Genomic DNA, 144179 nt, shown 5'->3' on the forward strand with positions numbered 1-144179 from the left:
CTGGAGGATGGGGGAGGTTGGATGCGCAGAGCCTTTGAAATGCTGGCTAATCTTTCTGGATTTGCCTGCGATTTATCCACACAAAGCTGCGTGTTTGCTAAATGGGACTGGGGACACGTTGCGCCTCCTGAAAGGGGGGAGGGGAATTCACTCCCTAGGAAAAAAGGGGGGGGGGGAATAAATGCAACCTCGCCACCCACCCAAAGCTTCTCACCTGGCCTCAGGAGCAAGTCCCTCAATAGGAAGATGGCATTCACAGCGCCAATTCCGAAACTCAAAACGCCAGTGTAACCCTTCCCTCTCCCAGCCACAGCACACCACCTGGAGAGAGCAACTTGGCCCCCTTGTCTTGGTTGCTGGTTGTGTGGCTTTGACCAATGACAGCTGGGCCTGTCTGAGTGCAGCTAGGCACTGAAGTCACGGCTAGATTAGGAAATAAAGGGGGTGGATTTCTTTTTAACGTGCGCACCCACACGTGCATCACCCCTTCCCCCATAGCCGTGCAGTAAAATCCCTGCCCAGTCAAGGTAACGGACAGTTTTACCTCAATGTAGCCAGCAGAGGTAAAAACCTTGGGGGGTGGGAGGGGGCAGCTACAGTGAGCGAAGGCAGCATTTGCCGTACCTGTACAGGGCTTTTATTATATATCAACCATTTAGTTTAACATAGCTTCCCCCCATGGCCTGAGCCAGTGATTGCAGCAGCAGAGGGTTGGGGAAGCCCAGGCTTGATCTGAGTGTGGAGTCCCAAGTCGAGGGCTTTCCCGTGCATGCTTGCCTCACCCCCCCGCCCTAGCCCAAACGTCGCTGCTGGTTTTGCCTGCTCCTGCCCTGATTTTAGAGCATGAGCAGCGGGGGGCTGGGATTCAAGTCTAGCTCTGCTGATGGGGCTGCTTGTGCATTATTTTTGTAACCCTCCCTCCAGGATGACACCTCCCATTCCCCTATTTTGCACATGCTTTTTGGGTCTCAGGGACCCTTCCCCACACATTTATGGGACTGAAACCAAATGAAAACACCCAGAAAAATGACTGAAGGAAGAGAGCCAGAGAAGTCTCCCCCAGTTCCCTGCCTCCAACTGTCTCCCTGTTCTTCCTGTCTCAGATCGTTGGCAGGCTGCCCATATGGACATTTCCTATCTCAATTCCTATTTCTATTTTAAAACGTTCACATCACAAAGCAATCAGAGCATCTAAGCGAACATGGCCCTGAGTATTCAGACAGGAGAAGGAGTTTGTACACATGTGTACACACAGTGCTTTTAAATGGTGCTTTAAATGAGCAGTCCTGTGTCTCACTGTAATGAGAATGGAAGCCACTTTATATTCCCAATCTCATTTTCCTTTTAGGGTTTGGGAACACACGAAGCTTTTACAGGGGGGGGTGAATGTTCTGCCTAGCAACTTTTACAGGTTTTAACTACTCAGGCTGAAATCTGGCACAAGAATTGTGGTTGGTCTCTCCTTTCTATCAGTTGTCACCTATAATTATCCTCAAAACTGCAGTCTTCTCATGGAAGGACATTTATGTAGCAATGAAAAGCAGAGACGTGAAAGTCAGAGTACACAAAATTTATTTACAAAAAATTCAAATTACAATATAATACAGGGACTTTTTACACACAGAATTAGAAGAGTTTTCTACCGGAGGGTAAAGAAAAATATTTTTTTTTTAATAAACCACCATTTTCAGCTATTGTTATACAAAGTTGCAGAACATGCACCATTTGTCTTTACAAGGTTGTTGGTTTTTTTTAATATAATGTTTGCTAAGTGCAAATACTAAATTTCTCGCTCCACCTTTAAGGCAAGTAAAATGGGACACTGCAATTAATGATTAAAAAGTACCAGTCATAACATCAATAAGGGCCCACGAGACACACCTCCCCGTCTCCCTTTGAAGAACACTGGGGTTTTAAGGAAGGGGGCAAAGGGTAAAAAATGACCTGCAGCAGCGAGTTCCAGAGCCTGGGTCAACTGACTCAGGCTCTCGGGGTTCAAGACAGCAGTGTGCATGTTCAGGCGTGGACTGGAACCTGGGCTCAGAAACTGGGTGAGGGGGGAAGGGCTCAGATCCCGGGCTCTAGCCCATGCCTGAACATCTACACTGCTGTTTTGAGTACCGAGAGCCCAATTGGATGACCTGGGCTTTGAGACTCGCTGCTCGGGGTGTGGTTTTGCAGGGTACATGTACTCATAAAGACATCAGGTAAATGCAACACACAGAATTTTCTGTTTTTAATTGCGCAGTAAATGTAAGTGGAGAAACCTCCCCATTAACCCAACTGATGCGAGAAGACAATGGATGGCTCTAAAAATCACCAGTTAGGATTACAGGGAAGAAGAGGCCCCACATTTCTCTAGCCGCAGGACAATTCCTAGTCCAGAGCTTCCTTTGTGACAGGAGCCCTCCCAGACCCAAAGAGGACTGAAAGGTGAAAGGCAGGGACAATGCTGGGTGAAGAGCTGAGCTGATCTCTTTGAACTGCCTGTAGCTGCCCACAGGATCCCATGTTGGTTTCATACGATGGGCACTGACTTCTCTCCTAGCAGACACAAAATGGGCACTCACCATTGTGATAGTAGAAAGAATTCTCTCCTCCCCTTCAGCAGGATTCCTCTAGGACCTCCAACATACCCCCAGCAGGAGAGAGGCAACAGGCGTGCACACATGACAGGAACATCTCAGCAAGGACGACTCACCACCACACCTTCCCCAAACACTCCCTGCCTCCCTCTGGCATGACGATGGGAGTCAGGGGGCTTGCTATGCACCATCAAATCCAGAGGGTACAAAGTTTGCTCATGTAGTAGGAACCATTGCTTACCTTTAACACAAGACTAAGAACTGGCCAAGTACAGAGACTGGACCTCCCTGGGCTACTCTTAGTGCCTCTCCTCCCATGTCCAGCCTTTCCCTGCACAGGCAAAAATATATTAATAGGTATCTAAAAAAATGTATAAAAGCCAGGAGTTTATGCCAGGTCATTATTTTAGTTAATGGCCTGTATTATAGGGTTTCAATATGGCTGTGTGCAAAGGGCCATACCACTTTATTTTTTCATGGCGATAGACATTTGCTATACTACTGGTCAAGCACGGAGACGGACATTCATGTGATTGGCACAGTGCAGTAGAATCCAAATGCTCATGCTGGCCAAGCAGTTTTGCTGAACTCAGACTGACACAGAACTGGAAAAGTGGTAACTACTGGATAAAATTGAATCTTTCCACCCAAATTGGTGAGACACCATAAAATTAAACCTAACAAAAATTACAGAGGGTTGGTATCACCACCCACTTCAAAGATATGGCTCAGTTGTGAGTGATGGGTCTGATCATTTCCAGTTCTTTACTGTGGGAAGAGATGCTCACTACAGGAGTCTATTGTAGCTGTGGCAAGAGAGGCGCACATATGGCAAAAGACTCATAACCTGGGGAGAGCTTTCTGCTATGAAACCATTCCCAAATAATTTCTTCCTCTGCAACTGCACCTGCAGGAATGGGGGGGGAGGAGGGCAGAGCCTGGGGAAAGGCCTTCTATATTTAACTGGATTTGAAGGAAAAGTAATTGTGCTTGATAAGCAGAGTGGTTGGGAGTCCCTGTGCAACACATGAAGGCACAGACTCCCCAAAGGCACTGGGTGTTAGAATTTGTACCTGCTTCATTGGAGGCTTTCAAAGAGCAATTGCTTTATTTAGGAAGTACCAGTATGGAGATGAGGCAGCTGCAGACCCACTCCAATGGGCCAGGTTTGTACCACAGCCAGGGTTTGGATAGCCAGCTCAGTGATCACGATTTCCCAGACTCCCATTCCCCAAATAGCACTATTAGTGGACGCCGTACTACTGCCTGCCTAGGAAGCAAGCTAAGGTGACCACCCCTGTCCTGCGAGGGGAATTAGTACTTTCTTTAGAAGCCTTTAGGATGTCAGCGGAAGCCAGTTCCTAAACTAACCAGCTGTTTCAGCTCCAGCGCCCTCCCTCTCATGATGTGAAACTGAACCTCATCCCTTCCAAGACGACTCCAGATCAACTTTTGATCAGCACTGATTAGGTTCACGAGATGGGCATTCTGCCATGACAACAGCCCCTCGGCAGGGGATGCTCCATGCCGCGTAGAAATGTAGCTGTTAGCAGTACGTGTCTAAAGCATCATACAGGAGACACAGACTGATCTGTACCACACCCATGCTCATGCTGCTTTGTTTCAATAGTTACTACTTAAAAAAAACAAAAAACAAAAACAAACAAAAAAAACCCCTCCCAAGGGACTTTAAACTGTTTTTCTTTACACGTTGTACAACCAGACATAATGGACTATCTACTAACATGGTGTCAGGGCTTTTCTGCTCACATCCTAAGGTAAAATGAAGGGCCACTTGACAGAGGCAAAATTCACCCCACCCTGGCACTCCTGTTTGCCTGACTGAACTACTTCCTTAAGACCCTGCATCATGGCTCTAGCCTCCCAGCTGAGGATTAAAAAAAAAAAAAAAAAAAAAAAAAAAAGACTCCTTCTGAAGTACATTAGCCTTATTCCTTAATTGGCTGGACGGGTCACAGCATAGCATGGGGTGCATCACCTTGGGAGTAAGAGCCAAGGTTGATTGGCAGCCCTGGGCACCACTACGTGATTGCATTAGATGATGCAAAGCTGAGCTCCATCTCCAGTGTGGGCGCTGACCAGGCCGAGGGAAGGCAGGAGCTCCATTCTGTGCACAAGGCACATGAGGGATGGCACCTGCCAGGGTACATTCTTGAAGCAGGTTATGAAGCGGTGGGACTTGCTCTGCGTGCACAGCTGTCCCCACACTGCGGGAGCCTCGTGAAAGGGAAGGCATGCGGCTGAGTTCTTTCAACCTAACCACTGAGAAGCTGCAGAAGTTGCTACTAACTGCATATGTCAAATCTCCCCTCCACTCTCATCCCAAACACAGTGTGCTATCATGGCTGCCCATGGCTACTGAGGGGATCATTCAGTATAAGGTGCAGAATTAAACCTGAATAAAAACCAGCTGAGCAGCATTCGGTAAGCCACTACGTCCCCTAGACTATTTTTTAAATTAAAAAAATCTTAGCAGCAATGTCAACAAATAGTTAATGGTGTGGTTAACAAGTCTACATCAGCAACAGCACTTGAAAACCTGGAATAAACAGTTAACAGTGCATATTTCAGCCTATACACAACATCTGGGATTGAAGAAATTGTTTTATCAGCACCAACAAGTATGGAAACATCCATTGTGCAAACTCCTCCTGAAGATTATCCCACTACTGATAGCAATGTCCTCCTCTCTCAGCTTGCTGGGCATTGCTTGAGGCTGCCATATTCCTCCTGGGAGCATGCCCTACCCAAGACAGCACAGCCAGTCATCCTAATTTGCCCTCCCATGGCACAGGATGGCGTCTCCTGCCACTGCCAGTCACAGACTTCACAGAGTCCTGGTTCACTGCCTGCTCAATGCCCAAAGAGACACCGCTTGCAGAGAGGAGCTATGGGGAATAGCAACGGGGAAAATCTGACCGATGAGTGAGGCAAGGCAGACAAGGAGTTTTTACCTGTAAAGAAATCCTGTGTGTTAATTTACAAGGAGAGAAATCAAAGAGGGGAGATTAATTTGATCTGGTTCCTAACAGCAACAATAACTAACACCAAACACTTCGGGGGATGACTGTGGGATGAAGTGGTTGGTTGTTTTTGTTTTTTAACTAGACCACCACATTGATGGAAGGATATTCTCGTCCTCCACACTTTTTTTTTCTTAAAAGCTCTGTTCGAACCAGCCACTACAGCAAGGGTGTGTGTGTGTGTTTTGGGGGAAAGGCTTGTGCCTGCACAGCTGTAGCTCTAGCCTAACTTACCCATTTGACACAGGCAGCTTCAAGCCTTCTGCCCCCTCCTTCTATCACATCCTTCACTTTTCACACACTGTCGCCAAACAACATTATCCCCGAGTAGCATTCTGCTCCCAATTCTAGCCAGCCAGGGGCCGCTCCTCAACTCAGGTCACAGGTAAAGCAGACCCTGATTGCCTAAAGGGGTTTGCCACATTGCTTCGTAAAGGAAACTGGTTTCTTCTAAGCATCCCTGTTGCGAAGCTCAGCAGTAGTACAGGTTGAATTCTTCCCAAGCTGCATAAACTGATTTTTTTCAGAAGTTTATAAAATATGTTGAAAGGGGAATATTGCTGCTTCGAGTATGTATGTCTACACGAGAACTGTGGATGTGATTTCCAGCTTGGTCAAACATCCCTGCACCGCCTCTGATTGAGCTAATGTAGCCGTGGTGGCATGAGCAGCAGGACGGGTTAGCTGCCCTGAGAACGATCCCGTCAGACCCCACTGCCGCTCATGCCGGTGTGGCTATATTGCTATTTTTAATGCATGAGCTTGATCAAGCTAGCGCCGGTGTAGGTTTACCCCAACTGGAAAGTACGCCTCCAGGTCCACAGCAGCCGTACCTGAGCAATGACAACATCTCTGTAAATCAGTGTCCAGCCCCTTGTACAGTGATTTAAACATGCATGAAAAGCTTTGGGCCCAGGTTTTCAGAGCTGGATGTGTGCACACTGTGTATATATAGTTACCCCAGGCTTGTATGCACAACAGCACTAAATGTACACAGTTGGTTACATTTAACTGACCATGTGCACATGCAGTTACTGCAAGGGTGCACGCAAGTTGTGCACATACAGTTTAGCCCCCATGCAACTCTATGAATCTGGGCCTTCATGGTTATCTTCCAAACAATGTGTGTGTTTCTACCACCTGTTAAACCACATAACCAAGACTTTCAGAAATGATTAGCGAGTAGGTATGCCCAGCTTGAGACACTGAAAAGGACCCTGTATTTCAAGAAGTACTAGCCACTCATCCTCTGAAAAATCATGCCCCTTGAAGATGTCTCAAGTTCAGCACGCCAAATCAATCACCACTTCGGAAAGTCCTGGCCTGCAATACTAAGTCAGGTTGCAAAGTGGTTTGTAGCCTCTTTCTTTGAGCTGCTGTACTGTGGCATGAGGGGTACTTTGCAGCAAGATGGCTCCTGCATCCTAGCACTGGACTCTCACAATGACAGGTGCTTCTCAGCTAAGCATAATGGGTTGTAGATTTGCTAGTACAGACTCCTGTCCGATGTTAGGGCAAACGCAGGTGACAGTAAACGTTTGGGAATATTCTCAGCGTGATAAGCCTGAAGCTCAGATTCACTCCTCCTTCCCCAATATTATCCAGCCTAGAAAGAAGAGACAGATGAATCTTATTACCAGCACCTGAACAATTTCAAGCTTCCCCGCATCACCTTCTCTTCCTTTGCATTAAATAGATCGTGGCTGCTTTTGCAGATAGGAAGGCAAGTTTTTGGCACAATGGGTTAGTTCAATGGCTACATCTCTGCATAGCACACAGTATCACTTCCCTCTCTGTTGATTGAACAGTGTTTGTGAAACAGAAGCAGCTAAGACGCCTGTCCTAAGAAAGACCCTCAGATCTACTGGCCTGAACTGTGCAGCCCTTTACTCCTCTAAAGGCTGGGCAGCGTGGTTAGACGTTTCAATCGAAAAAATGGTTAGTTACAAGGATTTAAACACCATAGAAGCTTTAAATACTGTGTGTGGGGGGAGACGCTGTTCCCCTTGCAGCTGGTTAAAATGATGGGTTAAGTGGGAGGGCGATGGGGTGGCCTGTACGGCTCCTCGCTGCAGACTCCACTCTTAGTGCTGTTTGACTCAGGTCAGAATCGATGCCGAGGCTGCGGACCAAAGTGCATAGGCAAGTTGTGCTCCAGCTGAACATTGATCGGGGGGAAATCGTAGTTCATCCGCATGTTAGGCAATGGGGGCACATATGGGGCAGGGATAGGTCCTATGTTCAGGGGTATGTTGTTGTACATCGGGCGGACAGGAGGCAGGGGGAAGGGTGGATGCACAAAGGGATAAGGGGGCATTCGGGGTTGATGGAGGTTCTGAGGAACTGGTCTTGGGATGACTTCAACTCTCTGGATTTTCTCCACAGGCTTTTCCACGGGAGGGCCAATCCTCTTGAAACTGCTTTCTGCAAAGAAATTAAAAAGAGAACGTTAGAAGGACGCCAGATTGGAGCAGGAACTCCCCCCCTCTGCTCACCATGCCAGCTGTGGGAGCATGGGCTGTTCGTGTAAGGAGTGATAAGGAGCTCCTGCAAGAAGCAGGCACATTGTGGACAGATGCAGAGCAACCTTCTGCCAGGCAGCTCTACCACTGCATTTTGATCCTTCGCTTGCAGTATGTCCACCCTTCTAGCACTGAGTCTGATGGGCAGAGGCTTCCACATCTCCTGTGGGGAGTAACCCCTGGCTCTTGGAAGGACGGTTCCATACCTGCAGTAACTGGGATTCTTCAAGAAGATTTCTGGCAGGGGTAGCGTGCACCCTGGGCCTCTTCACCAACCCGACCTCAGTTAACATCGGCCTTGAACTGTGAGGGATTTGAGGACTCCGAACAGTGTGACACACATGGCAATTTCCTGCAATAGCTTTGGGAGATCTTACAGTAATAAGTTTATGGATCACTGTGGGCCAGGGATTGTATGCAACTCCATGGGGGAGAGTGACCACAGCTCTTCCAAGACCAGTGGGGGTGATTAGGCAAATTCACGCAGCTTGCAACAGTGCCAGAGAGATACCACCACAGGAGAGGCTCACATAGACCCGTTCAAATTGGATTTTCCAAAGACCGACAGACAAAAAGGATTTTTGGTTAAACAGCCTGAGTTTAAACTTACTCAGGGCCTTTTCTCAGGACAGGACCTTCTGTTCAAAGGGGGCCCCAAGCCTTCCAGGAAAGGGTTGGAAGGACCTTTGACCTATTGAGGCCCCATAAGACTGATGGGTAACTTCTGATAAACGTTTACACAAGTGCAGGAACTTTTATGGTTTCTAATACGTTTTATCTAAATTGCTTTCACTTTCAGAATAAACGCTCTTGCTTATAAAAAACCATGTGGTAACTCATAACTGCTGGCAACCGTTGTTCGTAAGCCTTCAGAGGGAAAGCAAAGCAAAGCACGGATGCTGGCCTGCTTAGCAGTCTTGCCTGCTGGGGATATTACAGCAAGGCAGGGAACAGTGAAAGACCCTGGTCAGAGGGAGAGAGCCAGGGGTCTTCGCCCAAGAAGCTGAGGAGCCAGGAACTAGAGTGGGTGCTCATGGTAGACCACGAGAGGGAAATGCAGGTGCAATTCCCCTGAGCTGTGACATAGGATCCATACTGACAACAGCTTGAAGAAACACTAATAACTGGAGGGCAATTAACCATGCTCTCTCCTTTGAGTACCTGTCAGTGTGGGTCCCACTGGGGTGACTGGCAAGTAGTATCTTCACGGGATGGTGAGAGTGATGTATCAGCTGGATCAGCGTGAAGTATCACTCTGCCAACGTTGGTGTCCACCCTGGCAGCCACGTTCCAGGCATAACATTTCACAGAAAACTCGGGGTTACTCCATGTCGGAGCCTTGCAGATCTCAGATGGGGCCTGTGCTCTGGTGGAGTGCACTTTGATATTCAGAGGGAGAGGTGTATCAGCTAGCTGATAGCAGGGGGAAGTGCACTATGTGATCCATGTGGAGATTCTCTGTGATAAAGTTGCTTGGCCTTTGGATAAGGCATAAAGAGCTGCAAAGAAGCAGGAAGACACCCTTAAAAACTGAGGCCACCTTGTCACTATAGAAGAATGTGTTATGTGGTCTGGTCATGAGAGCTTTAAGGTCACTGATTTTCTGAACTGAGGAAATGACCACTAGAAAGACCATTTGGAAAGTAAGGTTGGGTATGAAGCACTTTGACAGCCAGTCATCCAAGTACAGGTAGATGCAGATTCCCTGCCTCGATAAATACGCTGCCACTACTGGCAGGCATTTTGTGAATACAGCCTGTGCTGTGCAGAGTCGGAAGGGCAGAACCCTGTATGGATAAATGACTGGACCCCACTGTGAATCTGAGGTACTTCCTGAGGGCCAGATGGATCTCTCTGGGGAAGTTGGGAGCCATGAGCCTGTCTGGAGCCTGAAGAGAGAGGTGATGATGGCGACAAGCCTTACTATCCTGAAGCTGAGAGACTGTGCATGTATTTGTCGAGTCTCCTTGGGTTTAGGACAGGACAGAGACCCCCCATCTTCTCTACCCCCTTTCTTCAGAATAAGGAAATAAGCAAAAGCATCTTCCCCTGAATTCTACTGGAACCTCAATGAATCAATGAGGCTACTTCTGATTGCACTAGGCTCTTGTGAGGAGGGGAAGAGACAGGGAAGGGGCAGCCCTGGGTAATGACTCTCTAACACCCATCTGTCTGATGTAATGACAGCCCACACCTGGGTGAGGCGGCTTCCAAAGGTATCCAGTCAAATGAGCGCTCTGTGGTGGCTCCTGACCACACCAACAAATTTGCCCGCATGTCACAGGAGCAGGACGTGTTGCAGAGGAAAAAGGAAGTTGACACCCTTTGCTACGGTGCCCGTTTCTTGACATGGTACTCAGGATACCTGTGTGGTAAGATGGTGTCCACCATCTCAACTGTGGCTGAAGAAGTATGGCTTGTGGTACGATGCTGGGGTGTGAATTCCCAGAGAGCATAAGATAGCCTTTGAACGTCAGTGAGTGCAGAACTCAATCTGCTTGATGAATGGCTCTGTGCCTGCAAAAGGCAAATCTTCAACCATGGCCCGTACCTCTCTTGGGACCCCCGATGCTTGGAGCCATGATGATCTGTCATCGTTACCGTGGTGGCCGTAGACCTCTCCGCAGTGTTGGAGGCCTCCATCGCAGCTTATAGTACTGTCTTGTCTACCAGTTGACCTTCCTTCAATTATCTCTTAGCTCTATCTTGGGGGAGCTTTGCAAGGAAGCATGTCGCACTGTCCCAGATTAGGAAAACAGACTTGGACAGTAAGTTTTAGCAGTTAGCCACACAACTGTAGAAAGATGGAAGAATATGACTGTCTTCCAAACAGGTCAAGCTATTGTGGGTCCTTGTCCTTAGAAATACTCTCTCGACTAAGATTTCTCCTACATCGCCAAGAGGACTGAAGAGCTCAGAATGGGGTAAGCACAGAAGTACTCCAATTCCACTGGAGGCACTTGGTACCCCTGAGTTACCCATTATGCAGTGGATGTTCTTGGGGACAGTGTCTGCCATAGGGCCATGGCTGGTCAAGAAGTCCCTCTTTTATGGAGAGTGTGATCCTGGCTGGACCAGCAGCTGACAGAATGTCAAATAGCTTGTGGGATTTTTCTGACATCACTTGTACCTCCAGAGTTTCTGCAATCTGCATACGGAACTTGTCAGGTGCTGATACTGGTGCCATGAATATCAACTGAACAGGGGGTGAAGATGAGATGTCCTTAGGAGGAAAGGTGGGGTGCTGGTTTTGCTCTGTTCCAGTTCCTCTTGATACTTCAGCCTGGGTGGTCTGGCCAGAGATGAAGAACAGAGTAACCTCCTTCTTGAATGTGGAAGAAATTGGCTCCTGGATGTCTGAAATGGTGCACCCCAGTAACCACAACAGGGCCACAGTGGCATGGGATACGAGCATGGTTGGCTCACTAGGTACTGGCCAGGTCAGTGCTCGTCTAGACAAGGCCTGTAGTGGAATTCAGCAAACCTTTCCGTGGTATTGACCACTGCCTTGAGGGGAGAGGGTTCTTTACTCAAAGATGGGGAGAATGCATGCCCTGTTGATAGTGAAGAGGGGAGGACTCTTTTAGGAATGGTGCCAATATAAATAGCACTGAGCACATGGCATTTGTACCAGTACTAGCAGATGCTTCAGTAATGGTGGTTGTCCTGGTTCTCCTCTAGGCTAGTCCTCAAAAGGTCAGTGTCAACACTGAGAGGTGCAGTCCTGGAACTGGGGGACTTGTGAGCCATAGTTTTGTGTGCCATAGGCTGCTCCATTTCCCCAGCCCTCAATGCCATGGAGCGCCTAGTGGATTTGTCTCCAGCGGCTTTGCATTGTCTATCCTTATTGCAGGACACCAATCTCTGCCTGTATAGTCGGAGCTAACCCGCATCAGTACCGGACCTTCAGTGTCAGAAGTGATGCTGCCTGTTTTGATGCTGATGTGTTTTGGGTGCTGGAGGCAACTGTGTTGGTTCCTCATTCGGTGTCATCTTTTCTGCGCCCGTCTTGGGCATAGCCTGTCTGGTGCGTAATGCTGGCTTGTCTACCAGCAGGATCTTAGAGCTAGTCTCTCCAGGGTCTGAGGAGACCTCGCATCTCACACATCCTCAGGGAAAGTGACAGGCACAGTGAGAATCTGCTAGATATGGTGACTCTAGACAGAAGGTGTGCTTACCTTGTTCATCTTTTAAAGGGGTTAGCCCTTCACAAAATGGGCAGGACTTAAAGCTCACAACTTTGAGTTTGCCATGCTAAGGAGCTCTGTACAGCTGGGCATGTGTACACTTGGGGTTTGGCTATCAGTAAGTGGTCCAGACAAGTCAATATGATTACAGTGGTTGAAGATGATGATCATAATAAAAAGTTCTGAATAATTCACTTTACAGAAAATGTAGTCAAAGTTATGAACTAGCAGGTCAGGCACTTGCTAGGTTCTGTCACGTTGCCAAGGGCCGTAAGAAGGAAATGGGAGAGGGTTGTGTCCACCTCGCCTTGTTTGCCCTCATATGGAGCAAGAGGAGGCATGAGGAGGACACATGTGCAGCCCTGATGACATTGCTCCTCAAATTTCCTGTCTTGCACGCATGAGGTGCATGCAAGCCGCAAGTGGGATCTACAGACACATCCTCTGAGAAGAACACTGATTTATAATTACATCCTATGTTTAATTATAGCTCCTGGTGCACAAGATGTTCAGAGAGCCGCTCTGCTTTTAGGAGGTGCTGTGAAGCACTAGCTTGTCTAGTAGACTTTTGCAGAGAAAAATGTCTCTTCGGCATTACGCTATTTTTGAATCGGTAACAGTTTCTGACATCTAAGGAATTTTCCGCTCTTCCAGAGTCCCCTCCCAGCTGCTCCCACAGAATATTTAAAAGCACACTACTGTGGACTCCTCTCCCTTTCCACGCCACACCCATATGGGTAGAACCCCATATTTAGTCACCCTTGGCTCCAGTGCAGGGAATCCCTCATCCACCATAAGTGTCTAGGCCCCGCATATTTTAGGATTTGACAATGAGGAGTACAAGGGAAAGCCCTAGTTGGGAGACACTAGTTTGATGGCTTTCCCTCAATTTGGCTCCTAATTCATCTTTATTTAGGTCTTCTGATCGTCCTCTGCTGCTCCCTGCCTTTATTTTCATTTTATTTTGAAGACCAGAACCTGTCAGAATTCACATAATTTAGTTGAGAGAGACAATAGATTTTTGGACTGAGAAGTCTGATTTCTTTCTCACTCTTCCTTGGAGGGAGCTCTTGGAGCCTATTTTCTCTCCCACACTGCCCAAGAAAAGGTGGATTGCAGAGTCTCCTGCCTTGCGTGGCCCATAAGCTGCAGCAACAGGGAGAGTACTGGACTAGATAGGGCACAGGCATTTTCAACCAGTGTCACCTAGACCTGCTCTGACCATCCCCAGAGGTAACAGCTTGAGCTCTACAAGATCCCTGTGCCCTGTCTATACTAGCATTCCCACCACTGGCAGTGCAACAGTGGGAGATTACCTAAGAAAAAAAAAGGCTTGCATAGAGACAGCGTTTGGCATCATATATTGTAGCCACCACCTTTCTGGCTAAGGTCTAGAAAAAATTTCCTTTAGAACCAATTGAAAATTCCTTAATAAGCCAAAGTGGTCACTTGAGAGATTAAACACCCCCTTCTCAGGCAATCCCAATATCTATAAGACGAGAACCAGAAAACAAACTAGTTCCTCCATGGCAGATCAGAGTCACTAGCTACTATGGACCCAGCTAAAGCAGTTAAAAGTTTTTGTACAATATGAAACCAACAAACTTCTGTAGCAATGCCACAAGTGAGACTTACTTATGAGAGTGCTGTTACTAAGAGGGAATTTGCAAAGAGCCTGGCCTTTGAAGATGCCATGAGGAGCCAGAGACTCACCAGCAGCTGAGAAGCTCTTGTGCTCTCCTGGTGCCTCCACACTGCACCCTTGGATCCCCAGTTTTGGATGAGAGCAATTACATGACCTACCTCCATTTTTCTTCTTTTGCTCCTCTTCAGCCTCCTTCTGAATCTCCTGGATTATCTTCTCATCATCTTCCTAAATTACAAGAAAAAAAACCCAACAGGTTAATAAACCAGTTACAGCTGCAAGCAGATCTCTGCAATTTGACCAGTGCTAATGCAGGTTTGTGTGCATGTAGAGATTAGATGCCTGTTGTTAAAACTGAAACTGGTAGAGTGGTTCTCTTTTGCTGACAAAGTCTAGGGTGGTAGAATAGCATCAACAATACAGTATGGCAGTACAGACTCTGTACAGAATCCAAGCCTACTCCACAGAGCATAACTAAGAGGCATATATATGATTCCTTTTCAGCTGGATCAGTGTTAAAATTCAGTAGCTCAACAAACCAGAGAGCAGCAACTAAACTCTCTCTCCTGTCCATCTGAAGAGTTGTTGGAATGCTACTCATCTTTTAACATGGCAATAGGCCATTAAATATTTACATTATATCAACAACTCTAGAGTGGTAGGCCCAACAAGTGGATTTAACAACTTAAATCCTGGCTCTAGTAGCTGAACGTTGCAATAATGAGTCCATTTAGATCTTATCTTGGATTCTGACACATTCTAACTGTTTTTTTAAAGCCAGCTAGAAGTTACAGTGAGAATGTTCAATTATACTACATAAAGGGGTTTGCAGTGTTGTTGTAGCTGTGTTGGTCCCAGGATATCAGAGAGACAAGATAGTCTGAAGGAGAGTTCTGTGTAGCTCAGAAGCTTGTCTCTTTCACCAGCCCAAGTTGGTCCAATAGGAGATATTACCTCACCCATCTTGTCTCTCTAATGTAAAAGATTTGAGAGAGCAAACTCAGGACTAAAGTGTCCCTCCACATCCAGCCAGCATGTGCACACTGGGTCCTCCAATAACTTTCTCACTTCTTTTGCTCCTCTGCAGCCTCCTCCTGAATCACTTGCGTTATCCTTCTGCACCTTCTGGTTTAGCGATAGCTAGACAAATGAAGCGATTATGTCTTGTGAATCCTAAACACTCCGACAGTTACGGGTGGCTAACAGCCGGTATTTGTTTAGATTGCCCTTTTCATAAAAGGGATGGTTGGTTGTAGATCCTAAGTTTGGATTTATGGCTGTGATTCTCTTAAACATTCTTTGTAATATTACACTGAGGCTACTTTCTGCCACCCACTGGAGGCTATCCAGGTGAAACACTGATCCCCTATCATTCTTTGGGAAGAGCAGGAAATAAGCATTCTGGTCAGCAGCTCTTTTCTCAACCATAGTTTCTAAGATCTAAGGCTGAGGCTGGGAACTATTGCAGGACACAGAATATCTGCATTAGTCAGAAAGCACTTGGGGGTCCATTTGTGAAAGAAACAAAATTATGTTCTGTTCAGCTACTAACAGGTGATTGCAGTTGGATATATGGGGAATTTAAACAGTACATGCCTATCAATATGCATGGCTCTAGTTAATTCTCTCCATCTTGTTTCCATTACTGCAAAACCCATACATTTCTTCTTGCAATTTTTTAATGTGGAAAAACTCTTGTATTTTGGAAAGTGCTTGGGAAATGCCTGTGAAATATGAGTGTGTATGTACAAAAATGACTAAGTTTTGCCAACTTCCTGATTCAGAACTAGTCGTCCAGTACGTGTCTAGCAGCAAAGATGGCTAAGCTTGTTCAGGATGTGTTTGTGTGTGTGTGTGGTGGAGGGGTGGGGGGTGGGGTGGGGGGTGGGGGAGAGAACCTAATTATCCTTGGGAAACTTTATCCTAATCTGAAGAAAGCCATCAAGCCTGATTCCTTCCCTCTCTTTGATTATTCTTCTGAGTCAGTGGTTAATTTTTAGTCTTTCCTAAATACTTTTTCAAATGGGCTGCTTCCATGGATTGTTAATGATAGTCTATATACTGCCCTGAAAGTGCTGAAGCACAGCTGTTTTATGGAGTAAGTTTACCATAAATCATACACAAGCTTCTAATTACCCACTGACTCTGAACTACAGGTATTGGATTGCTGTTTTCCCTGGCTGTTAGGGTCACAGGACATAATGTATAGTTAGCAATAGGCAAACAGAGTTCAAAGGCATATCCAAAGTGTTCACTTTTTATCTTAATCTCTGGCCTAGAATTCTCAAGCTATCACTATTTTCCATTTTCAACTGGGTTAAAATACTACTGAAATAGCTGGTTCTCATGCAGTATTTCCACTTTTTGCAATAGCTGCACCTGAAAATTTGTATATAAAAGAACATGTAACTACTTCTGTTACCTTACCCTGCCCTCATCCCACACCAAAAGGTATAGCATGCAACTTATTTTATCCTAAGTAGTGCACCCACCCCAACAACATGCAATTGATAGGTTCTAGCTAGGAGCTGTATACCAGCTCTCTGACGTTAAGAGTTTGGGGATAAACCTATGGAATGCTCTCCCTAGAACAAGTTGGTCCTATTATGAACATGATGCAGTTTTACCACCACTCAGCAAGGAAAAATTCATTTTTTGGCAACTTCTACCCCCTGAGCAAAGAGAAAACTGCATGTGTCATTTAACAAAATCCCAAAGCCCTGCCGACTTGCAGAATTTCTCTGTACGTTGTGGACTCTGACTCTGCAGACGCTTGTCACAGTAGCTCAATTCTCTGAATGACATCTGAAGCGGGTACATCAACAGTGCAAGTTCCATCTGCTATGAGAGCCTACTACAGAGATTCAGTTCTGGTGTCAAAACTGGAAAAATTTCAACCACTGCAGTCCGAGTAACTAACTAGCCAACCACCATACTGCAGTTATTCACTGCCTCAAGTGCCAATTAGCCCATTAGGACTACCTGAGACAATATTCAGATGATGTAATAGTGTACTCATCCAATGCTCGGAGAGCTTGACTTTTTTAAAAATACACTAAAATAGAGCTGACAATTCCCCCAGATCAACTCAAATACACAGCAACGCGATCAATTAAAAATTAACCTCACACACAATCCCCAGGGTCCCCCCACCAGCTCTCTTTGCCACTCATTTCCTGGTGAACCAGAGAGGAAAGGCAGGCCTTGCAGCACATCCTGGGGACTAACAAATTCTGGCTGTTGCAGACCAAGTTCCAGAGTCTTGGGATCCTAAGGAACGCTCTGCCAGCCACGCCCTCTCTTATACTGAAGGGGCTTCAGTTCAGAGGTCTCAGCTAACTGCAACTGCGGCAGCATAACACAGGGAGAAATGGAATCTCTCAGGTAGGTAGGCCTCAGGCCACTTACGGCTTTATAGAGCCAAACCAACACCTGAAGATCAGTCCAGAAACCCAAAAGCAGCCAAATGCAGGTCACAGAGCACAGGTTTAATATGCTCCCAGCAAGAGACACTGCTTAACAAGTTAGTCGCTGAATTCCGAAGCAGTCGGGCAGCAACAAAGCAGTCAACTTTTCCATTGTGAAATCCAATTTTCAGGAATATTTATAATTAATTCCACATTTTGTGCACTGCAAAGCCTCAGCCTAGAACAGCTTTGCATCCATCTTCTAGAAGTGTGATGTCTACTAATTTAAGTGTACAAAAATTGCCAACAAAACACACTTTCCCACTTAAAATCAAAACCCTGCATTAAAACATTAGATTTGGCAAGTGCTTAATGCAGTTTCGGTATTCGGTACTTAAGAAAAATGCGTACCAGCTGGAATACTGAGGCACAAAAACTGATGCAATGTGTGAGCAATAAAAGAGACTGGAGGACATTTTTGTGGAGGAAAGCGAACACCAAAAGCGCTGGCTGTTTATATATGCAGTTACGGGTCAGAATTAAAATGTGAAAAACAATTCTTACTCCAGACCTTAGTGCTGAAAATGACCATCACCTACAACAGGAATGCTTTCACATTTTATTGCTATACCCCATAAGCAGAAGCTTATGATTATGATCCCTAGATAATTAAAAGAACAGACTAAAGTTGTACGTAGGCAAAGCTATTCCCCCCACTCCAACCTCCCAAAAAACAGAACACTTCTCTCTAGTGCTTCACCTGCAGCTGTTCTTTGCTCTGAAAGCACATCCAGTGTCACTTCCAGTGTGATGTTCCAACATGGTTTAGCACCTGTGGTATTGAATACATTCTGCAATGGAGATGCTTCCTTTGGGCATTTATGACCACAGACGTTGTTATTGGCACAACAGGTGTTCAATAGATTTCCCCCCCTTTTCCCCTTTTGTAGTGTATACACAGATTTATCAGTCCTTTTTAGTTCTTAAGAGAAGTGACATAAATACTAGTAAATTATGCAGCACTAAATGGGATTGGAAATTTAACCACTCTCTTTGTACTTGAACTGCAGAACTTGATGGAAACAGCAAACAAAAGGTACACTGACAGACGCTCAAGAAAAAAAAAATATTGATAGAAGGCCATGCATGAAGCAAGCAGTACCACTCTAGGTCATTGCCACCACTGCAAATACCTGTATCAAAAAAGAAGGCAATATGGAAGATGTTGAGCGCTAAACTTGCCATAGGAGGTTGCAACCCTGGATGAGCACCCCTTTTAGATGCTCACCAGGATGCTGTAACAGATCCAAACCTTGGATCCCACATGATTTTAAACTTGCAGGGTCAGAAGTATTATCTCTGGGTCTCTAAGCATGCTCTCAATGCAGAACCTCTATCTAGCACCCATTCCTGGGATATTGGACTGCACAGGCCCTGAAATTAATGCTGGTCATCCCCAATTTTCCTAGTAGCAAATGCATGATCCCCAGAGCTACACCAAAGCTGTGGACTCTTTGAATTACTGTTTCATCCTTCAGAGACTATGTGACAGGTAAAGCAACGGATGAACAGATTTTGCAAAAGAATTTCTACATCAAACACTCTACTCATAGACTAAGTAATGAGACACACAGATCTATGGAAAAATAAAATATGTGCATATAAAACTCTCCCTCTGGTGTCTTTACCGCTCAGAAAGCCCTGTATGTTTTGGTCAGTCCTTTCAGGGTTCCAGGACCTTCTTCACCCTCTCCCCAGTCTTGCCTTCTTGATCTGGTAAGTGAGAGCATCTCCCTTTTATAAAAGTTCCAATCCCCCCTTGTCAGGGGATGCCCTTCTCCTCCAAGAAGCTTCAAATCCATGGTCAGGTGATTTGTTGCTTTGTTACAGCCCACCTGAAGTCCACCCTGGGAAAACTGGTGCCCCTGGACTTCAGTCAGCTCATTGTGTTAAGGTGTTTCCATTTGAAAGTAAGACCATCCAGGTTAATGTCTCTTGATTGTTCTCCTAGTGGGCATACAGAGCCCTTGCTAACACTTCCTGCAAATCCAGTCCAACATGAAGGTTAAAAAAAGGCAAAAAGGAAGGCACAGTGCATTTTAGAATCAAAACTATGTTCATAAAACAAAATGAAGTTTACAGAATGATGAAGACGTATCCAGACATACACTGATCTGTCATGCAGAGCTTCTGTGAGGAGTAAGCACCAGTGAACCAGTTTACAGACTGGAAGAAAATAATTTTTCACACTAGAGATTTATCCTGTGAAACTCACACAACAACAATTGAGAGCAAGAGTTGGGGGAAGAAAAACAGTACTGGACATCTGCATGGATAACAAGAACATCCAGAATTCTACTTGGAAGGATTAAAAGAATGAGAGTTCTAGAAAGGATATAAAATCTTCTTGCTTCTGGTCATAAACCAACCTCTAACTGAAGGGAATTGAGAAGAAACTTCTTAAGGGCAAGTTATTCCATAACTGCCTGCAGCCTTTCTTGCAACTTCCTCTAACGCATCTGGTCCTGGCTATCGTTTGAGACAGGATGCTGAACTATATGAACTGCTAATCGCATCTGATCTGGCAATTTTTGTGAGCCTATAATTGCTGAAGTGTTAATTAGGTTCCAAAAAAAAAAAATGTACCCAATGTTTCCAGGCGCGATAAAACCTATTCACTTTCAAGGACAAAGTATCCCCCTTCCCCCAAGAAAGTAAACAAGGGGCTAAGACTCTGCACCCTTACTCGTATTTAGACTTGAAATTAGATGAAGGTTTTAACCAGAGGAGTGACGTTCTGGAACAGCCTTCCAAAGGGAGCAGTTGGGGCAAGAAACCTAGCTGGCTTCAAGACTGAGCTTGATAAGTTTACAGAGGGAATGGTATGATGGGACAGCCTAATTTGGCAATTGACTGATTTTTTACTACTAGCGGTAAATATGGTCAATGTCCTGTGAAGGGATGTTAGATAGGCTGGTTCTGAGTTATTACAGAGAATTCTTTCTGTGTGTCTGGCTGGTGAGTCTTGCCCACATGCTCAGGGTTTAGCTGATTGCCAAATTTGGGGTTGGGAAGGAATTTTCCCCCGGGGAAGATTGGCATAGGCCCTGGGGATTTTTCACCTTCCTCTGTGGCCTGGAGCAGGGGTCACTTGCTGGTGGATTCTCTGTACCTTGAAGTCTTTAAATCATTATTTGAGGACTTCAGTAACTCAGCCTTAGGTTGGGAGTCTATTACAGGAGTTGGATGGGTGCAGTTCTGTGGCCTGCGTTGTGCAGGAGATCAGACTAGATAATTATAATGGTCCCTTCTGACTTTATAGTCTATGAGTGTATATGATGTGCGTCAAAGTAAAGCAGCAAGCACAATCACTATTGTTTATTAGTGTTATACATCCCAACGGATTTAATGAGGAAATCGCTTAGCTTCCTCTACAGCACCAAGAATGGTTCACACATTAAGATCAAGGAGGCACAGGATCCATTTCGGTGGTGATGGGGGCGGTGGGGGCTTTGCCATAACTTGGCCCTTCTCTTCTCCCATATAAAATATAAATGAAATAAGGAGGTGCCAAGTGAAAAGCAATTAGGCCCTGAGGGGATTCTTTTACATGCAATGATTGCAGACACCACATGATGATGACAAAAGTTACCAGAGACCTACCAAAATATTCTGCATTTTAAATGGCAATACGAACCTGAAATCTGGCCCAGAACCCAATAGGTGGGGTATGCAAACAGTGTCTCACCAAGTTCTACCAGTCAAACGAAAGACACGTGACACAGAGGATAGAACAAAGGAGAGTGCTGAACTGTTAAGATGGCCAGTCTTTTACTTTGAGGAGAAGGTTCCAAAACAAGGGAAGGATCTAGTTACAGCCTAGAGAAAGAAGGCTTTTCCTTTGCAGCTTCCCTTTGAGTTCAGAGGAATGGAGAAAGCATTACATGAAGCACAGAGGAAAAGGATGGCTCTGATTTCGAGCTCGTGGCAGATTCGTGGAGAGATTAAATAAAGCACTGGATTCAGTTGCTAGGGAAAGCACCCTTCCTTGCAACAAATGGGAAGCAAATTCTGACGATGGTTTTGAGGAGGAAAAGAACACACAGCTACTGCCTGGGCAGCAGTGTGCATGCACACAGCAAGGCCAAACACATCAGGAAAGAGAAACTGCAGTGTCAAAGGATAAAGGAAGGATTCACGAGTCACATACAGAGGCTAACTCCCAACCGCAGCTCCCAAAATAGAACCTATCTTACCCCAGAACAAAAATGCTCTCAATGAAGCTTTTCAAAATACTGTTTTATCTACAGGGTTTTTTGTACCGTCTTTAATTAACGAATGTCACAGAAAAATGTCTGCCAGCCTCATGCAAAAGGAGAAAGGACAGTCCCACTAATTATTTCTGGGCTGAGTTTCTTTTTGCTTCAGAAAAAGGACTCAATGGGTTTATCCACCAGAGCCTCCCTTTCTGGGTTTTTTAATGCTCTCTCTTCTCCATGTATGTGTGGCCACAGCCGTTATTAATAAACTTGAAATGATTTCATGAAAGAGGCTTCCAAAGGATTAAAGGTTTGGTTTCAAATCATTCCCAGATCAGCTGTGGAGAGCCTGAGCAACGCCAGGCGCAGACTATTTCTCATGTGTTCCTTCGTGCAGCAGGAAAGGAGGATAAAGGCCGTTCTATGTCATAACTGAGACACGGTAGATGCAGTACTGCAGGAACAGGAGGGTGCTGCTATAGAACACATTGGCCTATGAACATAACAATGGCCATAGTGGGTCAGATCCAGGGCCCATCTAGCCCAGTATGCAGTCTTCCGACAGCAGCTGGTGCCAGATGCTTCCCAGGGAATGAACAGAACAGGGCATTTTATCAAGTGATCCACCTCCTGTTATCTAGTCCCAGCTTCTAGCTGTCAGATATTTAGGGATACCCAGAGCATAGGGATGTCCCTCTGATCATCTTGGCAAATAGCCATGGATGACCTATCCTCCCTGAATTTATCTAATTCTTTATTGGCCTTCACAACATCCCCTGGCAACAAGTTTCACAGGTTGACTCTGCATAGCGTGATGCCCTCAAAGAATTCTAATACATTGGTGAGGCATGATTTCCCTTTACAGAAGTAGTGTTGTTGACTCTTCCCCAACATACCATATTCATCTATGGGTCTGATAATTCTGTTCTTTACCATAGTTTCAACCATTTGCCTGACATTGAAGTTAGGTTTACCAGCCCATAATTGCCAGGATTGCCTCTAGAGCCTTTTTGGGGAAAAAACCCAACATCACATTAGCTATTCACTAGTCATCAGATACAGAGGCTGATTTAAGCAACAAGTTACATAATAGAGTTAGTAGTTCTGCAATTTCATATCTGAGGTCCTTCACACCTCTTGGGTGAATACTATCTGGTTCTTGTGACTTACTACTACTGGCTTTATCAATTTGTTCCAAAACCTCCTTTACTGACACCTTAATCTGGGACAGTTCCTCAGATTGGTCACATAAAGAGATGCAGTGTTATTAAAATAAACAGACATTCAGTTTCGAGGGGCCTGTGTGGATGATATGCAATAACCACAGTATTATGACTAAGGTATTTTAGAGTTTGTGTAGACAAAATTGGATTTTAGAGAGGTTTAGGTTTTTTCCCCCCCCCCAGATTCCCTGCCCCAAGCAGAGTTAAGGTTGTCTGAGTCCCTTAATTGCACAATTAAGGCATTTCTTACCTCAACATGTCTGGAGTTCTTTTATGTATAACCTTAACTCTGAATTTACTCTCTTTATAATACTTGATTTTGGGATAATTGCAACATCTATGGAATGATTTTTGCCTTAAGTTACTGAAGTATACTCTCAACTTTAACTCCATCTTAACGTAGTTTGTCTGGGAATTTCATGAGTGTTTTAGAACGTCAAACACTAAACAAGAAACTCAGAGCAAAGGCTACCATGCAATACGTAGATAAGAAATATTAAACATTTAAAAATTTTTAAACTCTTCAGGGTAGATTCACTGGTTCACCAAATCCCTGACTTTGCAACTGAATTATGAGTTTAGTGACAACCGAATCTCTTAAAATATTGCCTATGGACCAGATTTAAATTACTGTTTTACTATATAGAAAGATTTAAGAGTCTAAACTGTTCTGGCAAGATCATTCAGGACAAAGAATGACAAATGCTTTTAAAGGACCCAGTTAACTAATTTTTAACTCAAGTTAATTAGCCAATTTATTTGTATATTCTCAGAAGATTCATTCTAGACTCAAAGAGCGAGTGCTCCAAGTCTGGGGAAGGATACACTGTATTTTTCATATAAAACAGAGGTTGAATTCCTGCTTTATGGGGAAAACCAAAATTAGTCTTAACTATGGGATCTCTACCAGTACCTCTATAATGGATTCTTCATCAAGGCTATAAATCATCCCAAAATGCAACAGCAAGTTAAAATGTATATTCATGAAATAAAAATGTGCAAGGTGGACTCCTGCAGTTGCTCCGTTAATAAGACAACCAGAATGTGGTAACTGTTTCCTCAACCCAAATGGCAGGGTGAAGGGAGATGCCAAACTAGTCAAGGGTGTGTATTTGTACACAAAAAACAAGAGCAATGAGCAACGAGGGTGCCTGCCTCTCATAAAAGCCATGCTTGAATGCACACATCTGGGCAGCTCAAGATTGCAGCAGTCTGTAATACAGATCGCTGGGCAGGCGCTCCTTGCATGTACAGGGCTGCAGATTCACGAAGTAGCTGAGTGGCTCAAGCTTTTCTTCTCTGTCTCCTTGGTTCTAAATTTACCTACAAGAGCACATGATCCAGTCCCACAGATCCAACCATCAACAGTCCAACCCCATACCAAGCAGCATGTAGCCTGCTGTTGATTAAGGAATAAAGAAGGTTAGAAAGCAAAGTAAAAAGGACTACACAGAAAAGGGGCTAAAGGGGGACACACAAATGGCATTGGTGCAGAGACATGGAGTAAGGTACCTGAGCAGGGTACCAATTCACCAATCCACTGAAATGTCGTCTCCACCAAGACAGAGGATAGGAACCACTGATATGGTTCCTGATGTTCTTCAGCCTTTCTTGGTTTCCCCTCACAAGAGATACAACTCAGCCTACATCTGACATTTCTTGGGTTACTTTCTCTGCGTTGTTCTTTCCTCCCCACCCCACTCCCTATGCTAGAGCAGAGAATGCCTGGGCAAGGCTGAGTCAGCTGCCCTAAACCCTTTCATCTATTCTCTTTGAAACTCTTTTAAAAAGGTGTTTAGACACCAAAGAGCCATTTACAATTTCAGCTTCAAAGCCTAAACTGTCCCATATGTTTCATGGCACCCCTGTGAGCACACTGAACAGAGAACTCGCCCAGCTTCAACTCCTTAGCTAGCCAATGCTTTATCATCCAAAAAAGCTGGCAGTGCCACCTCCCAGCTGAGAGTGGGAAATTTTGCTTTACCATGTTGGTTAATTAAACACATGAAGAGGGCTGAATGACAGTATATTCTTTGTTTTAGTCTAAGTACGGTATGAGCTTTTTGAATGGCCTCGTGTTCTCCCTGGCTCTGAAGAAATGCCATTGCTGTATACAATCAGCAGCCTTGTGGGAACAAAGAAGCTCTGCTGTTCCTGACTTGCAGAATCATGTCCTGATGGGAAATGGAACAGTGGAATTAGAGTGACAGGGCACTGTATGAACAGGCATCAGAAGTACTTTGGCTGTGGCAAGGGAAAAAGGTGTAGTTAGCTCACTGTCTGGCTTCGTTCTAGGCAAAAACTACCCAGTGCTGGGATAAGTCAGGAAAAAAAGGCAATTTTTTGGAAGGGCAGGAGGGGATTTAAACCAGCTGGGTTCAGAATGCTTTGGAAACAGCAGTGCTCTAGAGCCCGCAGGTAGAGGTGTGGGAGTGGGGATGCCAGTATGGTGTTCACTTAAAGGATGGCAGCAACACACAGCACTTCACAGAGAAAGGAAGACACAGAGGTGCACGCATTCTCTGCATACAGAAACAGTGAAGCTTTGGTAACCTGCTATGGTCCTAATGCTGCTACTCCTTCAAGAGTGAAGAGTCTGAAGCAGTGAAGCTCAGGGAGGAACTGGGGAAAAACACCTTGCACCTTTGTTATTCTAAGGCTTCTTCCTGGCAAGCAGGACACAACTCCCCTCTTCTGCCCCCATTCCATTTTCTGGCTTTTTACAACTGAAATCTTCAGAAATATAACTTCCCTGGTTATTATAACTATTACAGCCTTCCACACACGTTAGAGATACATGCCAGTCCTTTTCAGCATAAGTGCTTCCAAAAGCAGCAAGAGTGGACATTACTGATACTCTGTACCAGTGATTTTGTACCTTTGACTTTCAGGCACTTTACAAACATTCATTTATCCATCCACACACAGACTCACGATACCCATATCTGATTGATGATCGGGCACAAAGAGCAAGTGATTTCCCCAAAAGTCAAACAACGCGCTGGACACAGAACTGGGAATAAATCCTTGGAATCCTAGCTCCTATCCTCTGCTCTCACCACTACATACACTCCTCACTACTTCTTGCTTCAGGCCCACCCCATTGCCCAGATGCCATGATCACTGGAGAACCATCTTTACACTTGAAGTCTTTTCCCAAAAGAACACAAATTTCCTAGTCAGCCCGATTCAGTTTTTTCTTTGTTAAAGGGAACACTGGGGTCATTGACAAAAGCAATTTAGCTGGCCCTGATGAAAGGAAAGGATTGTGGTGTCTTAAACCTGCACCTATGCAGATCTGCAAACAGAGTTCATATGGTGGAGAGCTCCTAACACAAGGTATTAATACTCAACAGTGATTGAAATTGGGGGTTGAAGTGTCTGCAATATTCCTTGATCTTACCGTGGGGTCGGTCCAGAGAGAACATTTTGCACAATCCTGGCAAGGGGCCCCAGGTGATCGGGGGTGTTGGCAGAAGTGGTCATATCCATTAATGGAGACCCGGCAGAGGTAGCACATCTGGGCACCACAACGACAGGACATGCGGTTGCAACCCTCAGATTTAATTAGGCCAGTCCCACACTTATGGCATTTTCTAATTCGAGCTGCAGTCATTTTTTCTTCTCTGCAACGTAAGAGGGGTAAAAAAAGGAAAGAAGTTGGAATTGGTATGTTTGCTTTGCCTATTCTCAGCATAAGTAATAAGAACCTATGTATCTCAATAGCACTTTCCCTTTCTTTCCTTAACCTCCCCCTCACTTCTCAGAAAGTCCTCCGTTTCTTCCTACTTCATCTCCAAAGCCCTGTGTTGTTCCAAGGAGGTCTGGGCTGAACTCCATTTGGAGTCAACACATGATGAGTAGAAAACAAATTAAGTGAAAGGAAGTTAATCACTGGTTACATTCTACAGACTTAAATCCGGTTTCCAAGTGAGCCAAAATGCAGCAGGGCTAAGCTCTAGCTTGGAAAGAATTTAAAACCAAAGTCAAAGGGCCAAAGGGCACATGGATTCTTGACTTGCCTGCACAGAAATACAGAGAAGGAGATAAAGGTGCAGGAAAAGCAAACTGTGTAATGCCATTCACAAACGACAGCTCTTGTGTCTGGCTGTTGCTTTGGTTACCAAGTTGCCATGAACATATTTTTCAATTTTTAGTCTGCTAGATCTGAGATTTTTGGACATTTCTGGTGAATAAAAAAAGTAAAGAAAAATCAAGTCTTTCCTATAGACAATGGACATTTTCTCTCTCTTAAATCTACCTCTGTTTCCACACAGATTCTCTAGATGTTACTGTTCAAAGATGTACCTGTAGACTTCACTATAGCACAGAATACAAGATGGAATCCAGGAGATTATCTGAATGTGTTTGGTTCTAATGATGGCACTGCACAGTCCCTCTGTGAGATGGTTTGCTGATGACAGGTATAATTCTGGGATTATAATCCTTGGGGTATAATTCACTGGAAGGGCTCTGTTAATTTATCACCTTGGTGTGGGAATTGGAAGGAAAAGTCTGGGCAATTAGTTCCTGTCACCACGAGGACTGAAATCTATTTCTGATTATGACAGCCATCTTACTGAGCTTTAGGCCAAGCTAAATTCTTGAATTCACCACCGAGGGAGAAAGAGTTTAGCGAAGTCCAAACCGATAGGTTGGAGACTGAAGAAATGATCACAGTAGCCCAGTGGAGGTGTTGCACTGGTGTTGAAAGAGGTGGACTCCTTTGCCACTGTTAGCTGGGCTGTATGGAACAAACCATATTTCCATTTAGAAGGGGAGTCTTCAATCTAGTTACTCTAGTGCAGTGGTTCTCAACCTTTCCAGACTCCTGAACCCTTGCAGGAGTCTGATTTGTCTTGCGTATCCCAAGTTTCAACTTCCTTAAAAACTACACGCTTACAAAAGCAGACATAAAAACACACAAGTCTCACAACATGCTATTATTTAAAAATTGGTTACATTCTCATTTTGTCTGTATGAAATTTTAGTTTGTACTGACTAGTGCTTTTATGTAGCCTGGTACAAAACTAGGCAAATTTCTAAATAAGTTGATGTACCCCCGGAAGACCTATGCGTACACCTGGTTGAAAGCCACTGCTCTAGTGGATTTGCGATGTGGACACAAGTTCAGAACACAATCAGACTGCTTGATCAAAGCAGTCTGGAAGTCATCAGCAGAAGCTATCTTGTATGGAGGTGCATTAGCAGAGTAGTGTGGAGGCAGATTTCATAGCAACAGCCCATAATATACCTTGCTCTCACCAGCATCATTAGTTCTTCACACATCAATGAACATCAACTTCAGACCTAGCGTAAGTTTTATACTTTAGTAGTGGATAATGAACTAGTATCTACACCCAGTCTGAATTCTATACAAATATTCAGATCTGTATTAGGAACACAGAAAAAAGCAGTTCATGCAACTGAATCTGCTCTGACAGCTGCTCCTCCCTCGTCTTCTTAACAGGATGCTGTTCATACATTTTTGGAAACTCTGAACAAGGCAGGAAGCTAGGCCTGAACTCCAGCTGTGCTTCCTTTTCCCTATATTCAACAGGAAACTTTATTGTCTTCATATTGTGAAATCTCTTCAGGACAACTACCGAAGGCAAAACTCTATTAAAGGTTTTAAAGCTACATCTTTCCCTTATTATTTGGGACATGACAGTCACAATACTCCCACTTCCCCTTTTCTACTGGGAAAGAAGTGGCAGCAAGATGCTGCACGATGTCTATAAAAGGTAATATCTTGCTGAAAAATTATATATCAAGGTGTTGCAAGTGCTTTGGAGGATAGGATTAAAATTCAAAATGATCTGGACAAACAAACAGTCTGAAATAAACAGGATGAAATTCAATAAAGGACAAATGCAAAGTGCTCCACTTAGGAAGGAACTATCAGTTGCATACATACGAAATGGGAAATGACTGCCTAGGAAGGAGTACTGAGGAAAGGGATCTGGGGGTCATAGTGGATCACAAGCTAAATATGAGTCAACAGTATAACACTGTTGCAAAAAAAGCAAACATTCTGGGATGTTTTAGCAGTAGTGTTGTAAGGAACACATGATAAGTAATTCTTCCGCTCTACTCTGTGATGATTAGGCCTCAACTGGGAATATCGTGTCCAGTTCTGGGTGCCACATGTAAGGAAAGATGTGGACAAATTGAAGAAAGTCCAGAGAAGAGCAACAAAAACAATTAAAGGTCTAGAAAACATGGTTTATGAGAGAAGATTGAAAACATTGGGTTTGTTTAGTCTGGAGAAGAGAAGACTGGGGAAACTTGATAACAGTTTTCAACTACATAAAAAGTTGTTAGGGGAGGAGGGAGAAAAATTGTTCTTGTTAACCTCTGAGGATAGGACAAGAGGCAGTGGGTTTAAATTGCAGCAAGGGTGGTTTAGGTTGGACATTAGGAAAAACTTCTTAACTGTCAGGGTAGTTAAGCACTGGAATAAATTGCCTAGGGAGATTGTGGAATTTCCATCATTAGAGATTTTTAAGAGCAGGTTGGACAAACACCTGTCAGGGATGGCTTAGATAATACTTAGTCTGCCTTGAATGCAGGGGACTGGACTAGACCCCTCAAAGTCCCTTCCAGTCCTACAATTCTATGAATGAAGAGGCTTCACTTACACTCCCAGTGCTAGGACTTCCACAGTCCAATTCTACGATTGAAACTCGATTTCTGCCTGTCCCAAACACACTAGATACCAGGTCAGAGATGACAAGATACAGTATTACTAGAAACTGGGATACACCCGCGAGAAGAGACACCAAATTAACAATGGCAGACTGTTCTAATTCCAATATGCCAGACTAGCAGTTTTATATTGCAATCCCCACTAACTTCCTACAATTAGAATATTTTGGCTGTTGCTACTGTATGGAAAAAGATCAGACTTCAAAAGAGATTTTATGAAACGCCTTCGATTTTAGTATCTGTATTTCGAATTATGGTCTAAAAATCTTCACAGAATAATCCCTAATTTGTAACAGCTTGTAAAATATATACGTGTGAATGTATGCACACATTTTCCATGTAGAAGACGAGTCCAGAAGGGAGAGAGCTTTTTGTAAGCGAGACTTGAGCAAATGGCACTGCATTATCAGTTTAGATGATCACTGAATATTAACCAGCGACCTGGTGACAAACTAAGGATTATTCTGTCTCTGTGCACCCCTCCTCTGAGTATGATATAGCATTGCCAGTCAGATGCAGTATTAAGGTCTCATTTCCTCTGAAGGATCAGGCACTGACTGCTGCAAAATGCCAGATTAAATGAATCAACAGTGTGTTCTGATATAGAAACTCATCATCTTGATTTACCACATGGACGACGTTGCTGAAAATCATTCATGGATATTCTATTACAGAAGCCTGAAAAATGAACAGGTATTATGTCCCCAGAACCTTCTCAGCGGAATGTAACTATACTCACACAAAAGTCAAGGGCCTTATTAATACACAAACAAGGGCTCTCTTTATGTATTCATACACACAATACTTATTACTGAATTTAGCAACACAGATGGTTTCTTGCCTAACCCACATTAGAAGCTAGAATAAGTACTCAGTTTTTCCAGACTCAGGAAGTTACTTACATAGATGTTCTATATTTTATGTCATCCTTCTCAGCCAGCTGTTCACAGGTAAGGTTCATGTGCTCCTTCCATAGCCCCTGGCACTTCCTGCAGGTTTCCTGAGGATAACAACATGTGTTAATAGGAAAAGACAATCCCAGACACATCATCCAACAGCAAAGCTACAACTTGTGAGGGTGTTTCCCACACTGCAAGACCAGGCCTACAACGTACAATAGAAGGCAGCGGCTGAGTTTGGCAAACCATCAGCATTCAGCTAGAGACCCCAGTGATAGGGTGGCAGTGCAACAGGAATTTGGGAGCTTCCTACTATTGCAATAATTGCTTACCACTGGGCTCTAGGTATGAAACTGTAGCCAATAGCTATGTAAGACCTGGCCAGGAACTCTTAGCTGAACAAGAAGCTTCGGGGTGAGTGGTTGCCTACCATTTTTAACAGGTTAAGCCTACAAGAAGTTTACAGGGACTAAAATGTACATATGATGCTAACTGTAGCTGTTTAAGGGTTTGTCTTCACTATGGCACTAAATTGGTGCCACAGCATTGATTGAGTGGGTCTGGTGAAGACACGCTCAGTCGATGGGAGAGCGCTCTCCCGTCAACTCCGGTACTCCACCAGAACAAGAAGCGTAGTGAAGACAGTGCAGCTACTTGATGTAAGGTATGCTGACTTCAGTTACGTTACATACATAACATAACTTGTGTACCTTACGTCAATCTAGCAGCATAGTGAAGACAAGCCCTTAGTCGAGGTGAAGGTTAACTCCAGAATGGTGCTAATCCTCTCCAATTTGAGAGGATGCTCACACAAGAAATGGAGAGTTTCCATAGCATGGTAATAGTGAAAAAAAGTCTACCACCAATTCCCAGGTGCACTGGAATCACTACTTCACCTTGCACACAAAGCAAAATCAACATTCTACTCAGTAAGTTGTCACAAAATTAAGTGAGCAGACAGCTTTAAATACACCAGTGGCCTGATGCTTAAAGGCAGCACATGGGCAGACAGCTGGAGAATGGGGAAGGAATCTGAGCCAATTATTATGAATCCTTAACCAGAGCAGAAGTGATAATTTAACCAGCAGTTTGGAATAAACCCAATCTTCTCTTCCCTGTAGATTCTCTCTAAAGCAGTGTTCTTCAATCTGGGGGTTGTAAATCCACGGGGAATACAAAAGCTGTCAAGACAGGGTAGGTGACGGAGTCTTGACACTAACAACAAATTAGGATATTAAGCACAGCACAGCAGGCAAAGTTAATTATGGTCTGCAGTACCCCTCCTTTTCATTTACATATCAGTATTGTATTTTCAAATGCAATACATATATACCGACAGAAACAGCAATGCACAGTCTAGTCAAGCACACTCAATTTCGATATTTTCTATGCTTCAAGAAATTCATATAAGCAGCGACAAATTTTCAATTTAGTCAAGTGAGAAAAATGAAAATGACATTTCTGAGACATCTGCCATTAAGGAGAGGAGTCAGCTTATTTTACCATGTAAGTATAGAATGCTAATCAATTTCTATTTGAGGGATGAAAAATGAGCCATTAGCATCCTTAGCTCAGCAAACACAGTAAGTAAATAAATAATATATATTTTTATTTACTTACTGTGATTGCTGATCTAAGGATGTATACATTTTATATACATGAATAAAGATGCTCATTGCCTGGCTGGATAAACCTAAGTTACCAGTTTCCATATGTGAGGTTTAGAAGTAGTAGCTTGTAAAATTAAGAGAACATAGTCAAGTCCAGCACAGCTCAAAATACAAAGACAACACTCCATTTGCTGTTGACACTCCATTTCCTCTGCCACCACACAAATGAGGAGCCTTCTTTCTCTGGTTTCAAGGGCAATGAACGGACTTGTTTTTATTCCAATGTGTCACTTGCCATATTTTTCCCAGTTTTGCTTCCGTTTAACAAGTATCATCTTATATGTGAATACAGCAGGACACACATGACTACTTCTGACAGCAAGTGGATTACTGCTGACCTTATTCAGAAAAGCTTTTCAGATCCTGAAGTGTTCAGATTGTCTGGAGAGGAACAACTCCCCCCTTTTATTCTCTGCTACCTAAAGAACTATTTTGAGACTCAATAAGTTAAAAATGCTTTGTTTCCCAAATTACAATCAGCATGGATTATCAGGATCCCACAGAATCACTTTCACACACCAGTAGCAAAGACAAAAGTGGACATTTCAATTGAAAGGGTAGCACATATCTTTCCAACCAGGATTTGATTATTACTGATTGTTTAACAACTCCAGAGATCTCATTATATTATAGATTATACCTTTCTGGAGCATCAGGTACTACTCTCACATGCCAAATCATTCCACTTGCTTCTCAACAAATTGGTGTTTGCTAACACTGCTCCCATCCTTGCCTCAAACACTGTAGATACCTAAAAAAAACAACCCTAACTTCATTTACTTCCAAATAGAAGTCTCACCTTCTGCTCCCAGGAGGACTTGTTCCTTCACAACTGAGGAGCGAGAGATGGTCCTGGCTTTCAAGTACACCCACTCCCAATAAAGGAAGCTAAAAGATGTCCAGTTTCTCCTGTTAGCCTCCGCCATGCTTAAATAAATGGTAATTATTGTCTTATACACTTCTGGGATCCTTCACAATCAAATATTTGCAGGAGTGAGCTATTAACCAATATAAAAGCTAGGTTAAGTGCAGCTGAAATTGAATTCTAATGTGCTCTCCCCCAAAGACACTTTGCATAGCTTTTGTGAGCATTCCATATGGTTTCCACCACTAGGCTGATGGGCTACCTAATAGCCTCATGGTGTTTTGCCGAGATCACAGGCCTGGACATTTTGCTTTGAATTGAATTGACTAGCCAGCTGCTGAGCATTTTACATATACTAAGTAATCATACATCTCTGATTGCTCAGTTTCAACAGTCATAAAGACTATCCATCCATCTCCTTTAAGACTTTTTTGCTTAACAAAGCAGCTCTGTTTCATACAGAGAAAGTTCATTTCTTTCCTATGTCTGTTTTCTTATATGCACCACTCCCGGCTGAATTTTACAGCCATCCTGAATTATTTATTTGTATTACAATAGCATCTACATGTCCAAACCAAGATTGGGCCCCACGGATTCAGGCAACGTACAAACACATGGAAAGACATCCCCTGCCCCAAACAGCTGACACTTTAAAAGGATGAGGACAAAAAGTGTGAGAATAAAACAAAGGCACAGAATGATGTGATTGCCCAGTGTCACACCAGGGACAGTATCCAGTCTGCTGACTCCCAGGCCAGAGGACAATGCTGCCTATTTAATATTCTGTTCACCCTGGAGCCTAGCTTGGGAAAATTAATTGTGTGTTCTATTTCCAGTACAGTGAGTTTATTTTTGTTTGGTATTTATTTTACCTGGTTTTCTGCATTCCTTTAACCCATCCATTCATCTACTATTTTAGCAGTTTAGGCTCTCTGTGTTAACAGCACAGAGCTTTCACTGTAATAGTCAGCTTGCCTAGATTAGCCGATAAACACACGGTCTTCTAAAAGGCCATTGCATTACTGCAGGGGTGTCAAACATCCAGCCCGCAGGCTGGATACGGTCCACCAACCTTTTTGGTCCGGCCCCTGGTGGCAGTGCGCGCTACTGCGACATCCCGCAGCATTGTATTCTCTCGTGGCGTTGTGCGCTGACACACGATCCGTGTACTCTGGCGGCAGCGCGTGGCGCACTCTGTCTCGTGCACACAGCGCTCCAAAAGGCAGGAGAGGAATAGTGTGGTCTTAGGGCATCGCACAGTGCTATAATTCTTAATCATTGATCGATTCTTTTAATCGTAAAATAGTAGTAGTTGTAGAAGTGAATTTACTGCAGTTTTTATATCGCCGATATCTAGCAAATAAAATATAATACTACATAAAAATGGTTGTGCCTAGTATTTTGATTTATGGTATGTACGGCCCATTTGAAGTACATTTAATTCAAATCTGGCCCGCCATAGCAAATGAGTTTGACACCCCTGCATTACTGGACAGTTCCAAAATGAGTAGGGATAAATGGGACATTAAGTACAGATTACTTGGTTGCATCCAAGTTTACCAGGTAGGGTGGGACAATCCATTAAAATGTTGAGCAGGAAGAAGAGAAAGGAGGATGTGATGGAGAAACGTTCAATCATGTAAGGTAATCTTTTCACTGTACATCTATTGAAGGTAATGGCTCCTGATTCCTGCAAGCTGACAGGAAGCTGCTGTGATTAGCACAAACATGTGGGGCTCAGGATGATCCTTTGTTTCCAGGAGCAGTGATGTAGTTACGCAGCTTTCCATATTTGAGGCCAGAGGTAAGGATAGCAAGTTAGCATTCAGCACAGAGATCAAAACAGACAGACAATCTGGTGCCAGTTATTCCAAGACCTGTATATGCAAGGTATCTGGGAATACAAAAGTCTAATTGCGGCCTACTCAATAGCTTGACACTTGTGAGAAAATGAACACTAAAGCTATAAAATTTGCTTAGAATGCATTTTAACAAAACAGCAGACTGATAAAATTAGCCTGCTTATCCTTTCTCCCAACCCATGCAAAAAGCTCTTCAAGATCCAATCTACAGATGATCAGGCAAAGATAAAAATTCAGTACTTCTACCAATCAGCCTCTAACCCACTTGGCTAGCCATGGTCTGCTATTCACACTGTCGTTATCCGATCAGCACAGACTATTATTTATAGATTCAGGCCAGATGCATACTGCATGGAGTGAAATATAAGACGACAAAGCCAGAGATCGCTGACTGACTGCCCACAGCATTCCTGCATGCTTGCTCCCTTCTCCCTTGCATAAGAATTTACACAAGGCCATTTACTGATCAAGCAAAATGCAGAAGAAATCAACTGCAGGCTCCACCACTAGTCTGTCATCACCACCCTCCCACTTTCAGTGGCAGCTGTAAGTGGGGCCCTGTAACTTGCCCTAGCTCTTCATATGCTTGTTAATTGAAGTGCTGTGTTGTGGCTATTCAATAAAGTCTTAATGCTACTGCTTTGGGAGTCTGCCACATCTCCCAAGAAATGTGTGAATGACAGCTTGGGATAGCAGCTACTTCCTTGTGGACCCTACAGCTAAGAGGTCCTTTTCTGTTTATATACAGCAAAGAATCTGAGTACAGAATTGGGGTCAAGGTACATTGGATTTTGAATGTATTGAGTATTCTGGGTGGGGCAGTGCCCCAGTGACAGAATCTCTGTTGCCTTATGCATCCTGACTGGTGATTGGATTTTGATTGTTTCATTTACAGGCAGTGATGACCAAAGCATTCCCAGAATAGCAATTTACACAGAGCTGCACTCCGTGAACTAAAGGTGGGATTTTTAAAGCAGCTGAGTGAATTGAGAGGTGCAAGCTAGACAGATAACTAGTTTTAAACCAATACAAAAAAAAAAAAAAAAAGTGTCCAAAATTGCACTGGATTAACTAAATCAGTATAAAATAATTAAATAGGTGCAACCTCTGTGTGTAGACAAGCCTATAACAATGAGCATTTGTGACTGTTTCTAGGGTCTCTCACTTCGAGCTAGAAGAGTGAGGTTAAAGAAACCAAACTAAAAGAGTTTAAGCTAGAGAAACATCTGAGCAGAGAAGTACAAGGATATGTATCTGTGCACTGCAGGGAAACGTGGCAATAGCATTCTGGGCACCAGACTTGCCAATATGGAAACAGCCTCTTCCTAAGGTGAATTATACATCCACTCTTTAGTCCAGAAGAGGATTAACACTGTTGGTTCAGACACAGGAGACACGTAACACTAGCAGCAGGTACCATCTCCAAATGCACTATAGGCATGTAGTATGACAGCATGAACATAACATCCTGTGTACACAAAGGGGACAGTGTTCAAATATAATTACAGGTTGGAAAGAATTAAAATTAAAGTCTATTTTCTTCCTTCCCCTGAAAATTTGCTTTGTATTTGCCTCCTGAAAGTTTTGTCTGTTTCTCAGTAAATGCTGCCCCCTAGACATCCAGAACTGTAATTGCAGCTGCTTCTCTTTTAAACAGAATGCTTGATTGGCAGCTTTTGTTGCCATGTGCCAAAACAGAATCATGGTGCTAAAAGGATCAAACAAGTTGTCAACAGCTGTGAAGGCCAAGAAGACAGAAGTCTCTCTTCTTTTTAGTATAGCTATTTTTTAGGAGGTTATGGTGTTGACACGAATCCTGAAACAGCTTGGGCTGGCTTCCAAAATTATGCTAAACAAGATTATTACGTACACAAGTTTGTGCTGTGCAAATGATTGAGACAACACAATAAAGTTACCTGAACCAATCTCATCATGAAATCAGAAAGGTGAAATTTAACCTTCCTCTCCCCGAAAGCAACTGATAAAGTTACTCCACAAACGTCCAGGATATACAGGAATTGGTCCATGCCCTACTACTGGAAGATTTGAGCCCAGTCAGCTAGCCACTCATAACTTGAGCTGCTGTAGAAAGAAGGCTGGTGAATTCCTGTGCCACATGACCAGGTTCTGTTTTAGTAGGGGCTACCAAGCACTGGAAGCCTGATGGATCAGTCGTATACTTGTGATCAGAAATTTCAGAAATGTGTTTCAGAAAAAACAAAACTATGTTTTTTCCAGAGATCTGATTCGGAAAAGCGAGGTTAGCGGTCATTTGATCACAGCAGTCAGAGACCTATGCACAAGAATGTCAGCAGTTCCATGCAAGAAAATAGTGACAGTCAATAATACTGAGGTACTGTTAGCCAAGTCTGGAAATTGCATTAGCTCTATCAGAGTAGCCCATCAATCTCCTGCATACTTACTGTACAAAGAAATGGAAGGTCTGTAATTAGAATATAAGACACAAAAGACACTGGTTTAATCTGGGTCCTAGCCAGCCTAAAGATTACACCATTTGAAATGTTTTGTGATTTAAAAATGTATTTCAATGCAATTTCTAGACTAAGTTTGATGAATGAAGACATGGGGAATAGGTACCTAAGGCTGCCTACTTGGAGACATGAGCTCTAAATGGGATCAGAATGATTTGCATCAGATGCAGTGATCTTCATCACATCAAACTCTTGCCCTTTCCCCCTAACTGTAAGAGCTGAGTAATAAACTTTTCAGTAAGGATCAGCTTTTCTCTCCAAAGTCACATATAACCTAGTTCCACAGTCAGCCGTATTCCTTTGAGCTGATAAGCACTGCAAAAAAATGCTACAAAAATTGCTCTACAAGCAGTTCTGCTTATCCATAGCGAGAAAGGCTTCTCTGTGCGCTTTCTGAAGGCCTCCACGCACCAACCTGCACTCCCCAGGCAGTCAGGAGAAACTGTGCCATTCGGTTAGATTTATATAGGCAGATTAAATATAGCCTGTGACCTCATGCTGAAGACAACATTTAAATTAGCACACGTGGAGTCATTTAGCCTTTTGCTGGGACAGGAAGTCGTATCAAGTTCAGTCATTTGCTATTGGAGTCACACATGTAGCTGACCACAGTTTTAGATTTGCTAAACTGATACAAGATAATGGCTAGAGTCTTGTCAGCCAAAGTAAATAATTAAATACAAGCAGGTTAGTTCAAAGCTCTCACTATCCGGCCCTCCTGCAGCTACACCAAATGCACAGGACTGATTACCTTATTCCATTTAACAAAGTGGGCCTCTCAGTGGTATCCACTTAAATCCTAAATGCAATATTTTATGCAGATAGATGCCACTTCCAATAGCTTGAATTCTAAATCATCTTCTGCTCCAGACAAACCAAGTAAGTGGACTTGATAGTACAGGAAAAATACAGTGAAATCAACAGAGTTCGCCTTTATTAGACCACACTAAAGTAGCTTCAGAGACCTTAAAACCACAATAAAGTATCTTACAAAAATACTTAGTACAATTTTATTTCACTTTTATTTGAAGGGCAACTCTCCCCAGCAAGCAACAGGTTTGCATCCATCCCTTAAGTGGTCACACCCAGATCGCACTGTGGTACAGAATATTGCAAAACAAAAATGACGCAGCTTCATTACTGAGGTTCTATTACAAGGCTCTAATATGCACTGAAAGTTACAGTAAAGGGACGACAGCTATTTAAGTTGATTCTGTGATTCCCCCCTACGGCACACACAACCAGTTTTTCCCCTATAAGCACCACCTCTACTTACTCTAAATGAAAGGGGGATTGGTAGAGTTCATTTCAGTTCCTCCCCCTCCATCCACAAGTTTGTTTACTTTGCACTTTTGACCACCCTTAGCACAGTTATTTTTCACTGTTTCTCCCCTCCAGTCAGATCTCCCGCTTGTGTGAGTCTTTCACCCAGCAACAAGGAAGAGAAGCAAACACACAAGGGAAGGACCGTAAAGTAACAATAGTCCTAGGGGCACTCAGGTTCACGTAACACACCTAGGAAACGCTTTAACTCACTTCTTGAAACAAGACTAGAGTTCATGTTGGCCTATCTGTAAAGTGACAGTTTTAATGGTAATTGATTTGGTGATTTATGGTTAACGAAGGGCTCAGATTTGAACATCAGAAGCCCTGCTTACAGTGAAAGCTTAGACCCAGGAGAGGGCTACAATACAAATTTTTGCCAGCACAGCTATGTCAGTCAGGGGTGTGATGAGGTGCAATCCCTGACACAGTTGTGCCAGCAAAAGCCCCTAGTCTTGATGCAGTTATACCAGCAAAACTGCGTTAGCCAGTGTAGCCTATTTCACGTGGGCAGGCACTGCATGGCTGTAATAAGTTATATTGGTAAAAAGAGCAGTTTTGCCATTATATATGGTAAACTTCGCTGCCAGCTACAGGGCAGTGCAACGAACCAGACTTTTCTTTGACAGTCACTTAACTACAGATAGATAACACAAGATGTGTGTTTGGTTAATTATTGATGGATCTGCAAATGAAATATTTATGGGAGACTTATAAAACTATTAGCAGCCCTGTGAACCACCAACCTCAGTGTCTCTCGCAAATTTCCCATAAGGTGAAGGTGAGTCACCTGTAACTCATTTACTAACAGGGAAGAATAATAAGAGACTTATTTGTAAATCTAAAACCAATATCCTGCAGTAGGTGCCTGGTGAGATGTTCCTGGGTGGAAACAGTGCTGCACTAGAAGGATTCAAGAAAATCAAAACCACCATGAAAGGTAGTATTATGACGGGGAGGTTATTTCCTAGGTTTCAATATAAGCACATGCAAACACCCACACATGGACTCTCTCCTCACAGAACAGAGTGCTATCCATTTTGCTAACACATAAAGAGGTTCGGAAGAGATCATCCTTTCCATCAGTGGACAGAAGACAGGCAATGAAAAGCATATGTGGGGAGTAAAGATGTAGGCATTCATTCCACTTTTAAGCCCTAACAGCACTTGACTATTCTAACATTGAAGCTTTGAGAGAAGTTGTAGGTCTTTGGATTTGATGGGAGCAGGCTTAGAGCACAGATAGCTACTTTGGTGGAAAAAACAAGGAGATGGTTAAAAACGGGGGCTTCCAGAATGATAAGGCAGATGGAGATTTCAGGATTCCAGTCAGACTATTTGGCAAAACACAAAGTAAGAGATGGGAGAGTGCACTTTGAAATTTATGTGAGCTATTACACCTGTCAGGCGTACACACACTATCATTTTGATTGAACAAGCAATGCCGAGTGAACAAATACTGGTATTTTCCAGCCGGCAAGGTAGAGGGTGGAAATCCCTATAGTCTTCAAAGCTTTGAAGCAATATAGAAATCACCCCTACCTCCCAGGCAAAATACACAAATGGCTTTACAATGTAGGAATCTCCAGCCCCACTTTAACACAAATTCCCTCAGCTCCCTAAGGAGAGTGATGCATAATTTTAGGGTCTCTCTTCATTGCAAATAACCTAGGCACTCTCTCAGGCGTTGCCCCAACTTTCCTCCCATTCACAAACCACCTCTCAGTCAAGTTTGGTGGTGCCTTCAGTCTGGACTAGCTGGCATGCTGGGGGTACAAGCTAAAGCCTGAGTGAGGCTGACACGCAGGCAGGAAATCTGCCCCCTGTTTGCACAGGCTAAGCATTTGAGTGCCAGTACTTCTCCACTGCCTTCCCACAATTCCTCCAGTGTGCACAGAAAGACAGACGAGCTCTCCCAGAATTCACCAGGAGTGAATCAGAGTGGCTTAGCTTACTGCAGATGTCCTAGTAACGCAGAAACATTGGGGGAGCATACCACCAGTGAGGACTCTGCAGTGTCACCATACACCCGAGCTAGGCTGACCGATCAGAGTGAACCCCGCAGTGAAGACGCAGCGCTGCTGTTCAACTTCTACATGTGAGCATGACAGTATCCTGCCTAATAAGGGCTTGCCTGTACACCAATTTGCACCAAAATGGTTAAACCAGTTTTAATTAACACCTACAATTGTTTCAGAGCAAATCTGTGCATGAAAACTCATTCCGGAATAAAACTGTCCTATTTTGATTTATCACAAGTCAGTTAAGAGTAAAAAGAGAGAAAGGAAAAGATCACATGTATTTCAAGCTTCATCCAATCCTATGATTGTTCCAGTGCAGTGTCAGCATCTGTACAGGGGGAGGGGCTCATCTCAACATAAGTTGACAGGAAATCTGCAATGCCTTTTACAGTATTGTGAAATCCATAAAAAAATAGTTCCCTTTTTGTTGCAACACATTCCACTGCTTAAAAAAAACTCCAACAACTTCCCCCATACCCTTTGCAAAGAGTCCCAAAGAGCTTTCATTATACTCACTGCCAGGCTGTTTACATACATTGTTACTGGCCTAAGGGCTGCTTCCTGTGTTAGTGTTCTTCCACCTTCCATTACAAAAAAACAACCACCCCAAATAAACCAGAACACCTACTCTCTGCAAAATTTGTCTGAAAAGGTAGCAGTAATAATTTCTGCTATTACCCAACCACAGAGGTGAAACAAACCAGATCATGTAAAATCACACCACTTATTTTAAGTTAGCTGAGGTCAGAGTGAAGAGCTCTGTCTGGTTCACGCAGCAGAAGGGATCTCAAGACCTTGCCTTCTCAGAGAATGGGGAAAATAGCCAGTATCTTCCAAAGATTGGCCAGAAAGGCATCATTCTTTCTGTGTCCAACATTTACCAGCCCCAAATTCCCCTTGCAACAGCAGGGGTGGACACGGACACGGACACACAGCCCCAACTTAATTTCACATTTTCTGTATACTCCTAGCACTGGGCCAAGCATCCAAGTACAAAACAGTCAATTTACATTTTACCACTTAAAAGTGTCCTTGGCTTGAAAACGGTTCCAATTTCCAGCCTGCATGGACATCCTGGCCTGTTGAAGCCTATTTTAGATAAGAGAACTTCACCTCCAGGTATAAATACCCGTTTAGAGCATAAGCTCCTTCGGGGGGCAGGGACTATTTGTACAGTAACCAGCACAACTGAGCTGCAGACACCATCGCGCCAATATTATTAAAACATCTTTTCTCAAAGAGAAATATAGTTGCTTATCTACACAAATATGTAAAATGATCGCTGTGGGAATAAAGTTGTCCTGCAGCTATTCTAGTTCACGGGCTCTTGATCAGAGACTGCCGTCATGCCAAGCTGTGAGCTCCTTATTGTGGTGTAGGAAAGCACCCACTAGAAACTTATGTAGCAGCGAAACGTTTGTTCAAATCCTCACTATACCACTCCAGTGTGATGCATTAGCCAGCCCTTCCCAGCGTTTTTCTGTGAAAAACCTTTGCATTAGTCAAATGATTGACATAAGTTGCAATTTCTTATTCAAGCCCAGGCACAGGACTTCGAGAAACACCACAATTCTTTGAAGACTTTTTTTTTTTTTTTTTTAAATGCATTTCAAGCAGCATGTGCTTTAATAGTTTTCAGCTTCCATGTAAAGGAGGAGTAAAGTTAGGACTGCCCTCAAAATACCAACTGGCAGGGTTTAGTACCTCAGTTGACATCCCTTGTGTGATCTACTCTGCAGGATTAGTCAGGCAGCAAGTCCTGATGTGGTAGTCATTTACACTCAGAAAGACGTAAGGCCTAGGATATCATAACTAGAGGGAAACAAGGCAGCAAAAATGCATGAATGCCTTTGACAGCTCAGTGGATAAAAGCAACAAGCCTATTTGGGTGCTATTTTGACAACCTGATTCCCCCTCAACACTATAGGAATGGTTTGCTTCCTACTTTAGACTGTGTCAATTCTTTGCCAATTCCAGTAAGTTTTCTAGATGTCTTTACAACAAAGGTACTACTCAATTACAAAGATTTAAGGGAAATGGCAAAACAGAGAATGTAACATGGGAGTCTGTCATTAAATCACTGCTAAAGGATGTATTATTGCGATTGTAATCTATTTTCAAAATGTTTCCCCAACAACTGGGCTAAAACATTCATACTGATCACTTATCAGAATCCATGAAGCTAGATGGTTTCTTCCATCAGATATAGACAGCTCTTGGAACATTCAACAGTCAAAAGTGAGGAAATAAAGGTGTTAAAATGCCATTGTATTATTAAGCAAGGCTGAGAAATTTTAACAAAGATCAGATCGGAACTAGCTGAAGGAAGTAAGTCCATGGTGCCTAAAACTTATTGGATTTACAATAATTTAAACACTATTTTCATATTGAATGTTGTGTCATTTGTTCATGTCACAGAAGTATGAAAAGTTCAGCTAGTTTTACTCTACTACAAGAACAAACAGCACTGCAATTGCCCATTGAGGGAGAAACATGGACAGGAGCCCATAAATGAACCATTACATTTTGACTCCCTACTCTCACCAAATGAGGGAGAAACAAGGACTTATTTTTTGTTTTGGTCAGTAGTTGAATGAGGCAGAGAGAGCTCATGAACTAACAGTGAGAGCAAGTGACACGTCAAACTGACTAATGTTTTATTTCCATCAAGGTTTATAAGGACAGAATCAGAACTATAACTCAGCAGCTGCCAACAGGTCTACGGTTTGCCAAACATACAATTGGCACTGAATTAGTGAAATATGATCTGAAGCACATAATAGGGCATACAGGTTTTTTTGGTCAGGAAAAGACAAATCACAAAAGATTCTCTTAAACATTTTATTTTTGAAGACACTTGTAGACAGAGTTATCCTCTGCTTTACATCATCATCTGTTCTTAATTACCTAGGTGGGCATTACCTGCTCAGTGGTCCGAGTGAAACCAGTGCCAGCTTAGACACACAAGCTTTCCATTACCTAGTATATAAAATGGCTCACAGGGATTGAAGACGAAAACTATTTGGATGAGATGTCAGCCTTTGTGGATGTACCGAATCCTGTGTAACAGGTACAATGAATTTTTAAAGCGGGGGCAATGTCTGTGTGTTTTTATAAATTCAGCAGTGTTGGTGCAGCTGAAAGCCATCCTTATCTAGATCCATCCCCGTTTTCTTTTCACCCTTGGAAAATATAAATGGTCAAAGCTGCTACTGGCTGTTTTAAGCAATAGGCTTTTAACAACCAGCAGCAATCAGCACCTCTAGGGAGATGTTGCAATTCTGTTTTTTTAACTGGAATTTACTATGTTGCAAATTACCTCTCCACCCCTTCCAGTCTTCTGTGTGAACAACCCCTTCCCCCCAACTGAGCTCTCAGTTCCACTTCCAACCTGCATTTTGATTGTCAGGGGAAATCAGCACCGCTGGCCATAAAAGGAAAAGAAGCCATCTGCTGCATTTCTACAGAGGGGAGGAACATAAACGAGGAACTTCAGTGACTTCCTTAAAATGCAGGAAGCATCACAGACCAGTCGGCACCCTCACCGGGACTCTGTCCAACTTCATTAAGGGATGCAGATGAGCTACAGTGAAGATGTCAGACTGCAGAATAATACAAAAGTTTCCTCAGCTCTGCAGAGGAATTTAGCCACTCAGTTTGGCCTCTAGATGTGACTGAGAATAGATACACATCAATATTTGTCCGTGTGTAGACAGACAACATCCACAGCCAACATATCTTTTCATTGCATAGAAGACTGGCAGGCTCCTTTGTGAGACTGCGGCAGAGAACCACCTGATGACGGTTACTCTAACTAGAAGAGTACTTGGTTCCTTGACCCAGATCCAAAACTCAGCTGTGGGCATCGGAGTGGGTACATCTGCCATTGTTAGCACTCCTTTCTCTTCAAGGGAAGTTGCACTTAGAAAAAGTTAACCGTCCCACTCAAAACTTGAGAGGTTCCTGACAGAACTGTCACTGTCTATTTCCAGTCCCATTACACAAAGGCTGAATCTTCGTCAATACAATAGCTGGACAAAAGCAATAATGAAGCTGAAACTTCAGATAAAAAAAAATCACTTCAGGGGTCTCAAAAGCAACACATCAATTTCATAGTTCAGAACATGCAAGTCTTTTTCTTATGTTGTTCCCACATGTATATTTGCTTGATGCATCAGAACTGTTCCAACACATCACCCTTTCACATAGCGGTAGGGGTCGCCCAATGAAATTAAAAGGAAGCAGGTTCAAAACAAACTAAAGTGCTTCTGCACAAAACACAGAGTCAGCCTGTTGAACTCATGGCCATGGGATGTTGTGAAGGCCAAGAGCATAACTGGGTTCAAAAAAGAATTGGAAAAGTTCATGGAGGATTGGTCCAGCAATAGCTATTAACCAAAATGTCAAGGATGCAGCCCCATGCTCCAGGTGCCTCAAAGCCTCCAGCTGCCAGAAGCTGGGACTAGACAACAGCGAATTGATCACTCAAAATTGCCCTCTTCTCTTTATTTCCTCTGAAGCATCTGGCCTTGGCCGCAATAAGACGACAGGATACTGGGCTAGACAGACCACTGGTCTTACCCAGTGTGGCTGCTCTCATGTATAACAGCCACTTGTCTAATTTATCTAAACATTAATTTCCTGAGGAGGAAGTAGCCAGGAGCTCTAAGTGGCCAATGCCCTTTTTGCAATGTACTGTCAACAGTAACAGAATCAAGTACTTCTCCCTCCCAGCCCAGCCCTTACAAATTTACTTTGAAGAAGCCTTAACAGGGCATCAGTGGCACAAGGTAAACAGTCTGACTCTCTAATTGGCATTCATGGCTGAACCTGTGACTCATGGAGAGGCTGGAAGCAGGTCTTTCATCAGCAGCATTTCCAGGCACGTCCCCAAAATAAGCTGAATGCTGCTTGTGCCACCTGACAGGGACAATCTGTAACCTTTACTAACACACTGCAGCACAATGCACTTTCCTTTTGCAGCTTGGGGCAGTGGTTTAAATTCTCTATGGTGGCTGCAATGAGCAGCTGTAGAGGCTATTATAGATGAGCCATTTATAATAAACACTATTTGACTTCCCAAGAGTGCAGAGAGGATGTGCTATATAAAAGCCCCACAAAAATTCATTTCCGGTTATTGTCAGCCTGTCTGGAACCTCGGATTTCAAAGGGCAACCTTCAGCGTGAACACAGCAAACAAACACTCACCCTTATTGTAGAGTCTCATTACAGAGCTGTCAAAAAAGGAAAAAATAAGCCTCAGCAGCACACAGTACAATATAAGAGTTATTAAATATAGAACAGCTGTCTGCCACATGACTTCAGATTGCAAGATCCTCTTGGATGTATTGTTCGCTGTGTGTTATTTTTACTGCTGACCTTCAATAGCCATTAGCTGTGCCTATGTTTCTGACCACCTGCATGTCCATTAGTGTGTGCTCAGCTACTGAGCCGAGTGTTATGCATCCTCCAAGAGACCAGATGTATTCACCTCTGTAATCCCGAGTTTCCAGTGGGGAAAGGAATAAGCAAGGTATTTTTGGGATTTAGGACAGTCCCTGCATTCCACCCCCTGAAAAAGAGGAAGACACAGAAACCAACATCTCATTCTATTATTTTCAGATACATATGAAGGCATATTATTATTTTGATAAGTGGGTTCTAAATAAATCACCTGTAACATTCTGTGAAGACGCACAATTAAAAGGAATCTTAAGATTGCTTCTAATGATCCTCGTTTCTTTTTCAGTATTTCTTTTAGCACTTGTAAAAAGACATGACAGGGATGTCTTTACTATACAAATATCATGCACCTCAAATTATGAGCCCATTGGTAAATTTAATCTCCCCCTACCGAGCAAATGTAGGTGTATAAAGGCACTAGGATTGCTTTGCTGCATTCTAGGAAGTCTATTTTGTAAAGGGACAAGCTTCTAATTAGGTTTATGATGGAAAGAGAAGTGCACAATTTAAAATGCTAAATTAAAGTTAGAGTCTCTGTAGATGATTCACATATCAAATTAAAAGGCTTCATCAGTTCAAATGCAATATAATGTAGGTCCTAAAAATGGGATTCTGCCAATCCACAGGGCTTAAATGTTATGTTTATAGTAAGACAAGCTCTTCATATTTCTAGCCTCCCCTGGACATTTACCACTCTCCAAATGGTGTAAAATTGGATGTAGAGAAGAGGGGCCTTAATAGCAAAGATGTTCTTATGGCAAAGGCATCATACTGGTAATCAGGAAATTGGGTGTTATTTCCCACTCCTAGTCACTGCACCTTCTTTCCCAACACCTGTAAATCTGAGTTAATACTTCACTACCCTACCGGGAAACTGTGCAGTTGTATCTATTCACTGTTGTTAGTCACTTTGTTATGACAGCAATGAGCATCATAGAGAACCCTAGAATTAAGTTAATAGCATCTACGATTTGGAATATTTGGGGGCTGTTGGCAGTGAGCATCAACTAGCAAGGTGTGGGAACTCAGCACTGCAATAGCAGGGGGACGCACAAAGTATTGCACAGGAAGCTTGCAGCGTGCTCAAGTATAGGATTCCTGACTCCTAGCCAATGTCACGACACTCTGTCCCCTCCACCCCCACCTCTCCCGTGAGAGAGAGATTTTTGGGGTTAAACTTCCTATTGTCTTCACACCATATCAGCCCCCCCTCCCCCCAATAGTGCTTGCTTGTTGCATAGCAAAGTTTTGATATGACTTCCATCGTATCAGCTACTATTTTGTACTATTCTGGTGTTTTACACAGGGATTTTGTTCTGAAGAAGCGTAATCTACTGTGAGCCATATTAATTATTTGTGTCACTGTTTAGCAACTCAGAAGCTCCAGTCAGAAGCAAGGCTCCACTGTGTTGGGGACTGCACTACACAACACACACTTGCATTTTGCATGCAGATGAATGGCTCCTCACAAACTTATCTAAGGCCTTGCCTGCTAGAGTAGTTCAGGGGTTCTCAAACTTTATCTTCTGAGACCCCCTTTGAAAATATTTCAGGCTGTGACGACCCCCCCCATACCCCCATGCCATAGTACCTTTACTTCTGCACTGCAGCTGGGGGCAGCACTGCCTTCAGAGCACCCAGCCAGCAGCCGCTGCACTCCGGCCACCCATATTTGAAGGCTCTGGCTGTCAGCCATGCACAGGACTGACAGCCACAGCATGCACGGGGGCTCACAGCTTGCGACCCCCGCCCCATAATAATCTTGTGACACCCTGAGGGGTCCCAACCCCCAGTTTGAGAACCCCTGGTGTAGTTAAAGCAGTGCCTTCCCCCTCAAGCACAGATGCAGTTATACTATTATAGATTATTCCCCTTCCTATACAGAAATAAGCTATATCAGAATAGCCAATTTTTATACTGATAAGACACCTTTATATTAGTAAAACTATACTGTCCCCCCTCCTTAGTCATACCAGTACCAGAACTGTTCAGACCAGTCCTCTATGGAAATAGCCAGGGTGAGATTTACAAAGGAAGAGGGAAGTATAGGGACCACTTGACGAAGGAGAAAGCGTTCAAGAGTGGGACTCTGAGGCCCTCTTATGGCTGTTTGCTATCTAGGCCTTACAAAGTGTAAAAACCTAAAACTCTGTCCTGTCTACATAATGGTGTCCTTCAGCAAAAAAAAAAAAAAAAAAAGAGTGCTGCTAAGATACTGTAAGGAGGGGGAAAGGCTCTTCAAAACTTTATTTGGCTGAGCTCTAGCTTCAATAGCATGAACTTAAGCTACAGCCACTTCATGTTGAGGACCTCTCTTCACACACACAAACAATGAAGGCAAAGAAGAAGTATGTAGCGGGGCTATTTCCCTTCAGAGCTTGTGTTATTCTACTGTAATGTCACTATGACACCTCTCCTAGCACTAAGGGACTTCCTGAAGTTTATTGTACATCTAATAATCAATCAAAAAGCATTTACACTGCCTAGTGGTCAGTCCTCTGCAGGGCCATCCTGGAGACCTAATCTAATTTTGTCTAAGTCCCTTTGCCTTCTGCAGGCCGGGAAAGGTTTGGTGTACAGAGCTATACACTTTGGTACTAAATGGGTCAAACCCTCCAATCAGTTCACTAGCAATGTGACTGGTCCCAAAGAAGCACTCCTCATTATGGCAGCAAGGCAAGAGGCAGGCACTCTTCATAGGTAGGGAAGGGTGGCTCCTATAGGGATTTAGAAGATTCCACATGGAAACAAAGTATTTATGAAGGCAAAAATGCTATTTGTGTCTATGTTTCCCTGTCCATAGGCAGTGATTTCCATTTCCCTGTTGCAAAGACTCATGCACTGACTTTGCTATTGCATGCAGCTGAATTATGCTGAGAATAGATATCCCAGTCTCATTTGCTCCCTCTTGTGTCTTCCCTGCAGTGGAACAGAACTGGATGGTTCAGGAAGCCAGTGAGAAAGGCTGGAGAAGAGAAGCTGCCAGAGTTCTCATTCTCATTTCCTATGCAGCAGGTCTCATTTCCTTTTCTGGCAAAAGGTAATTTAACCATTATATCCTGAAGGTACATTATATGAAGTTTGATTCTGGAGAACTGCATGGTTTAAGCACAGGACTGGAAGCTAGGATCTGCCAATTTCTAATGCCAGATTCCACTGCTCTGGCCCTGAAAATTCATTCACCTTACTGACTCAGTTTCCCCATTTTGTAAGAAGGGGACAATACTTACCTATCCACAAGGGTATGGTAAAAGCATTCGTGCACATGAAGTGCTCTGAAGTGAGAATTCTACAGCCACTAACAATTATTAAAATAAGGACTCTCAGAACTGGCTACAGCCAGGCATAATTCTCCTTTCTTTCCCCCAATCCCAACCAGGTCTTGTTAATTCACTTCACCCAGGAATGGGAACATCAACTGTTTTCTGCACTGGGGCTTCTTTCCAGCGAGACTTCCAGTTTTACCATGCTTGATTCAGTGACCAAGTGTCACTTTTGGCTCAGATCTGCTTTAATGGGTGTAAGGAGTTTATTCTGTCTGCTCCAGTCTCTTAAAACTCAGCTGGAAGAGAATGACTCCTACACACGCCAGGTGAAAGAAGCCCACTCCACCATAGCCTCCCCCCAAACAAACGCCTATTCAGCTCACATTGTCACATCTTCACTTCCTCCACCTCGCATCTCACTCAACCTTGTCTGCAACCAGTTCCACCAGACCCAAACAAAAAAGTCTGCATCCAGCATTTAAAGCTGGGGAACCACTCAAATCAATACTACCCTCCCAAGAACTAAAGGCTGGGCACTACCTCTTTGCAAGGCTTCTCTCTGGCTTCTGCCTTTGGGCATGCTTAAGGCCCTCTAGCATCCAGCTCATCTTCCTACACCCAGGCTCTATTCCAGGGGTTCTCAAACTTCTTTTGCTGGGACCCCTTTGGAAAATATTCCAGGCTGTGATGACCGGCACACCCCGGGGGGCTGACACCTTGCAACCACCCCTCCCCCATAATGACTTCACAACCCGAGGGGTCATGACCCCCAGTTTGAGAACCCCTGCTATCACAAGAGCAGCAGCTCAGAGGTTATTTTGCTCCCTCCTCCTTCCCTTGAGAAAAAGGATATCTGTTGCAGCTGCTCTGTTCCCTCAGTGCTTAGAGCACCAGGAGTGTTCTGTTCCTGCAATCCTCCTTCACTTTTGTTAAAGGAACAGCTGTACTTGAGCCAGTCCGTTCTTCTCCCCTCTGGACTGGACAGCAGCAGTTCACTGATCCCATTCAGCCTGCCAGAATGGGTGGGTGAGATTTTCAGGCCTTGTTTGAGCAGCGTATCTACCCACTTTACAATCTAAGGCATGGTCTATACCTAAAACATAGATTGACCTAGCTGTGTTGCTCGGGATGTGAAAAATTCACACTCCTGAGAGTTGTAGTTAAGCAAACTTAAGGCCCAGTGTAGATACTTCTGGGTTGATGGAAGAATTCTATCAATCTATCTACTGGCTCTCGAGGGGGCGGATTTACCACAGTGATGGAAAAACTCCTTTCATTGCTGTAGCATTACGCTACCATGCCACACCAGCATAGCTGCAAGTGCCAGAGCTGTGCCACTGTAGCACTTGCGGTGTAGACATATCCTTGGTTTAATACAAGGCTTGAAGGGAATTGGTTATAAATATTTACATATCTTTTAGGATTATTAAAACTTACATTTGCTTAGATTTTCGATTCAGTGGATTAGAATGCCTGATGGTTTCTGAAATACTATCACTTTTTCTTGATGCAACTGCTTTGGTGCATTGCACTAATCCACATGGAAAATAGCTACAAGGAAGCAAAGCATCTAACATATGAAGCAGAAGGTGGGCCACTGTGAGAAAATCCCAGCTTCCTTTGGTACCAGACTCTCTTGTGCTGAATTAATATATACATGTCCATTTGCATCAATAACTTAAGTGGAAAGAATAACCAGGAATGGACCCTCACATAGCCAATACAATAGTATAAAGGCTTCGACTAGCACAGCTCCCTAGGTCCACTTTGCATGACACATGTAAGGGTTTATTAGCAGGAATCAATAAAACAGTTCAAGTTCATGTTGTGCGCCTTTCAAAAAGATTTAAAACGTAGGGATCATTTCACCCACTACTGAGATTCAGCCACCCCTGACATGAAACACCAGCTGTTGAACGTAAATATAACATACACCAGGCGTAAGTGAAATATACCTTATAAAATTAAATTCAGAGCGGGAAATTTAGGTAAGGCCATTACCCAAATTGCAATCTGGATAGCACTGACCACATGGATCTTTAGAGACCACAACTGATGCCAGGATCTCAGAGAGACAAGGTGAGAGAGGGAATACCTGTTAGACCAATTTCTGCTGGTAAGAGACACAAGCTTTTGAGCCAGGATATCAAAATTGTATTCCTCGCCAAGATGCCAGCTTCATCAGCAGTGCCGGTTAACGTGCTGTGCATGGAGAGGGAAGAGCTTTACCTACTGAATCAACACTATCATTTCCTACAGCGCCTAGATTCCCTGGCAATCGCCCATCCAAGTCTATTCAGACTCAACTTTAACTTGTGAGATTTAACAGTATCACAGCTTGAAGTGATATGGCCACAGATCATCATGAAGTTAAAAGGCAGCGGATTTCAAATGGGTAGGAGGAAATACATTTAATAGATTTTCAAGGCCGAGAGGAACCACTAGGGTCCTCTAGCCTGATCTCCTGTGTAATACAGGCCACAGAATTTAACTCGGTAATTCCTGCATCAAGCCCATAAATTCCAGTTGAGCTACAGTATCTCTTTTAGAAAGGCATCTTGTCTTGATTTAAACGCTTCACGTGATGGAGAATCCACCACCTCCTTAGGTAAATTGTTCCAGTGGTTAACCAACCTCATTGTGAAAGATCTGCTGCTTATTGCTAGTCTGGGTTGGTCTAGCTTCAGCTTCCAGCCATTGCATCTTGTTATGTCTTTGTCTGATACATTAGAGAGTCCTGTAGTACTAGAAGTCTTCTCTTCATATGGGTATTATAAATTGATGAAGTCCCTTCTCAATCTAAGTTTTCCAGACCTCAAATCTTGTAGCTCTTTTCGGAATATTCTCCAATTTTTCAACATCTTTCTTTAAACTGGGCAAATGGTGTCACTAATATCATGGTTCAATGGTAGTAGGTCATCCCTAATCCTACTCTAATAGTTCCATTTATAAAACCCAAGGATTGTGCTACCTTTCTTCGCCAAAGCACTGCACTGTGAGGTTGTGTTCCACTGGTTATCCACAATGACATATAAGTCCCTTTCAGAGACATGTCCAATCCAGAATACACTCCCCCATCTTGTAACTATGACCTAGGTGGTGTGACCTTGCATTTGATACAGTGCTCATTCAATCCACAGAACTCTGATGAAGGATATTTGCTGAAGCAAACAGCAAAATTTAAAACAGGATTAGACACTTGTATAACTAAGAATAGCTTCCACAATTAAACTATTAAAGAGAAACAATAAGGGCCATCAGCTCTCATATACAGAGGCATAAGCGGATCAGCAGGTGGGTGAGGAAGAAATATTGGGCAATTGAGTATATTATAGGGATTTTATACACTCCACTGAAGCATCTGAAATGAACCCATACGGGAAAGAGGTTAGATAGCTCTAGATCTGTTCTGGTAAGTACACAACTGCCAAGGACAAGTTTAACATAGCTGATGTTATTCACTGTGTATTGAATAGACACCTGCTAATCCTATGGGGTAGTGTGCACATCAAAGAAAGGCAATCCAACCCCCCACAAAAATGCCTTTCAAAGTATGTGCTGCATACACAAAGGTACTTTAAAAACCTAAACAGAAAAGCTGAAGCACCAACCCAGATCTGTGTACCCACTGCAGGGCTGTCCTAACCAGTTCCACAGCTGATGAAAGGTTAGAGATCTGGAGTGTACACAGCAAGGTGTTCACATCCACTCTGGTTCAGGTTTACATTCCTTTTGCAGAGATTTTTGGCTGTTGCTGCAGCAATTTTCAGACATTTATTCATTTCTATAATAAAAGTAAGAGGGTGCATTAGTGGTTTCCGAGTTAAAAGAATGAACCTTTAAGTCCAAAATAATGAGGCCTGAATGATGTTTTGTTAGATGTCACTAGATGTAGGCAACTGAGGGTGTAACATTCCGCATATGCAACTGCAGCTTAACGTTTGCATTTACCTTCAAAGCTCACAGGAGGGGACATTGAAGACTAAAAGCTATAGCTAAGGCATAGAAGTTTCTACCTGATAGTAGGGAAAAAGAGCCATAGTAGTAGTGAGGTGTGAGCTGACTGTTTGCAGCTGAATTCTAAGTCTACCCTTTGCAGGGATACCAATTCAATCAAATGAGAGTTTGGGAAAGTCGAGTTAGTGAGTGCAGCACATCTCTTTTGTACTTACAACACATAGCTATTATTTCCTTTAGACATTTTCCTCTGGTTTTAGAGCCCCAAAATTGGAATCTGAACAGAGCAGCTTTACCACAGCTTTTGTCTGTCTGTCTATACAGAAGTCATGAGGAAGGTGATGGTAATAGTTACGGCAGCATGGTAAAGAGTCCATGCTACAGAGAGTGGGCCTGACTCGCATGCTATCAAATACCCGGGCTCCCATTCAGTTCTCAAGTGGTGTTCAACACATATACAGATTGGGCTTAGTGTATTGTGCCTCCAATATCATCTTTATTTACCCCCATATTTTCACGCAATTAACTCATCCCAAGCTTGCGCAGAGATGAGTGGCCAACTTAAAATAATACTTCCTTGCTTAAAGGAAGTAACTGCAGCAGAAGGAGACAAGTCACCCTGGAAGGCTTCACTGAGCTGTCCTTAAAGAACTCACTCACGGTCTCCCATACAGATCAGGATTCAGTTTGGCAGAATGAGATGCTACATAAAACTGGGTTCTTTTGTTACCTTCACATTCACCCACCCACAAAACCCCAGTGGCAGAAACCATGGATTTAAACCACCACCATGACTTGCATGGCAGCTGTGCCTAGAATGTGGCTCCAGCACAAGTGCTTCATATGGCAACACACTGGATCCAAATTATACAAACCGTGGATCTTTTATTCCCATTGGCAGCTTTACCATAGTGTATTTGAACCCTTGTTTACACCATGGAACAGCAGCAGCACCTTGTAGTTATTTACTGACTTCTGTAATTCTGCGATTCTTAGCCCTAAACACTGTTAATACATTAAAATATACCACAGAAGTAAAAAGCCACAATATTAACTCCCCATACAGCTTTTTATCCCTAGAGCTCAGTTACACAATGAACACCTAAAGAGCCAAAATACTTACCCTCATCACCCCCACGTGACCATGCTATATCCCAGAACACAGCCCAGTCCCAAACACCAGAGGGAAAAGGATGAGCTCAGCAGTACAGCTGCGGGGGGAGGGGGTCATAGGGAAGTCAGCAATGCTATTTAATGCTCCTGGTGATGGCACAATATCAAGACAGATTTAACAGTCTCAACTCTGGAAGACAGAAAGGAAGCTACTTTATTTAGTAACAGCAGCCTTGTAACCGCTGAAGAGAATATGGTTTGGGTCCTTTTCTCCAAGCATGATACCCTGCCAGTTGCAATCACCTCCCTGGTCTAAAGAGGGGATTAGCATCAGACCACACTCAGGACTTACCTGCATGTGATTGTTAAACCAGTATAAACGAAAATGTGAATTTAAGCCAATAGTTATACCAAAGGAACCCTCTCTGTGTAGTAACACCCAGCTTTTACACAGCTCTTCATCAGTAGATCTCTGTGCTTTACAAAAGGGAGGCACCATTATCCCCATTTCACAAATGGGGAAACGGAGGCACAGAGGGGTGAAGCGACTTGCCCATGATCACCCAACAGGCCAGTGGCAAAGCCAGTACAAGAGTGCTTTTTTTTGGTTTAGCTTGTGTCACTTGGAAAGGTTTAAGCAGAGAATGAATCTAAAAGGCCATTTTTGTAGCAAAATAAGAGCATACACACGTTATGCCTCTATATCAAGCATGACTTTTCCACGCAGACAATGCCTCTACTTCTCTAAACACACACTAAAACTGCCGTTTAAATAGTAAGAAAGACGCTTAGCCAATGTGGGGACTGGACCTCAAGACTTAGCATAGAGGCACGTGTGCTCCTGGCTGATCCACAGTGACACAGAGAAGCGGAGGTCAAACAGAAATCTGCGCTGAAGAAAATGTAAGAGCCATGAAAAGCCAACCCTTTCAGGTAAACTTCATAAAAGATGAATCGCTGAACAAATGTGGCCATCTTTATCTTGTTGGCAATGGTACAGATAGGCTCAAACTTTCAAAGAAAAGGGTGGGAGGCAAGCTAGGTTCGGATGGCTGACTTAATATGATCTCTGAAAATGCTGTTCTTTAATTTTATAGAATGAGCTTCTTTGTTTTTAAGCTACAGTATATGATCTCTAACCAGTGCTGAGTTGGCTTCATTTCCTGCCTCCCACAGCTTGCCTGGATTTCATGATAGCTCCACGGCAAAGTCACTGTAGAAACACAATTGATTTTTTTTTTTTTTTTTGCCATGAAGGCAACTTTTTTAATATAAAAATTTGATGCTTTTCTCATCCACCATGTCCCACAAAGACTGACAGCAATTAAAGAGACACCACAAGCACTCAGTGAAATTAAGGGAAGCAGAAGCCCTTAGGAAATGGTTCACTTCCATTTGCCTAAGCCCTCCATGGCAGCCTGCACTTTCCCCTTTAAAGTCAAACACCAACATGAAAAATAAATACATAGTGAGAAAAGCAGCCACTGAATAGCTAATGGCCAGATACAGATATGTTGGTGGCTGGAAGATATAAAAGCAGCTATGTCTGTTCAGTATTTTGGCTCTGATTTATGACAAGTATACTTGTGTTTCCATTAGCTGAGGCTTTCCCAAATGACCCCTCTGTTTCAAAAAGGCAGACTCAACATTAAACTCCCATCAGATTTTAGTACTGCTGACCTCATTCTGAAAACTTGTAGCCATGTTTTACATCAGCCTAGGCCAACACATTCCATTAATGCTCCTCTTGACTGCTGGAAACATCTGCTTTGTTTACACTAACAGCAGTACAGAGGCCACTTAACAGTTACCTTTGCTCCCCAAACCGTGTCTAAGACAGGAACCACCTTGAGCCGCATGTTAATTCTGTCCACACGTGCCAGCCCCTATCCCTCACCATCCTCAGCATGAGGACCTGGCAGTGCAGAGGAGGGATCACTTGACGCATGGGAGGGAATAGGAGGTGTCAGAATCAACGCTGCTTAAAAAAAAATAATCTAGGAATAAGCAACAGATTCATCTAAATAACCAAAAATAGAAGGTAAGTTAAGTATATTACAGAAAGTAAACAGAAGAGGCTAAAGTTTAAAGAGGCGGGTTAATGTTTTATGCAGTTAGGAAAAGGTTAGCTAGAAAATGAGAATGTCTAAAGAAGAAACACTAGGTTAGGGTTAACAGCAAAAGAGAGAGAGCGCTAGGTATGAGGGCTTGCACCAAATGGAGGAATTCGACATGCATCAGTTTTATTATAATGAAATTAGCAACATGGCCTTGTTTCCATCATTCTGGTCTCACTATTTTGCTGGCAGCTAGCTTTCCCGCCTCCTTTCATATATTTTGTCTTTTGAGACTGCGCTCATCAGGTCAGGGGCTGTCTTCTTCCATGAGCTTATGCAGTGGCTAGCACAACAAGGCCCTGATCCTGACTACAATGCTTACATGGGTTTATAGGTAGCTCAAGTCTGCTTCTTGTAGGATGCATGCTTCAGTCCACTGTTAAATATGAAGATCTGTCTTGACTTGGACCTTTGTCTTTTTACAATCAGTTTAACCTACTTGGTGCTGAATGTAGTAGCAGGTATCCCAAAGACACCTACTCCAACTTGATGTTCCACAGGAAACTATGGACAAGTGACATTCAGACAATAAGGTTTAACCGTGCTCCATCTCACTTTTACCTTTTGAGCTCTTTCTGCCTGCTGAACTGTTCGCAGCCAATTTCCTCAAAATAAAAAGACTAAAAATGGGCCCTCAAAATGTGTTTTCATCTACTCCTCTTTCTACTGAAGAACTTCAAGATGAAAAATTAGTAAAGACAGAAAGCTGGCACTTGGTGTTATAATTCAGACAGTCCCTTTCCAGTTCCTGAATCCACACAACAGTGCAGCTACGGATGGGAATTTTAATCTCAGGAACAATTAAATAAAATTAATTTGAAAGAAAAAGAGGCCTAAAACATTCAAAGCTCCATTAATCCTGATGCCTGTAACTAAAAATGCATGCGTAAAGTTTTGGACATACAGGGAGCATTTTCTTCAGCAGAGACTTGACTTCAGTAGCAAATCAGTATATTTTTAGAATATGAAGGTTGTAAACTGTTTAGACCCTTTAACTCCACATTTACAAATACTCAACTAAAAAATAAAAGCAGAGCCAATTACTGCCCAGCTTCCATTTGAAGAATGCACTCCTGGTCAAATGAATGATCCTAATCTCCCTCAAGAACTCTGGCTACACTATGGAAGTGTTCTGTTTTAGGCTCTCTCTTACGAATAATGGGGCAGCCCTGGCCATCCTGCAGTTAACATGGGAGCTGGGCTCAACCTTAAGAGCCACATTAATCTACAATACAAATGCAATCTAAGGCCTGGTCAACACTACAAATTTACATCGGTATAACTACCTCACTCAGGGTTTCCACAAGCCTGAGCGACGCAGTTATGCTGACCCAACTCCAGGTGTAGACAGCACTGTGTCAATGGGAGGATGGAGTACCTACATCACTGAGTTCTTCCGTTGGCATAGGGAGCGTCTTCATTAAGCGTAGGTACATGTCCGTAGCATCTTCACTAAATGCTACAGTAGCATTCCTGTAAGTGTAGACAAGCCCTAAGACAGACTTAAAAAAGTGATTGAGCCAGATAAGTAAAACTTGACTGACTTCAGCCTAGGTAAACTACTCAGGGAAGAGGGCAACAGATTAGAATAATTAGTCCCCCTTCTCTGAAGGCTGTTCATCAAAACAAAAGATCCAAGAAGAGAGAGGTATAGGTAGGGGCCTAGGACAATTGGTGACTATAACTGTCAGGTTTACAGATAGGATTGTAATGTTTCAAGGGACATTGTCACGGCTGGCTGGCTGGTCCCGCTGCTCAAATTTTAGACCTATCCTCCTTGTTGAGGATATCAATGAAATGTCTATCTTGATAGAGAGCTAATGTTCTTCAGCCAGTCAGGTAAGGATATCACGCCCCAAGTTTTTTTTGATACATTCCTGTGGGCTTCCAACAACGCCATCCAGTTGTGGCACACACACAGCCACTTTACTCCAGAAAGTCTAATGTGGAGGAGATTAATCTACTACTAGCGCAACTCCACTGGTGGGAGGATTAGCACAGAGCATGTACCAGTGTTCACATGACTGTTGTCTAGACTAACTGTGAACAGGGTTATATGACATGGTGGCCAGATATGCCTGTGCTTTGTTTTACTAGACCTTCCACCAGTGGAGGTTTTTGTTAAAGTAAGTCTAGTATAGACAGCCACATGGGTCAGAATGAAGCCATGCATTCACGTGGCTTCTTCTGACTCTCACATTTCAAAGTGCTTTAAACAGCCAGCCCTCTCCACCCCTCCTGTCTTATTAATACATTAAAACTACAACTTGCTTTGACCACACTAGGATTTGAATACCTTAGCAATAGCCTTTTTCCTAGCATAGATGGGGTCATAACATAGGAAGCATACTGGTCCTACTTGCACCTAGAGTGCTTTTCTTCACTGGGAAAAAAGGTGTGTGGGGGATTTGGTTGCGGTTTTTTTTCTCTCCCAAGTGAGATAACTAACTTGAGGTGTACTCTGATCAGCTAAATCTACCCTCTGCCTTTTCTCTACTAAGATTTTTAAACTTCGCTAACTCCACCCTTTTTCCAAGGGAAGACACGAGCCCTACAGTGAAGTGGAAGACGCTTCAGGATAACTACTGGGATAGTTATGGGAAGAGACCTAGAAAGTCATGCTAGCAGATCATCTGCTAAGCTTTTTGGGAGAGGCACTTCTTTGTTTAGTCTTTTATTAACAATGTACTAATTGCAATTTTCTATATTTGCATATTTTTTCTACTAACCCAGGTATTTTAACCATTTCAGATGGCCTTTCTTCAAAATACAGTCAAGTGCCCTTGCTGGTGTGGAAGTGATTGCTTTCTGTTAACTGTCACTTATCATAACAGTTAATACACTTTATAGTGAGTGATATTTCACTGTTCACACTTACATCTCATTCAAGAAACAAGCACACGACAGTGTAACTGTTCACAGTAAGGGCTCAGAGGGACGCCAGACTCCTGAGGGAATGCTTTGCTAACTGTGTAAAAAGGAGCAGCTACATTAAAAAAAAAAGAGTAGGGAAGACAAGACTCTGCCTTACACTCTCAACAGCCCACCCTTTACAGGTTAATTATTCCAACCCAAAACTATATTCTAAATTTACTGTGAAATCAGTTACACAGAAAAATTACTCCTGCCCTTCACTGATACCAAGCAGAAGAATTGCACGTAGGTAGTTTTCTGCTATAGCATGCCCTTGTGCGAGCAAGGACATTCTGAGTGCATTAAGTGTGACAAGCTCTGAACACAGAACTATGCTCCCCCTCCCTTCACTGACACTAAGAGAAGGGGCGTCATTCTGCAATAGGAATGTTCAGAGCGCACAAGAGTTTTCGGGTGCTTTTAGTATTATTAGAAAGAGCACCACACGACTCAATTTCTCAGCCTCACTAGAGACAAACCCCAGAGGATTAATATGTTCTTAGCCATTCTGGCTGCACAGCCAGAATGGCTATCTGCTGCACTTGTATGTAAAAGATAAAGAACCCAAACCCCACCCTGCACACACACGAATGTACATTCTCATTGCAACAAATCTCACACAAGTGGTTCTCTTGGGCAGTTCTGGTAGCAGTATTTTATCATGACTCTGCTTCCTGGTACCTGGCACCAGCCACTGTCAGAGGACAGGACACTGGGCTAGATGGGCCATTGGTCTGACCCAGCCTGGCCACTCTTACGTTCCTGACCCAGTTTCTACCTTGCTCTTCACCCCCGTTACAAGTAGTAATTAGTAATGTCAGCATTCTGGATGGATTGCTACAGCCTTATTAATAATGCAACAGCAGTAACGCTGAATGCATAAGAATGCAGAGGCTTGAAGGTTAAAAGCAATAACAGAGAAAGCTTACTAGAGTGGGGAAATGCTGGCATCAGACATTTTAAACTGTGTACTTCAAAACAATTCCTTTCAGGTGGGTGACCCACTTTCAGGGCTAACACACACCCATCCACCCACCTACCCCCATTGTAATTTTTACTGAACTGAAAAGCACAACTTCACTTTCAACGTGACCATTACGGTTACTGCCTGTCTAGGGTCAGTACAATAGATTTTGCTTTTGGCAGTTACAGTGTATGAAATGGAGGTCAGTTGTTGCTATGCAGTCAGCACACTGCTAGTGCTTAAGCTTCCACACCACAGAAGGATTTCTACAGAGAGGGGCTATACCCACTTCTGTTTCACATCCAGTCATAATCTCTTAACGGTGCACCTTAAAGCAGTGTTGCATAGGTAAACCCCATGGTATGAATGATGTGCACGCTAGACCAACAATAGAATCAGAGGAGTTCAGAGATTTGGGTGTGTGCTCCTGCATCTCAAACCTTTGAAATGTGAGAGATCTTCTCTTCTAATCCTTGCAGGATCTGGAACATATGGCCTCCACCTCACAGCAAGAACATTGTCTCTCCCTGCACAAGACACAGCCAGAGCCTCCTGAAAGGCAATGCAACTCTTGTTAACAGAGTTGCTAGTTTTACAACCTAATCAGATTCACCTGGAAATCCCCCCCCCCTTTTTTTTTTTTTTTTTTTTTTGCTTGGAAGTAGAGCCTATGAATCAAAACTAAATCTACAAGCTAGTTATTGATTCTTCAGCTGTTTGTCTCACCTGGAAGTGGAATGTGGAGACAATGATTACCCTGACACATTCTTTATTGTTAAATTCTAAGATATGATTGTTACTTTGAGTGATGGAACAGCTCTGGCTGCTCACTTCAAATCAAATGCAGGGAGTTTAACAGAACTCCAAATATGTTGGATTGTTAGTAAGATTCTCTCCCCCGCCCCCGCATTCCAGCAATCAATGGCAATTTCATTGTGATTTAACTTTTTATTATGTGAAGTGCGAGATCAGCCCTGTTTTATAGAGGGTCACAGGTTCTCATTCTCTTTGCTTACTTGCTTACTTATTTTTTAAAGGCCATTCAGCTCCCACATTGTCCCTTGCCAGGCACACTGCTCTCTTGGAATTTTCAACTTTCTAAATGGTGCCAGGATTCTTGCTGAGAGCTGTTAGTGATGCTGTATGAAATAAAAAAAATAAATCCAATCTCTCATAAGGGAGATCAGTTAAGTCACTAGCCCCCCTTCTTTGCCCCCCCCCCCCCACCCCACCCCACACACACACACGCTCAAAACTGTATATATAACAGTACCCACAAAACAGGCAAAATGCAGGTTAATGTGCTTGGGGTTTTTTTGTTTTTGTTTTTTTTGTTAAAAACACCCCTTTCTTTAACACCCCCCCCCTTCACCCTTTCTATGAGAAGAGTGATAATTTTCAAAACTCTTCTGGCATTAAAAGTTCACATAACTATCCATATGGGATTCTAAACCAACAAGATCATTCAGATGAGCTCCCTAAAGAGGATTCAGAAGAACAGTGAAGAGATGAATGGGGGGGCGGGGGGAAGCAGGAGGTCATGAGCATTGAAGCCAAGCTCGAATCTTTCTTTTTTTAGCTGCAGAGACCTTATTAAATGTCACTTCCTCTACAGAGAGGAAGTGAGATGAGCTGTAAGTTCTCTGATACAGTTTCCTCTCTACTACAATGATATAAAAGGACAAGTGTTTTAAAAAAGTTAAGCAAACCAGCCCCACGCATACTGTGACCAAATTAGGAAACAAACTCCGACAGCCTCCAAGACAGACATTAGATACAGTGGCCTTGAATTAGCCCAGGAAGCCTAATGACTGTCTCATCTGCAGAAACCTGTTTACACTAGTACAGAAAGGGGAAGCTAAACACATCTTTGTGCTGCGTGTACACAAGGACATGCCATCCTGATGCACTTTTCTGAAGGAGGTAACATTCATGAGCTACCATGATAGTAAGACTCCATCCAATCACCCCCCCCCCCTTTTTTTTTTTAAACCAACCCATCCCCCTCAAAAATGTTCAGAATTACCATTTTTTGAGCATTACTAGCTAGTGCAAGACAAAGTGTGTGCTGGAAGCTGTTCTTTCATCCCTCAGGTTTTACAGTTCTAGTGGGCAAAACTCAGGTAACCGAGCAGCAGGGATCTCAGTGTGGGGGAGGGAAAGAGGAGACTCGGTTTCTTGAATAAGGTCAGAACAATGTTTTAAAATGGTCTTGGGAGCACGGATAGTCTTTTCCCCCTTGCAACCAAGCCTCTCCAATCTCTCCTCCCACTGCAGCAGAAACAAGATTAAGAATGCTGCTGATGGGAAAAGTGTGCTGGGGCATGTCTGGGGTTTAATCACTCACCCACAATCACTCACTGGCCCAGCACTCATCTTTACTCACTGGTTAAACCAGGGTGAATCATGGCCTTTCCCTTTCACAAGTCAGCAGATCTTAATGTCTGAAGAGGGAAGGGGGCAGAGGTGCTCAGGTCTCTGAGTAAAGATCAGCTTATTAAGCCTCACTACCTACCAAGACAAATGCAAACTGTAAATAGGGGATCTGAAATTTTGAGGGGAAAATCAAATAAATTGAACGACTACGCAACTTTTGTTTGTGTCGAGGTTCAGGGTTGCCTCCACGACCCTTCTAAAACATCACAGTGATCACGTTAAACTACTCCCTCCCTTTTGTTCCTCAACATTGAACCGAAGAAACCAAGTATGGCAACACTCTCCCTTTATCTTTCAGAGGGTGTCTCAGGGGAGGTGGGCTGAATTTAAGACAACTCTCAGATAGCAGAGGATCCCCTGACTTGCCTCTCCTCAATCCTCCCACCATCCAGAGTCAAAACAGTGACACGCTCCACCTCTGTGTCAGTGGCAATAGTTAGAGTCTAGTTAAAAGATACATGGAATGCACTTTCCATAGATTGCCATACAGAGGCAAACAAACAGTTCTTCAGGTTCTGCATCACCTGGCCAGAACACACTTGCAACACAAACAGTGACCCTGGGAATCCACCAGCTGATCAGTAACTAGTGTTCAGGGCAATTTTGCACAGAAACACCAACAAGTCATGTAGAATCAGAGTAATTCTCAAGATACCCTATCTTCACCACCACCACAAGACTCTGGGCTCAATCCAGTTACTATTTAAGTGTTAGGAACGCATAGCCTCAACTCTATTACTAGCATACAGCAGTCTAAGTTTCCATCCCACATGAAGTCAGATCCATCTTATTGCCTCTGCTCAGGAGAGGCCCAAAGGGAAGATAGCACTACCTCTTATGGACCTGAAAGTATGTATTCTCTGGTCAGTGGTAGAACAGTGTTAGAATATCTTTTCACTGAATGGATATTGCTATATATGGTAGAAACCAAGTACAGGAAAAAAAACCGTGTTGTACTAAGCTGCACTGACTTACATGGTCTATTTTTATAGGAGACTGGTTTGAAAGTTCCTGTTTTAAGAGGCTTTGGGTTGGATACACAACAGACATGCACTAGTTAACTGATCTCTATCATCAGGTCAGTCTTTAAAATTATTTTTTACTTTCCTGCACATCTGGAGCGCACTCCTGTATCAGGCATTCCTTTAAAAGCATTTCATATACCTGTGTGTAAATGGCCTTGATCTTGCACGCTGCTGAGCAAACCTGACTCTCAGCAATTCCCCTGGGAGTTGGACATAAAGCACCTTGGAGGACAGGTCACATGGGTTAGTGCACACATTTTGTTCACATGTAGATCTATTCCTTTAAATGGACTTTGCTAGTCTACAAGTGCTTTCTTCCCACCCTGCTATCTACCTTGTTTTGGCACTTCATCACAAAGTCTAAAGGGACATTATCTGCAGAGAGTAACGCACATCCCCACTCCCTCTGGCCTTGGACTCTCTCTCCCCCAGTCCCTTTGAAGAGCAGATACTGAAATTCCCAAAGCTTCTACTGTAATATTGCTGCTGTCGATAGCATCTCCCCTTGTCCTGCCATCTGACTGCAGTGCAGAGAGCACCAAGGCTACAGACAAGTTTCGTTGCCCTTTTATGGTAGAAAAATGAATTGCCTGCCCAGCAGCAGAGTGCCTTAGAGCGGAGCATAGACGACAGACGGAAACTTGCCATTTGTTGTGGTTTTGGCAGCAATATAATGGAGCGCGTTCCCATCTACACTGCTCAGTTAGAAGGGTGCACAAAAGGCATTCATCTGAAAGGGAAAAAAGCAAAGCCCTGGAGTACAGAGATTACATCCACTGAACCCCAGGGAACTGCAGCTGAAGGAGGGCAGGGCCATTATCAAAGAGAATAGTTCGCCTCAAAACTGTTCTGCTGGACAAGGCACAAGCGGCAGCATGTTTCCCAATGAGAGTGTGCGCACACACATGCGAGCGCACACAAGAGTTAAGTTCTAGAGACTGCAGAACACATTCAGATCAAACTCCATCAGTATGGGAAGAAGTTCCTTCCCCACCCCAGCAAACTCTATTCAAAGAGGGTGAAGGAATTTAAAAAATGAAATTGGGAGCAGACGTCACCACCACCCGGCAGGAACCAAAGGATTCACCATAAGCAATAGCTATCTCCAGCCTTTCTGCCTGCCCTCCAAAAGCAGAGAGGCAAGATAAAAGTAGCAACTAAATTTGAATAAATACTCTCAGTGAAATACACAGAGCCCAGGCACATGAATTGATGAATATGACAATAGGACCATGGGACCTTCAAAATGTTTCACTGCTGTCAGGAAGCTGAATGAGACACAGCAGACTCCTCAGCAGCTGGGAAAAACATGTTGCAAAACAAGGAGAATTAAGCAATTCTCTATATGCACATCCAACTTGGAGGCATTTTGGACAAGCTTAATTTCTTTAACTGGAAGAATTTATTTCTACATTGTATGCGCATTCTGATAGTGACAGAGTCTTTGATTCAGTTTAAGTCTTAGGCCATAAAGGCATTTAAAGTTTAACTGCTCAACCTATGAAATGCAGATAAAGAATGCTGTTGGATGGCATATATTTGTTTCTAAAATTACATGCTCAGAGAGAAAAAAAAAAGTCTACCCTGGAATGTGATGTGGTACCTTGAGTATACTCCCTGCTGATGAGTACTTGGTTTAGACAAATGTTTTCCTCCAATATAGAAAGCTTCTGTTGCAGGGTGCAACCAAGACATCTGTGGTTTGGGCTGCATAACTGCCCCTCTGTAGCAGAGAGAGCTGTTTCCTACAATAGTCCAGCATACCTCTGCACAGCCAGTGATAGCACAGACCCCAATTCGAGGAGCAAACCCCACTGACTGCCTTTATAATTTTAAAGCTGGCTGATCACGTAGTGCCATCATGCTGAGGTTGCTGCATATTGTATAATATGACTCACACCTATTAACACAGACCAAGGATGCACTGTTAGCACCCTGCTGGAAGGAGCCCTGTTCAAACAGAGCTCACTAGCAGAGCTCTGTATAAGCTTAGTCAGGATTTAAGTGCCAAAAGAAAATGAAAGTTAAAAACAACTGGACGTGTTTGTTCATAGTCACCACCTTCCACTCAACCCTGAGAAGTAAGCTCCAGCAGCAGCTTAAAAACTTAGCCCCACAAAATAAAAGTTCATCTAAGCATTGCTGTAGCCAAGGGAACTATGTCCTAAGATCTAAATGCAAAGTGGTTGAAAGAGTTTCCCACTAATGTAGGTATCTCAGAATCACCCTTTTTTGCAGCATGATAGCAGTGAGTACTCAGTGGACACATTCATTTCCTAATCACAGCCTCGTTTAAAGGAGATGCTACCCAAGGGTGACCAGATAGCAGGTGTGAAAAATCAGGCCAGGGTGGAGGGTAATAGGCATCTGTATTACAAAGTCCCGAATATCAGGACTGTCCCTATAAAATCGGGACATCTGGTCACCCTGAAAGAACAAGAGCCTGGGAGGTGTCTAGTCAGAGGGCTATTTAGTTCAGAGGCAGTGAGTTTCTTTCCAGCCATCCTGCACTCTGGGAGGCAACACCCTCTAAAGGAGGAAGGCCAGCTTGCCAGGGGAGAGAGAGGAGTTCTGAAAGTGAATCTAGGAAATACATAAGATACAATGTAGCCGATGGCTTCAGTGTGGCTTTGAAATGACTCTGCCTGGGTTCTGAGCTCCCCCAGCACCCGCTCTTCCCCCTCCCCCAGCACCCAGAGGGACAGTGCTGCTTGGTGCATGTGTTATTACCATGGCAACTTCCTTCACCTTCTCATCTTTTAGCGGGCTGGAAGCCCTGCAGTGCTTTGTGCTGAGACTGCAAAGCGGGGTGACAATCTTCCCCAGCCCACAACACAAAGGGCCTGGGATACCTGCAAGCAAACCACGTAACACAACAGATCGCCCTGCCTGCACACGCAGGGGTTTAATGCGAGCTGATCGCGGGGTGCATGGCGGGGGAGGAGAAGAGATTCTCTTTCCTTTGTGGATGAGTGCCCTTTCAGTATCTGAAGTCAGGAGAGAAACGTTGCTGGGTAATTTCAGCAAGGGCCTTGGTGGTTTCAGTTTGGAAATCTGCAAAGACCTCAACATGTCAAAACACACAGGAAAGTAACAGGCGTCATTAGAGAGCTGGAAGGTTCAAATGCTGCTACTGCGCAGAGGTCTGCTTCGATGCGAGGCAGCACAGAGGCTGATTAATGCATCACCAGCACTGGCTCGTCCCTCTCGCATTTGGCAAGTCAGAGTGTGCTTCTGTAAACCTGACACCATTGTGTGCAGCCTCTTCCTACACACATCATCTCCGCGGCTCACTACGCCTTGAAACGCAAGGTGGTTTAGCTCCAGCCAGCAGAGAACAACTGTAGAATGCATTAGCAGCTTCACAAAGCTAACTGCCTTTAACCCAATAGAAAACACTGACAAGCTTGGTGCTTAAAATACAAGAGGACATTCGCGTAACACGTGCAGACCACATTAAGGGTGTACAAGGGTCTCGCCTTTACTTACAGAGCTGCTTGTGCTTTTTTTCTCCTAGGTGAATTACTATTTATTATATTCCCTCCACCCAGCAGGTGACATTAAGAGGCAAGACCTGGCCAGCTAACTAAGAGTCAAACTTTACGTACCACAGTTGGAGCTGACAGATGGTGTGTAGGCTCACTGCAAGCTCTTCACATGGCTATTCTGTTACTGTGGGCGACAGGCAATGCCTCCCTCTCACTGGCAATTCTGCCCATTGCTGATGTTAAAACTGGTTACATCTCAGCATTGTGCATGCGAGAGATGCACGAGCAGTGGCCCAACAGTGTCTGGCACGATGCCTGCAGGCCTAAGAATGGATGAAGCACATGGCCACGGACTAAGTGCTTTCGACTCTTCCAGGAGTGCAGATATTCCCCATAACTTAGTTTGGGGGTGCTTTTACCGTTGGTCCAGACTTGAACCAACCACCACTCTGCAAGATTTAAGGGAAAGTTTTGGGAGAAGCCAGACAACATCAGTGTGAACCCTGGAATTGATATCAGGGAGGCTAAAAGAGTATGAAAAAACCATGCGACTACCATCTGGTTCTCCTCTCCCTGCCCCCTCACAAGGGTCTTGCATCCCTCTGCTGAAACCATAAAGCTCTCAATTCAACTGCTACCACTTCACTTTATACTTCCCCTCACTCTATGTTCTGCAATGTAGCCAAACTCCTTCCACTGCCAGCTATCATGACCATGTGACCTGCTGGAGGCACCACTGTTGAATCCCTGCATCCCTTCCAATACCGAACATCCACTGTGCTCCCGCATCACCCCAAGCTCCCAGACTAGCCCTCTATGAGCCTCACTAAACAATAGCTTCCTGCAAACGAAGACGTTAACTGGTAAAATCCTCATTGTGGAAAGATGAAAAGATAGCTGGAACCTGGGAAAACCATTATAAGCACAGCTACAAAGCATGGACAAATCCTCCCATTTCAAGCAATATATCAAACTCTATCAGGCTGAAAATTGTTTTTTTTTTTTTGGAAATAATCTAAAATTCCCCATCACACAATAGACCTCTGGATAACGCACCAATACAAGCTGTTCATATCCTGAAAATCTAGTCCCTGTTTCAAGTACTGGCAAGTTAGTCTGAAATATTGTGGTATCAGAAGAGCCAGCCAATCAAAAGGATAGTGCATGATCAACCTGAACACCCTGCCATCCCTTTATGCAACATCTTTACGTTCTGAAACACACATTGGACATTTGAGAGTATGGTGATATTCTTCAAACGTTTAAACTCCGAATTCTGCTCACTTGCTGTAACCTCCAGGCTTGACCTGTATGGTTCACTTAATAATTTAAAAACAGGAGAGTTCTATTATTTTATCACGCAATTTTAAGAATTGATTGTGCACAAGTCACTGGTGCCATCTAGTGGTTCTCAGCCTTCCTTAGCCCACACGTCCGGATGCAGTAGTTTTCACCAGGGCTAGCAGTACCATTTCTCAGATGCTAATGGCTGACGTTAGTACAGTGGGTCTGTAGCTTCAGAATCCAAAAAGCAACTGCTGATCCGTCAGCAGGCTAGTCTTGCTCTCGGCTTCACGACACTGACAATAATGTAGTATCTATTCTTAGCAATATAAGTCACTCCAGAAAAATAAAATTAGACTTCCAGTAGAAAATAATTACTTCTCACCATAGGCAAATGGCTACACAAAATGTAGAATTAAGAACCCGTAGTGGCTACAAGAGCTACAAGCATGAGCTCGATTCATTTAAGACAGGAGCTTCTGTGATGCAGATTCCTGGCCATTCCATAAGAGTGCTATTGTGGCTTAAATTGAGCAAGACTTGTTGGGTATTAGAGCCTGGATAGGGACACCAGGTAGCTCTCAACTCATTGGCACCAGTGATATGAGGCACTCAGAAAAAATTAAGACCTATCATCACGATTCTATGTGCATTTAGTGCTCAAAGTCTCTGGCAGAAACTAAATAAGAGCAGATATAGCACAAGCTGTGGCAGTTCAAGCTCTCTGCATTCTGCTCTGCCTGCATACCTCACTTTTGACCTGGTGAGACTACCTCCATGGCTGAAAAGGTGGTTCAAATCCATGACTCATTCAGCGAGCCTTCTGCTGAGACTGAAACAAGGGTGCTGATTAGTGGATTTTGTGATGAATATCCAATTCCCAGCCCCTTTAAGTGGATAGATTTCAGGTAAACCCTGCAGTTGGTGACTTTCTAGCACTACTTACAAAGACTGGATCCCAGAATGGTGACATGCAGTAACAGAAGGTGCCACTCTATTACAGAATTTGATTTTGATTTCCCCAGTTCTCTTTAAAAGTTTAATTAACAGTTAGAATGGTCATAAAAACCAAATATCCATACAAGTCCATTTTAAACACTTGTACAAGCACAATAGCATGCTTAAGTATCTTGAAAGACATTGTTTTGCAACCATCTCTTAAGCTGAGCACACAGAGGAGGATTTAACCATGTCTGTATTAGCAGTACCCTGAAATGCATCGGTCTTTATTTACATGCCTTAAGAGAAGACCAAAAGCCACCTTTGCAAAGAATTCCATCCCTCTACCACACCCATATAATATGCATATTTCATATGGCTAGCAAAACAGAGGAGCCCTCAAGCTCTATACCTCAAAATTCTGAAAGAGACTACTAGGTAAATATCAGCCCTTTACCTTTCTGCAACGAGGGTTGGGACAACTGAACCGCTTCACATCATTGTCCAGGAGCGCTGGGAAGTTACAGAAAGGACACCTACAGCCCAAGAGAAGACAACATTAATATTCTGTATTGAGTGAATCTGTTGTAAAGTAGATTTAGTTGGACAACCGCACATGTCCATTAAGAAGATGGCCATCTAAGGCGTGTCTATCAAAAAAAAAAAAGTCACTAACTTCAGCACTGCCTTTTTTAGTCCTACAATTCTCAGACTGCATCCCTCTTTGTGTCTGTCCTAAAGGTCATGTGCCTAGTGCTGCTTCTAGACTATTTCACACAAAGGATTAGTGCAGGGCTGGCAAATCACAAGGGATGCAAAGCTCTGTTGACTCTGATCTGTTTCTACCTGTCAAAGACAGCTAGCTTCTATTAATAAAAATATCCAGGGATAAAAGTCAGATGCCTCAGTTACAGACAGTCTTTAAAAAAAAATCTAGATGCCTTGTATCACAAAGCCAGCTAATGTTTTGGGCTACAGAACCAGCATCTACTGCAATAGTAGGTGGAGAACGATCACTGGTTCTCACAGTATTAACCGACTTTGACACTCTGGGAACGTACCTGACTAGCTCATCAGCACAGGCAGCAGCCACCTCTTCCTCGGCTTTCCGCTCATAGTATTTACACAGGATGTTCTCTGGGAGTACCTTCTCCAGCTCGCTGGTTGGGAATGAACACGTGCAGCTCCCTTCCATGCAGCTGAGCTCTGACTACATTGGTGAGGGAAGAGAGGAGAGGAGACAATGAAAATTACAGAATAAAAGGCACCTCTCAAGTCTACTGAGTCAAGATGGACCACTCAGTTCTGTTGAATCAAAGAAAGAAAATGTTGGTGCTGAAACTAACATTTCCAGATGTGACCACAGCAGATGTCTGCATATGTGCAGAGGGGGAAGGAACAGATATGAACGGGAAATGTCTGCCAGTCACAAGTAGGTGGCGGACCACGTTTAGAGGAAGACTCGTTTATCAGTCACCAACATTCAGGCAGCGGGACCCCAAGAGAAATATTGGGTAAGAAAGAAGGGTGGGCTGTGGAAGGGGGATGGGGAAAGGAACTTGTATAATATATCAGACAAGTGTCATATACCATGTACATTCTCAGATATCAAACACGGTCAATCATTCTGTGTAGTGGCCATTGTCCCACAGAATGCAGATCATTAATGGCTGAATTAATGTAATACTAATTTTCAAATATTATTTTGAAATATTTCTACCTTATGAACAGAACGGTGTCATTGTTCTATGAGAGAAAGCCTGCTAAATGTATATTTTTGTTGTCACAACCAAATCACAACCCCCGTGTGAACTTATTTTAAAAATCAGACATTTAACTATGCATTCGTATTGCTATATTACTACACTTCAGTTCCTACACTCCAAGCTGCACCAAGAGACATGGTACATGCAAATATCTATGAATGTGTAGACATTTAAAAGCTAAAGAGAAAGAGGAACTGGAACACTGTGCAGGAGAATCCCCCAAGTCTTCAGTCCCTGCATGCCTCAGAGGTCAAATCTTGAACCTCAGCCAACACACCCCCACTGTGCAAAACCCAGGTCAGGCTCTGGTCTTGAAGCAAAGACGTAGGCAGAAAGTGAAACCATTGTCTTTCCTCCACTCACTCCATTGAGTCTGGCTATTGTAGCTAGGCAATAGAAAGGGGCAACTGCACACTTCTGAGAAAAAAAAGTGAAGGTTCTAGTTATGCCTGCTAAAGTCTAGGACAGGCGGGCTACCTTACTGACATCTTTTTATTGTCTTTCAGTATCAGTCTGACACAGACCCCTATGTTCCTTGTTTTAGGAGTGGCATCTCTTGGGGAAAGCCCCACATCCAAGTCAGTTGCCTCTAAAGCGAAGGAGCTATACCATATTAGACTCTTTCGAGCTGTCTACAAGAACTAGATAGGATGTCTGGGGAGAAAAAAGTCAATTACCATACCAAATTTAACCATTAAGTGACTGGCCAAGTCAAAAATAAGAGCTGGGTTTTGAGGACAGCAATGCAGATATTACTGGGCCTTCTACTGTATTCTATTAGCTTTCTTTGAACTGTGTAACACTTAATGTGGAAGGTTTGCTAGCTATATTGCTCCAACCACCAACCCTTCACATCAAGGCAAATGTTCTCTTGGACAAATATCAAGTGTGTTAATGAGGCACTGATAAACTGGCTAAAATAGATGTGGTGCAGTGAACTCAGGTTTCCTTCAAACATAACTATTGTATTCAGTTCTGTAGACTATGAAATTCAAGCTAGGCTGGGCCTCCTTATAAAATTAAGCTACCAAATATTACTAACAAACAGCATATTGCAAAATATGGTGATGACTGGAATCTCTTTTTGAAAAGTGATTGCTTCTTGTTGCATCACACGTGCTGTTTTCTTCTTTAAACGTATCTGGTATTTCATCAGGGTAACTGCCTTTCCTATGATAAATGGCCTCTCTTGACTGACCAGCCTCCTCAATGAAATTATCTTCTGTAATTAACTCATCTATACCTCAGTGGTTCTGTATCTTTCAAGGATACCTTTTGATCCTATCTTATGATGTGTACCACCTCAGGTATTATTCAATTTTAATCACAGCAAACCCCAATTCCTTTTTATTAGAAAAGGGTGGAACTTTTTGACAAACAAGTGCTGGAATGTTGACTAAATAAAATCCAGCTGGGTAGCACCTTTTGAACTGAGCAAAAATATGTAGGTCTTTCCCCAGTTGTTTTTGTTTGAATTTCCTTTGTTCTTTCATGTAATTACCAAAAACGCTTTGAACACACTAAACTTAAGAGTATAAAGAGGGAAGCAAACTCTACTATCAAGTGAGCGTCAAGACTGAGAAATCATTCCAGACACAGAAAACAGGGTTACTAAACTTCTGTAGCTGTTGTTCTTCAAGATGTATTGCTCATGCCCATTCCAATTAGGTGCATGCGCGCCTTGTGCACAGTTGCCGGAAGGTTTTCCCCCATTGGTATCCATAGGGTTGGCTCTGGAACCCCTGGAGTCATGTGTCCTAGCGTCCTATATAGGGCCCTGCCGACCCTCTGCCTCCTCAGTTCCTTCTTGCCGGGAGACTCCGACAAAGGGGTAGGCGTGTGGGTTTGGAATGGACATGAGCAACATCTCAAAGAGCAACCGTTACAGAAGGTTAGTAACTGTCTTTTCTTCTTAGAGTGCTTGCTCATGTTGATTCCAATTAGATGACTCGCAAGCAATCCCTTAGGCAGTGGGGTTGCAATTTAACAGAGTACTGATTGTAGAACCGCTCTGCCTACTGCTGCATCCTCTCTGGCCTGTTGAGTAATAGTGTAGTGTGCCGTGAAAGTATGGATGGAGATCACGTTGCTGCCCTGCAAAGGTCTTGGACCAGGACCTGGGCTATGAAGGCTGTTGAGGTCACCTGGGCCCTTGTAGAGTGGGCCATCAATGCAGGGGCTAGCACCTTCGCTACGTCATAGCAGGTCCTAATACACGATGTAATCCATGAGGCTATCATCTGGGAGGAGACCAGAAGGCCTTTCATTCTGTTCACTACCACCACAAAGAGCTGGGGGATCTTCCTAAAAGGCTTCATCCTTTCGATGTAGAAAGCTAATGCCCTCCAAACATCCAGAGAATGAAGACTCTGTAGAAGACCAGGAGGAAGATGTCCTGATTAGAGTGAAACTGTGAGACTATCTTTGGAAGGAATGCCGGGTGGGGTTGCAGGCGAACCTTGTCCTTGAAAAATACCTTTAAGGAGGTTCCAATGTCAAGGCATTAAGCTCCGACACCCTCCTAGCCGATGTAATGGCTATTAGGAAGGTCACCTTCCACAACAGGTACAAAAGAGAACATGTTGCCAATGGTTCAAATGGTGGTCTCATCACTGCAGATAGCACCAAGGTAAAGTCCCACTGGGGAACAGGCTGACGGGTTTGAGGGAACATTCTGTCAAGACCCTTGAGGAAACTGCTCACTATGTGGTTTGAGAAAACTGAACGGCCCTCCACCCACAGATGGAATGCCAGGATTACTGCTAGGTGGACCTTCAGCGAGGATACTGACAACACCTGATGCTTGAGGTGTAAAAAAATAGTCCAGGATAAACAGTATTGATGAAACTTCCAGGGGGGAACCCTGCCGGGACCAGAGGGAGAACCTCTTCCTCTTTGCCATGTAGGCAGCCCTTGTGGAGGGTTTCCTACTTCCCATGAGGATCTCCCTAACCTGCTCCCAACACTCCATCTCCTGCTGGTTCAGTCATGGAGCTTCCACGCTGTGAGATGAAGGGATTGCAGGTTTGGGTGACGAAGGCGGCCCTGATCCTGCACGATCAGGTCTGGCACTAACGGAAGACTGATGGGGGTTTCCACAGAGAGCTCGAGCAGCGTGGTGAACCAATGCTGGCATGGCCATGCCGAGGCTATCAGGATCATCACCACTTGTCTCTTTTGACCTTCAGAAGGACCCTGTGTAACAGGGGCATCAGCAGAAAGGCATAAAACAGGTGACCTGACCAGGGAATGAGGAAAGCATCTGCTATTGATCCCTGACTGTGGCTCTGGAAAGAGCAAGACTGCATGCATTTCCTGTTGGACCTCGTCGCAAACAGGTCTATTTGGGGAATTCCCCACCTTTGGAAGATGTCGCTTGCCACATCTGGGCACAGGGACCATTCGTGGGTAGCTATCGGCCTGCTGAGGAAGTCCAAGAGCACATTCTTTGACCCCGGAAGGCATGACGCTTCTATATGGATTCTGTGAGTTATGCAAAAATGCCAGAGGTCAAGGGCTTCCTGACACAGGGGAAAGGAGCAAGCACCCGTTTGTTTATATAAAACGTCACTGTTGTGTTGTCTGTTTTCACTGCAATGCATTTGCCCACCAGATCCTTGAAGGCTTGACATGCTAACCGAACTGCACTCAACTCTCTTACATTGATGTGAGTTGGACAAGTCCCCTTGTGACCACTGTCCCTGAGTTGTCAGCTGGCCCAGATGGGCCCCCCAACCTGAGTATGAGGCATCGGTTACTAGAGTCATGGTGGGATGTGGGCTTGAGAAGGGGACTCCTGCACAGACCACTTCCTGGTCTAGCCACCACCTGAGTGAGACCAACACTGGTGTCATGATCGACATTACCGCGTATACAATCCTGAGATGGGTGGTAAACTGAAGCCAGCCAAAGCCTGCAAAGGCCTGAGATGTAGTCTGGTGTACTGAACTACCTGAGTGCCGGCGGCCAAGTGTCGCAACAGTCTTAGGCAGCTTCTGACTGTGACCATAGGTGACGATTCCATTCCTCTCTGACAGAGAGAATGCTGTGAAACAGAGACTCTGGAAGGAAAGCTCTGGATTGGTTCGAATCTAAAACCGCCCCTATGAACTCTATCCTCTAGGTAGGGATGAGAACAGACTTTTGTGCATTGACCAAGAGGCCCAGACTGGCGAATGTTAGCTTTATGAACTCTATGTCCTGTTGTCTGGATTTCCCCTTGATCAGCTAATTGTCCAGATAAGGAAGACCTGAATCTGAGAAAAGCAGCCACCACCGCTACGCATTTTGTGAAGACTTTGGGGGCAGCCGAAAGGCTGAATGGAAGGAAGTACAGTAAACTGGTAGTGTGAGTGCTGACCATGAATTGGAGGAATCTCCTGTGTTTTGGAAATATGCATCCTTGAGGTCGAGGGTGGCATACCAATCTCCTGGATCTAGTGAGTGGATGATTGACACCAGGGAGACCATACGGAACCTCAGCTTCTTTATGAACTTGTTGAGGTTTCTTAGGTCTAGGATCGGTCTGAGACCACCCTTGGCTTTCAGAATGAGGAAATACCGTGAATGAAAACCACTTCCCCTTAACTCCCAATGAACCTCTTCCAACGCTCCCGCTTCTAGGACTGCTGAACTTCTTGAATTAGAAGTTGCTTGTGAGAGGGGTCCTTGAAGCGGGAGGGGAGTAAGGGTGGGAGGGAGTTGAACTGGATGGAGTATCCCAGTCCTACCATGCATAGAACTCACTGGTCTAAAGTAATCTGGGCCCACGCATGGTAGAAATGGGATAAGCAGTTAGAAATAAAACAGGGGCAGAGAATCCAAGAGTTGTATTGCTACGCGATCCTCAAGCACATCCTCAAAAGTTTTGTTTCGGGCCCTGGGGCTGCTTTGTGGGGCCCTCGTTGCAGCCAGATGGGGACTGGTAGGGTTTTCTTTTATTGTTTGTCCCTTCAATGATTAAAATCTTGCCTTTGATGGGGCTGGTAAAAACGGGGGAAAGACTGTGGTCTAAAATGTCTCCTCTGGGCTGCTGGCGTGTGCCAGCCCAAGGACATAAGGGTGGCCCTAGAGTCCTTTAAACTGTGCAGTTTTGCGTTGGTCTGGTCCGAAAGCAGCGAATGGCCCTCAAAGAGGTTCTGCAAGGTTTGTTGGACCTCATGGGGAATATTCGATGCTTGCAACCATGAGCTGTGCCACAGATACCGCCTAGGCCATAGCACAGGCTGCATCTGCCGCATATAAAGCCCCTTGCAGTGACACTTTCGTCATTTTGTGACACATCATTTTGCCCTCTTCTACAAGGGCTACAAATTCTTGAGAGTCAGTTGGAACTCTACAAACTTGCTCTTGATGAGCTCCCTGCCTGCTTCCAATGTCTCCAAGTGGAAGGTAACAAAATGTTCTCCACCTCCCCCTCCAACTCCCTGGAGGAAGAAGGAGTAGTCAGCGCTGGACTCAACGCACTCCCCTCCGGGCCAGAGTCGACGGTGCCGCAGGTCTAGGAGTAGTGCCTGAGAGGCCCAACATGGGTTGCCCTGCACTATCTCCCTGATGCCCCGATGATTTCGGCGTGGGTGAGCAGCCCCGATCCATCTTCTTGTGCCTCTGCCTGGGGACCGGTGAGTGGGAGCGGTGCCGAGGGTCTAGAGAACTTGAGTCCTTCCTCAGCACGGGTCACAGATAGAGGCTGAAGCACTCCTAATTGATGCCAATGTGCTGGGCACCGGCTCCAATGTGCTCAGAGATGGTCAAAGAGCCGCCTCCATAAGGAGGAACTTCAACCTCTGGCTCCTCTCCTTCTAGATGCAAGGACAGAACCCCCTGCAAATTTGGCACTGGTCTTTCTGGCATGCCCAGGCCCCTGGAAGAAAGGACTGGCCCCTTAAGGGGATCTGCCTAACCTATCTAATTAATTACTTTAACTGCTACCCATTAACACTATCTGAACTATTTACAGGTACAACATGACTGAAACACGGAGAAGAGAACACTTGCAAAGCAAGAGAGGACACAGGTGGTAAGAAGAAACTGAGGAGGTGGAGGGTTGGCAGGGCCCTATATAGGGCACTATGGACGCACAACTCCAAGGGCTCCAGAACCGATCCTATGGGTACCACTGGGGGAAAATCTTCCAGCAACCATGCACAAGGTGTGTACACACCTAATTGGAATCGACATGAGCAAGCACTCAAAGAAGAACTGTCATCTCACCCAGCTTTCTTCTGAGACTACAGATCCAAACTGTTGGAGAGGCTGTCAAGAATTGAAACCACTGCCACTTGCCTGCACTGGTGAGGAAAATTGTTTTTGCAGCTAATATATATTAGACTTTTGGTTTGGAGGCTCATTTTATAAGTGTAGTAATTAAAGCCTTTCTGTCATTATCGAACAAGTGTTGTGTCAATGCCTGAACGCACTAGTATCAGATCCCAATTGGTCAGGTAACAGTCCCAAACACACGACTGGATTCAAAGGGGCCAAGCGTGAAAAGAGGTAGAGAGCTGAAACAATACAAAGTTATGATGCTGCATTGTCAGAACCCTATTCAGCTCTATAAGAATGTGAATCTTAAAGCCTAGATTGGACCGCCATTTGTTATTTCTGTAGTGGCATAGGTGTGCATGTCCTGGTAACGTTAGCTTGTTCACAATACACAATGGCCAAACTAGCAGTCTAAACAAACAGGTTATGTTGCACAGTTAATGTTGCTATGAGAACCTTAACTTAATTCCAATTGCTCAACTATGTAACCTTAACAACACATTAACAGTTTTTGTGCATTTAACACATTAAAACAGGCACTATTAAAGGACAAATCCAATTCAATTACAAAGATTCCAGTAATGCAGTTGTGTTAGCTATTTGCTTTTTGTGTGTTAGTTAGTGTTTTGCTACAAAAGTTTGAATGCGTTTCACATGATGGAACACTTCACAAGAAGTGCAGTTATACCAAGTTCACAAATTCTGCAAGCATAACCAAATACTTCATGTTATTGCTTACGTAACCCTACACACGATGCCTCCAGCCTCCTTTGATTCTCTTGTTGGGGCACCCTTACCTTGCCAGAGCCAAAGACTGCCTCCTGAGCGTATCTGATTAGGCACTCCTTGCAGAACAAGTGGCCATCTGCACATTGCGTCAGTTCCTCAAACGCGAATTCCCCATAGCAACAACGGCACTCGATCATCTGACCATCCTGCAACCCGTTAAAAGAGATTAATTTCTCCACCACCAATCCAAGTAGCAACAGCAATAGGCTACTGAAAACATATAAGTGAGACACCCATAAAATTAGCGCTTGCAGTTAAGAGTCAACCTTACCACCCAGTCTGACGCTCCCAGTAAGTTGTAAGTGGCATGAGCATTTCTAACAAGTAAGAATAGCTACAGTTTGTAACAGTCAAATAATTGGCTTGTTTGGAGTTTAAATTCCCCAAGAAAGTTATAGAACAGTGGTTCTAACCACTCTCTGACGGACTGCGATATAGGACAAGCTATTGCTGTAAGCCAATTACTAAACCCATGCACAGTTTGGTGTATTTTCTAGTCTGCCTAAGCGCTCAGAATAAGGGAATTTGAACTACAGAAGAATAAAAGTGACACAAGGGGGGAAAAATGCACCATTCACATTTGGAAACCAGGATTCAAGTTTAGTGGCCTACAACTACCCCAAAGGTTATCTATCCATTGAGATATCCTGTGTTCTATCACAGGTCATGAACATGGTGCATTGGCAACCCTGAAGGCAGAGAAGATTGCACAGTTCCTGTCTCGGTCTGATGGCGTTGATGGAACTAGGCATGTTCCCTTCCTTGTCAAGACCAGGGTTCACTCCAAAGCTTAAAGGTAATGGCTATTGATAGGAAAAGGGTAAATCCATGGCAGCTGAATAGAATTCCAACTATTCTCTCTCTCAATTTAAATGGAAAAGCTTAGTTTTCAGATTTCCAACAAGCCCCCACGGTGAATGGGAGAAGACTCTCCAATACAGCATGCCAAGAATAGCAAATCTGTTTTAAATTGCCATAATGTGAGCAGCAATGGCAACCGTGATACTAAACTATTGCAGTGCTGGCACTGGCCAATCAAGTTATGAGCAACAAGCAAATGAGTTACTACAGACCATTACATGCATGAATACTGCCTTGCTTGACTCAGCTATTGTCAACATTTACTAAAAACCAGCCAACATGCCCACTATGAAGGTTCTGCCAGTTCAGCAAAAGCAGCATAGAGCAAAAGCAGCCTTACTGCAAATGAATGGAGAATGCAAGGAGCCAGGGAAGTCTGCTTAGAAATAAGAGTAAATGCAAATACTTATTACAAAAGATCGAGCTACTGACCTTCTGATACTGCTCTTCGTTCATCTGCAGGGCAAGAAGGAAGTCTGCATGCTGGAAAGAGACACGTGCATTTGTAATTAGAGAACTAATAACGCTCCATTCCAGACCCTAAACACTTTGGCATAATCTGAAATTTTAAGAATCAAAAGTACGTAATACATGACAGGCTGTCCACAAACTGCTCAACTTACCCTTCCGATCACTGTTACCCACCAAGCTATTTAAAACTCTTCTCTTCCACCCATCCTGCTAGGAACCAAATTCCAAATTACAGAAGGTCAGCAAATTCAGGCTCTTGCAGACACAATGGGTGGAGCAGATACCAGAGTCAAGGGCTTTTACGGAGTTGATTCTGAGAGCATCTGCCTTGTTTTTAAAGGAAAACCACCAATTTATGTAGTTTTTTGTTATTTTTATTTAACCAGTCCTTTCCCCAACAAGTCAGTGCTAAGCTCTAAATTTAGTCCTTCTCCAGAATATGAACAGCAGAGGCAATTTGCGGTAATGGGAGGCAGGTTCTGCTTTGGCAGAGTTGGGATTAGGCTCTGGTTTTAGTTTCAAGATAGGCAGACAGAGGAGTTCTGCAGACAGCATGTCTAGCCTCTGGAAGGTGAAGTGGGTAGACAAATTGCCTTGTAGGCACAACAGTGACCACACTTGCTAATTAAAAAGCTCTATTCACAAACTGCAAAAGAAGTCTTACCATTGGTATGGTGAAGAAAGAGGAGAAGTTACTGCCTAACCTTGGAGAAGAGTTAAAGCTTACTGGGGCAGAGAATGGGCAGCCCTAAAAACTCAAGGAGCAAAATCCACCCATACCTCTCTCCTGGATTAAAAAGGTCCAGAATGGTGTTCTAATTCCAGCTCAGCATCACAAACCAAGTGAAACTCTGAGCTGCAGGGGAGATTCCCATAGGCAGAAATGGCAGTTAGCTGCCTACACATGTAGTATAAGCTCTGAATAAGTTGTGGTGTGGCTATTCTCAAGGCACCAAACCACAGCTCATTTCTAAAAGTCATGAATGGGAATTAGGAGGACATAGAACTGATAGCTCCGCTCCTGCTCTTTCTGAAGTCAACTGGGAGCAAAACTTTTCGACTAAGCATTAAGCTAGTCTAAGGGGTGAGGTGTTCAGTCTTAATTCAATGTCATGGTATTAGAGAAGGGGTTGGGGGGGGAAAGGACTAACACTTTCAGAAAAAACTGGTCACTAGCCAGCAACAACTTAGACTAGACTAAAATAAATTTACTGCCCCTTGAAGGGCAGGTTTCTTTGAGTTGCTCTTCTACATGGATATTTCAATTTCTGTAACTGGGAGAGAGAGAAGACTCATTTTCATGTTTGATGGCGGAGGCATCTCTATGATGTCCTCTGCCCTAGGGGATGAGAGCAGTTCATGACAGTCCCACCTCGGCCATTTCTTTAATTTTCTGTTCATAGAACTCCTGCTCCAGTTGCACAGGTGGGAGAAGTGAGAGTCTGTCATAGGATCTGCAGTGCCGCCTCTTGTTCTCCAAGAAAAACATCCGCTTCTCAATTCTCACGTCACCTAAAGCAGGATTAGAGGCAGGATGAGAAGAGACTGAGCAGTGAGAACGAAGCTCAGGCACTTTCCTCATCTATAGGACAGACCACTACTCTTTATACAACTTCAAGAACTCAGAAGCAACACTGTACCAAAAAAACGTGTTGTTTGTTAGTGGTGAATACCATACCTTCACATCTATACTAGACAATGGCAGAAAACATAGATGTTTCTGGGTCAGAGCACCTTATAGAGTTACTTTCTGTGGTGGGTAAGCTCTGCTCATAAGGTTCACACAGACTGCTATAAACACAATCTGCTGCTTACCTTGCTCAAATTTGAAATCAATGTAGGAAAACTGGTTCATTTCTTTCCTCCTTTTTCGCTTCCCACTGGTTTCAGGAGACAGCTCCTGCCATTTTTTGATGGCATCAGAAAAGGCCTTTAAAAAAAACAAAAAACACCCAAGAAAAAAGGGATGTGTAAACAATCACTCCAGATAAGTCTCTGCTACTCTTTGCAAGAAGGCAAGAACTATTTGTGTCCATTAAAGCGCTACAAATTCACAGGGCCTTCAAGTCTGACTTGAAGACAGGGTGGCAAAAGCCACAGAAATAAGTCTGCTTCTCCATCCTTTACTCACCCTATCACCTTAGACACATGGGGAGATCACAATGACTGGGTAGAGTGCTTTGTTGTTCTGACACAGTGAGATGATATACAACCACTATCTGTAATGAACAATGCCAGTATCCAGAAAAAAGTAATGGGTACAGTCTGTAATATGTTCTGAAGAATGTTTTGCAGGTAATCTGGGAAGATTTTAGGGCCAGATCCTGCTCTCTCTGAAGTCAACCGGGAGCAAAACTTTTCTACTAAGCATTAAGCTAGTCTGAGGGCAAGGGGTTTAGTCTTATTTCAATGTTTTGGTATCAGAGTGGGGAGAGAGCGAGAAAAAAAAAAAAAAGGACTAACAATTTCAGAAAAAAAATAGTCACTAGCCAGCAACAACTTAGACTAAACTAAGATAAATTTACTGCCCCTTGAAGGGCAGGTTTCTTTGAGTTGCTCTGCAGCTCTGTTACATGGATATTCTTCTAAAGGGAATTTATCTTACAAGTTAGATTTAAGGGTGCTAGAACCACTCAGTAGCCCACACATTTTCCTCAACCAAATCTTCACAACCCCAGTGATTACAAAAGAATGAGTGAAGAGAGAGTGAGATCACACATCAGCTGTAAATTACATAAGCAGATGTGATAAGACACTTGTTAGGCATCTAATTTAGGAGGTGACACTCCATTTCATTTATGTTGTGTTTGTGTAAACCTGACATGTCTGTCTTAAGATTTGGTTAGAACAGGCTTTACTGGCAATTATAACTCCCTTTAGCCATGAGGCTTGGAAGGCTATGTCTTATCACCTTTAACTAGCCAGCATGCTCTATAACCCTGTATTCTGGGAGAAGCACAAAATCATCAGCAAGACAGAATAGTTCAGAAACTTTCTAAAATCAGTCAGCCACTTCCTAACCAGCCAGCGATCTGAAGATCAACTGCACTCCAAGTAAAGGAGCATTTTTAATGCTAGCAGATGGTGCAAACAAACAAAGGCACCAGGCTTCTCCCTTTCAGCACCAGGGAGAGGCAGCTTGGAAAGAAAAACAGAGTCTGACTGGAGAACCTTTCGTGTGATTGCATAGTGTCCTTTGAGTTCATGTAGTGCCCACTTGATGTCCTGACTGCTCAGCATTTTGAAGTCAGCCATAAGGAGGTCAGCTGCTTGGATAAAGCATCGTTGATCAAGAGGGGCGAGTTTGGAAAAGTCAAAGTAGTCCACTTTAGGCACCTGGAGAGAAAACGAAGACAGGAGTTAATGCAAGCCTTACTTGCTTTTAAAAATAAAAAGGATTTCCTCTTTCAGCAGTGACGAGTGAACAATTGCAAGACCACCCAGAACTAAACTGACTGTTCTGAGCGTGTGCACAGTGTGTGTAGAATTAGGTTATTCTAAGGACCAGTGGGTTCATCTGAGTAGGATTAAGATTTGCTCTGTTCTAAAGAGCATGAGACTTAATATCTATGCTGTCTGGCCCCAGTATAACCATTTGAGATATACTTGGCTGAATGGCAGTGCTCCAGTGCCGCACGAGACTCAGATTAGAATTTCAGTCTACTTCATGTTCCAAGGAACTGGGTCCACTAGAGACACTCCGTGTTAATATCCATCACCTACTGAAGAGGATTGAAGGGGTCAGGGTGCTTTCCATTTCACCTTGATTGAAGTAGACAGTGTGCGATAATGGATCTTGCACGGTACATCAGAAGGGAAAAACTGGCAAGAACTAGGGATGCACAAAACCCAATGAAAGCAGCCCAAATTGAATGTGTTTGCTGGGATACATATTAGATATGAAGACACTTCTCACTTGCCTTTGTCTCATCTTGGCTGGCGAGCAGGCTGCTATTGGGATTTAAAACCACTCTGCCTTCCTTCTTTGGATAATCTGGATTTTCCAGAAGAAAATTACAAAGTCTGCAAAGATAAGTGTAGTTACTTGTGGGTTTCTTCTGAGCCCACATCCCAGCACACATTCTTAAAGGTTAGCTTCTTCATGGATATGCTACAGCTGGGTCTCAAGCTAAAAACGCATTTCAGGAGAGAGTAAACTACAGCCAGAAAGGTTGGAAAGACAATTCCACTAGCTTTTATTTATTGTCCAAATATTACATCATTCTTTTACTTGATCCGACAGCTAAGTTCACACAGATGAGTTAACATCGTAATTATTTTTCACATCAGAAAGAAGATACTAAATATGACTTACTTCACTACATTTAAGGACAGCTATGGTCAGAAAAGTGGCCATGTTAAATATGGCACCTTCTTTGGGTGCATTTCAAATCACTTGATGTTTTTTAAAATTTATTTATTTAAAAAGACTACATTTTATTTGTGCTTCATTGTAGAAGCAACAGCACAAAGACTGAACAGGAAAGAGTGACAGTCATCGTGCATGCAGCGCTAGTGGAATGCTGTTTCAGCTAATACAAAAACACCTTTTGAAATTTATTTTAACAGCAAAGAAATCCAAGGGCACAAGGTGTTGCACTGGCACTGCACCAACCTTTCCCAGATGGAGATCTGTTTCAATGTTTAGTTAAATCTTATACCCTCCCTCTATCCTCACACAGAAAGAGAGAAGAAATCATGTTTAAACTAGGTTTGAAAGCAGGGTACAAGCTCTGTATATGAGTTTCACTACAATAAAGTTTAAGTCATACAGGCATGATCTAAACCACATTAGGAACTGGTTTAGCTAGAACCATTTAAGCCATATTTAAGGATTCAAAATGAATAAATAAATAAACCACATACTTCACTCCAAGTCCATTGCAGCTGAGGTCCTGCTACTAGCTACCATGAATTTGGCAGACGCAAAAGTTTCAGTTTAGCTTAACTGAGAGCTTCTGCTCAGAAAAGGCCGTGGCAATTAGCTCATCAGGGCATATAAGTTACCAGAGTCGTGAGGAGAAGATTGCAGAATCTATCTCAACAGAGGAAATGGGTTGTAGTGACCAGAGCAGGACTGTGAATCAAAACTCCATGACACATTGCTAGCTCTGTCCCTGAGGTTGTCATTACTGTGGAAAAAGACCCACAGTATGGCTGTCACTGGTCCAGGTCAGCTGACTTGGGCTTGCAAGGCCGAGGATGCGGGACTATAAAATTGCAGTGTAGATATTCAGGCTTGGGCTGGAGATGCTAGCCCCTTCCCCCAGCTCGGGGGCTCAGAGCTCAGGCTCCAGGCCAAGCTCGATCGTCTATGCTGCAATTTTAAAGCCCCGCAGCCTGAGCCAGTTGACCTGGGCTCGGAGACTCGGCGCCATGGGTTTTTTAATCGCAGTGTAGACCTGTCTTAACTGGCTGTGCTAGTTTTGGCATGTCACACAAACGGTTCCCTTAGTCTCTCCATCTGCACATTGGGATAATACCTATTCCAGAGGTGCTACGAGGATGTTTGTAAAGCACAGAAATCTTTCAAAGAAAGATGCTAGATACCAGCAATAGCATTCTTGCTTGCTCCAGCCAATGCTAAGAACTCACTTGTGATCTTTTTTAAAAAGCCAGTTCAAATGTAACACTTAACCACTGTCACAGCATCATTATTTTAGTCCTACTCTCACGCTCAAAGCAGTTATATTAGGCATTGACATACTGAACCAGAAAATAAGCACATTCAATCAAAAGCGTCTACAAATGAAAACGATACATGGTACCCTGCTACATAGGATGCTTACATTTTATCTTGTATGTCAGTGGAAAATTTTTAAGATGTCCATCTGGGAAAACAGCCTCATACCAAAACATTGTATATACGAGAACACTCAGCGTTTTTTTTGTTTTTTTTTTAAACTGCTGATGTCCAATTAAATGGAAATTTCACAGAGCTCAAGCCAGAACAGCTGAAATGTAACAGTTTTAATTGTGGGACAGTCAGTTTACATTTTAATTATTCTGTTTATTGCCATTTGGGTGCCGAGAATTTTCAGGGAAGTTAACCTTCAATATGCCTGACAATTAGTTAAACGAGTCCTACTATACAGTGAACATGCTGCTGTTCTATTAATTAATATCTGCAACACAAGACACTGAGCCGGCGAAGAGACTAGTCACAGCCCAAACATGGCCCCTCTTATTTATTACATTTCAAGCCTGATTTAGTTTGACATGCCATAGAGATGAAAGTGCTCTGTCAAGTACAGTTGATCAGTGCTTTGACCTGCTTATTCCAACACAAAAGATGTGATGACAACTCAAAAGATAGTTTAGTTAAAGGAATAAAAATACAGGCAAGTAACTTTTACTGGCCGTCAGTCACCCCTGCATAACAGAGCAGATATCTCAGAGTGCTTACTGGATGCCCTGTGAACACCCTCTCACCTCATGTGTCCTAGATCAATAGAGTCTAGAGACTAAAATGGGAATTTACCTCTATTGAACCCTTCCAGGATAATACGGATATCTGACTCTGAATGATAGGAGACTGGTGGGGAAAGGATCCTTCAAAGCATGACTAGGAAAGTGAGAAATCAGTGGCTTCTGTCAGGGAAACTGAAGTTCCAAACTCTTGTCTCTGGTAGAGAGATCTTAAAGCACAAAGAGCTAATGCAGCAGATTAGGAATTCCATGACCATTAGGTACTGAACATCCTAGTTTCATTGCTGACTGTCCCATTTATGGGTCTGCGTAACTTGTAGACTCGCACATCCTGATGTTGTTCAGCTAATTGCCCTGTTTGTGAACATTGTGAACACTCTAGCTACTGACAATCCTCAGTTTCAATTTCTGCTTCACTTACTAATCAGCTTTAACATGTTTTAGATTGTGAAATGGCATCTTCAGGTCATACCATTAGGCTCTATGCTACAGACACATGTTGATGAAGCAAAGTACTTGGGGCCACTTCCCCTTGTTTCAAAATCCTGTAATTTACCCAGTTCTGCTGATACCAAGATATTAAACTCCTCAGCTGCCTGAGTGTCCAAATTTCAGCAAGGAAATGACAAAGAGATGGCATCACCTTAATGAAGTATATTATTACTTATTCAATAGTCAGTGGCATTTTGATCCTAGGGTGATCAAGAAAGATGTCAAATACAGTGCTTAACACAGACAAACTTTTCTGGAGCTACCAAAACAAATGGCGAAATTATTTAACAGTTCTCGGATTGTTTTTCTACTGGTTTTATTTTTCACAAAGTTTTGCTCAAATTCTAGGCTACCAGCAGCTGATATTTGTAAAGTTAACACTTATCAACCCATGATATTTGTTAGCTTTGTCACGTGTACAGAAAATATTTAGAGAAAAATGTAACAGGGCATGCCACTGCAGTGCTAAAGAAAAACACATCCTCACATCAGGAGGGGGAGTCCAGGACATAGTGTCAACTTTATAAGGAGTGCACGCCCAGTTCGTCACAAGCTAGAGTGCAGGAACAGGCAGGAAACTATTTTTTCATATTGGATAGGCAAAGGAAAGTCAAACCCATCTACCCATCTTTGGAAAGCAGCAGAGAGAGGAAAGCCAGTAAAATATCAGGACAGTCTATAAATATTAAAGGTATAAACATGAAGAATGGAAAGAAATTATCTAAATGTCTGTTAAGCAGCAATGGCATGCATTTAAGGGAAAATCAAGTTGAAAATTTAAGGAAAAAGCCTTCCTGAATGTGAGATTCTGTAGGCTGCGGAACATTTCTCAAGGAAAGGATGGAAACCTCTGTGACAGGATATTTAAAAGCAAGCTGAATAACGTACCAGAAAAATATATTGCAGAGCACAATCCTGCATGACCTAAGAGGACTTTTTAACTCTGTGATAGTATGAACATTGTCAAAACGAGAAGATACATGGTACCAACATAGCACTCCATTTTGTCAAGAACCCAGGAAAATATTATTTTGAGCTCTACCTGTATATGAAGAGGTATTTCTAATGTAGCAAGAAGGCTTTAGATGTTCTGGAATAATTCAGCTTCCTTTGAGCAACACTTTACAAAAACTAATAACTGTATCCCTGCCTAGACACCTACTGGAGCATTCTTCTAGAAGTTTGTTAATAATGAAAGAACTGTAGCTACAACACAGCCAGGTTTCACTGCAGCTTTGCATGAATAGAAAAGCTGGAGATAAGAGTATTTTTCAAGTTACCAAGAATAAAAGTGGTGGATCTAGAACATAACGGCAGCCAGTTTTGTTGAGCAAGGACAATGCCACATGTGTAGGGGACTTTGATTTCAAGAAGGGCTCTATTAGGATTAAGGAAAGATCTGTGCTTCTAGACAATCTCAAGGCAATGCAGACTTCCACCATCCCCAGCTCATTTGAAGCAACATGATTAGGATCAGGGACAATGAATCTGTGATTGTAGCCAGCTTGTTTGTCATTTCATGAGTAACCAGTTCCATTAATTAATTTGCTGTTATATGAGAAGATCTGGCTCTCGGCTATGTACTTACACATTTAGGTCATAGCAGTTCTTTATGTGAATTAATTCCTCAACATACTCTCTCTTCACATCTGGGAATCTTGCTTCCTACAGTGGGAAAAGTAAAAGGCCTGTTATATTGGAAATTAAAACCATATAGGAAAAAGCCTAGCAGCAGAATCAGAATATATATCGCTTAGCTAGCATGTCCCTTCCTTCAGGTATCAGAGCATCTTCTATGAGAATATTTAAACTTAACCAGCCTGGAGAGTGGAAACTATAGAATTCAGGTTCCTCCATTCAATATCTACTCACCACATACACCCCTTTACACTAGAGACTGAGCGTAAGGATGCAATGGGAGGCCAGCTACTCTTGGACATATTGGTGGGTGGTATGAAAGAAGGTTCTAGGATACAAGTGTAGCTGTTGTTCAGTATAGTTTTCTGTCCCAAGTAGTTCAGTTTTTTCAGCTGAGAGAGACAACACTCAAACACAGTAAGTAAAAGGAGTTCACTCCAAGCACCCAGGTGTCAGTGACAAGATAGACCAAGACCAAAAAGACTGAATATTTCTTATAGGTTTTGTAAAAGCCTTTCCAGCATTCTTCATATAAAAGGCACCACCTTATCCCTGGAGGTTCTGACAGGGAGAGTAAACTTGATCATGTTGTACAGTGTTTTGACTTGCAAGCTTGTCAAAAAAATGAGTTCAAGAACAAAAGTCAACTTTGTTAAGCCCAAAGTTAAGTCCAAAGCAAACTGTGAAGAAGTGCAAAGGGATCTTACAAAACTGGGTGTCTGGGTAACAAAATTGAAGAAGAAATTAAAATGCCAATAAATGCAAAGTGACGCACATTGGAAAACATAATCCCAGCTGTACATACAAAACGATAGGGTCTGAATTAGCTGTTACCACTCAAGATAGATCTTGAAGTCACTGTGGATAGTTCTCTGAAACTGAATGTGCAGCAGCAGTCAAAAAAGCTAACAAAATGTTAGGAACCATTAAGAAAAGGATTCATAAGACAGAAAATATTATAATGCCACTCTCTATATAAAGAGACCCACACCCTGAATACTGCATGCAATTCTGGTCACCCCATCTCAAGAGAGATATATTAGAACTGGAAAAGGTACAGAGAAGAACACCACAAATGATTAGGGGTATGGAACAGCTTTCATATGAGGAGATTAAAATATGGCAGGGAATAAGGAGCATTTCTGCCTCCATTATTGACTAATTGTAGCACAATCTATTATTGTGGCACAGCCTATATGCCCAATGGCCCCATTGCTCTAGGCACTGCCCATACGGAGTAGAAGACCACAACTCCCTTAAGGGCTTACAGTCTAAGTAGACAAAGAAAAAGGGTGGGGGAAGGAATATAAAGCTAAAGCTCATTTTTCAGTGTCACGTTAGAGTTATGATTTTATGCATTTATTATAGGCAGTGCTACCAGTCCTACCTTTTCTTAAGGTTACCTGACACTTCCCATTCTATGACCCTATTTTCAGTTGCTTATGAAACCCAAACTGTTTCTAAACCAAACTTTAGAAACTGTTTGAAATGAAATCTACATGCCAGGCGTCTGTCTCAGCCAGAGCATTTTGGAAAATTGCAGCCAAAATGGTTCAGCGTTTCCAAGAACAAGGCTAGGGAAAAAACACATTTTGACATTCTTAAAAAAATTCTGGTGACATCTTGTAAGAAAAGCTCTAGTGTCTCCATGTTTTGGAGCAGGAACCTGAAACTTGGCAGGGGATTACTTTTTCCATCCCCATGAAAATCCATTTGGACAAGTTATAAGCCTTTGGGAGGAGTATGAGGAGGAGTCAGTTGCACATGCTCATTAGGAACTTGCTAGAGCTTCACAGGGAAAATTCCCCAAAGACTCTGTCTGCACTGGGCATACTCCAGTTTGCGTGTAGGCATGACTTACCCTGCAACTGGACATATGGGGAGCTGCAGGCTGTGCCAGGGCCAGGCACCAGAAATGAGCTCAGGGAGCCTGCCTCTCCTATATTCTCAATGACACCCTCATCCCTCCAGCTCAGTCTAGGCAGGATGGAGGACTTGAATACAGAGGAGACAGGAGACAGATATGGCAGGGGATGGGAAGGGAAATCTGGAAACGGTTGTGCAAGGAGACTGGGAGTGGGATGGGAAGTTCAGAGTGGTGAGTCTATGATTGGCTGAGCAAAGAGACTGAGACAGGCTGAAGATGATGGGGTTGAAGGGAGTCAAACTTGGGGGGAAAATAGGCTGGAGAATCTTTGCCCACTTCTCTCCAGAACTGGTAACAGAACCCAAGATTCCCAAGTCTCACCATTCCTCTGTTGTCAGACATCTCTGAAAGCTACTGGCACAGAATCTCATCCACCTCTAGTGCTAGTCCACAGAGGATGACAACCTCCTACCGCTAATCATTTACTCTCTTGGCTCAAGTGATGTGGATCTAAAGGTGCCAACCCTGCTGACAACTCATGTGAATGTCAATATGATGCCATATGACGGAATTTGTTTTTCAGATGGATTTTTAAAAAAAAATCTAGGAAGTTATACTCAAATCTACATTAAAAAGAACAGTATTAAGGATGCAAACTCAAGCACTCAGAAGTTTGGAAATGCTAGAATTAAGGTTGCTTAATGCAACTCCCGGTATGATGCTGTCTGTAATTATAGGATCACATTATTATTTCTACAGGACCCCTGCCTCATTCAGTGCACTGAATGAAATGCTCTGAGGATGAATCAGGGTTGTGTAGTGAAGGAGATGTGTCTATACGACATCGGAGTCATATGTTGCTGAAGTCAGAAACCATGTAGTGAACAAGGCAGGAGATTGCAGGAAGAAAAGGGAGGGTCTCAATGGTAAAGACAGCTGAAGGTTGTCCGGGAGAATGGAATTCTATCCCTGCCTCTGCCAGAGTTCCTGTGAAATATGCAGTTTAAATGACATTTGTCTAACTTTTCACAGGTGGTCACTAACTGAGTGTTTGCTTTCTGGGTGCCCAACTTGAGACCCTGGAGTCTGATTTGCCAAAGTAACAGGCACTCACAGCTGCCACTGAAGTCATGGGAGCTGTGCTTTGAACATGTGAAATGCTGTATAATGATATACACTGTCAAAAACCCCAATCATTTTTAAAGGATATAAATTCACAGTGTGGGCAAGTGAATGTGGTGACTTCCTCAGCTAACACAGCACATAGAATACTTACTGTTTCTTTGATGAGCAGTGCAGTGAGGTCTTCGTCCTGCCCAGCAGCTCCTTGCTCTGGAACATTACCAGAGCCAGGCTCATGTGATCCCTGTGCAGGGAAGGCTGGGCCTGGCTGTTCATTGTCTATTGCTGCCCACTGGCCTCTCCTTTCCTCTGGTGGATGAGCTGGTTGAGGAGAAGCAGGGCCTGGTATCCCATCCTGTTGTGGTTCAGGTCGGGGAAAGGCTGGCCCAGGATTCTCTTCCCGGTATGCCCTTAGCAAAGATCCCAGTTCTGTTTCAGGCTGCCTTTGCTGCGGAGCACAACAGTTTGCTACAGTATGTGGCTTATTGTCTACAGGTTGGAAATAAGGATGGTCCAACCGACTGTTGTCTCTGGTGGCCTGTCCATTTGCTGCTGTTGTTGCAGCAACTGCTCCTCTGAGGTTTTGTATGAGCTCTGGCTCCAAGTCCTCATCCTCCTGGTCCTGTACTTCCAAATTCTCCTCCCGTTTAGGTAGAAAACCCGCTTCTTCCAGGTTGATTACTTCCCTTTCACCACTGAGTCTTGGACTTGCCTTTATTGCTTGAACCACACTTGGCCCAGGCTCTGAATCACTTCCTCTTTCAACCCTGTGCCTACTGTGCTCAGAGGGTCCAGGCAGCTGTGAGGCCAGGTTTCCATTCTTGTCTCTGCTTGGACCTGCATCACTCTCCCGTAGGCGGTTACACTGGGCTCTCTGGCACACCACAAAAGGCCGAATGTCCTCTTGCAGATGTATGCTCTTCAATGCCACGTCACCCTTCGATACTTCTCCCAGGGGGTTCAGACCTGGCCATTGAGCAGCTGATCTGATGACATTGGGACGTAGAATCTGCTGTTTCGGGGTCTAAAAAGAAAAGAAAAGAATAGTGGGAGCGCTCCATTTTTGCACGCGTCATGCAGTGGTCTGTCCAGATGACCTGTGCATCCAGTTAAAATTGTGGTCCGAGGCAAGGGAAGTAAGATGTTTAGCAAGCCATACAATAAGAGCTCTAATACTCACACTCCAATACTCACAGATAAGGCAACCTGCCCTATCTTATATTTCACTGTCTTCTCGTGATCCAATTCAACTGTACTTTAACTCTGACCAAAACTAACAGTAAAAGATGGTTGGGCAAGCTAACTACACACAGTCTTTTCAGATTTGAATGGACTCCTCCATCACCCCGCACTGCCTCTGCCACCTTTAAAATAAGTGGGAACTTTGACCAGTTTGATAGCCACACCTCAGTTCACCAATTCACTTAACAGGCAGCAGGAACCAGTCCGAGCCATTACTACTTTTTTCAAACGTTGGAATGGACTGGTCAACTCCATTAAGAAATCTATTTTGCTAGACACCTGTGGTTGCTTTAATGGGAAAAAACTGGACAACTTAGAGAGGATTAAAAAAAATAGCTTGAAGACAAAATGATATGCTTTTTAAGATCATACGGTAAGTTGCAGCTTTTGACCTTGTTCAGTATGATGAACTTTGCAGGTGAGAAATAATGTTATTAGGTAGAGTATGCTTTGTCTGAATATCTTATGTGCTTGTATTTCTGCAGGTTAAGAAAATCTAACTAAAATCTGAGAATGTATTATGCACCAGATCATCAAAAGGCAAAATTTAGAAGACAAGTATTTTTCAGAGTAAAACAAAAGGCTTTTTAAATACACTTGAACCCATGCTCTAGCCATCTGGTTCGAGTCCTGTCTTCTTCTTGCAATATTAACTGTCAAACAGTGGAGGGAGCTGCTGTGTGCCTCTGTGGATTCACTAAGTCTTGCAGGGATAGAACTTCAAAAATCAGGTATCTCTGGCATTTTAGAGATATGAGACAAGGTCCCTATCCCAGGGAACTTGTATTCTAAATATGCACAAAATATTACGAGGGAAGGTGATGGAGAGACAAGGGTTACAGCAGCAAGGTAATGTTGTGGTATTGTTAATGCCCCCTCAAGGGTTACACTGTCTCCCAGACGATTACTTTCAGTGGAAAAGTACAGTTCATAGGCCCTTGACAGAAGTGAATTTTAAGAAATGTGAAGAACAGGTTATGTGTGGCACAGAGAAACAGGGAGGCAGATGCAGGTATAGAGGGGCCATGTGGGGGAATGTACTCAGACGTGAGTGGGAGGAGTCAGGAAGTAGTTAATTTTGCATCCTGGGCAGAGCAAATTTGACAAGGATGGTAGGAAAGAGAATAAGAAGAGTAGGAGGAGTGAAACAGAGAGATCTATATATAAAACACCTGTCAGGAATGGTCTAGTTATTATGTAGTCCTGTCTTGAGTGCAGATTCTGAACTAGATGATCTCTCGAAGTCCCTTCCAGTCCTACACTTCTAAGGTTAAAGGTCTATGATATTCTGTTAAGGATTTGAAGTTAGGGTATGTCTACCCTGCCAGCAGCATTGTCGGCAGCGCAGGATCGATTTTGCAGGATCGATTAAGCAGCAGTGGCGACCCACTCAATCAATCTGGAAGTCGACTCAATAAATCCACCCCTGCAAAAAGATTAATGCTGTATCGATGGGAGAGCATTTCCCGTCAGCACAGCACAGTGGGGACGCTGTGCTAATTAGAATTTAGGAAGTCGATGGGAGATATGCAAGCTACTCTACATAGTTTGCGTATTTTCCGTCAACTGCCACATAATTTTGCCAGCAACGTAGACCAGGCCTAAGTCATTTTAGTTCACTTAAAATCCAGATCTCAGGATCCAAGTTAAGGGTCCAACAAGATAAAAAATTTGGCCACAAAGCTACTTTAGTTAACTGTAAACCTCTAATGTTTATATTGTCTTCAAATATTATGCTTCTGTTTTGTTTCAAGTAAAACAATCCTCATACCACCTTACACTAAATATGCAACCATCTCAAGAAATCCACTTACAGCTTAGTTCTCCCCTCTGACACGGATAAATCATGGATTCTTTTTGTAGTACACATGGTACTCTGTGTCCCTACACTGTATGAAGCCCTTGGACTGCTTAGCCAAAAGAATTCAGGGTGACTATGCTCTTGAACGTCACCTCTCCGCTGCAGCAGTACAGAGATATTTTTGTATTGACTCACCTACAAGAAACTAGAGGAAAAAATGTTGGGAAGGTGGTGTGGCAGAAGTGAAGCTGATATGCAATAATGTATAATAATTCTACGAACACAGAGAGACCAGGTCAGCAAAAGGAAGTTTTGTGTTCTGGATTAGAAGGCTCTGCCATGTGAATGCACTAATCTAATTTATATTAGAGCTGTGTGGAGAACAGAGGAGGGAAAAACCCAAAGAGTTGCCATTGCAGCCATCAGTTAACTCTTAGTTTAGATACCCCTGCTGAATAAGCTACCACAACTGTCAACATGAGCTCTAAAGGAGAATGTTGGTCGTGGGCACAATAGATTGCTTAGAGAGGCAAAGGATAATGTAACGTGTACAACATGGGAAAATCACCTCCACTAGGATGACTACATCGTCGTCGTCTTCCTCCTGCCGCTGCTGAACTGGCGTGTCTAGCAACAAAGGCAATTCTTCATCTGAGGAGTCCGATATGGTGATAAGTCCTTCATCTCTGCTGTTTATCCAGTCTGCAGAAGGGCAGATAATGTTATCTATTTGCTAATGGTTTGCAGCAGCTCATAAATATTTAGGTCCTACAATTTCAATAAAAAAAACCAGTCCTAAAGTTTGCACTGCGATAATGGGGAAAGCACTCAAGGGCTCTAGTACCAGCACACTTCATTGTTAGCCATCTCATCCCCCGTCAGCATCCTAAAGTAAGGAAACCTGTACAAATGCAGACAACAGCACAAGACACCTCAAACAGAAGCATATGCAAAAAGTACGTTTATTCTTTAGTGCTGTGCAAAGCCTTCTCTCAGATTTCAGCAGGAGTCGGTTTAGGGAATCGTATAGCAGCACAGGCTGCTGCGAGTGCCAATAGATACTCTAGCCTCAAGGCACAACATCTTCAAATTAATTTCTATGAAGAATGCATAAGGAAGCTCCAGCATGGCCAACATCTTAAAGGCTGCTCATTTGATTGAACATCTGAGCTGGTTCTGAGGAGGGAAAGGGATCCAGCTGCAATTCAATCTCTTAAGAGAAGAGAAGAGTGACCTAGCAGGAGACTGAATGAATGAGGTAGGATCACTGGCTTCGGGAAATCCACTTCTCCAGCTAAGTGTACTCTGCCTAGAAGTGGTGTCCTTATCTTACAAGGCTCTTTGCAAGAATGGGATAAGAACACAGAAATAAGTACAGTGACTGGAACATTGAACACAAATTTCATCAAGATTTATAGTCTCTTTACATGACAGACAACACTTATTCAAGATTTTGGTTCAACCTTCAGTAATTCAATAAAACAAAGACTGCCATACAGCCCATCATTTGCCTACAGAGAACAGATTTAGCCCTTTGCCGTTTTTGAACAGTCATGTATAATTCTCCAAATACTCAAAGACACTGGTATTCTAAACTCCACCTGTGCAGGAACAAATGCCAATTGACATAGTCCTATTAGGACATGAATGCAAAAGCCAGCCTCTGTGCCAGGAGACCCTTCAAAGGTGGCTTGCATTACCAGCCCCTCAAAGATTTGTGGCAGTCACTCCATTGTGAATGGCTATTTCCAGGAGCTTAGCAACCAGCCTGAAGAAAGTGGAATGGGAGAAGGAGAAATTCAGATACTTCTTGGACAGGGCATAGCCACAGAATTCACAGCTGCCTAAGGCAAACTGTCAAAAGGCAACCAGGTGGGGATGTGATTTGGTGCAGCAGAGCATGATAAAACCTGAAGTATACTGAAAGCTGTATAACTAAGTTTACTGCTTGCAAGCACTACTGTTAGATCTAGAGGCTTTGCAGATGCATATGAAGTTACTTACTTTTCCCGCTGTGGCTATGGAAACTGTTCAAGTGAATTACATCTTCCTTGCCACCTCTCTCTGCCATTTTAAACAGTTGTGCACATAAGCATCAATACCTGAGCATGGCAATCACAACATCAGGATCTGGAAAACAAGACAGAAATGGGAGTGAATACACAGATGGTCCCCCCTTGTTCTCTCTTCAGCGACCACACCACACACTGACTAATTTTCAGTCACTTCAGGAAGGATTGCGTTCCAAGACCGTACTGCAATTGTGTTCAGTTGGATTTTTTCAATTGCAGGTTCTAGAAATGCAGAAGTACCTCACGAAAAGCCAAACACACACACACACACACACACACACTTAGGGGAGCTAAGCCTTTAACATGGTGACCATATTTAGCAAAGACAAAACAAGCCACTTGAGGTGCAGAGATGATGTATTTTGGAAGCTAAAGGAGTCAAGCAAGAGGTAAATGGTGTCCCTTCACGGGAGAGAATCAGTGTTTGATACTTACCGTACTAATCAGAACTAAAACAGGTGGTATCTCGGCCATTTTAAAGCCAGACCTCACCATTACACCTCACCTGATTTTGATACAGCCTCATCTATAGTCCTTAGTTTACCCATGGAATCTGCTTCTCAGCCTTATTGTTTCCACCACCTGACTAAAAGGGCCATTCTTGAAGCCAAAGTCCTAGTTATTTTAAATGTTATCCAAAGAAAGGGATCCTTAAAACTTTGTTTTATTTTAACATTCTGCCTTGTAAGCCAGGAAACTCAAACAACAATTACATCACTCCTTTATTACTGGTTTTCAGCTAAGATAAGCCATTCAAGAGGTGTGATGCCTAGTCTGATATGAAAAGACTTGGCGGAAAAGAAAACTAGACAGGTAAGAAGCTGCCACTCTTCTGACCTGGAAAGCAACAATGGAGAAGGAGGATTTCAAACAGCAATACCCAACACCAGAACAAAGGACAGGGAAACCATAGACAATAGCTTCCACAGAGCCTCTCTAAAGGAGCCACTGTGTTACACACTAAATCTGTTCTAGGAGTTTGCAAAGATGCTCACATGAGTGCATTATACATGCAGAGACGCACAGACTCTCTTCACAGAGAAGGAACGGACCTTAGATGACAGAATGTTCATACACTTATCTGAATAGGTCTTCCTGTTTGTGATACAGACTAAGTATCTCTAGGGTCCTCCAGGCCCTGCGTGGCCAACCCTCCTGCACACACATGGTTCTTTGGCAGAAAATTCTCAATGGTCCTCAAAACAGGACATGGTCTAACTTTCTTTTGTTCTCAGGGCTAGGTCAAAGGATGAAAGGAAACAAGACCAAGAAGGTATGAGAAGCTATGGTGGAGAAAGTGACAAAGTGGCTTTAAACCACCAGATCCTAATGGGACAGATGGATAATTCTTCTAAGGATCCCAAAAGGAAAACTCTAAACTTACACTACTAGAAATGCCTCTCTCAGTCTTCAGAGGCAAACTACCAAAGAATGACTCAGACTATATAGTTGGGTTTTCTGCTGCCATCTGCTGTTAGAAGACACTAACTATTTGTGTAGGCTGGTGCAGGACAAAACAGCGCAGTGCCATTTTTTTCAAGCACTGCAATCAGTTGATAATATCCTTCACCACTATTCTTACATTATGAAGCAAGCCACACACCAGTTTTTTCTGGAGTGAATAAAAAACTCCAATATTAAGAGATAGTATCTGTGCTATGAACAAAGCAGTGACAACTAGAATTATTGAGACATTTAATTTGCAGTTTTATCTACTGTTAGAACAGTTTTTTATTTTGATTTTCTACATATTTTAAAACTGGTTGAGACAACACAATTAAATCCCAAGTTCCAATAGGTGACGACAAAATGAGAGGGAAGAACCTGAGGGTTAAGAGATATTTTGCAGCTCATTTCCATTAACATTACTGCTCAACACTTCATTTATATAGCTGGAGATTTCAGGCATGTATCATTATGCTGTATACCACACTTTACGTGGCAACGAACATACAGAATACAAATACGTATTACTTCCTGGTCCTTGGCACACCCACACCGACACTCCGAACAGGCAAGTGAACAAATCCCGGGAACTAGTTGTCTTTCATTAACTTTGTTCTTAACATCAGGAAGTGCCACCTGCCCTCTGATCCTGCTTTACTCTCTACAAGAAATTAGATACCTTTATAGGGCAGAGGATTTTGGTTTGGATTTTTCTCACCCAGATGATGTTTCTCACATCCGCCATTAAAGAATGTGCAGTATGGTGTCAATCTGACCATTCTAGCACAGAAGAAAATCTGGACTGTGAAGCCATTCCAGCATCAATAACAGATTTCCATCTTAGAGAAACAAGGAAATATCTTTTACTGAACCAACTAAAGGTTATTGTGCGTAGCTCAAAAGCTGGATCAATACAAAAAGCTTAAAAGCTGGTTCAATACAAGTTTATCTCACCTGCATTGTGTCTCTAACATCCTGGGACCAACACCACATCTTGTTTTTTGTGTTAGTCCATTGCTATTTTGGTTGCAGGGAGGAAGAAATGTCAAAGGCAGGCAAGCAAACAAACCGAAGTACCTTAGAATCTAAATTATGTGATTTCACATGGTGGGGTAAAGAGGTGGTTGGTGGACTAGTGCTTTTATTTATTTATTTTTAAACAAGTCCAGGATACCTTGCTTTGAAGAGTTCAAACTCTTCATACGAGAAGTTTGTGATGTTTAGCTGTGTTTAATTAAGCAGATGTTAACTCCTGACCATATGTAAAGAGAGGGCCTGTAAGAGTATAAATCAGAACAGCTCTTCTGCACAGAAACCACCCAAGACAAGCACGTTAGCCTCTAGATACTTGGAAAGTCACATGTGCCATGTCTCTACTCCCATCATGCACCAGGACAAACAGATGCTCCCCCCACACCTCAAAACCCATCACCAGAGCAGAATGGTACTCTGCAAATTTGTATTTTACATACTAAACAGTAGCATCATTATTAGTCCACCTAACAACTCCTGTCCGTCTCATGCCAGGCACCGCAAGCTCCTAACTTCAGTGATGTATGTTTTAATATGAGCTTGGAGCCCAAAGTTTAGTCATTTAGGTTAAAAGAGTTCCTTTTTAATGTAAGAGCAGATTGTTCACTGTGATGATGGAAATGTGATCTGTGTTCCAAATGTAAAGTACGCACTCTTACAGAGGGCAGAAAGATACACAGTTGTGAACTTGCTAAAAAGACCCTATCTGCCAGTCATTTGAAAAGTGGTACATCAGTTCCTAGATTCTACTTTATTTCTTCTCTGTGAGGAGCAGAGAGATTACAGCAGCAGCAGCAAGAGAAAGAAAACAGTTAAAGTATATTCAAGCAATCAGCCACCTTTAGCACCTGCATAAGAAAAACAGCGGCAAAACAAAGAATGAACTTCACAAAGTCTAAAGCATAACAGACTGAATTTCAGCACTGAAGGCTCAGCTACCTCCCAGCTAGGAAAACAAGCCTTAGCTACGGGGCAGTGTGCAAATACACAGCTGCAAAACCCATGACTGTAGACAAATAAGCATGATTGAGTGTTGAAAGCAGTGTTTTCAGATCAGCAGGGCAAGGAACTTGCTCAACACAAATTTAACAGCACCAGCAGCGTAGCTCAATGCTCTAGGAAATTACCAAGCTATTTTTCCTTTATGGCACAGCCAACATGTGAACAACCACACCCAAGCTCACTGCACCAGGTGGAACACTCCAGTTTAAGTAATCATCATAATATTATCATCTTTCTAGCGAAGACAGCACTGTGTCACTCACTGCAGACAGGGCTTAATTAACCAGGCCCTGAGCTGCTAGATTATCAGATTTAGCAGAAATATTCTCCTGTTTAAGTCTTGTCTACAGTACAAGTTGCTTCATTTCAAGTTGCACCAATGTGGTACATCCATGCTACTTTTAGGGGCAAACAGGGTAAAGTAGCCCTTCCACAGCATTCCCTGCTAGCAACATGATTGTTACAATTATCCCAACCACTGCTGCTTTCAGGGCCTGCATCCAGCTGACAGGCAAGTGGCTTGTCAGGTGACAGCCAGTGCTCAAACTGTGACCAAAAGGTGGGCAAGAGCATTTTGGGATTGCATAGGGAGGACTATCTGCACCACTGTCATGGCTACATCAGCATTTGCTAAATACACTTTCACTGCAAAAGTGTCCTAGTTACACTATATCCCACACAATGGTAATCAGCTTTGCTTAGAAGGGCAAGCAACTGCAAGCACCTGTGCGCACACATGAGGTGTTTTACAGGAATGCTAGCAGTTGCAACAGTATTAGCAGTATGCTTCACTGCAGAAGAGCTTTCAGAGAACTCCTCCTCCCAAACCCCATCCAAATTGCTCCATAACAACTTAGCCAGTCTCCTTCCCACCTCCACAACATGACCCATCATGCTGGGAACTAAACCATCGCTTTCCACATCAGAAATTTACTGCTCAAGGCAAAAAACTAACCAGCTGAGTTTCACCCAGAGGGAAAACTCTTCCAATTACTTCACAAGAAAAAACTATTGGAGCTGACAAGTTTTTAACATCCTGAGAAGTAAAGACAAGCAGAGATATAGACAGAGCAAACTGAAAAGACAGAGACAAACCTGCCCTTCCTTGCAGTAGAATAACATGTGCGCACACATCCAGAAAATAAAGGCGCTTTGAAAAAAATGTAATGGATTGCATTCTGAATTGCACTGCCATGTACCATCAAAGCAACTTCATAAAGAGAGGCCAGACTCAGGGCAGTGCTAACTCTTTCCATCTTACCACTTTAATTTTCATGAAGGGCAGTGATCAAAAAGCCAAAGGTGAATCAGTCTAACGAGGTAAAAACAGACTTTCATCCAGACCAAGACATTCATTAATACCACCATAAGGGCTCATTTCAAGAACCTACAAGCATGGGCAAGCTCCAACAAGTGGCATGAATAAAAAATTGATGAGAGTTTGTAGTGCCAGGCTGGCAACAATTCAGGAAGTAACAAAGATCAACCTTTAAGTCTTTCACTGAACGAACACAGTAAGAAAATGACCAAAAAGGATGGGAAAAGTGACACCACACCCTCATCTGCAGGATTTTAGTTACAAAGGACATATAAAGCTACTTATAACCAGACTAACCACCATCACCACCTCGATTACAATATAGTCCATTTAAAGGATACTAATGAGAGGACTAAACCTGTTAAAAAATGGATAAGAAATACACAGAAGTATGGCTGACAAGCTATTCTGTACCTGTACTCCAAGCAACAGAGGAGAAGACTGAACTGGGATTTATATTTCACTCCTTTTAGGGCTAGCCACCTTTGAGAGGATGATGCACAGCTTGTACCAGGATTACAACCCTAAGAAATTCCTGCTCGCAAGGAACAGAACTCAAAGCACCCTTGCCAAGTACTTCTCTGCCTCTCTCCTGCTTGTGTTGGGCTAGACATGTTCAGACGGCCCAAGAATTTAGAGGGGAACTCTGCTTAGTTATTTTAATAGCTGTCTTCGAAAGTGTAATTTAATTTTCTGTATTTATGCTGTGCGGACCTTAACACTGCTGGGACAGTTCTGTTTTTGTTTCTAGTCCTTTTCATTTTCTGGCTCTGGCACAAGGCTACAGTGTTTGGGTTACAAATGCTGCTAGGGAAGGTAGGGAATGTTTAAATCTGAACAAAGTGTTTTGACATTCTATAAAAAGTCAGAGATATCAAGGGGGTTGTTTGTTTGATTTCTCCTCCCCACAAAACAATTTGAGTCTAAGCTACCAGACAACATAGCTCCCTTGTATCAATAGAAAACTGTCAGTTCCCACCTTTCCCTAGCAGGCAACTAACTTGTTTTCTGTTGTAAAGCTAGCTGTCTTTTTGGCTGATCTGAAACTGTTAAAACAAAAAGAAGCTACTTAAATAATGCATGAATTGTGACTAACACACAAGAGGCAAGATTCACAATATAAAAGCCAGGACAGCAGCCCTTCATCAAACAAAAAACAAACAAAAGCCAAAAAATGATGAGGTAAACTAACCTGTCTTAATGACTGAAATTTCATTGCAGGGTTCATTTTATGGAGCAGCACCTACCAGACCGTGATCGCTGAAATAACTCTGCATACCGATAACTTAATGTTAAAGGCAGAAATGAGTTGTAAAGTGCGTTTATAATGCAATATTAAAGGCGGTTTTTTTGACGTGGCATGTCTTGAAATAAACATCAGTGAAATATGAGAAAAAACAGAGCTAGGTAGAGGTTAACGGCAGCTCACCATGTTAAGTGATAGCTTCACAGACAGAGTTAAAAGTCTCACAAAAGCAAGCAGGACAGGAAATACAGTGCACTACTGTATCGGATTCCAGTTGCTACATAGACATCAGCTATCTGCTGGTCACATGGAACTGCTGGATTATACCTTTCAAAAGAGTAAATACAGAGTTTACAGTTTATACCTGCAACAGTGTTTCTGTTGAATACACTTGGGCAGAGGTCAAAGCACAGCAGATACACTGGGGGAAACACTATGAGAACACCGGCTCCAGTCCAGTAAACACTGTTCTGTCCTCTAGAAGTTACGAATGTGTCGACAGAGACTTTTATTGGCGAGGCCACCTTGCTTCCAGCTGCAGCACAGTTCACTGCTCTTAAAATAAAATAAATAAATAAATCAGAGCACGATAAATCACTAAAACAATACCTTTTATACCACCATACATCTGGAGCGCAGTTATTTGGGAATAACGTTATTTGGCCCCGTGGGAAAACCAGCCACTCCAAATTATTTTAAAATATTAGTGGCTCTTTACTCAATTATTTTAAAATATTAAGATTATCTTCACAGCAGAGGCTGTGCCTTGATATCTGATTTTACAGCACCGGGCTCCTGATCCGGAACGTACTCAACTGGCTGCATCTACGGACCAGGACAACACCCCCTCCTGCCTCTTTGTGCTTTGTAGCCTTTGTTAAAATGGAGCAATACTGAATTGCAGCCTAGAAAGCACCTGCCCAAAGAGCTTCCTACTGGTAAACTAGGAATCTACACCCATTAACAGAATAGTTCCAAAATAAATCAGCGTACCTGAACTAGTATCTAGCTTACTTTAATAAAGCATTTTAAAGGCTGGGAAGACATCCACACCAATGCATAGCCAATTTTACTGGATTTTCCTGTATAGACCGTTTTTGCTATTTGTGTGGGGTTTTCCACACATCAACAAGGAGAGACACTTAAAAAAAAAAATTGGAAAGTAATTATCAAGTCACAAATATTGGCAAGAGGATACCAAGGCAGGGGTATCTAATGCTACTTTTAACTCATTTTGAAACCGAGTAGATTTCAAAGTTAACTGTGCTTTTAGGTTACTTCCTCTATTACCACTTGTCAAATTCAAGTACTATAAGTTTCATAGGAACGGCCATACTGGGTCAGACCAATGGTCCATTGAGACCAGCATCCTGTCTTCTGACAGTGGCCAGTGCCAGCTGCTTCAGAGGGAACAAACAGAAGAGGGCAATTATAAAGTGATCCATTCTGTGTCATCCAGTCCCAGCTTCTGCACATCAGAGGTTTAGTGGTGAGGTTCTGTATTGTCACGTTCCTCTGGCCAGTTGAAGATGACAGTGTTATGTTGGAAAAGCAGCACGCTCAGCTTCAAGAAGGGAACGCTGGTCACTCAGTCACTTGGCCCATCGTGCCAAAGTGAGCCCTGAAACAGGACTGGCTAGATAGAGGGATGGTTACTGCAATTTGAGGCCTTTTGTCTGTTTGAGAATAAAGTGAACAACCCCAAAGTTTTGCAAGTGAAGGGGTAACTCAGCATTAAAATACTGTGGTGGGCATTACCCTGTACACTCCAGAAGAGAATTTTAACTTGCAACTTCCTTGCCTGAGATACTGCAATAGAATCCCAACCATTCAAACCCTTTGGACCACATCAAGTATGTTTGGATAATCAACAGTCATGCTGGCAGTTCACTAGGGGGATGGTTCAGCTATTACATATACAACTGAACTGGAATATGGGAGTAATGTGTACAAAAAAGGTGATGCAAATGGCTCCTGAAACAGCTCACAACTCATCTTTCAATCAGTTATTTTAAGAAACTATTCTGTCCTGAGGGTAGGGACCAAAGGAATGGCATGTGAAATCATGTGATTTGCCGTTTCGACACACTCCATTAAAACAGCTATCAGTTTTTCTTATAGTTTTCACTCTTGTAAATTAGCTGTGAACCTTTACATTTAATGACATCCAATGAAATGAAGCTAGGAAGAAAGACTGTCTGCCTGATTTACAGAAACACAATTAACTTGAAGTTACTTTGAAACTTGAGTAGGCTTCAAGTGCTACACCTACTTGTCAGTGCCTCTGCCAACTCGTTATTTGACATTGCTTTCTTATTTTTAATATGTTTCTCTCTTCCCCATTGTGCAAAAGGCCCACATGAAGAGCAGGAAAAACTGACTGACTGGCTACAGATGGGACACAATAAGACTACCTGTACACAAAGTGTTAAAATACACAAAGTAAAAATAGTGCAAAGTATTTCTCTTATCAGTTTCAGGAATCTTTGGTATTACCTGTAACAAGAACAGGTACAAAAATCCAGCCAGAAGTGTGATTTTTAAACTGCTGTTTAATACCTTGGATGCTTATCTTCAAGAGCCTTTAGGCTGCTTCTGCAGCTTCCAGCCTAAGCTCTTAAAGGGGTGAGGGGGAGAGAGAGAGAGAGAGTCCATAACTGCTAGCTGGATTAGCCCCCACATGCTGCAGCTGGGAGCAAGAATAGCTATTTGAGCAAGAGCACAAGGTGATGCAGGCAGCTGGCAAACTGCTGTCAAGAATCAGGGCTAAGAAAAGCAGCACAAGGAAGCTGCAAGGGAGAGCTCAGCCCAAAATCAACAGGTGCAGGATAGAATCTCAAGGAATCACTAAGTTGACAGCAGCAGACAGAATTGGAGACAAGGGAGGCAGGGAAACTAGTTGTAATAATTGAGCTTAATCACTTCTTATTGTACTCCATATATGGAGCTGCTGAGTAGAGAATGCACCCAGTGGACCGAAGAACCAAGGAGAGAGAAGTGAGCAGCACCCAAGAAGATCTCATCTAGACATGGATCAATCTATAATCCACTAACCAGGGAGTTAGTGTCACTAAGGACAAACAGAGAAGGGGAGTATGTGTTGTGTTCTGGTTTCACTCTGTTTGGGAGTTACCACAGACAGTTTCACTTTCAAAGAGCAGGAGTCAGTGATTATACCCCACTCTGCATGAACAGGAACAGTTTGAAATGAGGTAGAAGGCCTGATTTGGGGTGGCACAATAAACAATCTTTTATTGCAGCGGCTGGCCTGCTTATCTTGGGGGAGAAAGGAGAACTTCAGGGCTCAATTTGTACAGTAATTTTTAAAGAGGGCCTAATGAAAGCTGTATTTAAAACAAGCAGATATTTCCCTGAAGTATCTGAGTCCCAAACATTCCAGTATGGAGGTTCCCTCTGTGAAAATGACTTAATTGTTTATGTCTTGCATTTCCTACTGCCTACAGAAAAGGAGCCTAGGTAAGTAAACCGTATTTTTAATTATTTAATTATTTAAGAAACATTGCTAACAACACAGTAGAGATGTTAGTTTACAACAGGTGATTTAAGGTGGCAATATCCCTTTAAAATCAGTTGCATGCTAATATGGTTATCCAGAAGTGTGTCAATTACCCATACAACACTTTTCTAAAACGTGCAAACCAAAACTATAATAGTTAATTGTTGCAATAGTTGTTAGCTACCCTAGTACCTACCAGAATGCATTCATAAACTCTTCTACTAGCATGGATGCAGAACTACTTCTCCATAATGCATTTTATGCTATTTTTATATTGTACAAATCATAGTATCTAGGCACCAAGTACAGGTGTTTTAAGCTTCTTTATAATCCTGGTAAACTATAGCAGCCATTTGGGGAGGGGAGGCTGGGTCCTTCAGACCATCTCAGAGATGGTCCAGGGTCAAGTTAGGTGAAGATCTCACATACCCGAGGGTCTGGGAGAGGGAAATAGATTTAAAATGCACAGGTTGCACGTAGGCACTTACCTTTCTGCTACCTTTACCATCTGTGCTTGGTCATTGTATTTTTGTCATCCTCCCTCTGACAGCACACGTGTGTGTTTGTGCACGGCTGGGACCACTGGGATCTTGATGGAGAAGTTATTCTGGCTCCCTTGAGGAAGATGGTGCTGACTAGCTGCCTCCCTTCGTTTAAGGTTCTCTATTCATTGTAGAGTTAACATGGGTGATTGGCACGTGGGTTGGCCTAGTTCAGGTGCAAGTGGCCATAATACAAAGCTATATTCAAGCATGTTCATTTGACTGCATCCACACTGGTGCTGCACTCTCACTCATGTGAGGCACTAGGATTTCTGCGGGCATATCCTACGATTCTTCACACTGCAGCAATGAGCCACAAAAATTATTTTCCAGTGAATTGTGGGAGAACTTGTCTTTCCTTCTGGGCACCTAGGGGAATTGTGGGAAGGCACTGGAGGACTGTCAGTACTTGAATGGTTTAGTCTGCATTAAAACTGTAAAATGGGTTGGTTACCAGCCCAAGTGTTTGCAGCACACTGACTTTTTACCCCAGGATGAGCCATCTAGCTCAGATGTAAAATACCACCATCAAGTGAGATGGTTTTGCATGTGCAGATGGGAGCCTGATTACAGGCAACATTTGAGTAAGAGCCCAAGTTAACTCTGCAATGAAGACAAGCCTTTAAGTATCTACTGACCTAACGATAACCTTGTGCTTTCCACTGTATTGATATTTGGATAAGTGCACACAAACTATGTGCTGAACCTAAGAAGCTGGTCAGAGGTAATCTTGTTGGAATAGCAATCAATCTATTAGTGTTCATTCAAGTATTAAGGATTCCCAATAATTAGGTACTCAAGAACTGATTGTGACGCCTCTTTTTGGCAACTATGTTTTGTTTTATTGTGCAACAGTCCTCCTGTTTTCTGTCCTCAACTCATCTCTGCTCAGGAGAAGTGATAATTCCATGTTCTCATAAGCAGAGAGAATCGCTGGCAGGCAGGATTCCGGCAGCCTCTGGACCACCTTCAGCCCTGCCATGTGACAGTAGCCAATTTAGGGGGTTTATTTGATTATTTTTTTAATTAGTATGTCAAGATAGCTGAAAGCACACATACTCATATATGAAAGAAATAGAATGTCACATCCTTACTCAGAACTGAAATAAGGATAACTAGCTAGCGGCCAGTCTCAGAAGCATTCCGTATTTTACATTATGCTTTTCTGAGGACTCACTGCATTATGTACTCTACAACTAATTAAAAAGCCCACCAAAACAAAATGAATTCTCTGCTGACCAGCTAAAATGCTTTGAAGGTGGGTGTTGCACATCAGTGTTTCAGTTCTACAGATTACGTTTAGACTACCACTTGGAATCCAGCGGTTTCAACTAGTCAAAAATAAATGCTCTGCAAATACAAGGGTCACCATGGATTAAGCTAAGAAGGTTTGGCTGCAGCCTATGCAAATGGGGCTTGGATAAATTATTTCTCTTTTGCCTGTGTTTCTGAGGCCCACCTCCCAGGCTCTCAGACATCTCAAATGCAGTATGTTTTCATCTAGTAAAGTACAAAAGTACTGCAAGGGAATTTATAATTGTACTTCATCAACCAGGCTATTAACTGCATAGATTGTATGACCAGTGAGCAGAGCCACAAATAAAAAACAATCTGTTGATTGCTCTGTTGATGTGATATTAAAATTAAGACTATATTCTAATTACTACCAGCCTACTTATACTACAACTGATCCAAAGGGATACCAGTTACTACACAGTTTAGCCTGACCCACAACACCACAATTCCAAAGTATGCTGTAGATGGGACCTTAACCATGTTTGTGACAGAGCTAAAGCCTATGAATCTTGCCAGTTTCCTTCATGAGCTGCTGGAAACCCTACAAGCAGCAGGAGAACAGAAAATCCCATGCAGCTGCAGGTTCTCTGTGGTGAGGAAAAGAGAAGGGAATATTTCTTTTTCTTCCTTTCAGTTATACTTGCCTTCTCTTCCCCTCCAGAAGGGGGGGAAAAAAATGGCAAGGAGCCTCTGAAACAGCAGCAAACTGAGGTTGACAATTCTCTTGTCAGCATCCCTGATCTGCTGCATGTAGTTGTGAACATTAGAGTTTGTCAGTTTCACTCAGGTAGCCAGCTTAACCCACTTCACCACCAGGGAAAGTTTTATATTAGAGCCTAGGTAAAGTATAGGTATGTTTTCAAATCCTGGTTCAGTGTTAGTCTTTATGTACCCTATTAAGCAAAAGTGACCCGCAAGAAGCACTGGAGAGCTGTTATGGTCCCTCACATCAAAACCAAAATTGAATCAGCTCTTCTTCCAAACATTACCTAGCAGCTAAGTTCCACTTCCAGCTCTGCAATGGCTTTTTGAAGCCTTTGGGAAGTTACAACCTCTATCTCTCACTTGCTTCCGATTGATAAATGGGAACAATACTGCCCACCTCCCAGTACGGAGAAAGAGTGTTTATGAAGCACTTTTCAGGTCCCTCAATAACAGATGCTACAGAAACAGAGTATTTTACTGGAAGCCACCTGCCTGTAAAGTTTCTTACCACATTTGATTCAAAGAATAAATGGAATCTGTATAGGTAGACATATTTCTGAATTATAGTGCATAGTATCATCAAGTCGTACCTCTACATACATTATTTAAAAGCTTACCAAAAGAAATGTCAATTCATCAAAGGCTTGGTTTGGACTACAGTTGCTCATCCAACTTAGAGAGGTCAGAAGCTGGTGCGAATACAGGAATCAATAAAAGACATTTTAGATGTCCTGAGAAGTATCATACATCATAACGATCTTTGGAGTACAAGCAGCTGAGTACACCGGTCTTCCTTTGATTCATCAACTTTGTTTCATTTCAGATTATAAGTAATGACAATGACAAACTTTAAAGACTGCTGGTCAGTCATGTTAAGGCAACACGGACAATGTAATGTCAGATTTCCCTGAAGACAGAGACAGAAACCCCTGCTCAATTTACATTTCCCCTGCCTGAGCAGTACAATTAAAGAACTCTTAAAGAGAATAACCCAGCTGAACTGTTGCAGTATTAGCCCTGCCACTCCCAATTAACCACCTCTCGTATTCTCACAACCACCTTCAAACATCTCTCTTGGCAGAAGACTGACCTAGTATGTCAGCTGTCTGAAGCTAAGCTACCTTGGCAGGAGACAGAAACAGACATAGGAACATCATACCTCAATGTAATTTGTTACTTATTCCCTAAATCCAATACTTTCTCTATTTAAAATGGGCATTTATAACTCCTCTTGCATGTGGAAACAAGACGTGTTAGACTGAGTATCAACCGCATGGAAAACTGCCTAGGAGAAGGAACCATGACAAGTACAAATATTAACTTTCCTTTAAATAATTGTTAACAGTCAGGACAGCAAAAACACGGAATCTTTTATAATTGGCATGGGTTAGAAACTACCCGTTTTCAGGACCAGTATACCTTTCCAAGTATTGGACCAAGACCGGTGATCAGTCTGAAAAGTCTACACTTCAAATATTCCAAGGTAAATCAGAATGGAAGCCAGAATTCTTTAAGAGTAACGCAAGAGTTCCAACAACTGAAAATAAGGTAATCTCAGCTCCACATCTGTGACTCAGATCAGTGTAAAGCATTCCATATTCCCTATGCCACAATACTTCAGGAAACATAGCAAGTTATGTATGACCTGAACATATTAACTGTACATTTCTTTGCTCTTGTCAATATCAGCCAGATGCTTAGCATTTTAATGTAGTTTTCAATTGAATTAGTTTTTCAAATGAGTGTTACAGACTCTTGTCATCAGGAGACAGCTGATCCAATGAGTTACATCTTCAGTGAAGCCTAAAAGGAACTATCATGTCAGTACATAGCTAAAGCTTGATGGCATGGGCTAACAGATAAATAGCTTCCCAAATAAGTTGTATATCCCATGGCTTCTACTGCCCATGAACTTACTGTAAACAGCAAGGGGTCTACCAGTCAGTTTAACTCCCATTTACAGTACCTAAGAACGGCCATACTGGGTCAGACCAATGGTCCATCTAGCCCAGTATCCTGTCTTCCGACAATGGCCAACCCCAGGTGCATTGAAGTAACTGAAGTTATGTGTAGCAACTTCAGAAAATACACCCAACTGGATGCACAATAAAAAGGCCATTAGTTCAGTGAATGCTCATCTTTGTTAGCTGCCTGGAGGAGAAAGTCTAACATGATTTCAGAACACAAGTCAACTTTTCTGACTTAAATCATTTAAGCCAAAACTTAAAAGGTTCCAGACTGAGTCCACATGCAACATGCTTTTGACTGGGAAATATTAGCCCAGTTCTTAGTCTCCTGAAAAGAATGCAACCTACTGCAAGCACTGAAATCCATTACTGTACAGAAGTTAGCCTGCGCTATTACACTGCAAGCTATTCAAAATGAGAGTATTTTTCTAGATGCACATTTCAAACTAACAAATGGGAGCCTCTTCCAGCAGATACTGAAAACACCCACAAGCCCCACTTCCCAATTACTTGGATGTTTACTCTTATTAACCAGCTACTAACCACTCTGCAACACTTTCTGTCTCCTTTCAGTTGTTTCTCCAATTCATCCTTTAATGTCAGTTATTTTAACCCTAATATGATTAATCTACTTTTGCCACTTAAAAAAAATAAACGAGTGTCCTGTAGCACCTTAAAGACGAACAAATTCCTGCAGGCATAAGCTTTCGTGGGCTGCAACCCACTTTGTCAGATGCATGAAATGGAAATCACAGATAGGAGGTATATATATACATCCAAGGGTAAGAAACAACAATGGGGAGGGCAAGTGCTAACAAAGTCAATTCAGCTAGAGTAGATGAGGCCTATTCATAACTATTGATTAGAAGGTGAGAATGTGTGAACAGTGACAATTACTTCTTGTAATGAGATAACCATTCCAAATCCCTGTTCAGACCCAGTCTGATTGTGTCAAGTTTGCATAGGAGTTCCAGCTCTGCAGTTTCTCACTGAAGTCTTGTTTTTGAAGTTCTGACAGTCAGCTCCCCAACCTGAAGCAAATACTCACCAGCAACTGTACACCATACAACACCACCACTAACCCAGGAACCTATCCCTACAACAAACCCTGCTGCCAACTCTGCCTGCACATCAACTCTCGTTGTTAGGACCTGTGATGGCGTCACATCAGCCACACCATCAGGAGCTCATTAACCTGCACATCTACTAATGTAATATATGCCATCATGTGCCAGCAATGCCCCTCTGCCATGTACATTGGCCAAACCGGAATGTCACTATGCAAAAGAATAAACAGACACAAATCAAACATAAAAAATGGTAATATCCATAAACCAGTAGGAGAGCACTTCAATCTCCCAGTACACTCTGTAGCTAACTTGAAAGTTGCCATTCTTTGACAAAAAAACTTCAAAAACAGACTATGGAGACACCCAGCAAATAAAACCATTTAAGATGTTTATTCTGTAACATGGAAAGCCCTATTGAAGTAACTAGGATTTTGCATAGCAACAGTACTACAGATGGAATTTTTACGTTGATTATAGTATTGCAAAGGTAACATCTTTAAAGTTGGCCCTGCAGTTCTGCTACTTCCACAGAACAAGGATCCTGCCCTGCAGCTAGTACCCCTCTTTGGCACTATACAACTGCTTAAGAGCAGCAGCAAAACATTTGAGTCAGTAAACTAGCGGATATCCATTCTGTTCCCATGCAGCTACTGAAGACTCCAGAGGACAGAAGGGAGTATATATTCAGACACCAGTTCATCCACAAGCAAAGTGAGGAACAAGAGACAGCCTTCTAGGCAGGGGCATAAGGTATATCTTGTTGATCTCTATAGCCACTGAGGCCCACCTTCTCCCAGAGAGCTATGACTGTCAAGCTTCTACATAATGCAGTGTCTGAGGAAGGGAAGGAACCACAAGAACAGAGGACACTTAGAACCAAGACTCTAGGATTGGAGAAGAGTGAAGAAAGACATGAAAACAGATGCAAATTGCTTCATTTTAGCATGAAGATTATCAGCTTCTTTCAGCCACCAAGCCTATTAACTATCGCAGTTATTTGGATCAGAGCTGAAATATTCAGAAATATGACCACAATCTACTTGAAAGAGTCCTGGTGAAAGACACTAATAAATTAAGTTATAGCTCTGTAGTATTCAACACTTACCTCTAGTAAAGAAAATACATAGAGGCTTTGTCTACACTAGCACTTTTGTCAGATACTGGTGTAAAAAACCACCCCCTGATCGACACAAGAACCAGCGTGGACAGTGCTGTCACACACCGACATAACTATCACCACTTCTTGGGTGTGGTTTAATTATGCCCGTGAGAGAGCTCTCCCCCTTTGGCATAGAATGGCTACATGGGAGACCTTCCAATGGCACAGCTGCAGTGGTACAGCTAAGCTGTGGTAAAGTCCGTAGTGTGGATGGAGTGCACTTCTCATTTTAATATAATGAACACTAAAAGACATCAGATTGAGGAGTAAGCCACAAAACTTTGTTTAAGAAGTTGAAATTTCACCCAGTTTTGACAAACAAACAATGAAAAAGCTGAAGAGAAAAATGGACTGTTTACTTTTTTGTACTGTAGATATATTTTAAGATTTAAAAAAAACCCCACCAAAGCCAATCTACATCTAATCTCAGAATAAGCCACCTTTCAGACATTTACTGGATACAAGTGACAGTCATTAAGGAGGAGATTTTCAAAAGGCATAAATGGCAGGTAAGTGCCTAACTATCGTTAGTGTTTTTGCAACATCTCCCACAGAACTCGGAAGATGGCTTACAGTAGTAAAGCTGGCAGACTGATATTACTACTTTCCAGGAACACCCAAGTGTCTTCAGCGCTTTACAAACACAAGAGGTATGGTCCTTAAAAGCTTACAATCTAAAAATGGCAGTTATAATATATCAGACTGAATATACCATGTTGTAGATGCATTTTTGACAATGTTCTTCCTTCATTCATGCTGGAAATAAGTTATAAAACTAGTTCCAATATTTCCACTGCTTTTGCTTCTAATTGAAGAAGGGTCTGACTTTAAAATACAAAGCTTCAAGTTACCTTGAACGTGACTCTGTTTTATTTGAAGCCTTGAACTTGCCAACAATCATTTGTCTACAAAAGGTATAGCCCCAGTGGTAGCAACTGCAGAAAAGTTAGCATAGGCCAAACACAATCATTTTCACCACTGATTACCATATGGCAGAGCTGCTTGCATCTCCTATAACTGGCGCTTTCACAACCGCTATCACCCATGGATCTAGCTTCTGAACCAGTGCCCTCTTTACATGAGAACCTCAAGGAGCTGCCAGGTTTTGCTTTTCAAAATCGAAGCTCCTTTAACCTTCCTACTGGGCCTGAAGCCTTCCACAAACAGGAAATGAGGCGAGAAGGGGAGAACGAACTTCACGGACTTGTGTGAGCTCTTCCAGACCGTGCTCCGGCGGGCGGCTCTCGCTGTTCAGAAAGTAAACATGCAGCGGGGCCTAGCCGAAGCGAGGCTGGACGAAACGGCCCATGCACAGGGCGAGGAGGGCTGGCAACTCGGTTCTCCTCGCCAGCAAGGTTAGGCGGCCCAGTGCCGACGCTCGCACGCCGAACAGCTGCCAACAGATAAGACGCACTGGAAGCAAAATTCCTTCCCCGGCTTCTGCCGCCCAGAGCAGCGCCTCGGGCCGGCTCGCTGCCTGCTTGCAGTCCGACCCGGGTCCCGTCTCCTCGGAGGGGCATCGCGGCAAGTCGCAGCCCGACCATGCACCCAGGAGGCGGCTAGAAACGCAGTGACACCTCCCCCCCGGGCTTTGCCCGGTTATAAGCCGGGCAGCTCAGCTCAGCTCCGAAGGGAAACGCACCGCAGTAACTTTGCCCCGCCGCCGCCGCTCCCCGCCCGGCACGTCTCCAGGCGCACCCCAGTGACACCGGGCCCCCCTCCCGGGGGGGGCTACGCCTCGGTCCCCCCCCTGCCCGGAGGGGGCGCGGGGAGGGGCCGTGACTTGCCCAAGGTCACAGGGCGAGCCAGGGGCAGCGCCGGGGATGGAACCCAGGAGTCCAGGGCCCCCCCACCACGCTCTCCTCCCTGCTTTGGGCCCAGCCCTGGCGCCTTCCCCAGGGCTGGAGGGAGGGAGGGTGGGTGGGTAGCGGGGGGGGGGGCTGGGCCCCTTGGGAGGGGGACGGACGGCGGGGGGGGGGCGGGTTCTACCCGTGGCGGCGGGTACTCACCACCCTTAGCCGCTCCGCCTCCCCCTGGGCCGCTCCGTCCGCCCCTCGCTGCCTCCGACCCCCGCTTCATTTAGCCGCCGCGGCCAGGCACTGGCAGGCTCCCTCCTTCCGGCCCGCGCGCGCTGCGCCCCGGCCGCGCGACGTGCCACGTGACCCCCCGCGCGCACGCACGCGCGCACCTCCCTCCGAGACCATAGAGAGGAGAGGAAGCGGGGCCGCGGGGGAGGGGCCCGTCTCCGGGAGCGCACCATAGAGATGGCCCGAGGCAGGGAGGGGTGGGTCCTCCCGCGGGCGGCCCCCGCTCCGCCCTGGCAACCAACCTCCCCCTGCGGCCCGGCGGGGGAGGGGCATAGGGAAGGGCAGAGTCCAGGGGCGGGGCTGGATTGGGGAGGGACCAGCAGCAGAGCCCTGGTGGGGGAGGGGACTGAGGAGGGGCCAGGCTGGAGGGGGAGTGGGGATAGCAGAGCCTTGGGTCTGGGCTCTGCTGCTCTCCCCCTCCCTGGCCCAGCAGAGCAGGGGTGGGAGCAGGCCGGGGGGGCAGAGCCCTGGTGGCCCAGGGATGCTGGGGCAGGCTGGCCTGCAATGTACCATGAACTGCTCCCCACCACTGGCTGCGCGACCCCGCTGGACCCAGCACCTGCCCCTGTCAAGAGGGGCCCGTCCCTCGGTTCTTTTCACCAGCAGGTTCCAGGCCACCCACGCCCACACACTCGCCCCACGGTCAGCCAACGTCTGACCTGCAGTAACGGGGGGGGCAGAACCACCCCCTTGGTATGGGGCCCTCCCCAGACCTGTGAATCACTTCAGCCCCACACTGGTAACTAGCCCTCATGCCCTGCCACCCCTTTGAACAGGGGCGAGTTTCACCCCCCAGCGAGCAGAGGGTCAGTTCAGTGGGTTAGCTAGGGGTGGGCCTGGGTAGGCTATGGCCCACTCACTTGGAAAGCAGGCCCACCCAATCAGATTTTAAGCAATGAATCCAACCCATAATTCATTTGTGACAAGGCCTGTGTCTATCCGTGTCAGCCACAGGACCTACCAAAAAATCAGTTCTGGCTACGCCTCTGGTTGAGTTCATATTTGAATGCAGGGTATTGCTGAGTCCCACTCCTTCGTCTTAACCACCCAGCGCTGTCGTAAACACTTTAGGGGCTGTTCCCCTTGAGACACGGTACTGCTTAGAAGTGATCATACCTACACCTATGAAACCACTACAAACTTCAGTAATAACTACTGCATTATAATAGTGTGTGCTTATTGAAACAGAGCACTAGAGGGATAACTCGCAGTGACTTTAAAACAACGAAAGAGGGTTATCTTATATTAGGTAACAAAGATCAAAGAAAATAAAACTAAAATTGAAAAAGAGCAATCAGTTTCTGCAAGGTCTATCTACTAGAGAAATCATACACTTCTGTTCCATCCCTTCCCCTGGGCTTTTCTCTTCCCTCCCCAATTCCACTCCCTCCCCAGGGTGAGCTTGAGCAAGTCACTTCACCTCTCTGTGCCTCAGTTTCTCCATCTGTAAAAGGGGACTAATGATACTGCCCACTATAACACTTTGTGATCTACTGCTGAAAAGTTTTATATAAGAGCTAATCATTATTATTTCATGTAAACCACAGAAATGCATAGCAAATGGCCTTGCTACAAAGTAAAAAAGGAGCACAAACTACTAAGTAATCTTTGACTCAGAATCATCTTGAGCCTATAGAATTAGCTTTCTAGTTCTCTAGCTATTTATGTTGCTCATATCATCACAGTATCTGAATGACTCATATTCAAACCAATATAAATAACTGATTCACTTAAGACGACAAAAAGAACAGGGTGTGTTCACACACACCCCCCCCCCCACACACACACACTTACCTGTAGAAGAAATAAACCTAAGCCCATACCCCTGCTATAGAGAAGCATTTTGTATTTACATACATACAAAAATAAAAAAATGTGGTTTATGAGGCAACCACTGTGCAACTCCCATCAAATCAAAAACTGCCACCCACTGGGCTTTAATAAAAGTACTATGGTAAAATTGCCAGCACCCTCAGGACATTTCTCTTACAGCTTCTCCTACAACGCTTGAAGGCTGGAAACATCTGCCTACCCATGAAATTTGAAGGGGTCTCTCTGAACTGCTAATGTGCAACGAAGCACTCGTAACCAGCAAAAAGACAAGTCATTCATGTCATGTCTCCTGATTTCCTATAAGTTAGTCATGCCTCCAATAGACAGAAATGGTTTAAATTGCATAAAAATCAGAATCCTAATATTTTGCACTCACTTTTCCTGGTCTGAATGACCATGCAAGATGCAAGGCAGTGAAGAATCAAGCTCCTGGAATGTAACATAACCACAAATGGATCAAGTAAAGAGTCCTTGTTCAGTCTTCACTCCATTTGTAACCAAAATCTGACAAGTTTTTCACTCTGGATCACTCTGTTCTCAATCTTAAATGTGCAGTAATCAGATGAAAATCAACACAGCTGCTTTAAGCAACATACTCCACAACCCAGTAGTCTGAAGTCAGAAAAGACCTGCTGTAAATACAGTCAAGCACTGTGGCCCTTATGGAAAGAAAGCGCATGAAGATCAGTATATTGAGGCCAGGAGCAGGTGACACAGCACAAAGCTTCAGATCAGAACTCCCTACAAGCTATCATTCAACAGAAAACGGTTTAAAAAAGGTTTATCCTGTAGAGACTGACTGAACGTGTGTAAAAGATACACCAGAGGAAAAGAGGGGGAAACATTTACATATGCAGATCGTCGAGCTGGAATTTATTATTTGTATTCCTACAGCACCCCTGGGCTGCAGTCAAGGAATTGGAGTCCCATCGTACAAGATGTGGTACAAATAGTAGACAGACAGGGCCTGCGCTAAAGAGTTTACATCATAAGGAAACCTGCTTGAATATACCCAATGCCATTAACAATGGATCCAGAGGATCACTGACTTATTCAAGTCTGCCTAATGGAACCCTGTTGTCAGATGTCAAAACATATTCTCAGATAGAAAGAGACACTGACCATATGGAAGGGTGAAGAACTCTGTTGACACTTGAACGGAAACTCATTGAGCTTTGTTACTGCTTAGTAAGCTCTGGAACCCTACTTAGAAATCCGAAAGCTACAGAACTGAATGAATAAACTATTTTGCTGTAGGACACACAACTGAAGGGACCCCCTTTTCCTACACTCATCTCCAACGTTTATTATTATTTATTTGTATTATTGCAGGAGCCCCAGTCATGGAGCAAGCGATTTAATTAGATGATTTAAAAATGTATTGTACAAACTTATTACAATGGCGGGCAGTGTACTCATTGGTACTGCAATCTGAGGAACTAGCTGAACCTTTTATTTTTCTTGCATCTGTCATCTAGCTCAGGCAATGTTTTCTTTTTTTCTTTTAAAGAGAAAATTCAAGAAGCTGAAAAAAATATGTTTTCCTTTAAATCATGTGATGTGCAATTTGCATTTGCACATGGAAGGGACAGCACAACTCCACTACGTCCAGGTGTGGGATCGCATATAATTAGGTAGTGGTTTCCTGTAAGATTTTCATAATAGTGTTCTCACTGAGATGACAATTGAATCAGCACTGCACGGGTAAGGAGCTAGGTTGAACTGGGGTATCCTGTAAAATCTTTTCTGTCAATCAAGTATTAAAGAGCAGCACTGGTGGGTTAATTAATTAGTGAGCTAAATGCTGGTTTTTCCAGCCGGAGGCGCACTGGAGGGGTGCAGATGGCCATGCTGCAGAAGGAGCCCAGGGAAAAGCCAGGTGGACTCATCCAAAATTCCTCCTGGGCTCCTAAGGGAGTTTGGGCAGAATGTGCTTACTTTACACCTGGCTAATTCTGCTGGCCATTGTGGAGGAGGCAGGGGGATTCAGACATGGCTTTCCCTTATCCCTGGCTCTTCCTGCAACCTTTTGGGTAGCTAGTAAAGGTGGCAGTGCTAGCAGGGCCAATGCTGCCCAGTGGGACTGTACTCAATCCCTACATGGGGATGCAAGTAGCAGGGGGAGGCTTCTTGTACCCTCTCCCCCACTTCTGTGGTCCGACTCATGGCTGAGCAGTCTGGACTTAGGATTTGCATGGCACTGGGAATCAGTAAAACTAAAAAAGCAACAACTCAAAAAAATTAATTTCCTGCCCCTAGAGGCTCTGGGCCAAGCTCCTCGTTCAGATCCACAGGTTCCCTTTAGACTTCATTCCCACTCACAGCCTGGCCGTCAGCAGACTTTGCGCATACATCATGCCAAGTGCAGATTTGCTCCCTAGCGTGGCCTCTTTTCTTGACCCATCTCCTTTTCCAGTTCTTTGTCTCCTCCTCTCATTCCACTCAGATGGGGGCAGGGACCATCTTTCATGAGAGGTGCACAGTGCTGCCCTGACCTCTGGCTGGGGCCTACTGCAAGGCATATAATAAAATAAAATAAAAAACAATTTCTTCCCCACATTGTCCTCCACATTTCCTTTCTAATTCCTTCCTAACTGGGTCATTCCTTCTCTTTTATGGGAAAGTCTCTTTTGTTTGGTTTCATTACCAGGTGCAGCGGCCTCCTCCCCTTCCTGTTTTGTGTCTCCACTTCCCCCCCATCATCCTACACACTTTGCTAATTCTAGTCTCTCTTTTCCCTGCTAAGTTCTTTCCCCAAGATTTCCCCTCCCTCTCTTTCCTTGAAATTTGCAGCGTATCTGGCTGGGGTTCTCACCACACAGGTTGCAGAGCTGCTTAGCAGTCCTACAGATCCTGAACCCTCTCTTCCGCATGCAGCATTGGCTGCAGGATCCCTGTATCGGTGGATCCACCCACTGCCCCCAGCACAGCAGTGCACAGGTAACCCTACAGAGCTGGGCACCCCCTGGGGCCACCTCTACAAATCCTGCCTCCACCCCCACTGCACTGAAACTGGACTGATCTTGCTGCATCTTGGAGCCACCACACCTGAGGGTTCAGTTTTTCTTCTTGGAGGTAATACTCTTCCTTCATTCAATACATGAGATTCTGGGTAGTGCTAATGGGATTTCCTCATGGAGAATGACAGGAGAATAAGCCCCCCCCATGTGTCTTGTCTCCTTGCTTTCCCCTTCCCCAGGGCTAGTTGTTAGTAATTAGTCATCCATCCAATGTACAGCATGCAACACTGATCACATCATTCCCCCGGCTGTAACACAGACATTTTACATTTTAAGCAAGACATTAAGCTAATTTCCACAATCTGATGCTTTGCTTGATGTGGTAAAGATCAGGGGCTCTCACCCAACAGGGTTATTGCTTTCTTGTAGCTTTCACTTAACATATATTTCCATAGATACAAGGCCTTTCCCATGCTGACGGCCCTGGTGTAAAGGAGGAATGGATGAACGTTAAGTCTCTAAAGAGCTCTAGAACATTTTGAAAAGTTTCTTTGTCACGAAACCTCTAAAATGAAATTAACAAAATTGTTGGGTTTTTTAAATGAACAAAACTGTGGGATGACTTCACTGGTTGGGTTTTTGTTAATTTCATTTTAGAGGTTTCAGCAGACAAAGGAACTTTTCAAAATAATCTAGAGCTCTTTAGAACGTCAGCTGGAGCGCGACGAAACAGAGAGATCCTTTAAATCAATTGCCAGAATGGAGTAATTCCAATGGAATCTCACACTCAGCCCACTTGGCCCCCCGGATGAGGGTTGATGGCAGATTGTTAGAATTTTCTTGCTATTCTTTATTAATTGTAGTATTTCTCACACACCTATCTGTCCCACGTTACACAGCTCAGTAACTAGTGTACAAATCTGAGGTTTTTTTCCTCACCTCAGCTCTACTTTTTGCATGTCGATTTATTTTTCCACGTTGGTCCCTAACACTATTTTTCATTGTTTCTTATGATGTTAATGGAAGGCTGCCTCGCAGAAGAAAGATAAGGCAGTTGCCTATGCATCAGACTTCCTTTGTGATTTTGACATGGGTGTCTGTTGGGATTAATTAGTCTTCTTAAGGTGTATTGGGATAGGAGGCACCATACAAGTGCACAGTGTTTATGAGTATTTAGATACCAGAGTAATGGTAGCATTATAAATACATAAGTTAGTAGATAGCTGGGCTGCAGACGATAATTTATTCTTGTCTGAAAATGCCAACTCATCGAAATGAACCGTTTGCAGGAAAGAGTCAATTTTGACCAATGTTGCTGTTTCAAAAAATATTTAGAAAAAGAAAAGTTTTGAAGAAAACATCCGGTTTCAACATTTTCAAAATGAAAAAGTGCACTTTTTTGGGGTTGAAACAACTTTTTGTTTCAAACTTTAAGTAAAAGATAAATAAATAAAAGGTCAACATTGAAATGAACCACTTAAAAATGATTGAAACAAAGGTTTTGATTAACCTGATATGAATTTTTTTTCCAAGTTAATGAGATTTCAACTTTTAAATCCCAATTTGGGATGGGAAAAAAATGACAAAAATCTTAAAAATTCTTGCAGAATGGGAAAACCACTTCACGCCAATAGCTCCAATAGCTAGCTCCTTACCTACACCAACTTTCATGAATAAATTCACACAGCAAATATATTTCATTTTCAAGAGGACAGTATCTGAATATCCAAGCAGCATGAAGTGATTTGATAGTATCACATGACTGAGTCATAGGTGTTTTAAGGAAATGAGTTAGTCAGCTAACTTAATAGCTTTGGCAAGTGATGCTGGAAACTATTTTGAGGGGTGACCACCCAGTCAAAAATGGCATTACCCACAGAGTACGCAGAGAAGACACCTTGGACAGCCTTCTCTCTAATCTAGTCTACATCTAATTTATCAATCTTTCTTCAATACATCTAGACTTTTGCATTATCAGCAATGAAATAGATCCCTCTACCACTCGGGCCATGTTTATGCTATGGGGACTATAGTGGCACAACAATGGGTGGTGTTGTTATGCCAGCATATAGTATAGACACAGCCTACTGCAACAGAAGGGGGTTTCTGGAAGCATTCTTCCATCAACCTAATTGCATCTACACCAGGGATTAGGATTAGGTCATTATAACTATTTCAGTCAGAAGTGTGGATTTTTCACCCCCCTGAGCACCATAGGTATATCGATATACCTTTTAAGTGTAGACCAGGCCGTTCACCTTGAGCAATACACTGGGCAATATCTGTGCGTAGTTAAAAGCTCATCCCATTATCGCAGGTTTGTTGGAGACCAATTCACTGTTTTATGTCTCCTCTCAAAAATGCAGCAAGTGCAATAGGAAAAGCTCTGTTAGCTTTTTTCGGTGTAAGTCATTCAGTACATAACTGATGGCAATTCAAACCCAGTTTCAGACTCTAATGGAGTGATTATAGTTTGTTTTCAAACCTAGCTACTTGTGTGCATTGTCCTCACGCACAGAATCACTGGACTATTCCTAACAACTCCACCTGCTCTCCCCAGAACCCCAGCAGCGGGTGTTTCAGGTGAAGGCTGATGTTTATTAGCAAAACTGTGTGAGGAACCAGGTCATGGCAATGGAGTGGAAGGTCAGGGCTGAGATGTGCTGGCAGGGCAGTGGGAATGGTCAGGAGATAGTTGGGGTATTGCAGGTCAAGCAGGCACAAGACCTGCACACACCATATCTAGCTCTAAGTGTAGATATATTAGGCCCAGCTGTTAACATCACTCTTTGCTGCTGTTAAGTGCTGATTACACCAGAGGGCTCCACTGTATCCACAATTACTCACTGCATCAGACTGGGGCTTATAGCGCTTACCTCTCCTTTCTACTCCGCTGCCTTTCCACATGCAATTTCAGTGCAGCTTAGCCTCCACAATCAAACTACTATATAGCCACTAGGTGGGGCACCGGGATCAAGAAAATCAGTTGGCACGGTGCCCCGTTGAATGGGGTGCTCTGTGTTATCCGGTGTTTTATGCCTTCCTTCCCAAGACAAGCCCCTAAATGGAGGTACAGTGGCAAGGGTAAAGCAAACATGCTTGTGTAAACATATTGGGCTGACCAAATCTCCCTTAGAGGACACACCTTGAAGGTGTATCATTTTCACTTTAAATCCGTATTTGCATGTCGGTACGGGAGTTGGAATAGTTAGGGTTTAGTGTGAGGATGGGGCTCTGAGCATCAGACTATGGTTCTGTGAGCCTAGATATAGGGGGTAAAGGACTGAGTATAGGTATGTGTATTATAATTGGGTGACCAGATAGCAAGGGTGAAAAATCAGGACAGGGGTGGAGGGTAATAGACGCCTACATAAGATAAAGCTCCAAATATTGGGACTGTCCCTATAAAATCAGGACATCTGGTCACCCTAATTATAATATTTGAATTGTGCATTTCATCTGAGAAGCTCAAAGAAGTCAACCAACATTAATGAATTTATCCTCCCAACAGCTCTATCAGGTACATACATGCTGTTATTCCCATTTTAAAGATAGGGAAACTGAGGCTCGGAGAAGTTACACGACTTGCCACAGATCACACAGAAGACAATAGCACCAATAAGAATAGAATCTAGATCTCCTAACTCCTAGCCCTGTGCTTTAGACACAATACTTCTTCCCTAACGGGGTCAGGTCTGCGTGTATAGACATTTGTGTGTGAGTGTGGGGACTGGGTATGGAAGCATGTGCAGATGGGGATGCGGGTTGGGTGGATAAATAAGAGCCTGGAGCAGCAGGAATGTGGGTAACCCACAGCTGTGCAGTGTAGGTGACTTGGAGTCTGTTTGTTAGGTATTAGACCACAAGTTCAAGCTGAGTTGCAAAACCCTGAGTATTTGGTGGGAGAGATGAGCTCAGCCAGAGAAGTAGTATATGCATATATGTCTGTGTGTTGCACACGCATGCCTGTCCTTCTCTTTGTCTTCTCTATCATTAGTATTATTTATATAGTGCTTTAAGTGCTGCCTCTCTCTCCTCCCAGCTACTAGATTTGCTGCTAACTGGAACTTGTCCTTTCTTCCAACGAAGATGGGCCTGAATTAACACCGCAGGGCAGACCCAGACACTCCTCCCTCTTTCCTTTTTGGGTTGTAGGAGGGAGAGCTCAGAATCCAAACCCAGCTCGGGATCAGAACTTTGTGTCTGGGTTCAATTTCTATTCTGAATTGAACTACAACCCCAGATCCAAACACACCCAGGTTTCTGAATCTGAACTCTACAGCTCCAGTAACATAAAAGCCACGTGCTTCTTCCCATCCTACCTATTCTAATTGCTTATTTCAGTGGCCAGGTGCTTTCAAAATTTCCTACTCGTTTGGTGCACAGAGGAGTGAGGAACACAGGGAAGTTTCTTGTTTGTTGTGGGATCCACATTTCCCCAAAGTTCAGGGGTGTTTGGATCTGGTTATTATGGCCAGAGAAACAAGAACAGCCAGGATAATCATGTCCACAGAGAAAGCGGCATGAAGTACAACTCTTATTCATTAACACCATGTGCTGTCACAATAACACGGTACAGCAAATTGATTTGATTTGCTAGCAGCTATCCAGGTCTAGAGGAGGTAGGCAGGCAGAGTGCAAGCAAAAATATATGAGGAATACATGGAAGGAATTAAATCAAGGTGGATGGAAAATGGATATTCTTCTTCCCTCTCCCCACCCCCATAGCCTGACATACGCCTGTTACTGATAGAGCCAAGTCATCTCATTGTTGTGTGGCTTTGATCTTTAAGACCCATTTTCAATCACAAAGCACATTATTATTAGTATGACGGTAGCAGCCAGAAGCCCCAACTGAAGCTCAGGGCCCCATTGTGTTAGGTGCTGTACACCCACAGTGCCGGGACCCTGGAAGGGACTCCCCCATGGTGCAAACCTGCCTGTGAAGGGGGCCTTTCTTCCAAAAAAGAGGTATTAATAAGCAGCGTGCCTGTTGCCAGTCTTCAAATCCTATTAACATTAAAGTCAACAGGATGAGATTGGTTCCCAACAAAATTATTGCTATTACCCAGAAACTGGTACTATCAGGATTGTTGTGAAGCCCCATCCGCTGTTATTGTAATGCACTACCTGTGTAGTTGGGTTCAGATGACAAAAGGAAAGATGGATGAATTCCCTGAAGAGTCCAGCACTTCTCTCCAGCCTCAAGATTTAACAGTCAATTTCCTTGCAGGCTGGTTCGTTTGTTTACTGGCTCCCAGATCTCTATCAGAGAAGTTCATTCATCCCCTAAAATTAAGCATCCCCTAGGAGAGATGGAAGAGGATCTGATTGCTCCAGTATCCAGGCTCGCATTTTTGATTACACCCATTTTCCCAATCTTCCCCTCCCTTCAGCCCTCTTTCAAAAAAAAAAAAAAATGTCCCCCACAATTTTCTCCAGCCCATGAGATCAAGGAAGACAATGCCTCTAAACACACAGCATAAATGTCAGACTGTGGTTAAAGGGCAGTGCTTGATGTCAGATGGAGGGTGGGCGTTACAGAGCTAGCAGACCAACCACGCTGTTGAGAAATGCACTGGGCAAAGGATGAAAGATTTTTAATTTCTACTCTCCTCTGTGGAGAGCAGCCCCTAAAATTGGTGACACTAAAGACCGTCTTGACGACTTGCCAGGATTCAAAGAGCCAGCACTAATTAAAATATAATCAGAACTAACTGAAGTCATTGAACAAGTAGAACCTTGCGTGTGCCTAGGAAGCTTAATCACTGCCCACTGGTCCATCAACGTTGAGGTTAAAAAGGAGATGTGTTTTAGCTACAAGTGCTGCACAGAAATTGATGAAATTATGGACTGAGAAACATTGCATTTGGTGCCAACGTGAACATTCACCAGACTAGTGTACTAACAGTATTACGCTATGGTCTGGATGGAAGCAGCGGCATTAAAGGAAACAGACCTCAGCAGGCTGGAAGCAGGAGAGATGAGTGTTCTTCGAAGATGATAGTTATCAAGTGGAATGATTTTCAGACAAATGAAGAAGTTAGATGGAGAGTGGGCTGGGAAGTCAAGGGCTGAGATTGGCTGGGATCAAAAAATATTATAATGGTAGCAACACCGGAGAAGACAAACAGATGATAGGATGCCAAAGAAAATAATGCAGACACAACCAAGGTCAGTCTGACCTAGAAGCCAACCACCAACGAGGTGGAGGGACATTGAACGCAGAGACATAACCAGGTTGGGCTGAAAGGAGGAACAAGCTTTGGACAAGAAGGAATGGTGATGCTATACGGCTCCCTGTGTCTGCGAAGCTGCTTTGGGAGGAAAGATATATACACACATACTCTTTAATCAGTTAACCTTAGTATTTGCTTGTATTTTCCTTGACAGATGTATGGAAACTGCAGGGCCTAACCGTTGTAGTGAACGAAGAGGTAGGTAGATAGATAAGGTATGTCTAATGATGGCATATTTATACCCACTCAGGTAGGCAGGTGAAGGATCAACTAAGGACATATTAGAGCAGAGATATAAAGAAGAGCCATTGGGAAGAGAAAGCTCTCTTATTTGCTCAACCCAGGGAGGAAACATGGTTCCAAAGCTTCTGGGTTAGGGCTCAGACCCCGATGCAAGGAGGAGCTGGGAAACCGTCTATCTAGTTAAGCAGGACAAGCGACTTTGTAAATTAAGGACTGCTGGTTTTCTCGCCCAGTCAGTGCAAACCACTCTTTGTTTGCCACATCACTTTGTTTTGTTTTTGTTTCGACTAGGCTGAAGAACGCCACAGCCCTGACTTCTCCACATGCTGATCCAGGCTGGAGAAGCATTCAGTGCAGAGGGGATGTGTTAGTTGGACTCCCTGCAATGCTGTCTAACCAGATGGCATTGCTCGTTGGGCTGGGCGCATCAGCAATGGAAACACAAAACCCAAGGCAGTCACACAGCCAGTGGAGTGAACTCGCATCCCTGTGTTCTGGCCTGTTGGAATCAATCGTCTCTGAAGAAAGATCTAGATAACAGCGGAGATAGCTGCAAAGAACTTTGCGGTCCAGACCTGGCCAAAGAGCCACTGTCAGACCCGATTACAATGGAAAGCACTTTTCAACCATTCATTTGTGTGTTCTTCCGTAAAGCAATAGACTCCAGAGAAATCTCTTCAAGGAGGATTAGGGTGTTTTCCACTTTGGGGCTCCTGCCTGCCGCAGTGTAATTTTGCTGGTGATGGCAGATTTATGTTGCAAACACAACGTCTCGAAGGAGACACACACTCATCGGAGCTGGCCAAATGGAAACATCTGTCTGACAGCCCGGCATGAAAAACAACGCATCAGTCCTGGGCACATCCAATCCAGCAGCAGCCATGGCCAGGCAGGGCTGGAGTTAGCAGCATCTCTCTGAAGAGGGCCATTGTATTTTACTGGACTTAGAGCAATACCAGGATCTGGGAAATCGCTTTAATTGCCTGAGTGTTTCCTAATGTTTGGCTCCCGGAGGCTTTATTTTTTACTCCATGTATGATACGTCAGGATGAAACAAACAATCCAAATTGAGAAAAAGAGCCTGAATAGAAGAGGCCAGGGAGCAAAGGAACTGAATTTACAGGGCTACCAATGAGAGAGCTTTTGGGGCTGGCTTTAGTGTTTCTTTTCTGAAATATGGGACAGATATTTGGTGGGGAGGGGCGGGGGAGGGCAAAGAAATAAAAAGCTTGAATTGTCCTCTTTAGGGTCCTTATTTCTGTGCTGAGCCAATCTGGGTGCTGTCATCCATGCTCCTCCCCCCCAGCCACACCTGGCTCCCCTGGGATGATGTGGGATGTAACCAGAGGTGGGGGGAGCTCAAAGCACCCCAAGTCTGGCTCTGCAGCTGAACCTTTTGGGTCTGCAGAACTGGTCTGAAAACAGAGCCTGAGCCGCTTTCTGTGCTCCGAGCGCCATAGCAAAAGCTGAACGGAAGGAACCATTTGCAGTGCACAACGGGGAGTCTTATTGGTCCTACAAAATTCAGAGACTGCGCTACATAGTCTCAAGCACTATCTACTGGCATCTCATCTATTAACCATTTGTATGTATGGTTCTGTCACGGTAAAATGAGGCAAAATTCACAGAGCAAAAACATACAAAACCAGAGTCGGGTCACGGCGGGGCTGAAGCCAAAGCCTGAATGGGGCTGAAGCTGAGGAAGTTGTGGACATTTGTTAAAGTCCCGGAATCCGTGACCAAATCGGACCCTTAATTATTTGTCTGCCGTTGTAGACAAATGGTTTGTTGTAGCCGTGGTGGTCCCAGGATATGACACACACAAGGTCGGTGGGGCAAAATCTCTGCACGAACATCCCTCGCCGTGACAGCTTGGTGGCCCGCCTCATACAGCTACAAGACAATGGACGACACTCAGATTGCCACCACAAAGACATCGCTAACCTCATCCCTTTCATCCTCACCCGTAATAACTTTACATTCAACAGCAAACACCTTGTCCGGACCATGGGAAGAGCCAAGGGTGCTAGGAAGGCTCCCCAATATGCCAACCTCTTCATGGGCCACCTTGAGGAAGAATTTCTGGAAAAATGCAACATGAAACGGATGAGGTACATGAGATATATTGATGATATTTTCATCCTCTGGACAGATGACCTAAACGCCTTCCTAGGTTTCCACAACATTTTCAACCACCACCACCCATCCAACAAACTCTCTCTCTTGGACTCCAGAACCCTAACACACAAGACCCAAAAAGAGAGGGAGGAGGGCCCCCAGATGAAGTGGCATTGCAGCCTGGTGCCCGGGGTCCCAGAGCGACTCAGGTCTACAGAGGGGCAGATAGGCCATGCCTGAATGATGCTGCGCCCCACTTTGGTCACTTGAAATATTGGGGGGGTTGCAATTAAAATGATTGCTTGTCATTTTAACGCAGCTTGCACTATACACCACGTGGTCAATCATGGTTAGACCCACCCCACCCCGGGAGGTTGGGCTGTCAGGGTTTGTTCCACTTTCCTTGTAGGCCTGGGCCTCCTGCATGGCAGGGAGAACCCATTACCTTTGGGTCCAGCCTGCAATATTTGGTCTCCTCTGTCCCCTTGGCCCTGACCCAGGGTCTGTGCTGGTTGACAGTGTTTAGTCTCCCACTTCTGTGGGTCTGTGCTGATCAGCAGTCTGGGACTCGATTGGTGATTAGTCCAACAAAGATCCTTGCAGCAGAGGAACCTTTGGCACATGGAGGGGATTAGGAAAAGCAAGGTCTGGGCCCTTCTTCTTCACCCTCTCTCTGTGCCTCCCCACAACCAGAATTGCTTAGGAGCAAGGATCCCAGTGAAACATCCCATTAGATACCAGAGTGGAGGGAAGTGCTCGGCTGGTGCTGAGGGAGACATAAAACCTACCGGAGCATGTCACACATTTTTGCTCTTCTCCACACGCCCCTGCAAATCCAGCAGAGGAAGGAGAGAGCAGCAAAAAGCAGGGGGAGAGCTTTTCACAGGAGAATGCCTATAAAAAAAGATGGTGCCCAAGGCAATTGACTGAGCAATAGTTTATTATTAATAAATCATGCACACCCCACACTCTGCTCTGTGTGCTGGTAGAAGCAAAGGGATTCAACGACTCATTCAGAGAGTGTCTGGCAGAGTTGACATTAAAACAAACCCAAACCCAGCCACTGTCTCTGTCAGCTGTGCTGAGCAGAGGAGACTAATCCACAAAAGCTCTTTAATCTAACAGTGGCATTTAATCTTCCCGAGAGAAAGACATGGTCTATGTCATCACACCCTGACTGGCCGGGGTGACACTTTCAGGCAGGAAGCCAAAGCAGTAGCATCATCTTGCATGGGCATCAGCTCTTTTAAAGCTATCAAGTTGTGGTTTCATACCGAAAAGTGATGCAAAATGGGGTGCTGGACTGACTCCTGCTCAGATGTGCTTGGTTTACAAGGAGGAGGAGATTTTCTTCTGCCTAACGGCCCATGTTGCTAATGCAGCCTGGGATCTGAGGGTCAAGCTTGGGTCTTTCTATCTATGCATCATCACCTATAATGAGGGTTCTTCAGGACAATTTGGGCCCTCAATTCAACAACTCCACTGCCAATGGACTATGTCCTTTTTGGCGCCCGTGCAACCGCTAACTTTCAAGGGGCTTGCCAAAAAGGCAACTCACTAGAGCTCATTGAATTATTCTGTTGATGATGCACAAGGAGGAACAGATGCTGGCTTCTCTCTTTGCTGTGCTGGCTGTTATTCTGTGTCAGAACATGGTCAGTTTCACATAATGAGTTTCCACCAGTGAAGGCATCTTCTGCATTGTTCATGTCCATCTGTGATGGAGTGTCCAACCCACACAGGAGCGGAAAGGGTTAATGGAGGACTTGTTGGCCTGCTACACCCCATCCCAGAAAAGAGAAGTGGAGAGGAGTCCTCCAAGCAGCCTAGAGAGGCTGCGCAGGAAGCAGCCAATTGAAGAGAGGCTGCATGGAGCAGCCAATCAGGGCCCAGCGGGCTAGTACAAAAAGAGCTGTGGGGGGCAGAGAGCGGAGCAGGAGGCTCAGTTGCTGTGGGGGAGCCCAAGAAGTGAGGACTGTGCCCCTAGTAGGCTGCAGCAAAGGTAGGACTTTAGACAGAGCAGTTGCTGGCCGGGACTAGGAGAGCAAGAGGGAGTTCATGACTGGCTGCTGGGACTTCCTAGCTGAAAGCCCCGAGGAAAGGGCAAAGAAGGTGCTGGGACCACAGGGAATTGAAGAAACATTGAGGGATGTCAATGAGATGCAGCAGGAGGTTGCTATCTACAGGGCCCCTGGGTCGGGACCTGGAGTAGCAGGTGGGCCTGGATGCCCCCCATTCATCACCAGGGAAGTGGCTTGACTGTTGAACAGTGGTACCTGTCCCTGGAAGGGGGAAATACATATGGTGACACAGCCGGAAGGCTGAGTTGTGAAGAGGATGCTGTGGAACTTGGACTGAGACTGGTCTGCATGCGGAGAAGACAACAGGAGAGGCACCACCAGGTGAGGGTGCACCGGCTGGCAGAGCTAATCCCTGTGACAGGCGGCGGGGGATGCTGCCGTGGTGAGTGGGCTCTGTGACACCCTCTATTCATCCATCTCTGCAACAGACACTATCCAGGCCACGTCTCCCCTGTTGTTGCTTTGTGATTTAATAACCAGTGATTCAAACAGCAGAGCTGCTTTTTCACTGGGAAACCTGGACAGGAGAGAGAGAAATAAAAATCCTCCTTGGAAAACATAATCCATCTGCAGTGAGTCACATTATGAAAATAGCCACGTTTGTTCTGCCATGTTATACTGATAGCAGCAGCAGGGGAACCGTTTAACAGCTATGAAGATTCAGTTTGCTATGGTTAATTTGCCATTGTGAATATTCTCTTTACAGGCACAGGGCAGAGGTGAATGCACATGGTGAATTTCAAGCTGAATCAAAAACACTGAAAACCTAAGGTAGCTTCCCCAAAGGGCAGGGACCAAAGATGTTCACATAAGGGGATTTTTTTGCCTTCATTTGGATAATTTCCTAGCAATTAAAGAGTTATTGCATTGGCTTCAAGGCCTGCATCCTATTGCTGATCACTGAAGGTTTCTTTACTATGGTGGGGTTGTGTCAATTTCCCCATTTTACAAAAGGGGATTGAACACTTAACCACCTCATAGGGATATCGCAAAGCTTAATTTGTGACAAAGCACTTTGAAAGCTTCCACAACAAAAGCACTGAAAGCAGTGTTATCCTAATCATCAGTTCAGAGGCTACCTTCGGAACAGGAATAGAATCCAAACATACCCCAAAATCCGGGGAGGCAGCCCTGCTGCTCTGGCATGGACCCCTCTGCGTGAAGGACACTTCCTGCAGAATCTGTCTATCGATGGTACTTCCAAGACTCCTGTCACCATGGTACCTAAGTATCACACAGCAGTTAAGCTTCAATAAGCCTGTCCACAAAAGATTCTAATCACATTGTCTCGTTACAGGGGGCATTCCTTTCGACCTTCCTTCCTCCTCCTCCCCCTTCCCCCCCGTGTGGAGGTGCCTCTAGATTCAATTGAGAATTACATTTCTAGAGAGTTGTTGAAGCAACCTATAAATAGTAATAGAGAATTTTATCCCTGCTACAGAATTCTATAGGATGCTTCAAAAACCCTGTAGAGAAGTCCTTGAGTTCCTATTTCTTTATTAAATCCTCTAGGTTTTTGAGTGATTTCTATAGAGCCCCATTACATTTCCATATCACCCCATTGGTTTCATTCCTATTCAATGGGATTTTTCCAGCCGGGTTGTTCTTGGTGTTTCTCCTTCCTATCTGTCCCATTCTGTGGACTCATCCACCCTTCGTACCACCTTCTGCTCAACAGAACGTTAGCAGACCAGCCCAGATAAGGCTGAGGGGCTTTTCTTTCTGCCAGTAGGGCTCGGGAAGTGATGGGTGTCAGAGGACTATGGTGAAAAATGGGAGTTCAGCGGGGCCTCTGCATCCAGACAAAGCGCAGATGGGAGACAAAGCAGCACTTTTGGGGGGAACTGATGCTGGCCAGCAGGCTGTAGTGGATCCGTTTCCTCTCTCATATGTCTCGTCTTTCATCTTCTGCTGTTTCGTGCCATCTCGTTTGCATACATCTGGAGGGGAAACCCAACTCCTGCTGTATCAACCGTCGAGGACCCGGAGCGGTTGCTCTTATATTGGAGCTGCGGCTGTGGGGGGCGTAACATTGTTTGTGTTTTTAGCACACCCCCCGGCTTGCTCCCAGGGACGTTTATTTGCTGGGGTGATATTAGGAGGGGCTGTTGCTAAAAAGCACTGGCTCAGCTGACTTGTGTGGTGGGGGAGGCTCAGATGGACCCGGTCCCTACCCCTGGAGAAGGGCCAACGGTCAGGCCTGGAGGGGGCAGTTCAGAGGGAAAAAGCCACTATTGTTCCTGGCTCATGAGCATTGCACGTTATGTGGCTAGTTCCCCTCTCTGGGCAGTGAATTACCATGCAGCAGCAGTACTGCTCCCCTCCCCCGCCCGTGGCTTTAATACATGGCAGTGGGGGCATGGGTAGGAAAACAGCCACGGTGTGGAAGGCCTGAAGGGTGTGTGCATGGGCCGAAATCCACAGGTGTTTGCTCCGTTTCTGCCCATGCCAGTCTCCCATGACCATGCTCTGTTCTGACCTGCAGCCAGGAACAAGGCCCTGGCTTACAGCTGTGCCGAGCCTCTGATCTTTATCGCCTGGCCCCCGTCACAGGACAGGCTCCACAGTGCCAGGCTCCGGGTTCAATAACTCCAGTGTCTGCTGTCACAGGAACCATGCAGCAGAGCAGAGGAGCCTGGGAACAACGGATCTGCCGGCCTTCTACCGCAGGAATGTGAGGATTTAAACCTATCATTTCAGCTGCCTTGTTGCCGCAGGAGAACGACGATTAAAGGAGCTTTGCTGGGTTCAGTGCTGAATTCTCTAGCCTTTGGCTGCTGGGGTGTGGATGAAATGAGGAAAGGGGGCTTTGAACATCAGCCCCCCCCAGCAGCTCGGCCAAGCAGCCCGTGTTGTCCCCATGAGTGCCTACAGGCATGATGCTGCTACGCCATTAGCCGCGCGCCAGGACACATCCCTCCCTCAGCGGAGGCAGCCTCTTCTGCTGAACCCAGAGGCACTGCCAGCAAAACGGGGTGTGTGTGTGGGGGGGGAATCAAGCCCCAGAAGGGTTTCAAACGATGCGGTTCCATGGCACTGGAGACAAAAATTCAGTGCCAACCCTCCAGCCGGAAGGTCAATTCTGCCGAGGGCCGCGCTCCTTGGATGCCTGCGGAATGAAGCAGCGCTGGGTGGGCAGCGTTCACCGAAGGCCCCCGCGTTCTCTCGCTGGCCATGCTGTCAATTACAGAAGGCTATTTCTGCTCAGAGTTGGCTGTGTCATGCTCATTCAAAGGAAAAGCCTGGCATGTATTAGCAAGAGCGGCAAGCTGGCCTAGGGAGCCATTGTTGCTAGAATCCCACTGAGGCAGGGCACAGGGATACAGCCGAGAGCTGGCAAGAGCCACAACTATTGACAGACAAATGCAACACACACTGTGTGCCTTCCCCATCCTATTCTCAGGGCAAGTTCATCCTTGAAAGAGGCAGCCTCTTGGTAAAAAAGAATCTGCCCAACCAATCAGATTTCCTCCAATTCATAAATTAGAGGGGGGTTATTTTTTTCCTCCTTTTCTTTGGAACTTCCTTCCCAGCCCGAGCCCGTCACTGCCCCATTTATTAACCTTCAGAGCTTACTCCACAGCCCGGGAGGAGAGGGATGGTGGGGAAGGGGGTTAAGGGGCTAGTCTGGGCCACGGGAGAGTCGGGCAATTCCCAACTCCACTACAGCCTTTCTGAGAGACCAGGCCCAGTTTAAAGAATTTTGGGGTGCTGCACTCGCTGGAAAGGGGGCCCCTCACCTTCCTTAAGCTAGACAGCGCATGTGAGAGAAAAAACAGCCACCCCAGGTGAAACTTCAGTGTACCGCCCTCCCCTCTTGCCCCCGAGCGCAAAGGTTCTCAGCGAAGGGGCGCCGCGAGCCCGATGGGTCGGTGGTATTGGTAGAAGGGTGGGGGCGGAGTGACAGTCACAGCACCACTCAGTCAGGTTTGGCCCAGCCGCGTGCCCCCCCCCGTGGTGACGGATGGGACGCGTGGGTGCCAGATGTGAGCGTGTGGCCTTGTGACCTGCTGCACAGGGTTGCAATGCCACCCAGGGTTTTGTTGCTGCTGCCGCTGCTGTTGCTTTTCCTGGTGGTCGGGGGCCCTCCTGAGATGGGGGCCCCATGCCAGGGCACTGAGTGCACATTGGTTAATCTGGGCATGTGAGACACATTGGACAAGTCACTTAGTCTCTGTGCCTCAGTTTCCCCATTTGTAAAATGGGAATAATAGCACTGCCCTGCCTCGCAGGGGTAATGGAAGGATAACTGCATTGACGAGCGGGAGGTGCTCAGATACTAGGGGCGTGTGGGCCACATCAGCAGACGTCTTCCAGTCAGTTCTAGCTTTGAAATGGAGGAAGGACAGATTTCATCATGGACCCATGTAGTTTGCAGAACCTCTCTCTGGTGCCAAGTCATGAGAAGGTTACAACCCTGACGCCTCTTCTACCTCTGAACATCTGCTTTAAAAACAAAAAAATCCCCTAACCCAAGCAGTTTTGACTCCGAAAAGGGAAAAGTCTGCTAAGGCCCTTGCTATTGCTATTGCTTGTAAGTGGAAGGTGCTCAGATACTACCGTGATAGGTGCAGTAGAAAAGAGAGTGAGAGAATCAGTTCAGCATGGCTCTCAGATCTCAGGCTGGCAGCTTGGAGAAAAAAAAAAACCCTTTTCCCTTTAGAGTGACCCTGTTTGGGCTGAAATTAGTGACATCCAGGCAGTGGAGCCATTTTTACTGTCACTTCGCAGAGCAGAACGGCACTTTCAATCCGTGCCCGGGACACCTTGTAAAGCTTCCCTGCCACCGGGGATTTATACATTGTAATATTCGCTACATAGCTGACCAGTGGCTAACGAATTTCTGGAGTTCTCACCCATCCTTACACAAATTCCACAGCCCGGGAGGACAACGTACCCTATAGGGACCCCTGATATTATACAGTAAGTGTGGGCGACCCAGTGAGACAATGGGCAAAGCACAATGGTATAGAATGGCCTTGGTCTGTATGTGGGATATGGCTGAAAATCAATCCACGTGGGAGAAATGCAATTCTTACCTCTTCCTTGCCCTAGTGCATTCAGGATCCTCTACACCAGCGCTAATGCAGACCACCAACCGCACTGCTTCAGTGTCAGTGACTTGCTTCAGGGGCTGGAACTTGGGGTGCTCCCGCACCCCCCGACTGGAAGTGGATTCCATCAGATACACAGTTTACAATCTGGTGCAGTGGCTCTCAGCACCCCCGCTATAAAAATTGCTCCAGCACCCCTGTGCTGGGAGAAGAGAAGGGGGTTCTCTTCACTCGGAGTGATTCATCCAGGAGTTTTATGATGCAGGATGCACCAGACAGTTCATCACACGCTGGAGTCCCAGTATCCTGCCAAAATACAAACTGGCATAATGACACACCAGATGCTTAAAGAGCAGCTGCGATTAGATACAGCATTATTCTTTACTTCAGCCCCTAAACTATGACATGCTGTTGCTGTGCGCTGCTAAACAGCTGATGCATTTTACCCCAGAGGTGGCTGCATTACAAAAAAAGAGAGGATCTTTATATAATCTGTTTCGGCAATCTTTTAGTGTAAAAGGCACTATGGAAATCTAAGTGTTTACACTTTGTTCATTCCACTGTTAGCTAGGGCTATGCCAGTCCCTTTCTTCTGATTTTTATGGCCCTCCGATTAGAGAAATGAGGTGTTTTGGGCAGTATTTCCTTTTTACTTTTTCATGCTTCTCTGCTCGCTTTTCCTGGAACACACTCTCCAGATGCAGGTTCAATCTCTCTCCAGCCTGAGAGAGGCAGAAGGTTTAAAAATAGCCCCCCAGCCCTGCCCAAATAAAATGAGGCTATGTGCGTCTTATACAGGGAAATTTGCCACTCTGCACCCCCTTTGAAGCCCAAAGAAAGAACTGTGCAAAATTAAAATTACAGTGCAACAGCTAGAAAGAAAGAAAGAAAGAAAGATCTCCCTATAGAAATACATTTCAAGAGGCAAAGCCAAACTCCCAGTGTTGCTAAGAGAGCAATGGGATAGGAGGTGCCGGCTGTGTGCATAGGTCCTGGTGGGAAGAATGTGCCAGTGCTGGTTTTACCTCCCCTTCCCTATTCGGAAAAGGGACAAAATCCCACTTCTGTGGGGCTGTCAGAGCCTCAGATCCCACCCCTCCAGCTCTTGGAAAATGCCTGGCTTTACCAGCATGGGGAGAGAGGAATCTGCTGCAACAGACCATCACAGCTCTGCTGTCAGCACAGACCCCAACACCCACTTCACGGGGGACCCGCACGGACCCACCTCAGTGGTCCAGCCGTTTTTTGGTTTTTTTTTTAAAACAGCAGCTAAGATCTGCCTTGGCATTAAAACAACACAGCTTCTGATTTACATTCTAGCATCTGCAAGGAGAGCAGATCACCCTCACAGCTCTCTCTCTCTCTCATTCTCGGTGAGGACATTAGCTTCTATCGCACAGCACTCCGGTCACTGGCGATCTGTAATTTCACATGCTGTGGAACTTTGGATGGGTCTGGAGAAGAGCGACTCTTGCTCGCAGCTTAAATTCAATCGCTGACAACCTAAAAGACTCCAGTGTCACAAGGACCACTTAAAAGGCAATCTGAGTAAATCAATGCTTGAATTTTTACAGGAAAGAAAATAACTTGGACAGACAGCTGCACCAGGATAATTTCCAACGGAACAATCGCTTCCCCATCTACCTGCCAGCCGCAGCTTTAATATACGTTAGGGTCGTTAGCCTTTGGACTACTGACTCCTGTCTTCACTTCCACTTCACTTCCTTGAAGGCTGTTTTTCTGCCTGGTGAAATAACATACAGCCAAGGGAGCGTGGTGATTGTTTTTTAGAGGCTGTAAATGTGTGGGCACTAGCAAAAAAATCAGAATGGTGCTGTTACGGTGACAGGGACCTTCGTGTCTAGTGCAGCCCTGTCTGCTCAGCTGCATGGAATCTTTCTGCATGTCTGACGACAGCTTCTCACCACGACCTCTTCAGAGTTAAGTGCATCTATTATTTATGCTTTGGGGTTGGAAAAATCCATCACTGCAGAGCGATGGATCTGGGTCAGTGCATTTCTGTGCCCTGTCACACCAAGAACGCCACGGATCACGCCAATGCCACGTTTGGAGGCCTCGCTGACACCAGTGACGTCTTGGTCACCACCTTCCTGGGATGCATCCTGGCCACGATGTGCCTGGTGGGGATCGTGGGCAACATCTACACACTGGTGGTCGTGAACCTCTCCATGAGGTTCACGGGCTCGATGTACATTTATATCGTCAACCTGGCCCTGGCTGATCTCCTGTACCTGTCGACCATCCCCTTCGTGGTCTGCACGTATTTTGTGAAGGACTGGTACTTTGGGGACGTGGGATGCAGGATCCTGTTCAGCCTAGACTTCCTCACCATGCATGCCAGCATCTTCATCCTCACCATCATGAGCACCGAAAGGTATCTAGCCATAGTCAAGCCATTAGACACCCTTGGCAGATCCAGAGACTACAGGAGGACTGTCACCTGCCTGGTGTGGCTGGTGTCCTTTCTTCTTGCCCTCCCCACCATGATCCTCATAGATCTGAGGACGAGTGATCAGGGTGGGGTGACTAAGCGCATGTGCCACCCCACGTGGCAGATGGAGACCTACAAAGTGTACCTCACCATCCTTTTTAACACCTGCGTCCTGGGCCCTGGGCTCGTGATCTGCTGCTTATATTTTAAGTTGGCCAGAACCTACTGGAGATCTCAGACCGCTGTTTTCACCACCAAGGAAATGAACCGGTGCCCCAAGCAGAAAGTGCTGTACATGATATTCAGCATCGTCCTCGCCTACTGGGCTTGTTTCATACCCTTCTGGATCTGGCAGCTGCTCAGCATCTACTACTACAAGCCAGGGAACCTCACCAGCAACACCGTGGTCTACATCAATTTCATCGTGACCTGCCTGGCCTACAGCAACAGCTGCATTAATCCTTTCCTCTACACGCTGCTGTCCAAGAACTACAAGGAGTATTTAAGGAGTCGCCAGAAGAACTGCATCAACCTCTCCAAGATAAAGCCCAAGAGGCGCTTCTCAAGGAGGTCCATGTCCTCCGGAAGCCACGCATACACAGAATCCCTAGCCATCGCTCAGATCACGGGGCTCACTCATGAGGATGTCTGCTCCTTGTGAAAGGTGAGTAGATGTGAGCCGTGCAAGGGGGAAGGTAGCTATTTCATGTTTCACGCTCATGGGTTTTATTTCCATGGTTGGTACCACCTGGGCAGCACAGCTGCACCAGAAGTTACATTCAAATGTAATATGGTAGGCATGAGTAACACATCCCCCTCTGGTGGCCGAGCCACATAGAGGATAAGAGCCTACTATAGCTATCAGTTAACCAAGTTATTCCATGGGAAGGTGGTAGAAGCTCAGGCTGTGGAGCAGAAGGTCCTGGGTTCTAGCCATGCTGGTAGGCCATTACAAATATAGGCGGTTGCTGCGGTTTAAGCTATGGATGAAAGTTTACGTAACTCTCACACTAAGACAGTGTGGCAGGAAAAGGAAGGTATGTGGCACAAGCAGTACGCTTCCGTTTTCTGGCATCCAGCCCCAGCCAAAGGTTTTAAGGATCGTTTAATACTTTGCAGTTGCTGTTTCACCACATTAAGAGAAAGCCCTTAAATGTAATTTAATTGAATGGAAAACACAGATGCTGCTTCCCCCCCCCCCCCTTTAGAACTAGTTAATTTAATTCATGTTTGCATTTTAATCAACATCTTGCTGGTGAAGAGCCCAGCGTGTTAGTAGAGCAGACAAGATGCTAATAAATGATAACGCCGACAATCCAGAGGTAAAACCATAGCTTCCAGCCAGGAGAGGCAGAATCTCTGACCATTGGAAGAACCAGGGTACCCGCTCCTCTTTTTGGGGGGAAAGTATCATATAATTAACACCCAGTCCTGCTGTGAAGGACTACTGAAGTTGCACTGAGAATATTTTAGATTTACTAGTAAAATGAGCTGCAGGCACAAAGCAGAGCTCTGAACTGAATTGATCCCTTCAGTTGTCAGTCCTGTGTAATCGTGCTTTCAGGATTGTTTTGGACACGCTGCTTTCGATCGCTATTGAACCCCTGCTAAATGCAGATCCAGAAAGGGCTGTGACCTTCCCTCATCAGGCCCACACAACAGAAGTCAGCTGTCAAGGAGAGAGTAAATTCTATGGTGCCCTTTATCGCCCCGGCAACAGGTTGGATGCGATTCTAAGGCCTGGCCTAAAATAACATCGGCTTAAAGTTTCCCACCCTTGCTACCACTGCTGCACAGCTCCATTTTAACACCAGGTTGACTAAGCCTGCTCCGAGCAGGTCTCCACAGCAGTGAGCCAAATGCCGGGGCGACTGGGCGGCTACAACTGGTGGGGCTTGGCTGCGGGTAGCAACAAGGGGGGGGGGGGGGGGAGAAGTGACTAACATAGACATGATCTATGCGGAAACATGGTCTCCCTAGACCACCAGGGGCCTTGAAAGGCCTGGCCTAGATGAGGGAATTTTAGTAACAAATTGCTTTTCTTGCTAACATCAGCAGAAGCTCTAGTGTAGACGGCCCCCTGGCTCCAATCTGCGGCTATGAACCTGTTCCAGCCAATCATCCTTTCATCTGAGCAGGCCTGAGTGCAGCCCCTTCTGGAGGCCCAGAGGAGGGCCTCGCTGCCCACCTGCTGGCGCTCCCTTCTCCCCAGCAGCTGTGCTCGCCGCTCCCCTCAGAGCACCCCCAGCTGCCAGGGTGGTGGCGAGGGCCCTAGCGCGGCTCCCAGACGGCCAGACCCAAGTCCCTCAGGGCAGCCGCTTTTGGTCTGACCCATGTCTGAGGCCAAGTAGCCTTCGTCTGACTGAGCGTGTCCTCGCCCCGCATGCAATTCTTTCTAGACTAGTAAAGATCATTAAAAACCAGCTCTGAAAAAACAGCTGTAACTGCAGAGATGTGCTGATCCAGGTAAGGCGGCCAGGGGGACAGGCTGGCCTGAGCTTCACACAGCATCACTTAACACAGCCAGGGACATTCTTCTCCCCTGGCCCCCATCCTCCTCCCCTCTCACATCCACCGACTCTTCCACCTCCACCTACCTTATATACACAGCCACCCGCTCCAGTTCCCCCACCGCCCCAACTCTGACCTCCCCCTAGCATGGGCATACTCCAGCTTACAGCCCCATCCACCTCACAGTCATATCCACTTCCCTCTGCCTGCAGGGGCGCATCTGTTCCCGCTCCCTGCGACCCTGCCGTCCTCCACACACGTCCAGCCGTGGGCCCGCTCGTTCACAGATTCACATTCCAGGCCCATTCTGCTTCGACCCTTAGAAAATCGATTGAATAATCGTTTCCCAAAAGATCCTCACCGCTTGTTCTGTTGTAGTGCTGCTTTGGCCTCAGCGGTTCAGGAGCCAAGTGGGGCAATGACCATTTCCCAGAGGAGCCACAGTAGCATGAAGTCACTGTTTCATGTCCTCGAGTATTATATATTCGTATTGAGACAGGCTGACGGGAAATGTTGAGTGTTTTATACATATTCTTCTCACAGCAAAATGGCTGACTAAGTATTATTATTTTATCTACTGCAGTTGGTTAATAACAGAGTAAGAGCATCCTGGCTGGTTAATAATTCAATCGCCTCGTCTTTTAATATCATGTGCTGCCAGGAGACACTTGCAGCTCCCCTAGCTCTGTTGCTGCCTCTTCCTTCTCTCTAGGGGCCGTGGGGAAGATCCGTGTCCCTGGGAACTCGCCCACTGGAAGCTCTTCAGTCGCTGGGCTCACAACGGCACCAAACCTCCTACCATCACTCACGCCCCATGCACCTGCCCCTCTTCCGCTGGCTCCTGCCCTGCCGGAGATGCTCTGCTGCGGGTCGGAGCTGTTGCCGTCTAACCAGGCCTCCTAGCGTCTTCTGTTGTTAGGTGCCAAACAGCCAGTTACTGGCTCACCACTATGAAATGACGGGACCACAATTAACGTTGGCCCTAGGCAGGCCTCTGGCGTAGGCTACCCCCGCCTGCTGATTGACACAGCACATCAGTGAGGAGAAGCCGGCTGGACAATGGTGCATCTCAAACTATACCCTACATGGGGACCGAGCTCGGACTGGCAGCTCCCCCCTCTCCCCCGAGACACAGAACCCCAGCCGCTGGGTTGTAAGCATTGCGACAGGACATGCAGGGAGAAGCCATGGGTGGATGAAGGGCTGTGCTCGGTACAGATGCTGTCAATGGAATCCAGGGAACTCCTCTCCTATTAGACGGGGCAATGATGAAAAGCCAGACGATCCCGGGAGAGGGCGGATTAGGGGGTGACCTACTGCAGACAGTGGTGAGGACACAACACGGCTACCCTGCAATATCGGATGGAGCTGAACTCCGTTCCCCTGCTGTGCCCTTCTGCTGCGTTCCTCTCTCTTCACACACACGTGCCGAGGACACCAGGCCCATTGCTTGCAACCCTCCCGCCCCCGTGCCAGGCACTGCATTGTTGTTACTAGTTTCAAAGGTAAAAATCAGTAAATAAGAGATACGCGGAAGGAGGAGAAGGCATTTCTCTTTGCACCTAGGGACATCTCTCGGTTGGCTCAGAGCTGAGAGCAGGTCCCTTTAAATGGTGTGGGTGAGGACAGAGCAAATGGGGGGTTCATGTACAAGGTGCAGTTGAGCCGGTGACAGGCATGGCTGAGGGTGGGGTTGGGGTGGAGTGGCCCTCGAGCTGCGTGGGCCCTACCAGGAAATGTGAAGGGAGGGTCCCGCTTTAGAAATGGGGAAATGTAACCTGAGTCCAGATATTTATTTGCCAATCCCTCCCGAGGGGGCCGGCCAGGCCAAGGGGTCCTAGGTGGGAAGCCGTACCCCAGCCTTTGTTCTACAGCAGACCCGAGTTCTCAGGGCCCCTGGGAATGGGAATTCATCACCGTATTTAATGGGCTCTGTGTACAAGACACAGCGGCGCGCAGTCCTCACTCAGGCAAAACCGTCACCGGCCACACACACAGGCTCAGACCCACTCCCCACGTACAGGGGCAAGCTGTCAGAGTCACTGCCATGCACGCAAGTCACAGACACCTGTGGAACACCCTCGCTGTCCTGCAGGGATAGGCTGGTGGGATCCTGACATGGGTAAGTGGCTCTGGAGTCTTTCACCAGCGGGTGCCTTAGCAGAGCACTGCGGCTCGCCCTGCCGCTGCCCAGCCTGCCTCCATCCTGCCCAGGGGGCGTGTGGCAATCTGGCACCTTTCTCCCACCCTGAGTTACATTTCTACATCCCTACATGGGAGACATAGCCACAGGGGAAACGGCCCCGTGCCAGTCCTGACCCAAATGCTGGTGGCTCCCTCCGCCCAGCAGGTGAGACAGGGATCAGGCCTACAATTTGCAGAACAAAGAGGAGAAAGATCCCAGCCCTGCATTCAAACCATGGATATTTATGAATGTCACAAACACAGACACTGCCTGCAGCACAAGGTCAGGTCCCCAGGGCCACTAGAGAGAACTCAATAGCTCTTCATTATAGCAGGCCAGCATCTGAGATAACAGCCTCCCCCGAGCCCTCTGGGGCTGATGATGCTGGCGACTGGTGCTGGCTTCTCTTGACCCCTCACAAAGGAAGCCTTTTCTGGGATTCGGATAGTCAGAGCGTCTCCGCTCTCCTGCCCTGCAGGTTCCTGGACTCAGTGAGCCCAGGGATTGTGTTTTCAAAGTGCCTACAGTGTGTTCTGCTTTCCAAAGGCATTTATCTAGGCAGTAGCCTAAGGGAATGAGATGTAGGCCCCTAAATGCTTTTAAAGCTCCCTACGTCACTTTTAAACAGGGGACGTGGCCTCCTAAGTCACTTAGGTCATTCACATTTTTTTTTATCCTAGTTTCCAAGTACAGAGAGCTCAGGACACTTCTAAGGGGCTCAGACGCTGAAGCCACTGGCTTTTTTCATGCTGTTTTAAATTCTTTACAGCTAGGGGCTTGTCCACACTGACTCATGGACCATCTAGTCTGTTATTGCCTATGGTCTATCAGGGAAACCACGTCCACACAGAAAGGAAGGCATGGTCCCTGCCTAAAGGACTTACATTATAGACGCATCATAGACTATAAGGTCAGAAGGGACCATTATGATCATCTTGTCTGACCCGCTGCACAACGCAGGCCACAGAACTTCACCCACCCACTCCTGTAATAGACCCCTAACCTAAGACTGAGTTACTGATGTCCTCAAATAACGATTTAAAGACTTCAAGGTACAGAGAATCCACCAGCGAGCGACCCAGGCCCCACGCTGCAAAGGAAAGCAAAAAACCCACAGGGCCTCTGCCAATCTGTCCTGGGGGAAAATTCCTTCCTGACCCCAAATATGGCGATCAGCTAAACCCTGAGCATGTGGGCAAGACTCACCAGCCAGACACCCGGAAATAATTCTCTGTAGTAACTCAGCACCCACCCCGTCTAACATCCCATCACAGGCCACTGGGCATATTTACCGCTAGTAGTCAAAGATCAGTTAATTGCCAGATTAGGCTGTCCCATCATACCATCCCTTATCTTATCGAGGTCAATCTTGAAGCCAGCTAGGTTTCTTGCTTCCCTTGGATGGCTGTTCCAGAACATCACTCCCCTGGCAGCCAGAAACCTTCATCTAATCTCAAGTCTAAACTTCCTGATGCCCAATTTATATTAATTAGTTCTTGTGTCCACATTGACGCTGAACTTAATCATGGCAGACAGCACACAGCCCCAGGGTGGGGGCAGATGTCACCGAGGACCTCCCCTCTGACAATATACTAGCATTGTGGGTCCATCATCTCCCCCAGCCA

At 44.4% G+C, this 144179-nt stretch overlaps 2 protein-coding genes across 7 annotated transcripts; one reads left to right on the forward strand and one right to left on the reverse strand.

The window, feature by feature from the left end:
- Positions 1-1555: 1555 nt before the first annotated feature.
- Positions 1556-115016, reverse strand: RNF216 (ring finger protein 216). 6 transcript variants are annotated; one of them, XM_067534161.1, is made up of 18 exons: positions 114801-115016; positions 102900-103090; positions 96424-96549; positions 94988-95121; positions 91531-92400; positions 88338-88414; positions 83749-83851; positions 83000-83164; positions 81644-81758; positions 81201-81340; positions 79790-79840; positions 78505-78642; positions 70739-70887; positions 70135-70213; positions 30483-30580; positions 26276-26498; positions 14142-14211; positions 1556-8053 (listed from the first exon to the last, which is right to left on the reverse strand). In XM_067534161.1, exons 3-18 carry the CDS (start codon positions 96488-96490, stop codon positions 7734-7736), a joined length of 2799 nt encoding a protein of 932 aa, XP_067390262.1. In that variant the 5' UTR covers positions 96491-96549; positions 102900-103090; positions 114801-115016; the 3' UTR covers positions 1556-7733. The 6 variants fall into 6 exon arrangements, 5 of the variants coding, with proteins under 5 accessions (XP_067390262.1, XP_067390267.1, XP_067390264.1 ...); XM_067534166.1 differs by lacking the exon at positions 114801-115016 and adding an exon at positions 105032-106102 and having other exon boundaries at positions 102900-103085; XM_067534163.1 differs by lacking the exon at positions 102900-103090.
- A 22387-nt stretch (positions 115017-137403) lies between these two features.
- LOC137144071 (urotensin-2 receptor-like) lies at positions 137404-138519 on the forward strand. Its single transcript, XM_067534206.1, has one exon. The coding sequence runs from the start codon at positions 137404-137406 to the stop codon at positions 138517-138519; it is 1116 nt and encodes a 371-aa protein (XP_067390307.1).
- The last annotated feature ends 5660 nt before the right edge of the window (positions 138520-144179 follow it).

This window comes from Emydura macquarii, unplaced genomic scaffold, assembly GCF_026122565.2.
Source record: "Emydura macquarii macquarii isolate MOO-44397 ecotype Brisbane River unplaced genomic scaffold, CSIRO-AGI_Emac_v2 contig_3390, whole genome shotgun sequence".
Lineage (NCBI taxonomy): Eukaryota > Metazoa > Chordata > Testudines > Chelidae > Emydura > Emydura macquarii.

Coding starts and splice junctions, on each gene's coding strand:
- RNF216 (XM_067534163.1), bottom strand. CDS start 96,490: ATGGCAGAGAGAGGTGGCAAGGAAGATGTAATTCACTTGAACAGTTTC. Junction 92,401..94,987: donor ATGTAGTCATCCTAGTGGAG/GTGATTTTCCCA, acceptor TTTTCTTTTTAG/ACCCCGAAACAGCAGATTCT. Junction 88,415..91,530: donor CACTGCTCATCAAAGAAACA/GTAAGTATTCTA, acceptor TTCCCACTGTAG/GAAGCAAGATTCCCAGATGT.
- LOC137144071 (XM_067534206.1), top strand. CDS start 137,404: ATGGATCTGGGTCAGTGCATTTCTGTGCCCTGTCACACCAAGAACGCC.